Below are 124,549 nucleotides of genomic sequence, written 5' to 3' on the forward strand. Positions count from 1 at the left end.
CAAAGTAATGTAGCAATTTTGAAGCCCAGCATTTGCATTTGGTCGATCTTGTGAAGTGCTCACATACTGTAAGGTGGCCTATTTGCCCACCTTACATTATGCCCATTGTTAGTAGAGAGGAGGTTGAATTTGGAATCATAAATAGTTTGTAGTAAATAAGCGGAAACGGTGGAACTAGGTTTTGGTATATTTTGAATTGACGCAATTGAAGTCGTCGATCTATATTTTTGGTTCATAAATAATCTGTTGAATTATGAAGTCATATTTTGGTAAAGAGTAAGTTAGGCTATAAGTAGAATAAGCATTCGTTTGTAAAATAGCGCTAAGTAGTTAATAAGTAGCCGTAAGTGTTATAGCAGTTAGTCTTAGAACATAAGCAGATATTCAAATTAGAGGCGGGCGCGCGATCAGCAATACAACCGTGCGGCTCGAAAGCTCGTAGGAGTGCTGAATTGCATTGCTGGTCGCGTGGTGAAATCTGCACAGCAGTAGAAAGGGATTGAAAGCTGCGTGCAAGATTGAGTGAGTTTTGAGCTCTCGGAGTGAGCGATAGTCAGTTTGAGCTCTCGGAGTGAGCGGTAGTTAGTTTCGAGCTCTCGGAGTGAGCGGTACTTAGTTTTGAGCTCTCGAAGTGAGCAGACGCGAAAGGGAAAATCAAATCAAGAAGAAGGTATTAGAATTTAGGTTAAGCTTGATAATTGTAATAAAGTAAGCGTGTATATGTAGAAATGGTTGCGTATTTATTTGTAGTTAGTTCATCTAACGTAGCGACTTTTGACACTAACTATAACAACACTAACTGGTAGTTTGAACGTGGCCGCGAGCCGTTCGCCAAAAGGGTAAATCTCTGGCAGTGAAAATCACGTGGACTGGGAGTGAACGCCGGCGGCAACGCTGGGCGTTCCTCGACCCGCGATCTACCATTCGTAGTGGCCCCACTAACTCCCACAGCACGCCTTCGCAACCCCGACCCCAGCAATCTAGAGTGCGCTTGATCGCGCCACTCGATTGCTACCGCCCTCCCGCGTGCAAACGTGTGGGCGTGGTCGGCGAGTTCAGGCCACGTGCTCACCTAACCTCAAATGGTACCCTTCCCCTCTCCCATTCCTCCAACACTGTACGTCCCGTAGTAACTTATAAATTTCTTGTAAGTTATGGCGCTGGGCAGACTGAGACTCTGACCCCGGCTGGAAAATAAAAGTACAAGTGGCGCCCGAGTAGGGACGCGGGCTGGAGAGAGTGTGGTATACGGGCGGCGTAAAAACACGCCGGCATACCCAAATAGAGGAGATTGTGAAGTTGTTGGTGGCGGCTATTTTGAGTATAGGCAGAGTGCATGTAAACGTGACGAAAAATCGAGAATATTGATGGCAAAGTGAAAAAAAAAACGGAAAAACAGTTACGGCGCCGAAAGTACAGTGCGCGCGAAAAATGTTGCGCAGAAGCGCAAGTCGAATACGCACATGCACAAGCATGGGCACGCGCATGTGAGAATTAGCGGAGAGAGAATAAATAGTGAAGTGTATATATGTATGCGCGCGTAGGCAAGCGTGCGTATATATGTAGGTGCAAGTGAGACAATTAGATAAGAGAGGGTGAACGGCGGAGTGTATATATGTATGTGCGCGGGTGCATGCGTGCGTATATATGTATACACATACGTAGCGCTCAGTGAAGAGAGAGTGAATAGTACTATGAGCGCATAGGCAAGGGTACATATGTGTATATGTATGTGAGAGAATAAGTTGAAAGAGAGAGCAATCGGTCAAGCGTATGTGTGTAATTATGCGCATATGACACTAGGCGATTATTTGTGGTATGCTTGCACATGCGGGTGCGTGTAGGTATGTAAAAAAAAAAAAAAAAAAAAATAAATAAAATAAAATAAAACAAAATAAAAAAATAAAATAAAAAATAAAACGCCCTGGAGCGGAGCGAAGCGGAAAAAAGCGGAGTAATAAAAATAAGAGTAAAGGGAAATAAAATAAGGCGGAATAAGTAGAGATAGTAAAGTCAAGCAAAGTAACCAGAGTAAAGAGAAGAGGAGTAAAGTCAAGTAAAACGGTAGTGAAAGCAAAGCAAGTTGAAGCGAACAAACTAGGATAAATGGGTAAAATTGAGTTGGACGAGCGAGCGGAAAGTATAAGAAAACAAAAAATATAAGAAAACAGGATAAGTAAAAATTAAAAAAAAAATCAATAAAGTAGAAAACAAAAAAAATAAAGAAAAGTAAAATAATCTAAACTAGATTAAGAAGAATAAAGAAAGCGAAATAAAAAAAATGGATTTAGAAGAATAAAGAAAGCGAAATGAAACAAATTAGATTAAGAAGGATAAAGAAAACGAAATAAAGAAAACAAAATAGATTAAGATGAAATAAAGAAGAAGAGTAAAAGAGAACAAAATAGACGAACAAAATAGAGAACAATAAGACGAATAAAGAAAAGTAAAGCAAAACTAGAATAAGTGTATAAAGACAGAGAAGAGAATAAAGAAGTAAAATAAGATAGATTAAGACGGTAAAAGCAAACGAAATTGTATAGAATAAGAGAATTTGAAAAAAAGAGAAAAAAAGGATAAGAAAATTAAAAAAAAAAGAGAGAAAAAAATAAACGACAAAGAGAAAAAAAGGAGAGAGCGAAAAAAAAAAACGAAGAAAAAAAGAGAGAAAAAAAAGGGAAGAAAAAAAGAGAGAAAAAAAGGGAAGAAAAGAACGAAGAAAAGAAAACTAGATTAAGTGAGCGAAATAAAGCAAAATATAGAATAAGTGGATAAGAATTGAGTAAGCAAAACAACTGGGGGAGATTAGTATAAGCGAACAAGGAAGCAGGGTATCCAGGCATCAAGAATGGAAGGAGGAACATCCCACAGTTCGGGACTAAGCGTCGGCTGGGTCTACCAGCGCTGTAAGGAGGAATTGATAGCTGTAGCACGAGATCTCGGCCTCGAAGACGAGGGCCGCGTGGAGGATTTGAGAAAGAGGTTGTCGTCGTTCATCCAGGGTGGCAACTATTCGGCGGAAATGAAAGGGAGGCTAGTTGAGTGGGAGGCGCGTTTCGCAAAAGAACTAGGATTCTCTCTGGGAAGTGCAGCGACAAGCATGGGCGGCCGCGCCTATCAGAAGTCAGAGCCGGACCTACGGAAAGCTCAAGAACGCGACCCCTTCTCGACAGCATCGTTGAAGCTGAGCGTACCTGCGGCGAGTGGTACGACTGGTAGCCGGAGGGATGAGAGGCCGCGGGAATTCTGTTTTGGCGACGAAGACAAGGTGCTCGCACCGACACCGAAGGCAGATCGTCGGGTTCCTATCCACTCTCCGCCGCCGGAAAGGCACCCGCCGTGGAACGTAGCTGAGCAGGTTCGAAAATGGGGGATGAGGTACGACGGACGGTCGGACCCCCTTGGTTTTATTAAAATTCTGGAGGAGCGGGCGATCACGTACGGAATCGAACTCGACCGGATGCCGAGGGCGCTAAGCGAGGTGCTGGGAGACAAGGCGGCCAAGTGGTTCCTAACCAGTGGGCTAAGAGACGTGCCCTGGTTGGAGTTCAAGAAAGAGTTCCTGGACTTCTTCTTACCTCCCCAGTACCTTGAGCGCCTGGAGGACCAGATTCGAGCACGCCGGCAGCGGGAAGGCGAACCCTTCAAGGATTACTTAATCGAGCTGCGTCTGTTAATGCGTCAGGCTAGATACAGCCAGGCTCAAGAGTTAAACAGGGCCTACGAGAATGCATCCCCGGAATATAGGCTATACGTACGGAGGCACGATTTTACATCCCTTACACAGTTGACATAGATGGCTGCAGATTCCAAAAAGTGGGGAATCAGCAGAGGGAACGAGAGAGGAAGACAGCGGTGGAGACTGCCTGGCCCAAGCCAGCGGAGGCGCGGCAGAACAACCCTTTCCGCGCGGAGGCACCTGATCCCCGATCTAGAGGACAGGCCGGGGGGCAGAAGGAGACGCCGGCGACGACACCTTCAGCGGAGGCGACCAGCCGGATGATGGCTCAGGACGCTGGATCCAGGCCGAGTCGGATCTGTTTCCGATGTGCACAACCTGGACACTTCGCGCGAGAATGTCGTAACGCGCCAGTGTTATTTTGCCGACACTGTGGACAGCGAGACCGGACTGCGAGGGAGTGTTGCGAGCAGGGCAGCGCGGGAAACGGCCAGGGGCGCCGTCCAAGGGAATGGAGCGGCGCCGATTAGATACTGAAGACGAAGAGAGGTACCCGCTCCGAATAAAGGAGTGGAGGATCGTCGCGACGGTGGTGGTCGGGGGTCAAAGGATGACCGCCACGATCGACACCGGGGCCACGCGCAGCTTTATCAGCGAGGATTGCGTGCGCCAACGGACGATGCGGGGCTAGCGTTGCCGGGTAGAGTCGCGAATCAGGCTGGCCGATGGATCAGCGCTGGACGTGACGAAGATGATGAGGACGGATGTGAGTCTGGCTGGGAAGACGGCGGAAGCGAACCTGCTAATAATGCCGACCATGCCAGACCATGTCATCCTCGGCATGGATTTTCTATGCGCCATCGGTACCACGGTGTGTTGCGGCAACGCAGAGCTGGAGATGAGGATGGTGGACGACGTGGCAGAAGGAGCGTCGCCGTCGAGTAGACGAGGAGTGGAGAAAGGCAGCAACGGTTTTAGAGGGCAAGACCAGTTCGCTAAAGGAGATGCAAAGGAGTCGGGCCAGAGGTGTTGCGCGAGGCCTCGACGCCAAAGGAGGACCCAAGGTCGGCGATCGCGGTGTCGACAGTTGGCGTTTAGGATGCGTCGAGCCAGGGCACGCCGCCCAACGAGAAGGGAAGTGAGATCCGGATCCTCCCATCACCTTCGAATCTCAAGGAGCTGCGGCAATGTCTTGGAATGGCATCCTGGTACAGACGCTTCGTACCGAACTTCGCGTCACTGGTACAACCGATGACGAGGCTTCTCAAGAAAGGTCAGAAGTGGATCTGCAGCGAGGAGCAGGAGGAGGCGTTACAAAAGATCAAGGAGAGTTTGACGACCGCGCCTATTCTGGCTTGTCCCGACTTCTCGGCCAAATTTGTGTTGCAGACCGACGCCGACTACGGCCTCGGTGCAGTGCTGACGCAAGAGGTCGAGGGTCAAGGACGGGTGATAGCCTACGCCAGCAGAAAGCTATCGAAGGCCGAACTGAATTACTCGGCCACGGAAAAGGAGTGCCTCGCGATCGTTTGGGCGATCCCTGGAGGGTTACAGATTCGACGTGGTCACGGATCACCTGGCATTGAAATGGCTCAACTCCATAGAAAGTCCCACGGGCAGGATTGCTCGATGGGCGCTAGAGTTGCAGCAATATCAATTCGACATACGGTATCGTCGAGGGAGTTTAAACGTAGTGGCTGATGCACTGTCCCTGCAACCCCTAGGCAGTTGTCAACAGGCAGTGGAAGATGATCCCCCCTACGGGTGTTTATCACATGTTCTTATATCCCTCCCTCTTCTGATGTACAAGTTTATGCTCAACATATTAATTGTATTAAAGAAGTTTATGAGCATGTAAATAATAGAGACTTGCTTCTTGTGTTGGGTGACTTTAATATTCCGAACACTTCTTGGTCATCAATTTGTAATTCAAATTACTTTATTCCGACAATTGATCACTATCTTTTTGATGAATTGTTTAACCTGTCTATGTTTCAGATGAACTCTATTTTAAACCATCTAAATCGCACTCTTGATCTTGTGTTTGTTAATCATGATTCGCTCATTAATGTCGCGAGGTCATCTCCTTTCTGCTTACCAGAGGATATACATCACCCCACTTTAGAGGTTTTATTAACTGTTGATAATCCTCCCACTAATACTCCAATGCCTTCCAAATTTAGTCGCTGTTATCGTAAATGCAATTTTGTTTTGCTTAACGAATTAATTAAATCAACACACAGGTCTATTTTATATGAGTCGGTTGATATTAATTTGGCAGCATCGTTTTTTATTCTACCTTAAACTCTATTCTGGATGTTTGTGTCTCTCTCTGCGTTCTTCGTCAGTTTCGAATAAGCCAACATGGTTTACCAAGACTCTTTCGAGCTTGAGAAACATTAAAACTGAATGTTTTAAAAATTATAAAAAGTCTGGTTCTAGTGTTGACTGGTCCAAATATTCCATTGCCAAGTCAAATTTCAATCTTTTAAATTCTAGCTGTTATGAGAATTACCTCATACGTTGCAAACGTAGTTTGCAGTTTTCTCGAGATCCGAAACAATTTTACTCTTTTGTAAACTTGAAGTGTAAATCTTCTGGTTTGCCGTCCTCATTTGTCCTTGGAGGTGAAAAAACTTGCAATGACCAGGATTCCTCTGATCTATTTGCTGATTTTTTCCAATCCACATATTCTTTTGCTGATCTTTACAGCAACTCATATCCATATTCACTTCCTGAATATGGGTCTATAAATACTCCTAAAGTTTCTGCAGCCTCTCTCGCTGCAGCCATTAGGACATTGAAATCATCTTTCTCTCCCGGTGCCGATAATATTCCTAGTTGTGTGATTAAAGAGTGCAGTGTTTCTCTTCAGTCACAATTACTAAAATTGTTTAACTTGTCCTTGGATACTTCTGTGTTCCCTTCAATCTGGAAAGAATCTTTCATTATTCCCTTATATAAAAAAGGTGGAAGATCTGATATTTCCAGTTATAGAGGCATTACGAAATTATCTGCCTTGCAGCATTTTTGCAAATCGATTATTCAACCATCTCAACATGGTTTTGTTCAAAATCGATCAACGTCCTCTAATTTACTTGAGTTTACTTCGCTTGTTAATGACAGTTTCTCTAAAAAAATGCAAACTGATGTTATTTATACTGACTTCAGTAAAGCATTTGACTCAGTACATCATCACATACTAATTCTTAAGCTTGAAGGCTTAGGATTTCACCTAGATTTGTATCTTGGATTTCATCCTATTTAATGGGTAGAACCCAAAGAGTCTTTGCTGAGAACAGCTATGTCTAAACTTATCTTTGTTTCGTCTGGTGTACCTCAGGGTAGCCATTTGGGTCCATTGCATTTTTCCCTTTTTATAAATGACCTTCCTAGTTGTATCTCGTATTCTACTATATTTATGTATGCTGATGATGTAAAACTTTGCCTTCCATACTCCAGTGCAAATGGACATCATCACCTTCAAGATGACCTAAATGCATTTCAACTTTGGTGTGTGGCAAACCAGCTGGACTTAAACTGCTCAAAGTGTATGACATTGACCTTCAGTCGTACCGTTCCTCTAATTGTTGATTATAAAATTAGCAATATTTCCTTACGACGCATCTTTACAGTCAAAAATCTTGGTGTGTTTTTTGACTGTAAACTTAACTTTAATCTTCATATTTCTACCATCATTGATGAAGCCAAAAGTGTGCTTGGCTTTATTAAACGTTGGTCTAAAGACTTTAAAGATCCTTTTACTACCAAGCGCTTATTCACTTCGCTTGTGCGTCCTATCTTAGAGTATTGCTCTGTTGTATGGTCTCCGCAGCATTAACTGTATCAGGATCGTATCGAATTGGTTCAAAAACAGTTTCTTCTCTTTGCCTTAAGAGACCTTAGATGGGACAGTAATTTACGATTACTGTCTTATCATAGTAGGATCCAGCTTGTTGATCTTCCATCGCTAACCAATCGCAGAACAATTTTAGGAATTGTTTTTCTGCATAAATTGATTAGTGGTGATATTGATTCGTCCTCTTTGTTGGGTCGTCTAAATTTATCGGTTCCGTCCCGAGCAACTAGACGTTATCGTCCGCTTCATTTACCCGTGTACTAGGGATTATTCTTTGCACAGTGCGTTTCATGTTCTTTGTGTTGATTTTAATAAATATTATCACGTTTTTTCCTTAGAGCTGTCTCTTTCTAAAATAAAAAGTTTACTTCTAGCTTATCTTAGGGAAATCACTCACAATGCCCAGGCATAATTTTACTCTTTTGTAAATCATTGGTATACATTTTCGTTGCCAATGTTGTGTAGTGATTTCTCAATTCTATCCTATACTCTATTTTTGCTCTTCCCTTACTCTTTTCTTTTTATTATTTCTTATTCTTTGTATTAACTTTTCTTGCAACTTCTTTTAATACCGTCCTTTTTCTTTTTCTATGCTAAATTCTTTTTATTTTATTTTTTTCTTTTTTTCTTAATTTTTATTTTGTTTTTTTTTTTTTTTTTTTTGCTGTTTGTTTAAGAATTATTTTAATTAATATGTTAGATATAGTTAATAAATCTACATTTAATATTTTTTTTTAAGTTTTCTTACTAACACTTTCTTTTTATAGCTTCAATAGTATCACTGACCATATTTGGCAGTGAGACGTGGGCATAGCTGGCCAGACTGACAAATAAAATACTCCCATCGGGTCGGTGTACTATTGAAATTATATTCTGTACTTTTTTTTAGGTTTTTTTTTAAATTTAATTGACTCTCGTTTTTGTCAATAGCTTTAAGAAAATAAATAAATAAATAAATAACAAGTAAGAAGGCTCTAGTCGAGACTGCTCGACTAGGAGATACCCTGAACCCTCCAAGCTGATATTCTAATCATTCTGCACTTCTTTTATGCACACATACATACACATGCATCCACACGCACGCACAAGCCTGCGCTCTGCTAACTGCGCAGTAAGCAGCGACTGCGCTTGGGCTGCGCTGCAGTGGGCAATATTATGAGAATTTATTTGTTGAATAATTTCTTTTGTAGACATACGATGTTAATGAAACTCTTAGAGAGTAATCATATGGTGAATATATGTGTACATTCCAAAGCACAAGTCTCTAGTATTTACAAATTGGGGGAGAAGGGGGCGTGGTATCCAAAATCTGTAAATCACAAAATCTTTATATCAATTAACTTTATATACAATGCAAATTTGAAGACTCCAGGTCTAAAAGTGTTCAAATTAGGCTTAATAAACAAAATCAATTTTTCGATTATTCTCGATAAAAAAGTTATCGGATGATTTATCGAAAAAATAAATCAAACTCGTACTGCGTATGGTACACACGAGTATGCATGCCAAATTTCAGCTCTCTAGCTCTTATAACTTCTGAGATCGACGCATTCATACGGACGGACGGACGGACGGACAGACGGACAGGGCTATATCGACTCAGCTCGTCACGCTGATCAAGAATATATATACTTTGTGGGGTCTGGGGGGTGTAAGGTAGCCTATTTGCCCACCTTACGTTATGCCCATTGTTAGTAGAGAGGAGGTTGAATTTGGAATCATAAATAGTTTGTAGTAAATAAGCGAAAACGGTGGAACTAGGTTTTGGTATATTTTGAATTGACGCAATTGAAGTCGTCGATCTATATTTTTGGTTCATAAATAATCTGTTGAATTATGAAGTCAGATTTTGGTAAAGAGTAAGTTAGGCTATAAGTAGAATAAGCATTCGTTTGTAAAATAGCGCTAAGTAGTTAATAAGTAGCCGTAAGTGTTATAGCAGTTAGTCTTAGAACATAAGCAGATATTCAAATTAGAGGCGGGCGCGCGATCAGCAATACAACCGTGCGGCTCGAAAGCTCGTAGGAGTGCTGAATTGCATTGCTGGTCGCGTGGTGAAATCTGCACAGCAGTAGAAAGGGATTGAAAGCTGCGTGCAAGATTGAGTGAGTTTTGAGCTCTCGGAGTGAGCGATAGTCAGTTTGAGCTCTCGGAGTGAGCGGTAGTTAGTTTCGAGCTCTCGGAGTGAGCGGTAGTTAGTATTGAGCTCTCGAAGTGAGCAGACGGGAAAGAGAAAATCAAATCAAGAAGAAGGTATTAGAATTTAAACCTTACAATACATATGTATGTATATACATAATATACATACGTACTTAAATTTTTCACAGGAAGCATGACTAGAGATTCGCACATATGTACATACATATGTAATTGGATGTGTATGCACGTAAGTAAATATATACATATATGTATGTATATACGTACTCATTATGCACAGCACAAATAATAACAATAATCTTAAAATCTGACATTATCATTGTAAACTCTCAACAGTCTGGCAATGGAGGAAATGACGACGAACCCATCGTCGCCAAGAAGAACGGCAGTCTAACGCGAAGAAATTTCAATTTTCGTGAGCTGCTGCTTGTGCTCACATGCATACATACATATACATATTTGAGAGAGCAGAGAGCAGAGAGAGAGCGAGAGAGCAAGAACAAAAATTGAGCATAGAGGCATCTTTTATTCAACATTTGACCATCTCGGTCGAGCGCATGAAGCGTAATGATTGTACTTTCGCATATTTTCGTAGTCCGAACCTAAAAAGTGAAGAGCCGAACAAATACGAAATTGATAGGCCCTAGGAGACAGATTTTTCAGTGTTGAAAAACTTTGTACTACATGTCTAGTCTATGTGTTCTCTGGTCAGTGATATAAGTAAACGAATTTAATGAAGGCATCAATTTACACTATTATATATTCCTTTTGATCACTTTTTCCGCTTAATTTACCAGTGATGTCATTGTGAACCGTGTGCTATGGAATATCTTTAGTATGGGATGGAGCTCTACTTGTGGTTTACCCGACGATGGTTTTGTCAATTTGCATGTAATACAGTTGTCGACAAATTTGCGCACATATTTACACATGTTATCAAACCAGTAAAACTCATACATTTTGTCTAAAGTCTTTTCCCAACCAAGGTGTACAATTGCCTCGTGGACATGATTCACAACAGACCATCTAAACGGTCGGGGAATAACTGGAAGGCATTGTGTTTTTCCATTCCTTTGAATTTTCCGATAAAGAATTTTTGATCGAAGCTCATAAGTTTTTGCTATGCTTTCCTCAAGCTCATCATTTTTGAGTTTCTCACCTATCAAAGAAGTCTCCGGATCTCTCTGTTGCTCCGCCAAAAGCCAGTTATTCGAAATCTCAGCTAGCTGTACTCGCTTGATAGGTACTTCAGTACTCATTTAATTGGGTAAAAGATTTCTAGAAAGGAAGTCTACATGCGCCATTCTACTTCCAGGCCTATATTGTATGTTAAAGTTGAAAGATTGCATAAGGGCCCACCAACGATGGACTCTTGGCGTCAGATCAGTCTTTAAACGTGAAGCTTTTAACGAATTGCAGTCTGTATAAACTACAAAATATTTTCCCTGTAAGTAGTGGCGAAAGTGCTTCATTGAGTTATAAAGGGCTAGAGTCTACAATTCGTACGAATGATATCGAGACTCAGCAGAAGAAGTTCGTCTACTATAATATTCAACTACGCGAGGCTCATCAATTCTATGCAGCTACGTATCCATCCATACTGGCATCAGTATGCAGTTCGATCGGATAATCTGGAATAAATATGGTAAGAACAATGCTTTAATAATTTTTTGACGAATTTCTTCATGCTCCAATTTCCATTCAAATACTTTTTCTATACATGTGAGGCCATACAGTGGTTTCATTATTTGTGAAAACTTTGGGATAAATTGTCGAAAATATGACGCCAGTCCAATAATTTGTCTAACTTGAGTCACACATTGTGGAGAGGGAAAGTCAAGCAGTGAACGTGTCTTGTGGGGATTTGGTCGAATTTCGCCCTCTCTGACTTCAAAGCCCAAATATTCAATGCTAGATTTTAAAAACGAGCACTTAACAGCTCGACAATAGTTTCAACAAATTTTCCAATCGGTTAAATGCGTCTATCGTTTCAGCAACTATCATATATTATCCATGTAAACGATTACATATGAATATGCCAGTTCACCCAGAACTTTCATCACTGCTTGTTGAAACACTGACGGGGCATTTTTTAGCCCGAAGGGCATAGCTAAGAACTCATATTGCCCGTCTGGAGTGATGAAAGCTGTGCGATCTATCGAATTTGGGTGGATAGGAATCTGATAGAACTCGCTCGCCATATCTAGACAAGAAAAATACTTTGCACCGCAGAGCCTAGCTATTTGATCGTTTATCAACGGCAACGGATACTTATCATCCACTGTGTTAGACTTCAGCTCTCGAAAAATCTACGCAGAGTCGGTCTGAACCGTTGTTCATTTTAACTAGTATGATGGGACTGGCAAATGGCGAATAACTGGGCCGGATAATATATGCTTTTAATAATTTCTCATATACATATATAATCACATTCCTATGGTGTTACCAGTTAATGCGGCTGGGGTTAGGGGAGGGGGAAAATAGCACAAGCTACGACTCACGTGCACCACTTTTCGCAACCTTTCGATCTTCACTTTTATTGCTATTACACTTCAGTTCACAGTTTTCATATCCACATTAATTCTTAAATTTTCAACTTATGTCAGATTTCAATTATGCCCGCTCTTCGCGGCGACCACATTAATTCTTAAATTTTTAACTTATGTTTCAATTTTGTCCGCTCTTCGCGGTTTTCACTTACTAACTATCTCTCTCCTCCTTTTTGATCCACGCTCAAAGCGCTCGGCGTGGGCAGCGCAACTCTCCGCTTGCGAACTCTCCACACAGCGTTGTGCCGCCGATCGACGATAATTCATTTGCGCTTTGGCGGCCCTTTTAAATAATCGTTTGAAATTTTCTTACGGCTATCAACTACAAGCTACAAATAATCTTATTCTTATGGCTACCAACTATGAACTATAAATAATCTTATTCTTATGGCTACCAACTATAAACTATAAATAAGCATTGGAGATCTTCTGCTCACTGCCACTAAAATTAATATCTAAACAAGTAAGAACGTTGCAGTCGAGCGTTACCGACTGCGGAATACTCATTCACATCCCATCAACAATTTAGTAGTTAAGTTTCGCTCTAATACTGTAGAATATACAGGTTTTTCCGATTTGCCACGCCCCAACTGGGCGTAGACACCTCATTTTTGGTCAGTTTTTAGAAAGAGATAACGGTACCCTAACTGCAAAGTTTGAATGCTTACCCTCAAAAAAAGTGAAAATTACAGGGTATTTTTCGATATGCCACGCCCCTAAAGAGGCGTAAGGAATATTTTTGGGGAATCGATAGAGGAGGCTACCAGTAACTCAACTATCCAAATTTGAAGCTTCTAGCTATTATACTTTAGGAGATATAAACTTTTGCGGTTTGCCACGCCCCCTGTGGGCGGACATATATCCGACAAAACTTTTTGGTCTTGGGTGATCAGTCCGAGTATATATACAAAATTTGAGGTCTCTGCCATCAATAGTGTCCAAAATATAGGAGAATTTAAAAAATCACTATATCTTCAGGTCCGATTTGCCACGCCCCCAATGGGTGTAGACTTGTAATTTATCTTCAGACTTTATAGAATCATACCATTAGCTGACGTGCAAAATTTCAGCATTCTAGGTTTACAACTTTAGGAGATACAGTTTTATCCGATTTGCCACGCCCCCAATGGGCGTAGATATATCCGCCATAGCTCGTGATCTTGGGTGGTCAACGCGGACCTACATACAAAATTTCAGCTTTCTAGCTCTTTAACTAACATGATTTCTGGTATATCGGAAAATGCATTTTCCGATTTGCCACGCCCCTAGTGGGCGGATCGGGAAAATTTTAACATTTTATAAATCGGAGATATACACAAGTATGTGTATGGCGATCGGCGAGCCGCCTTACACATGTTGGCCCAGCTGTTGCCGGCTAAATTGCTTTTCCTAACTATACAATTACAGCTCGACTGACAAACAAGTTTGTTTGGCCTCTTGTCCACTTGTTTAGTAGTTCGCCAGACGTTGCCCATCGAACCGAATCTAGTTTCAGTGACCTATTCAACAATCCATTCGGATTATTGCGTCCAACATGCTTCGGCTCGATTCTCTGTTCGCTGCCATACAACCGTTCGAAAAAACACACTTCAGTAACCCATTCGTGTGTATGATCGCGTCTAGTGTGTTAATGCTTGGCCTGCCACAACAACTTGTATTAAGCCGATATGTTAGTCATGGTATGAACAAGCTTGTTCGACATAACGTGTTGTTTCACATACATAACACTAACGGCACTTAAATTCTTCTATTTTCATTATTGTGTGGATTTTCTTTTCTATTAACCCATTTTCAATGGGAAATCAGGATATAATGGTTTTGTTAAATGTATGTAACAGGCAGAAGGAGCCGTGGCAGACCCCATAAAGTATATATATTCTTGATCAGGGCGACGAGCTGAGTTGATTTGGCCCTGTCCGTCTGTCCGTATGTTTGAACGCGTCGATCTCAGAAGATATAAGAGCTAGAGACTTGAAAATTTTTTTCTTAGGTCCGTGTATAGCACGCGCATATCGAGTTTTGCTTTAAATATCGATAAATCGACCCGTTATCGATTAAAAACATTATCGAAAACCAGTAATAAATTTATATCTCCTACATCTTTAAAGCTAGAGTCTTTAAATTTGTTATGTATACTTATATGCATTTTATACAATTTCGATTTTTGTCAAAATTCACCCCCCACCTCTTATTCACCCCCTCACCCTATCATTTGTAAAAGGCGTATGTCAAATACTAGAGACTTGTGCTATGGTAAATACATACATATCCATGATATAATCACAATCTGAAAGTTTCATGAAAAAACTACATCCACAAGAAAAGTTATTGAACAATTAAGTTCCCTTAGTAAGCCACCACTGCAGCCAATGGATGTTTATGCGTGCGTGCGCATCTTTGTGTGTGTGCGTGTGTGTGTGTGTGTGCGTATGATGTGTGTGTATATGCCTGTGTGTATAAGCGTTTTTTTTATATTCATTTATTGACAAAATTATATAACAAATTGCAAGTTGCGTGGTGGTTAGGATAGCGCGCGGTGCTTGCGGGACGGCCGTAAAGCATTGCATTGTTTGCGGTTAACCCATGGTTCAAGCTCCGGGATGAGCTTGTGCGTCCACCGCCCTTTAGCTGAGCTATTCCACTTTCTTTGCCATCGTGCGATGCTGTTCGCCCTGACAGCGTTGAGTCGCGTAGGCCCGTGCGAATTCCGCTCCACGGCTACCAAATACTCCAGTGGCACCATACCGGCTATGACGAGCGCCGCGTCATCGGAGATAGTCCTGAAAGCGCAGCTGACTCTGATTGCGCTCAGCCTGTAGATCGCGCAAATGCCTCGGCTGTAGCTCGGCGTTGCCATCGCTCTTGCCCATATTGGCGCAGCATAGAGGATGACAGACCTAATGACGCTCATTAGGAGGAGACGTCGTTGCTGTTTAGGTCCCCGCGTGTTAAGCCTGATTCTCGAGAGAGCTCTACAAGAATCAGCTGCCTTTTTATGCACATATTCTAAGTGCTCGCGGAAAGTTAATCTTGTGTCTATCATGACACCAAGATATCTTATCGCCCTCTTTGACGCAATGGTGACGCTGCCGATCTTAATATGGCAGTTTCCACTCTTTTGCGACTGCTGACTAGTACAACTTCGGTCTTGTGTGCCGCTAGCTCGAGCCCAGCTCCTGTCAACCAGCTTCGTATGTGATTGATGCTTTCGCTGCACATATCCTCTGTATCTTTGAGCTCCTTTCCTATGGCTACGACAGCTACATCATCAGCAAAGCCAATGGTGTGCGCGCCTGCTGGTAGTTCCAAGCGCAGTACGCCGTCGTACATGATGTTCCATAGGAGAGGCCCCAGCACTGAGCCTTGGGGTACTCCAGCTGACACTGTATGAGTTTGGGGACCCTCACTCGTGTTGTATACCAGTGTTCTTCCTCTGAAGTAGCTCTTTATTATCTCTCTTAGATATTAAGGGATATTATATTGTGACAGCGCATTCAGTATCATATCCCAACTAGCTGTATTGAAGGCATTCCTTACATCCAGGGTCGCGATGATGCAGTATTCCTTCGTCCTGTGCCTCCATCTGGTGCCTTGAATAGCGGAAGTGGCCAGACCAACAACTTTGTTAAGCGCGTCCGTTGTTGACCGGGCCTTCCGGAATCCAAATTGGTTTGGTGACAGGCCTCCGGCGCTTGCAATCGCAGTCTCCAGCCTAGAGCAGATCAGTTTCTCAAACACCTTTCCCATGGTGTCTAAGAGACAGATCGGTCTGTACGAAGATGGCTCATCTGGTGGTTTGCCAGCCTTGGGTAGCAATACCAGATTCTGGGCTTTCCATTTTGCCGGGAACGTCTCTTGGATCAGGCATTCGTTAAATGATTCGGCGAACGTACTTGGGTGCAAGGCGAGGGCTAGCTTTAGCGCACGATTTGGGATCCCGTCCGGCCCTGGAGCTGTGTTGGTTCTAAGACCTCGGAGAGTTACTATGATTTCTTCCTCTGTAACTAAAACAATTTCAGTGCTCGTTGAGCCCTGATCAGCAGACTCGGACTCAGGGGCGTGAATGGAGCTTAAACTTTCTGGAATGAGTGTTTCCACAATCGATTTAAGCTCCAGACGATCCGTAGGCTGCACCTGTCTACCTGCGTATAGTCTTTTAACTACTATCTTATATGCCCTGCCCCAAGGGTCATATTCGGCTGAGTCGCACAACTGTAAAAAACATTCTCTTTTGCGTGCCCGAATGGCCTTCTTCAGCTGTCTTCTAGCTGCCTGGTAAGCTAACTGTTTCTCAAAAAACGTTGACCTACCGCGAGCCCGTTGGTAGCTTCTTCTCGCCTGGATGCATTTGCGACGAATGTCACCTATTTGCGTATTCCACCAATACGTAGGCTCATGTTGTCGCGTGAACTGCTTGCGGCGTAACATGCTGCTATTGCAGGCACTCTGTATTTGGGATACCATTTGGCATGCTCTGGCCTCAGCATTACCAATTGTACCCAGAGACTGTATGGCCTCTGAAAAGACCGCGGGATCAAAAGTATCTAGCCGATACGACTCCCTCCACAATGTTGACGCCCTGGCAGGTGGCTCACCTATTGTGAACAGAAGTGCCGTATGATCGCTGCCTGTATAGCTATCGCAATGGCTCCATGTTGCTCCCCGAAAGAGGGATGAAGTGACAAAAGTAATGTCGATAACAGACCCGTATCCCGCCCGACTGAAGGTGTACTCATGGCCAGTGTTGAGCAGTGCAACATCTAGTGTCGCGAAGATCTCCAGTAGGATACGACCTCTGGCATTTGTTGTGGGGCTACCCCATTCTAGCGCCCAGGAGTTAAAATCTCCAGCCATAATGGCCTTCCGACCCCTAGCATCCTCGGCAAGCTCGTCGAGCACCGTCGTGAATTCACTGAGCTGCATGCTGGGGGCCAGATAGCAACTGTAAAGCCATAAGCTACCATATCGGCCACGTACGAACCCATTGAATGACTTAACATTCGAAAGTACGTTCGTTGAGTTGCCGCATACCCACAACGCAGCTTTGCCATTAACGTCTGTTGACCATGTCCTAGGGCAGCTGGTTCTACAGTGGTGAGGCTCACTGAGAAAAGCTACATCTATACATTTTTCCCTAATGGTCTGCTCTAGAAGAGCTTGGGCAGCAACACAATGATTTAAGTTAAGCTGCAAAAAAGTGTGTGTGTGTGTGTGTCTTGTGTAAGCAAAAAGACGCGAAAAATGTTTGATTGCTCGAAGGGTTCAGGGGATCTCGTAGTCGAGCAGTCTCGACTATAGCTTTCTTACTTGTTTAAATATTGTAATGCAGAAATTCCGCAGTCTGAAGAAAACGGAGTATACAATTTCAAAATCGCTTATGGGTTAGTAATGTGCATACATTACAACACAATATACCCGCAACCCATTAAAATGTCTTACTTCTTAATGTAATGTAATTGGAGAAATAATTGATTACTAATTGAAAGATAGAAAGGCTTGAGTAATGTAATATTTTTTGTTTAAATTTTTAATAATTATTTCTTAATATCTATAAATAAATCTATTGTCTTAAACTATGTCTTATTACTATTTTATTACATCTATCTATCTACATATACATCTTAAGCTATGTCTTATTATCTAGTTTATCCTTTTTGTCGAATTTCTGCTTTGCCAGTCGACCTTTCTGGACTCCAAAGCAGCTTCTTATTGTAGCTATATAGGTCTTATAGAGTCCACCTTTGGTTTTGATAGCATCTGTAAATTAAACATTATTAATTTTTTTGTCATTAAAAATACATGTAAGATGATTTATACATACCAGATGGAGCATCGCATCGCATATATGTAATTACATGCATATGTATTTACATATTTATGTGCGTATATTGCATGTGGTCATAAACGTTTGACCGTGCTGGGAAATAAATAGCCAGAATTGCAATGTATTAAAGCCAATCGAAAGAAGAACGCGTGCCTCACACAAATCGGTAAAATCCAAAACGAAATTCGACAGACGCAACGAAAGACGAAAATCGTTTGTTGATTAGAGGGGAAGGGGCATGCAAAACTGAAGTTGACAAAAGCTCGATTCTTTCGTACGAGTAGTCGTTTTTATTTTGGCCATTACAAATGCGCTGAAAAAAAATCTCATATGTAATGCATTACTTTTTTCTCGTATGTACTGCATTATTTCGTCCGACCTCATTCAGGTCATCGCCACTGGGTATTTGTCTCTTCTACTTCTCTTCTCAGCCGAAATCATGCAGATTTCCCCATAACTTAGTTCCTTGGGTACTCTTCTTAGTCGTACATTGAGCATGTAGATTTACCGTTATCTTAGTTATTTTTATATTCTTATTTGTTAAGCGATTAGAAGCGCATTTTCTTTTCGCAAAATTTTAAAATAATTGATGAAAAATTATTTAAAAAGCGAGGAAAATTTCTGTCGACATTGAAAATAGTGGTGTGTGCCTGGCCGGGAAGGGCTTTTCTTCGCGTACTATTGCCGAAAAGCGTGGTATCAGCCGAAATTTGACTCCGAAAACTCAAGTCAAAGGTTGCAAAAAACTGTTCTCGGGCTCTGATGCTCGTCTAATGATGTCGAAAATGAAGAAAAACAAGCTGCTAGCACCAAAGGGTGCTTCTCTAGCAATAAATAAAAATGTTAGCAAATGGACTGCTAGAAGAGAAATTCGTGGCTTCGGATATGTTTCATTCGCTAAAAAACAAACCTGCATTGTCCGAAAAGAATGTGAAGGCGAGTTTGAAATTTGCAAAGGATCACAAAAACTGGAGCATTGATGATTGGAAACGAGTTGTTTTGTCAGATAAATTAAAATTTAACCGTTTCCAATCATATGAAAAGCAATATTACTGGCGCAGACCAGAGGAATGCATTTAACGACATCATGTAAAGGAAATTGTCAAACATGGCTGCGGCAGCATTATGGTTTGGGGTTGCAAAACATACTGTAAAGATTATTTTCGCTCCATACGTATAGAGTCTATATATAAATCCTATCCCGACTTCAATCCTATTTAAAATCAGTGGTCAATAGTGAAAAGACGGCTGGGACAGTATGATGCAGGCCCAACGAACATAGACAGCTTATGGGAGTGCGTAGAAGCGGAGTGGAGTCGAATTCCGAAAGAAATGATTCAAAGCACAAGTCTCTAGTATTTGAAATACGCTTTTTACAAAAGTGAGGGTGAGGAGGTGGACAAGGGGTGGGGGGGTACATTTTAACAAAAACCGAATTTGCATAAATTGCATATTAGCATACATAAAAAATTTGGAGACTTTAGCAATAAAGGTGTAGGAGATATAATTTTATAACTGGTTTTCGATTAGGTTTTTTATCGATAAAAAAGATCGGGATGACTTATCGATTTTTAATGATAAACTTGATATGCGCGCTGTAATTACGGACATTTAACAAAAATTTGAAACAACAAGTAAGAAAGCTCTAGTCGAGACTACTCGACTACTAGATCCCCTGAACCCTTGGAGTAATAGCTATTTCAATAATTTTTCGCGTCTTTCAGCTTACACAAGAAACACACACACACACACACACACACACACACACACGCACACACAGGCATACATACACACACACACACACACACATACACAAACATTTACATACATATACACACACAAGCATAAACACGCATGGGCGGCAGTGAGCGCTTACTATGAGAACTTAATTGCTTAAAACTTTTTTTGTAGACGTACGATCTTCATGAAACTTTTAGATTATGATTATAACATGGATATGCATGTAATTGCTAAAGCACCAGTCTCTAGTATTTGAAATACGCTTTTTACAAAAGTGATGGTGAGGGGGATGAATTTAAGGGTGGGGGGTAAATTTTAACAAAAACCGAAATTGTATAAATTGCATATAAGCATATATTAAAAATTTGGAGACTCTAGCAATAAAGGCGTAGAAGATATAATTTTTTAACTGGTTTTCGATAAGGTTTTTTATCGATAAAAAAAGATTGGGATGAGTAATCGATTTTTAATGATAAACTTGATATGCGCGCTGTAATTTCGGACATTCCCATTTTCAATGGGAAATCAGGGTATAATGGTTTTGTTGAAATGTATGTAACAGGCAGAAGGAGGCGTGGCAGACCCCACAAAGTATATATATTCTTGATCAGGGCGACGAGCTGAGTTGATTTGGCCCTGTCCGTCGTCTGTCCGTCTGTCCGTCTGTCCGTCCGTCCGTCTGTCCGTCTGTCCGTATGTATGAACGCGTCGATTTCAGAAGATATAAGAGCTAGAGACTTCAAATTTTTTTTTAAATGTTCGTAATTACAGCGCGCTTATCAAGTTTATCATTAAAAATCGATAACTCATCCCGATCTTTTTTTATCGATAAAAAACCTTATCGAAAACCAGTTATAAAATTATATCTTCTACACCTTTATTGCTAGAGTCTCCAAATTTTTAATGTATGCCTATATGCAATTTATACAATTTCGGTTTTTGTTAAAATTTACCCCCCACCTCTAAATTCACCCCCTCACCCTCACTTTTGTAAAAAGCGTATTTCAAATACTAGAGACTTGTGCTTTGGCAATTACATGAATATCCATGTCATAATCATAATCTGAAAGTTTCATGATGATCGTACGTCCACAAAAAAGTTATTAAGCAATTAAGTTCTCATAGTAAGCGCTCACTGCCGCCCATGCTTGTTTATGCTTGTGTGTGTATATGTATGTTATTGTTGTTGTGTGTGTATGTGTATGTATGCCTGTGTGTGCGTTCGTGCGTGCGCGGGTGTGTGTGTGCGTGTTTCTTGTGTAAGCTGTAAGACGCGAAAAATTATTGAAATAGCTATTACTCCAAGGGTTCAGGGGATCTCGTAGTCGAGTAGTCTCGACTAGAGCTTTCTTACTTGTTTTATTTAAGCTTGGTGCGGAACCAAATTCAGCAGTTTAAAACCAAGCTTTAGTTATTGATATGTAACCGTAAATGTAATATAAACTTTGCAATTGTTGTGTGGGTGGTTGTCCCTTTTAACTCATTAACGAATAAATTGTCATGTTGCACCCGAATATGAGTTCGCCATTTACAGCTGCTGGAGGTTTGCGACAACCACATACCCAATATTCTGCTCTAATCAAGTCGAAATTAGAGAAATTTAATAAAACTAATCCCAGGGTGACACAGTTTGATCATTTGAAAGAAAGTATTATAATTTCATCACGCACATTATGAAGTATATGACGAAGTGGCTCTCATGGTGCCTTTTGCAGCCGGTTGTTATTATTTTTGTCGATCGGGGTAATAGATCCATCTCCATCTATAATGATCAAAATAAAACTGATCGGAAGGAGACTGAAAAGAAAATTAGTATCTGTCCTTGCATCACAAACAAACTATTCAACGCATTATTTAGTACATGCCGCGTTAGTTTCTGTGCACAAACCCGAAAAAGATGAATTGATGAAGGTATTAAAAGCTACTAGAGAAGTAGAACAAAAAACTTTGTTTGACTTAACAAATCATTGATATGCAATGATTTACCAATTCTCTAACAAATTAGCAGTAAGTCAACATTCTTAATCTAAATAAAGATTGGATATGTGATATATTTCCACCATAATGAGCTTGATAATGATAGGCTATTTGAAATTTTTGTTGTTGTTGTCATCTTAAATAAAAACGACTTATTTTTTTATAGGTATTGGAAGAGGGGGTGTAGGCGTGACCCAAAATAAAAAATCTAAAATTCTATAAGAATTTAGCAAAGATATGTGTAAAATTTGAAGCATCTAGCTTGAAAATTGACTTCATGCCAAAAAATCCGTCTTTTTATACCCTGAACCCATTGAAAATGGGAAATCAGGGTATAATGGTTTTGTGAAAAGTATGTAACAGGCAGAAGGAACCATCGTAGACCCCATAAAGTATATATATTCTTGATCAGCACGACGAGCTGAGTCGATATAGCCCTGTCCGTCTATCTGTCCTTCCGTCGATAACCCGGCCGATAAGTTCTTTATCGAGTATAATCGAAAAATCGACTTTTGGAGACTTCATATTTGCGTTGTATATAAAGTTAATGGATTCGAAGATTTTGCAATTTACTGATTTTGGATACCACGCCCCCTTCGCCCAAAATTAAAAAAAACGTATTTCAAGTACTAGAGACATGAGCCTTGGAATGTACACATCTTTTTAACCATATGCTCACGTTTTAAAAGCTTCATAAAGATAATCTTACTATAAGAGAAATTATTCAACTAACAAATTCTCATAATATTACCCACACTGCTGCGCAGCCCAAACGCAGTCGCCTACTTATCGCGCAGTCAGCAGAGCGCGTGCTTATGCGTACGTGTGCATAAAAGAAGTGCAGAATGATTGGAATATCAGTTTAGAGGGTTAAGGGTATCTTCTAGTCGAGCAATCAGAATGAATTTTCATAAAAAGCCCTCGCCTTGCACCCTAGTACGTTCGCCGAATTATTCAACGAATGCTTAATAGAAGAGACGGGACGAAGCAATACTGCTTCATCGCGACCCTGGACGTTAAGAACGCCATCAACACAGCTAGATGGGATATGATACTGAATGCGCTGTCACAATATAATATCCCTAAATATCTAAAAGAGATACTAAAGAGCTACTTCAGAGGAAGAACACTGGTATACAACACGAGTGAGGGTCCCCAAACTCATACAGTGTCAGCTGGAGTACCCCAAGGCTCAGTGCTGGGGCCTCTCCTATGGAACATCATGTACGACGGCGTACTGCGCTTGGAACTACCAGCAGGCGCGCACACCATTGGCTTTGCTGATGATGTAGCTGTCGTCGCCATAGGCAAGGAGCTTAAAGATACAGAGGATATGTGCAGCGAAAGTATCAATCGCATACGAAGCTGGTTGACAGGGCTCGAGCTAGCGGCGCACAAGACGGAAGTCGTCCTAGTAAGCAGTCGCAAAAAAGTGGATACTGCCAATATAAGGATAGGCAGCGTCAGCATCGCGTCAAAGCGGGCGATTAAGTATCTTGGCGTCATGATAGACACAAGATTAACTTTCCGCGAGCCCTTAGAATATGTGCATAAAAAGGCAGTTGTTTCTTGTAGAGCTCTCTCAAGAATTATGCTTAACACGCGGGGACCTAAACAGTAACGACGTCTTCTTCTAATGAGCGTCATTAGGTCTGTCATCCTCTATGCTGCGCCAATATGGTCAAGAGCGATGGCAACGCCGGGGCATTTGCGCGATCTACAGACTGAGCGCAATCTGAGTCAGCTGCGCTTTCAGGACTGTCTCCGATGATGCGGCGCTTGTCATAGCCGGCAGGGTGCCACTGGAGTACCTGGTCGCCGAAGCCGTGGAGCGAAATTCGCACACGCCTGTGCGACACAACGCTATCAGGGCGAACAGCATTGCACGATGGCAAAGGAACTGGAATAGCTCAGCTAAAGGGCGGTGGACGCACAAGCTCATCCCGGAGCTTGAACCATGACCCATGACCCAACCGCAAACACGGCGAGGTTAACTTCTACCTCTCGGGCCACGGATGCTTTCGGAGCTATTTGAAGCGCTTTGGTCACGAGGAAACTGACGAGTGCCCCTGGTGCGGGCGAGAGCATGTGGAAGACGTATGTATGTGGACGGTTCCTGGAGGAGAGGCGTCGTCTAGAAGAGGCACTGGGCCGCTCCATCAGAGCGGACAACATGGTCAACGTAATTCTGGAATTGGAGGCAGCTTGGAAACTTATAATCACCTTCGCGGCCACAATTATGATGGAGCTTCGCAGAATCGAGCGAAGACAAGCTGTCCCAGGCTAAGGGAGTGTAAAGTGCTTGCAAAGCAATGCTTTACGGCCGTCCCGCAAGCATTGTGCGCTACCCTTAGCAACCTAAACGTGGCACCTAAACGTAGAAACTTTGCAGTCGGGCGATATCGATTGCAGAATACTTACAGCCCAAACGCTGTCAACCAGAGTATATAGTGCAACTTTCAAGTCTAGTGCGAAACAAAAAACCGGGCATGATCCCATTCAAATTGGAAAATCATCGTTAGCTATTGCTATCATCATTGCATCATTGCATTATATAAATTTTTGATTTTTATTATATATGTATTTATATCTATATATTGGATACCGGCTTCAAGCTCGCAGCAGATCAGCGCGATTTTCCTATACATGTGCACACACTCATCGTCTATTCTATGCGTACAGACAGAAGCACGCCTTTTCTCACATTCTTAGAATTTCGATTGATTTCTGGACTTTCTAGCCGTTACTGTAGTTTTGTCTGATGACGCTCTCCTATTATGCTATTCTATTTTAGCAACTGGCTGGTCAAGCAAAGCAGTGGCGCGGGTGCTAAGGGCGACGCAAATTATGTTAGAGTAAGGGAGGTTCAAAACCTCTTTGATGTTATTTATTTATTTTTTTTTTTTCATACATATTTCTTTTTTTATAAAATAGATATTTTATTGGGAAGGGGCGAGCTTGAATGAATGGCACTTAATACGTTTCTTTTTCTTAGTCGAATAATTTTATAAGTTTAAATTTGTTTCTTCTTAAATAGCCCTCAAATACATATACGCAAATACATACATATGTATATATGTATATATGTAAGTCTGCACGCATAGAATCAAGCATTCCAGCCTTATACACGCGCTCATTTGTATGTGTGTATGTATGTACACTGCAACTGATTTGTCTTTGCATTGTTTTTGAATTTCCAGCCGCTACACTGGCTTTTCTTTGCTATATGGCGTCATAACAATAATGTGATTTCGTTTTAACATGTTTCCAGAGACTGCAAGTGTGTGTGTGCTTGCCCGTCACGAAATCATATTGTTTATTGGCATCAACGCTTTCATACCCTTCTCACGAATAACCATCGAAACGCTTACATTTTGTTTGCATGAGCATGACAAACGCTTTTATGATCTCGGTATACCCTTCATTCAAAAGGAAAGAGCTGGGATCGTCGCGAACAATTTTCAATTTCTGGGCGCTGCTGCTATTTGAGAGACCATAGAGAGAGAACATAAAGAGAGGGAGGGAGAGACTAAGGGAAAAAGAGCGCATAACCGTACTTCTTTTGGGAACGTGTGCATTTTGTGGCAGCGGTCGCAGCGCACTGATTTAGTCGTGCCTTATTTTCACTGCTTGAGCCTCAAAAGACCGAGCCGAGCAAATACGAACTTTGGTCTCTCTGGTCTCTTCTGCGCAATTTTTCCTCGTTGAATTTTTTTCTAGATGTCTAGTCTATGTTCCTGCAATAGGCAGTTAAAAAAGGCCAGATTTGGCCAGTAAAAGGCTAAGTTGGCAGCCCTGGCCCGAACCTAAAAATGAGGAGCCGAGCAAATACGAAGTGGTTTGGGAAATACCGCTCAAAAAAAAAACAACAAAGTTAAAAAAACAAATAAGAAGACTCTAGTAGAGACTGCTCGACTAGGAGATACCCTGAACCCTCTAATCTGATATTCTAATCACTCTGCACTTCTTTTCGACACACATACATACACACGCACGTATTAGAACGCGCTCTGCTAACTGCGAAGTAAGCAGCGACTGCGCTTGTGCTGCGCTGCAGTGTGGGCAATATTCTAAGAATTTATTTGTTGAATAATTTAATTCCTAGAAATACAATCTTAATGAAACTTTCAGAGCGTAATCATATGGTAAAAATTCTAAAGCACACGTCTCTAGTACTTGAAATACGCCTTTTACAAAGGTGAAGGTGAGGGGGTGAATATAGGGGTGGGGGGTAAATTACAATAAAAATCGAAATTATATAAAATACATATAAGTCTACATTTAAAATTTGGAAGCTCTAGCTCTAAAGGTGTAGGAGATATAATTAAATAACTAGTTTTCGATAAGGTTTTTAATCGATAATAAAATATCGGGAGTAGTTATCGATATATAAAGAAAAACTTGATATGCGCGTGATATACACGGACCTAGGAAAAAAAATTCAAGTCTCTAGCTCTTATATCTTCTGAGATCGACGCGTTCATACATACGGACGGACGGACAGACAGACGGACAGGGCCAAATCGACTCAGCTCGTCGCCCTGATCAAGAATATATATATATATAGTTTGTGGGGTCTGCCACGCCTCCTTCTGCCTGTTACATACTTTTAACAAAACCATTATACCCTGGTTTCCCATTTTCAATGGGTTCAGAGTATAAAAAAAATCATCGGCGTTATCATGTTAACTCAAAGTTGTTGAAGGCTAATGGGAAACATCTCTATATTTGTAAGAAATCACATAATACATTAAAATCAGAAATTTAAATGATGATATGCCAGTTTAAAGAAAATTTATTGATTGCTTTTGTTTGCAACAATGTTGAAATGCAATAGCTATTTTGTAAATGTAAATAGCAACATAAATACCAATATCGACAAACGATACTTCCATCGATATTTTCGATGGCTCCATCGATGATTCTCCAGCATACGGACGGACGGACAGGGTTAGATCACTAACCAGAGAACACATAGACTAGACAACTAGTGGAAAGCTTTTTGCACGCTTTTTTTAAGGCTTTAACACCCCAGACAGCTTTGGACTCGCTCGGCTCCTTACTTTTAGGTTCGAGCTACGAAAAAATACGAACGCACAATCATTTCGCTTCATGCGCTCGACCGAGATGGTCAAATTTTGAACAAAAGATCCCTCTATGCTCAATGTTTCCGTTGTTCTCTCTCTGCTGCAAATTGTTTGCATCGTGTGTACCTAGCTTTAGAGAGATAGAAATAAAAATAAGGACTTTCTTAACCTGCCCTCGTATGCCGGCTTATATACATAGTATATATATATATATATATATATATATATATATATATATATATATGTATATACATATGTATATATGTATATATGTATGTACATATATATATATATATATATATATATATATGTATGTATGTATATTTATACATATATGTTTATACACCCACATATATACATATGTATGTATGTGTGCATTATAATTATGAATTACATATATCCATTATTACATATATGCAGATATATATATGTATGTACACACATACATATGTATGTATTTACTATGCTAAGTGCTAGGGGGTATGAATTCGACGATATTGATGGCTACACACACTAAACACATACATACATATATATTTGTGGAGTGTTTACAGATAAATATTACTATAAACACTCAACATCTGCATGTGTATATTTGTGTATGTACATACATATATGTTTGTGCGTATATGCATGGATGGATAGATATTTATTTATGTATGTACACATATTGCTATCCACTTTTTCAGTCGTTAGGAGCACATGCATTCAGTTAGACTCAAAAGGCCTATTTACTCCAACGTCTTTTTCTGTGGTGCGGTAGCAATCAGCGATAAGATACATTTCTTATAGATACAAACACACACAACGCTTATGCGTAGACACCTATAAATAGTGTATGCTCAACGCATTGGCTTAAAAGTAAAAAATATAATATCGAATATAAATAAAATACTGATTATGTGTGTGAAACTGGCTTTTTTATACTTAGTTTTCTGTTATGTATTTAGAAATATCAATTCAGTCAAAATATGCTGTAATCCACAATCAATATTATATAAAATCTATGGACCGAATAACCTAACTACTTATAATTGTACTGACACCCTTGAAAGTCTAAATGAAACCGACAGTGCATACACTATTGACCTGCTTGGTACTACAGAAACTCCACAAGGATATGGCTTAGTCGAAATTAATGACACATTCGGTCTGACTAATTTTCCACAATGTGCGCACATCGGATACTCAAATGTATCCCTACTGACAGAAATATCATTTACCGTATTTGCAAACTCATGCATTCTTATTCTAGACAGCAAAAGTCTGGTTAGTTTAACATGCCAAGCGAAAAAAGATGATATGTTGCAAAGTATTGGCATTATAAATAAATGCTGTCCGCATGGATACTCCTTTGGCGCAGATATAAAAAAGTGCTATTTACGATACCCCGACTACAATAAATACTCTGCCATTTTTGATAATCCAATGATTTTTGTTGACAATTCGTTCAAGTGTCCCAAGAATAAAGTTTTAGTTGAATATGTACTAACGGCGGAAGCTATTGTGATACAAAATGAAAGAATTTTACTTAAAGAACATAAGAAATCATTTCAGAGAAGTGAATTTTGTATTGAAGTGTTAACTAAAAATGAAAACTCTCAATTCGATAAAAATATTCAACAATTTATAGTTCGTACTTGTCAACAATTAAAAATTTGTGATTCTGTACCGTGTGTTCGTAAGTGTTGTGTCGATGGTGAAATCTATGCGAAAAGAAATTTGACAACGGCTTGTACAAGAGATGAAAATAATTTTCAATATCACAGTATATATAGCATGAATACCAGTGGTGCTTTTGCCAAACCCTCAGGTATGCACAGTATATTATAGTTATGTATTATCACTAAACACACTTGGCCGGTCTATGTGTTCTGTGGTTAGTGGTACAGTCAACCCTCGTTATTTCAAAATTCAAGGGACTCTTAAAATATTTCGAATTATCGAATGTTTGAAATATTGAATAGTTCGAAATTTTAAGAGAAAGTAAATAAAACTTCGAATTATCAAGGGTTTTTATTTAACGTAATATACATATGTTCAAATTAATTAAGCTTTATAAAAAACTCATTTATACGGATTTGCTTCGAAGCACATTGCTTCTGCTCAGACTTTTCAATAATTTTTTTAAAGACAAAAAGTGCTGTTTCGTCAGTTTCGTTTTGTAGACAAAAGTTTTGTAAGTTATCCAATGAGGCTCTTGCTACCGTAACTGACACCGTTGCCAAAGGTTCTGATGTATCGTCTTCATCTTCATCGTTGCTCTTTTTATTCGTATCTTTCGCAGATAAAATTTTATCATCGGTTAGGGATCCTGAAATATCCACTTGAACATAGTCTTTTGCAACTTCGCTTTTCTTCTCACCTCCTTCTAATTTTCCAATTAGTTTCTTCTTTTCAGCAATCGTCAAATTTGTATACTTTTTAGGACTCATTTAATAAAAAACTTTAATATGTATACTAACGAAGTGATTCGTGCGGAAGCGAGCATCAAAATGTGCCTATGTTAATATGCGTAACACGCAACCACGCACAGTGAAGTTAGTTTCAGGGGAGTTCCAAAATTAAAAGTCAAAGTTCTTACTTCGAATTGTCGAGTGTTTAACCATATGAGTAAGAATTACATACCGCGTCTTAGCAATGATTTTTTAGTTCGAATTACTGAGTGCATAAAAATGTATGGACTTAATTCGAAATATAAAGAGATTTTGTAGGTCGACTGTATTCTTATTATTAAATAAGTGCAACTGTACCATTTCATACTTGTACATACATATACATACATATGTGCATATATTATTTTATTATAACTATAATTTGTCACGTATTTATTTCGCTATTTAAAAATATTTTTTCGTAAATAAAGTTAAAACAAAGCATACATACATATAAGCGCATGTTTTTATGCACATACATACATACGTACATGTAATTATATTACATGCCTTAAGCGATAGAAACAATATCAAGGAATTTGCTGCCAACTCCAGTCATTGTAAAATGTGATACAAGTTTTAGGGATTAGCGGTTTTATACCCTGAAGCAATTTTCATCAGAAAATCGGTGTATAATAGTTTTGTGAAAAGTATGTAACAGGTAGAAGGAATCATCGCAGACCATAAAGTATATATATTCTTGATCAGGACGACGAGCTGAGTCGATATAGCCCTGTCCGTCTTTCCGTCCGTCCGTATGAACGCGTAGATCTCAAAAATTATAAGAGCTATAGAGCTGAAATTTTGCTTGAAGATTCGTGTATACCATACCAGTACAAGCTTATCATATTTTGCTCGACTCGAAAACCATTTCCACTATGCGCACCAATGCATTCATACCCTTCCCAAAAATAATAACGAAAACGCAAATATTTTGTACGAGCTTGGCAAACGGTTTGAAGAGTTCAGTACACTTTTCAAACAGAAGGAAAGAAATGGCAGTCTAACGCGAAGAAATTTCAATTTTCGTGGGCTATTGCTTGTGCTCGCATGCATACATACACTCATGATGAAAATAATAGGTACACCCCTTAAAATTAAACTTTTTTGAGTTTAGTTTATCAAAACATATTTTCTACTGCCTTTAACATGAAAATTGAAATGCACATTTCTGAGTTAGGTATATATTAATAAAAATAAGTAAATTTGGAAAAAAAAAATATTTTTTCAAAAGTTACAAAAAAAAAAAACAAGTAAGAAAGCTCTAGTCGAGACTGCTCGACTACGAGATCCCCTGAACCCTTGGAGTAATAGCTATTTCAGCAAGTTTTCGCATCTTTCAGTTTAGACAAGAAACACGCACACACACACACACATACGCACGCACGCACACACAGGCATACATACACACACACAGGCATACATACACACACACAGGCATACATACACACACACACAGGCATACATACATACACACACACACACAAATACAGTTGAAGCCCATTCGGGTAAGCAAAAAAGAATGCTTTCTAGAGTTGTGCGACTCAGCCGAATATGACCCTTGGGGCAGGGCATATAAGACAGTAGTTAAAAGACCATACGCAGGTAAACAGGTGCAGCCGACGGATCGTCTAGAGCTTAAATCGATTGTGTAAACGCTCTTTCCAGAAAGATTAAGCTCCATTCATGCCCCGGAGTCCGGGTCTGAAAATCAGGGTTCAACGAGCACTGAAATTGTTTTAGTTACAGATGAAGAAATCTTAGTAGCTCTCAGAGGTCTTAGAACCAACATAGCTCCAGGGCCGGACGGGATCCCAAATCGTGCGCTAAAGCTAGCCCTCGCCTTGCACCCTAGTACGTTCGCCGAATTATTCAACGAATGCTTAATAGAAGAGACGTTCCCTGCAAAATGGAAGACCCAGAACCTGGTATTGCTACCCAAGGCTGGCAAACCACCAGACGAGCCATCTTCATACAGACCGATCTGTCTCTTAGACACCATAGGAAAGTGTTTTGAGAAATTGATCTGCTCTAGACTGGAGACTGCTATTGCTAGCGCCGGAGGCCTATCTCCAAATCAATTTGGATTCCGGAAGGCCCGGTCAACAACGGATGCTCTAGAAAAAGTTGTTGACCTGGCAACTTCCGCCATCCAAGGCACCAGATGGAGGCATCATCGCGACCCTGGACTTTAAGAACGCCATCGACACAGCTAGTTGGGATATGATACTGAATGCGCTGTCACAAAATAATATCCCTAAATATCTAAAAGAGATAATAAAGTGCTACTTCAGAGGAAGAACACTGGTATACAACACGAGTGAGGGTCCCCAAACTCATACAGTGTCAGCTGGAGTACCCCAAGGCTCAGCGCTGGGGCCTCTCCTATGGAATATCAGGTACGACGGCGTACTGCGCTTGGAAGTACCAGCAGGTGCGCACACCATTGGCTTTGCTGATTATGTGGCTGTCGTCGCCATAGGCAAGGAGCTTAAAGATACAGAGGATATGTGCAGCGAAAGTATCAATCGCATACGAAGCTGGTTGACAGGGCTCGAGCTAGCGGCGCACAAGACGGAAGTCGTCCTAGTAAGCAGTCGCAAAAAAGTGGAGACTGCCAATATAAGAATAGGCAGCGTCAGCATCGCGTCAAAGCGGGCGATTAAGTATCATGGCGTCATGTTAGACACAAGATTAACTTTCCGCGAGCCCTTAGAATATGTGCATAAAAAGGCAGTTGTTTCTTGTAGAGCTCTCTCAAGAATTATGTTTAACACGCGGGGACCTAAACAGTAACGACGTCTTCTTCTAATGAGCGTCATTAGGTCTGTCATCCTCTATGCTGCGCCAATATGGTCAAGAGCGATGGCAACGCCGGGGCATTTGCGCGATCTACAGACTGAGCGCAATCTGAGTCAGCTGCGCTTTCAGGACTGTCTCCGATGATGCGGCGCTTGTCATAGCCGGCAGGGTGCCACTGGAGTACCTGGTCGCCGAAGCCGTGGAGCGAAATTCGCACACGCCTGTGCGACACAACGCTATCAGGGCGAACAGCATTGCACGATGGCAAAGGAACTGGAATAGCTCAGCTAAAGGGCGGTGGACGCACAAGCTCATCCCGAAGCTTGAACCATGACCCATGACCCAACCGCAAACACGACGAGGTAAACTTCTACTTTACGCAGATCCTCTCGGGACATGGCTGCTTTCGGAGCTATTTGAAGCGCTTTGGCCACGAGGAATCTGACGAGTGCCCCTGGTGCGAGCGAGGGCATGTGGAAGACGTCAACCACATTCTTTTCGAATGTGGACGGTTCCTGGAGGAGAGGCGTCGTCTGGAAGAGGCAGTGGGCCGCTCCATCAGAGCGGACAACATTGTCAACGCCATGCTGGAATCGGAGGAAGCTTGGGAACTAACAAGCACCTTCGCGGCCACGGTGATGATGGAGCTGCGCAGAGTCGAGCGAATGAGAAGACGAGCTGTACCAGGCTAAGCTAGCGCATAGTGCTTGCGAAGCAATGCTTTACGGCCGTCCCGCAAGCATCGCGCGCTATCCGAGCCACCACTCAACTTGCAACTTGTAGTATAATAAGATTGTAAATAAACGAATATAAAACAAGTAAGAAAGTTCTAGTCGAGACTGCTCGCTTACGAGGTCCCCTGAACCCTTCGAGCAACTGATATTTCAATAATTATTCGCATATGCACACATACAAGCATATACAGACATACGTACGCACGCATAAACACGCATAGGCTGCTTACTATGGGAACTATGGGAACTTCATTGTTTAATAACTTTTCATGTGGATGGACTATCTTCAAGAAACTTGCAGATTATGAATATAACATAGATATGTATGTATTTGCCAAAGCACACGTCCCTAGTATTTGAAATACGCCTTTTACAAAAGTGAGAGTGAGGGGGTGAATTAGAGGTGGCGGGTAAATTTTGACAAAAATCAAAATTGTATAAAATATATAAGTATACATAAAAAATTTGGAGAGTCTAACTTTAAAGATGTAGCAGATATAAATTTATTACTGGTTTTTGATAATGTTTCTAATCGATAACAAAATAACGGAGTAAGTTATCGATATTTAAAGCAAAACTCGATATGCGCGTGCAATACACGGACCTAGGAAAAACATTTCCAGTCTCTAACTCTTATATCTTCTGAGATCGACGCGTTCAAACATATGGACAGACGAACAGACGGACGGACAGACAGACGGACAGGGCCAAATCGACTCAGCTCGGCACCCTGATCAAGAATATATATACTTTGTGGGGTCTGCCACGCCTCCTTCTGCCTGTTACATACATTTCAACAAAACCATTATACCCTGATTTCCCATTGAAAATGGGTTCAGGGTACAATAAACAAAAATGGAGCTTTTTGTGCTTGACAAAAATAATAGGTACACTTTACTTTCGTAAGATATATATTTGTTTTTTATTTTCAAATGATTCAAAATCTTTTGCTATTCTATTTTTGGATCAATATCCTGTATATTCTCTTTTATTTTCAAGCAAATTTTTTATCTGATTGGTCATACTCCTAATTAAAGCTTGGCAGGTCTCATTCGTAATCTTCCTCCAGGTTTCTTGGACACAGTCCATTATTTGGCATTTATTGTCACTCTTTTTCTTTACCATCTGTTTTTTCAATGCACTACACACGTTTTCGGTTGGATTCAGATCAGGAGAATGACTGGGCCAAGCGAGAGTGTCCAGTCATTCGAGAGCGAGAGGGTCGGAAAAGTTGCAATCCTTATAATGCGTAGGTCCAGTTCTAGTGTGGTTTTCGATGGACTTCCACGTATTCCCTTTTTATACCCTGAACCCATTTTCAATGGGAAATCAGGGTATAATGGTTTTGTTGAAATGTATGTAACAGGCAGAAGGAGGCGTGGCAGACCCCATAAAGTATATATATTCTTGATCAGAGCGACGAGCTGAGTTGATTTGGTCCTGTCCGTCTGTCTGTCCGTCCGTCTGTCCGTATGTTTGAACGCGTCGATTTCAGAAGATATAAGAGCTAGAGACTTCAAATTTTTTTTTAAATGTCCGTATTTACAGCGCGGATATCAAGTTTATCATTAAAAATCGATAACTCATCCCGTTATTTTTTATCGATAAAAAACTTTATCGAAAACCAGTTATAAAATTATATCTCCTACACCTTTATTGCTAGAGTCTCCAAATTTTTTATGTATGGTTATATGCAATTTATACAATTATCCACCCCCTCACCCTCACTTTTGTAAAAGGCGTATTTCAAATACTAGAGACCTGTGCTTTGGCAAATACATGCATAGTCATGAAGTTCATATGTCCACAAAAAAAGTTATTAAACAATTAAGTTCTCATAGTAAGCGCACACTGCAGCCCATGCGTGTTTATGCGTGAGTGCTTGTGTGTGTATGTGTTTGTGTATGTGTGTGCATGTGTTTGTGTATGTGTGTGTGTATGCGTTTGTGAAGGTTACTTAGTATTTTACAACAATAAAAGAAATCATTCTTATTCTAAACTTTTTTTTCGGGCTGAAGTAATGGAGTGCACCTATTATTTTCAGCAGGCCCTTTTCAGTGGATTGTGACTACTATGAATTTATGGGGAAATATAATATATTTTTTTTTTGGCATGCATCATATTGCCAGATTGCTCTCTTAAAGTTACCATCCAGCTTTCGCGAATCAAATATCAAAAATTTATTAGTTATGACAGAATCTTTAAAATTTTTTGGGTGTACTTATTATTTTCATCATGAGTGTACATATACATATTTGTGAGAGAAGAGGGCATCGAGAGAGAGAGAGAGAGAGAGCTAGGGAAATATTAAACATGGAGGGATCTTTTGTTCAACATTTGACCATCTCGGTAGAGCGTATGACGCGAAATGATTGTGCTTTCGTATATTTTCGTAATCCGAACCTAAAAGTGAGGAGCCGAGCGAATACGAAGTTGTCTGGGGTGCTAACGCTCGAAAAACAGTCGGCAAAAATCTGTACACTACTTGTCCGATCTATTTTTTCTATGGTTAGTGCTCGAACACTTTTAGACTTGGACACTTCAGATTTACTGTGTATATACAGTTGATCGATACGAAGATTTTGTAATTTATAGATTTTGGATCCACGCCTTCTTCGCCCTTCTTCTTTGTAAAAATGTATTTCAAGTACTAGAGACTTGTACTTTGGAATGTACACATATATCATATGAAAGTTTCATAAAGAAAGTCTTTCTACAAGAGAGATCAACAAATAAATTCTCATAATATTGCCCAGATTGCAGTGCAGCCCAGGCGCAGTCGCTTGTTACTGCGCAGTTAGCAGAGCGCGTGCTTATGCGTGCGTGTGGATGCAAGTGTATGTATGTGTGCATTAAAGTAGTGCAGAATGAGTAGAATATCAGCTTAGAGGGTTCAGAGTATCTCCTAGCCGAGCAGTCTCGACTAGAGCCTTCTTACTTGTTTTTTACTATGTCAGTGTATATCACGCGCATATAGAGTTTTTCTGATAACTACTTCCGCTATTTTGTTATCGATTAAAAATCTTATCGAAAACTAGTTATTAAATATATCACCTATACTCTCACAGATAGAGTATGCAAATTTTAAATGTAGACTCATTTGTATTTTATAGAATTTTGATTTTTGTTGTAACTTACCCTCCACCCTTATTTCCATCCCTCACCAACAAATTTCTAAAAGGCGTATTTTAAATACTAGAAACTAAAATTTAGCATGAATATTCGTGTGTACCATACCACACACTGCTCCTCAAACTGCTGGGAATGCAGAGCTTTCATGGCACAAAATCCTCCTCGTCTATCTGATGACCCAAATTCCGATATAACTGTCCGTTCTCCTCCACGTAATCCTGGAACTTCTCAGGCTCCTTTATAATCCTCTCGCGCATTTTTTGTATCCACCCGCAAGGGGATCATCTTCCACGGCCTGTTGACAACTGTCTAAGGGTGGCCGGGACAGTGCGTCAGCCACTACGTTTAAGCTCCCTCGATGATAACGCACGTCGAATTGATATTGCTGCAGCTCTAGCGCCCACCGAGCGATCCTGCCCGTAGGACTTCCCGTTCCGTTCTTGACCCTCGGCCGCTTGCGTCAGCACCGCACCCAAGCCGTAGTCGCTGGCGTTGGTCTGCAACACGAACTTTGCTAAGGAATCCTGGACAGGCCAAGATAGGTGCGGTCGTTAACCTCTCCTTGAGCTCCCGTAGTGCCTCTTCCTGCTCCTCGCCCCAGATCCAATTCTGATCCTTCTTCAGATGCCTCGTCATCGGTTGTACCAGTGACGCGAAGTTTGGTACGAAACGTCTATACCAGGATGCCATTCCTAGGCATTGCCGCAACTCCTTGAGATTCGAGGTGATGGGAGGCTCTCGATCGCCTCGACTTTAGCGGGATCGGTGCAAATCCCCTCACTGCTTATCATGTGGCCGGAAAAAACTGCATTTCTTCCTGTTGACTCTCAAATTGGCCGCCTTCAATCGCCGGAAGAATTCCTTCAGATTGGCTATGTGCTGTTCCTTCGTCGGCCCGATGACCACTATGTCATCTAGGTACGCGAACGCGTGGGGCTCCATATCGGGTCCGATGACCGTATCCAGTGCCCTTTGAAATGTTGCCCCCGCCGAATGCAAGCTGAATGGCATCACTCGCCATTGGAATGTATCGTGCGTGTCGCAACCTCTCCAAAATGTGAAGGATCCTCGGGACAGGGTATACATCTGGCATCGAGTGGGCGTCGAGCTGTCGATAATCTACGCACATGCGCCACTCCCCAGTCTTTTTCTTGACTAAGACTATGGGTGTACTGTGTGGGCTCTTCGACGGTTCAATGGCCCCAGCTTGAAGCAGCTCGTCCACTTGTTCGTCGATCACTTTATGCATAGCCGCTCCATTGGAGCGCCGGCGCCTTCGCTTCGCCTTCGCCTTCGCTTCCCGCCGGCTTCGCTGTCCACAGTATCGTCAGAATAACACTGGCGCGTTACGACATTCACGCGCAAAGTGTCCGGATCACGCGCAACGGTAACAAATTCGAACAAATTCTGTGTCAGCTGCGTGAGTGACGAAAAATCGTGGAGCCGCACGTACAGTCTGTACTCCGGAGCGGCATTCTCGTATGCCCTATTCAGCTCCTGCGCCGGACTGTATCTAGCCTGTCGCATTAGCAACCCCAGCTCAATTAAATAGTCCTTAAAAGACTCGCCATCCCGCTGGCGACGCGCTCGAATTTGGTCCTCCAGACGCTCGAACTCCTAGGAATTCCTTCTTGAATTCCAACCAGGGCCCGTCCCTTGGCCCGCTGGTCAGGAACCACTTAGCCGCCTTGTCTACCAACAGCTCGCTCAGCGCTCTCGGCATCCTGTCCAGTTCAATCCCATAAGTTATGGCTCGCTCTTCCAGGATTTCGATGAAGCTGAGAGGATCCGACCGACCGTCGTGCCTCATACCCCATTTTTTGACTTGTTCGGCGATACTCCAAGGTGGGTGCCTCTCCGGCGGCGGTGAGGGTACTAGAGTCCGACGTTCAATCCTCATTTCGCCTCCGCTGCAGGATTCCCTTGACTTTTCGTCCCTCCGGCTCCCAGCCGCGCTGCTCGTTGTCGGCACGCTAATCATCAGCGGAGCTGCCGAAATGAGACCACCCTCTTGGATCTTTCGCAGATCGGGTTGTGATTTCTGGTACGCGCAGCTGCCCATACTCGGCGTCGCGAAGAGAACTGTGTCTTCCATTCGGCCAGTCGCCCTTCGACCTCCGCTGAATGGTTACCGCCCTGGATGAATGATGACAATCTCTTTCTTAGGTCCTCCACGCGGCCTTCATCGTCAAGGCCGAGATCTCGTGCTGCAGCTATCAATTCCTCCTTACAGCGCTGGTAAACCCAGCCGACGCTTAGTCCCGAACTGTGGGATGTTCCTCCTTCCGTTCTTGATGCCTGGATACTCTGCTTCTTTACCCCGCTTATACTAGTCTTACCCTGTTGCTTTTGCTTACTCAATTTTTATCCACTTATTCTATATTTCGCTCACTTAATCTAGTTTTGTTTTCTTTGTTCTTTTCTTTCGTTTTTTATACTCATTCACGAAAGTGAATTAGTATATTGGTTTTGGCAATGTCCGTATGTCCGTCCATCCGTTTGTCCGTATGAACACAATCTATTTCAGCGCTATTGAAGCTAGAGACTTGAAATTTGGAACACATACTCGTGTATATCTCCGATCTATAAAGTGTTAAAATTTTCCCGATCCGCCCACTGATATGCCAGAAATCATATTAATTGAAGAGCTAGAAAGCTGAAATTTGGAATATAGATCCGCATCGACCACCCAAGATCACGAGCTATGGCGGATATATCTACGCCCATTGGTGGCGTGGCAAATCGGATAAAACTGTATCTCCAAGAGTTTTACAGCTAGAGCGCTGAAATTTTGCACGTCAGCTAATGTTGTGATTCTTTAGAGCCAAAAGATTAAATTATAAGTCTACGGCCATAAGGGGCGTGGCAAATCGGAATTCTGCTATATTTTGGTTTTTATGTATGTCAGAGACCTTAAATTTTGTATATATACTTGATCACCCAAGCTCAAAAAGCTTTGTCGGATATAAGTTAAGACTTTCGACAATCTAAGGAGGCTGGAGAGTCCAGTCAGACATTCAAGGGGAGAACCTAACCAGTAGAACAGATTTAGTTCAGTTTATATTCGGGCTAGAGAGAGTTTAGACCTATTGTTCCAAATTATATAAAATATATTATTTCATTGAACACCAAGTTGTTATATATTCACAAGAACCCAACACAGCGTCCCCAATCACTAGTACTCTAGTGCGGGAGCGCTTAACTGGCGCCCGAGCAGGGACCCACATTCTTCACGGAAATAAAGGGAAATGGTGACGTGTCAATAATTCTATAAAAATAACTTATTAAAAAAAAGCAAGTACAAATAAATTGTTCCAATCCAATTGGGCAATTTTTGGCAAAATTACGAAGTACTTCTGTGATTTGCAAAGTAATGGGGTGAAAGTCCTTGCCATAACATAATACAATAAATAATAACATAATTTCTAGCAAGTGTTGGTGCAGTAGATAATTCTATAACAAAAGAAATCGTGGCTAAATGGTGGTATTGGCAATACCGTGCCGTTATAACATGGATATGCTTGTATTTGCCAAAGCACAAGTCTCTAGTATTTGAAATACGCCTTTTACAAAAGTGAGGGTGTGGGGGTGGATAATTGTATAAATTGCATATAAGCATACATAAACAAGTAAGAACGTTGCAGTCGGGCGATACCGATTGCAGAAGACTCATTCACAGCCCAAACGCTGTCAACCAGAGTATATAGTGCAATTTTCAAGTCTAGTGCGCAGCAAAAAACACGGCATTTTGCCATTAAAATTGGAAAATCATCGATAGCTATTGCATTCAAATTACATACATATATAATTTATACAATTTTGATTTTTATTATATATGTATTTATATCCATACATTGGATACCGGCTTCAAGCTAACAGCAGATCAGCGCGATTTTCCTATGCTTGTGCACACACTCATCGTCTATTCTATGCGTACAGACAGAAGCGCGCCTTTTCTCACATTCTTAGAATTTCGATTGATTTCTGGACTTTCTAGCCGTTACTGTAGTTTTGTCTGATGACGCTCTCTTATTAAGCTATTCTATTTTAGCAACTGATTTCTCGATCAAAGCAGTGGCGCGGGTGCTAAGGGCGACACAAGTAATGTTAGAGTAGGGGAGGTTCGAACCTCTACTGTGTTATTATTATTTTTTTTTTTTTTCATACATATTTCGTTTTTTATAAAATAGATATTTTATTGGGAAGGTGCGAGCTTGACTGAATGGCACTTAATACTTTTCATTTTCTTAGTCGAATAATTTTATAAGTTTAAATTTGTTCTTCTTAAATAGCCCTCAAATACATATACGCAAATACATACATATGTATATATAATTATATATGTTTGCCTGCGCGCATAGCATCAAGCATTCCAGCCTTATACACGCGCTCATTTGTATGTGTGTATGTATGTACACATAAATGCGTGCTCTAGCATATTCTAAGAATCCCGTTGCGATTGATTTGTCTTTGCATTGTTTTTGAATTTCCAGCCACCACTCTGGCTTTTCTTTGCTATGTGGCGTCATAACAATAATGTGATTTCATTTTAACTACTATTGATCGAAACGACGCGGTGGTGCTGTAGGCTGAAGCGCCGGCGATCTTTATTTTAGCTATTTTGACAAACATGCTGTTTGGGTTGGGTGCGAGTTCAAATCCCGCTGAAAACAATTTTTTGTAAATTGCAAATTTTTGTTATTTTAGCTTTTTTATATTTTATTAATTTTATAAAAATGTTTCCTTCCGTACTATCAATGCCTATAAGCCTACTTATGTGTACATATACATAAATAGATGACTGACGCATATAAATGTCGCAATTCGGGCACTGTAAATGCCGATTGCCACGCCCCTAGTGGCCGTCGACTCCTCAATTTTAGCCAGTTCTTAGAACGAGCAACCGGTTACCTAAATGCAAAATTTGAATTCTTACGCTCAAAAAATGTGAAAATTACAGGGTATTTTTCGATATGCCACGCCCCTAAAGAGGCTTAAAAATTATTTTTGGGGCATCGATAGAGAAGGCCACCAGTAACTTAACTATCCAAATTTGAAGCTTCTAGCTCTTAAACTGTAGGAGATATAAACTTTTGCGGTTTGCCACGCCCCCTATAGGCGGACATATATCTACCATAGCTCGTTGGACTTGGGTGATCAACCCGCGTATATATACCAAATTTCAGATCTCTAGCATCAATAGTGCCTAAAATATAGCAGAATTCGAAAAATCACTATATCTTCAGGTCCGATTTGCCACGCCCCTAGTGGGCGTAGATATATAATTTTTTCACCCATCTTCTTAGAATTAAAACATTAGCTGACGTGCAAAATTTCAGCATTCTAAGTTTATAACTTTACGAGATACAGTTTTGTCCGATTTGCCACGCCCCTAATGGGCGGAGATATATCCGCCATAGCTTGTGATCTTGGGTGGTCGGCGCGGACCTACATACCAAATTTCAGCTTTCTAGCTCTTCAACAAACATGATTTCTGGTATATCGGAAAATGCATTTTCCGATTTGCCACGCCCCTAGTAGGCGGATCGGGAAAATTTTAACACTTTATAAATCGGAGATATACACGAGTATGTGTTCCAAATTTCAAGTCTCTAGCTTCAATAGCGCCGAAATAGATTGCGTTCATACGGACAGACGGACAGACGGACAGACGGACGGACAGCAAGACGGACATTGCACAAAACCAATATACTCATTTCACTTTCGTGAATGAGTCTAAAAATTTGGAGACTCTAGCAATAAAAGTGTAGGAGATATAATTTTATAACTGGTTTTCGATAATGTTTTTTTATCGATAAAAAAAGAACGGGATGGGCCATCGATTTTTAATGATAAACTCGATATCCGCGCTGTAAATACGGACATTTAAAAAAAAGTTTGAATTCAAACATACGGACAGACGGACGGACGGACAGACAGACAGACGGACAGGGCCAAATCGTCGCCCTGATCCAGAATATATATACTTTGTGGGGTCTGCCACGCCTCCTTCTGCCTGTTACATACATTTCAACAAAACCATTATACCCTGATTTCCCATTGAAAATGGGTTCAGGGTATAAAAAGTAAAATAAATAAATAAATGAAACGAAAGTAAGAGAGAGACCAGCTGATTGTGGAACCACCCTCACCTAAGTAGGTCTTACACCAAAGGATCCTGAGGGCTTCCCAAGCTATAAAGATAATACAACTAGTAATTGGTAATTCAATTAATTCTATAACAGACAACGCAATAACAAACGTGGTAATACACAATAATACACGTAATTAAATACAATTAGTAATTCAATGAAATAATATAAAAGAAATAATATTCACGTCAACTATTTAAAAAAGATGTTACGACCATGTGAGAGCATTACTAATATATTTATCTCCACAGCAAGCAATTCTACGAGACGATTATTAATATTTTCTTATCTCCACTGGAAACGGTAAATAGCAGCAGCTTGGAAACAATGAAAACCCAACTAATAACAAGTAAGAAAGCTATAGTCGAGACTGCTCGACTACGAGATCCCCTGAACCCTTGGAGCAACAGCTATTTCAATAATTTTTCGCGTCTTTCAGCTTACACAAGAAACACACATACATACATAGGCACACTCGCATACATACACACATACACACACACACACGCATACACACACAAACGCATACACACACACACACACACACACACATACACAAACACAAACACACACACATACACAAACACAAACACAATCACAAACACATACACACACAAGCACCCACGCATAAACACGCGTGGGCTGCAGTGTGCGCTTACTATGAGAACTTAATTGTTTAATAACTTTTTTTTTTTTGGACGTACGATCTTCATGAAACTTTGAGATTATGATTATAACATGAATATGCATGTAATTGCCAAAGCACAAGTCTCTAGTATTTGAAATACGCTTTTTACAAAAGTGATGGTGAGAGGGTGAATTTAAGGGTGGGGGGTAAATTTTAACAAAAACCGAAATTGTATAAATTGCATATAAGCATACATTAAAAATTTGGAGACTCTAGCAATAAAGGTGTAGAAGATATAATTTTATAACTGGTTTTCGATACGGTTTTTTATCGATAAAAAAAAAGATCGAGCTGAGTTCTCGATTTTTAATGATAAACTAGATATGCGCGCTGTAATTACGGACATTTAAAAAAAAATTGGAAGCCTCTAGCTCTTATATCTTCTGAAATCGACGCGTGCATACATACGGACAGACGGACGGACAGACAGACGGACAGGGCCAAATTAACTCTGCCGTTACATACTTTTTCACAAAACCATTATACCCTGATTTCCCATTTTCAATGGGTTCAGGGTATAACAAGTAAGAAGGCTCCAGCCGAGACTGCTCGACTGGGAGATACCCTGAACCCTCCAAGTTGATATTCTACTCATTCTGCTTTTCTTTTATGTAGACATGCATACACACGCATCAATACGCACGTATATCACGCGCTCTGCTAACTGCGCAGTAAGCAGCGGCTGCGCTTGGGCTCCGCTGCAATGTGGGCAATATTATGAGAATTTATTTGTTGAATAATTTAATTTCTAGACGTACAATCTTAATGAAACTTTCAGAGCGTAATCATATGGTTAATATGTGTGTACATTCCAAAGCACAAGTCTCTAGTACTTTAAATGCGTTTTTTACAAATTGGGGGCGAATGGGGCGTGGTATCCAAAATCTGTAAATTACAAAATCTTTGTATATACAACGCAAATTTGAAGTCTCCAGGTCTAAAAGTGTTCAAATTATGCTGAAAAAACAATATCGATTTTTCGATTATTCTCGATAAAAAAGTTATCGGATGAGATATCGAAAAAATATGATAAACTTGTACTGCCTATGGTATTCACGAGTATGCATGCCAGATTTCAGCTCTCTAGCTCTTATATCTTTTGAGATCCTTTTGCTCATACGGACGGACGGACGGACGGACAGACGGACAGGGCTATATCGACTTAGCGCGTCGTGCTGATCAAGAATGTATATACTTTATGGGGTCTGCGATGATTCCTTCTGCCTGTTACATACTTTTCACAAAACCATTATACCCTGATTTCCACTTTTCAATGGGTTCAGGGTATAAAAATTAACATAAGTTGCACCGATCGGGATTTGAACCTGGGACTTCTCGATCGAGCGTCACGCAGCTACTCACTACGCCCCCTCACTTTTGGAAGCTGCGTTGGCAAAACTGAAATAGATTCACTGCTGCAGCGCCATCTAGCAAAACTAAACCAAACTAACAGCTGATGTGATTCAAAGAATGTTCCAGAAGAAGTTTGAATGTATGTGTGCACACACTAACCAGAGAACACATAGACCGGACAAGTAGTGTAAAGCGTTTTGCACACTTTTTTTCGGGAGTTATCTCCCAGACACTTCGTATTTGCTCGGCTCTTCACTTTTTGGGTTCGAGCTACGAAAACATACGAAAGCACAATCATTTCGCTTCATGCGCTCGACCGAGATGGTCGACTGTTGAACAAAGGATCCCTCTGCGCTGAATGTTTCCCTTGCTCTCTCTCTCTCACGATGCTCTCTGCTCTCTCAATTATGTATATGTATGTATGCATGTGAGCACAAGCAGCGCTCACAAATTGAAATTTCTTCGCAGCGAGAGCCCATGCCTACCCTTATGTGTGAAGAGTATACCGAACTTTTCAAACCGTTTGCCATGCGTTTTCGTTATTATTTGTGGGAAGGGTATGAAAGCTTTGGTGCGCATAATGAAAATGTTTTCGCGACGAGCATGCACACACACACTGTCCCTTGCTACATGTACTATGTACTGCATGTGAGCACAAGTAGGCTAACGAAAATTGAAATTTCTTCGCAGCGAGAACCCATGCCTACCCTTATGTGTGAAGAGTATACCTAACTTTTCAAACCGTTTGCCTTGCGTTTTCGTTAATATTTGTGGGAAGGGTATGAAAGCTTTGGTGCGCATAATGAAAATGTTTTCGCGACGAGCATGCACACACACACTGTCCCTTGCTACATGTACTATGTACTGCATGTGAGCACAAGTAGGCTAACGAAAATTAAAATTTCTTCGCAGCGAGAACCCATGCCTACCCTTATGTGTGAAGAGTATACCTAACTTTTCAAACCGTTTGCCTTGCGTTTTCGATATTATTTGTGGGAAGGGTATGAAAGCGTTGGTGCGCATAATGAAAATGTGTTCGCGACGAGCATGCACACACACACTTACAGTATGCTACATGTACTATGAGCATTTGTATGCCTGTGTGCGAAGCTCTTTCTGCCTGTAGCAATTTTAAATCCCAGCATTTGCATTTGGTCGATCTTGTGAAGTGCTCACATACATATGTATGTATGTATGTATATACATTTGATTGTGTGTACGCATGGGAGGCGCTGCTCACAATTTTGGGATATAACTTGTAGAAGCACTTGTATGCCTGTGTGCCTTTACATTTGCGTGTGTGTATGTGTTTGTATGTATGCATGGGAGATGAACATTGGCGTGTGCCTCCCTCAACTTAGAATGGTGTGAACGATTTTGGGCTTTGATTGAAGAGGCGCGCTTATGTTTAAGTAACTGTTTTGATTCAATGATCGTGGGTTTACCTATCAGAATCAATGTTTTTTAAAAATGTGGTACCTGATTAATCCAAATTTTTGTAAAAATGATCAATTTCATACATACGGACAGACGGACGGACAGACAGACGGACAGGGCCAAATTAACTCTGCCGTTACATACTTTTTCACAAAACCATTATACCCTGATTTCCCATTTTCAATGGGTTCAGGGTATAACAAGTAAGAAGGCTCCAGCCGAGACTGCTCGACTAGGAGATACCCTGAACCCTCTAATCTGATATTCTAATCACTCTGCACTTCTTTTCGGCACACATACATACAAACGAACGTATTAGAACGCGGTGTGCTAACTGCGCAGTAAGCAGCGACTGTGCTTAGGCTGCGCTGCAGCGTGGGCAACATTATAAAAATTTATTTGTTGAATAATTTAATTTCTAGACGTACAATCTTAATGAACATAATGAACAATCTTCAGAACATAATCATAATGTTCAAATGTATGTACATTCCAAAGAACAAAATTGAATATGAATATTCTTACAGTTTTTATTTCGCTTCAAAGTAAAAAATTAAAATTTTTTCCCTGTGTGTAAACACTTTCTTGCCAAACTGTATGTTGACTGACATAGAAGGTAAGCTGAAAACGGGCTGAGTGAAAGAGTGCGCTCGTACATACGCGTAAAAATTAAACCATACAAGCAAATCAACAAATTTTTTTGTGTGTTTGTTTATTAGTATGTTCTTAACAAATACAAAAAAGTTGCAAGGCTAAATTAAAAAAATTAGAAATAAAAAAACCGAAAAAATCCACATAAACTCAATTTTGCACGTTTAAAAAAAAAACTACTAAAAACTAAAAAAACTAAACATTTTTAATATTTAGTCCAAAACCCTTATAAGCAATAACTTTGTTGACTCTTTTTGGCATGCTCTCAGCCAAACTTTGAATCATTTCTTTCGGAATTCGACTCCACTCCGCTTCTACGCGCTACCATAAGCTGTCTATTTTCGTTGGGGCTGCATCATACTGTCCCAGCCGGCTTTTCACTATTGAACACAGATTTTCAATAGGATTGAAGTCGGGATAGGATTTATATATAGACTCTATATGTGTGGAGCGAACATTAGCTTAAAATTCTGCTTTCCAATCCATTCCTTAATAATCTTTATAGTATGTTTTGGATCGCCATCTTGTTGAAAACCCTTTCTCTTTGGGGACACGCACATTTATCAATGAATTTGGGAAGATGGGTTTGAAGAATATTCATATAATTCTTTTCCCGCATTATACTTTCTTCTCTATGTAGAGGATCAACGTGCTACCAAGTGAAGCATCCCCAAACCATAATGCTGCCGCAGCCATGTTTGACGATTTCCTTTACATGATGTCGTTGAATGCGTTCCCCAGGTCTGTACCAGCAATATTGCTTTCCATATGATTGGAAACGGTTAAATTTTAATTCATCTGACCAAACAACTCGTTTGCAATCATCAATGCTCCAGTTTTTGTGATCCTTTGCAAATTTCAAACGCGGCTTCACATTCTTTTCGAACAATGCAGATTTGTTTTTTAACAAATGATACATAACCGAAGCCACGAATTTCTCTTCTAGCAGTTCATTTTGCTAACATTTTTATTAATTGCTAGAGAAGCACCCTTTGGAGCTAGCAGCTTGTTTTTCTTAATTTTCGACATCATTAGACGAGCATCAGAGCCCGAGAACAGTTTTTTGCAACCTTTGACTTGAGTTTTCGGAGTCAAATTTCGGCTGATTCCAAACTTTTCGGCAATAATGAACGAAGGAAAGCCCTTCCCGGTCAAGGCACACACCACTATTTTCAATGCCGACTGAAATTTCCACAATTTTAAATTATATTTCACCAATTATTTTAAATTTTTTGCGAAAAGAAATTGTGCTTCAAATCGCTTTACAAATAAGAATATTAAAAGGACTAAGATAACGGTAAATCTACATGCTCAATCTACGACTAAGAAGAATACCCAAGGAACTAAGTTATGGGGAAATCTGCATGATTTCGGCTGAGAAGAAAAGCATAAGAGCCAAAATATTGGCAATTCATGAAACGTGCAAAATTGAGTTTATGTGGATTTTTTTGGTTTTTTATTTTTAATTCTTTGAATTTAGCTAATTTAGCGTTGCAATTTTTTCTATTTGTTAAGAACAAACTAATAAACAAGTATAAAAAACAAAATCTCAATTTGCTTGTATGGTTTAATTTTTATGCGTGATGAAGGTCAAAGTTGTGAAGCATTCACTCATTTTTGCTCGGTACTGTATATAGCTCAAGGCTGAATATTCGGCCGAGTAAAACATATTTGAAGGAGTGGGAGTGTGAGTGTGAGCACAATAGTTGATAAGTTCATAATTGTAGCACGGGACTGTAGTGGTTGTCACTAGCAGATTTCAATTTTTCTGCGCAATTGCTTGTGCACACATAGATGAAGAGATCATAGGGAAACAGAAAAAGTAAGTGAGAGAGAGTAACGCAAAAACAGCGCATAGCATATTCATGTATGTTTGAGCTCTCCCAGCGCACTGATTTTGTCTGGCCGAGCAAATATGAAGTAGAAAATACATGCATAATCTCAAGTGATTCGACGCCTTTTCGCTTTGGCATCTTTTTTATTCCGTTTTACGACTTCATTTTATTGAAGGCCGTAAGCTATGACGCCTTGAGCTCACTCCAATGTAAACTCACTCAAGATATTTTTCGTCTATCACACATTCATCCGCTTTTTATACCCTGAACCCATTTTCAATGTTCTTAATAATCTTTTTTTTCACTTTTGTTAATTAACATGGCTAATCAATTGAGAGTGACAATAAAAGATATTGTTTAAATCTATGTAATGAATACATACATATGTGCAAATGCATATGCATATTAGCGCTAGAACTATTTATAGTTCATATCAATATTTTACACTTTACTTTACATTTTACGAGTTTGTATACCCATTTTCAATGGGAAGTCAGGGTATAATGGTTTTTTTGAAATGTATGTAACAGGCAGAAGGAGGCGTGACAGATGATCAGAGCGAAGAGCTGAGTCGATTTTGTAATTTACTGACTTTGGATACCACGCCCCTTCACCACAAATTCGTAAAAATTTATTTATTTTAAGTACTAGAGACTTGTGCTTTGGAATGTACACACATTTTAATCATATGATGATCACACTCTGAAAGTTTCATAAAGTCTTACTACAAGAAAAATTATTTAACTAATAAATTCTCATAATATTGCCCACATTGAGGCAGCCCAAGCGCAGACGCTGCTTACTGCGCAGTCTGCAGAGCGCGTTATAATATGTGCGTGTGTATGTATGTGTGCCGAAAAGAAGTGCAGAGTGATTAGAATATCAGATTAGAGGGTTCAGGGTATCTCCTAGTCGATCAGTCTCGACTAGAGTCTTCTTACTTGTTATACCCTGAACCCATTTCCAATGGGAAATCAGGGTATAATGGTTTTGTTGAAATGTATGTAATAGGCAGAAAGAGGCGTGGCAGACCCCACAAAGTATATATATTCTTGATCAGGGCGATGAGCTGAGTTGATTTGTCCCTGTCCGTCTGTCTGTCGGAAGATATAAGAGCTAAAGACTTAAATTTTTTTTTTTTTAATTACCGTATATACAGCGCGGATGTCGAGTTTGCTTTTAATATTCAAGAAATCATCCCGTTATGTTTTTATCGAATAAAAACATTCAAGTTCAAGTCAGATGCCACTATAGCTAATTGTGAATAATTTTTCATTTTTTGTAATTTCTGAAATATTTAATATAATATGTAGATCATATGCTGAAAGTTTCATTAAATTCCGTTCAGTCAAAAATTAATTAAAAATCATCAAATATTTGGCCAATTAACAAACGCACGTGCAGCAGCTACAACAGCATCGTATACGTGTGCACACATACATTCAAACTTCTTCTGGAACATGCCTTGAATCACATCAGCTGTTAGTTTAGTTTAGTTTTGGTAGATGGCGCTGCAGCAGTGAATCTATTTAAGTTTTGCGAGCGCACCTTTCAGAAGTGAGGTGGCGTAGTGTGTTAGCTGCATGACGCTCGATTGAGAAGTCGCGGTTTGAATCCGGATCGGTGCAACTAATGTTAATTTTTAGACTCATTCACGAAAGTGAAATGAGTATATTGGTTTTGTGCAATGTCCGTCTTGCTGTCCGTCCGTCTGTCCGTCTGTCCGTATGAACGCAATCTATTTCGGCGCTATTGAAGCTAGAGACTTGAAATTTGGAACACATACTCGTGTATATCTCCGATTTATAAAGTGTTAAAATTTTCCCGATCCGCCTAATAGGGGCGTGGCAAATCGGAAAATGCATTTTCCGATATACCAGAAATCATGTTTGTTGAAGAGCTAGAAAGCTGAAATTTGGTATGTAGGTCCGCGCCGACCACCCAAGATCACAAGCTATGGCGGATATATCTCCGCTCATTAGGGGCGTGGCAAATCGGACAAAACTGTATCTCCTAAAGTTATAAACTTAGAATGCTGAAATTTTGCACGTCAGCTAATGTTTTAATTCTATGAAGATGGGTGAAAAAATTATATATCTACGCCCACTAGGGGCGTGGCAAATCGGACCTGAAGATATAGTGATTTTTCGAATTCTGCTATATTTTAGGCACTATTGATGCTAGAGATCTGAAATTTGGTATATATACGCGGGTTGATCACCCAAGTCCAACGAGCTATGGTAGATATATGTCCGCCTATGGGGGGCGTGGCAAACCGCAAAAGTTTATATCTCCTACAGTTTAAGAGCTAGAAGCTTCAAATTTGGATAGTTAAGTTACTGGTGGCCTTCTCTATCGATGCCCCAAAAATAATTTTTAAGCCTCTTTAGGGGCGTGGCATATCGAAAAATACCCTGTAATTTTCACATTTTTTGAGCGTAAGAATTCAAATTTTGCATTTAGGTAACCGGTTGCTCGTTCTAAGAACTGGCTAAAATTGAGGAGTCGACGGCCACTAGGGGCGTGGCAATCGGCATTTACAGTGCCCGAATTGCGACATTTATATGCGTCAGTCATCTATTTATGTATATGTACACATAAGTAGGCTTATAGGCATTGATAGCACGGAAGGAAACATTTTTATAAAATTAATAAAATATAAAAAAGCTAAAATAACAAAAATTTGCAATTTACAAAAAATTGTTTTCAGCGGGATTTGAACTCGCACCCAACCCAAACAGCATGTTTGTCAAAATAGCTAAAATAAAGATCGCCGGCGCTTCAGCCTACAGCACCACCGCGTCGTTTCGATCAATAGTAGTTAAAATGAAATCACATTATTGTTATGACGCCACATAGCAAAGAAAAGCCAGAGTGGTGGCTGGAAATTCAAAAACAATGCAAAGACAAATCAATCGCAACGGGATTCTTAGAATATGCTAGAGCACGCATTTATGTGTACATACATACACACATACAAATGAGCGCGTGTATAAGGCTGGAATGCTTGATGCTATGCGCGCAGGCAAACATATATAATTATATATACATATGTATGTATTTGCGTATATGTATTTGAGGGCTATTTAAGAAGAACAAATTTAAACTTATAAAATTATTCGACTAAGAAAATGAAAAGTATTAAGTGCCATTCAGTCAAGCTCGCACCTTCCCAATAAAATATCTATTTTATAAAAAACGAAATATGTATGAAAAAAAAAAAAAAAATAATAATAACACAGTAGAGGTTCGAACCTCCCCTACTCTAACATTACTTGTGTCGCCCTTAGCACCCGCGCCACTGCTTTGATCGAGAAATCAGTTGCTAAAATAGAATAGCTTAATAAGAGAGCGTCATCAGACAAAACTACAGTAACGGCTAGAAAGTCCAGAAATCAATCGAAATTCTAAGAATGTGAGAAAAGGCGCGCTTCTGTCTGTACGCATAGAATAGACGATGAGTGTGTGCACAAGCATAGGAAAATCGCGCTGATCTGCTGTTAGCTTGAAGCCGGTATCCAATGTATGGATATAAATACATATATAATAAAAATCAAAATTGTATAAATTATATATGTATGTAATTTGAATGCAATAGCTATCGATGATTTTCCAATTTTAATGGCAAAATGCCGTGTTTTTTGCTGCGCACTAGACTTGAAAATTGCACTATATACTCTGGTTGACAGCGTTTGGGCTGTGAATGAGTCTTCTGCAATCGGTATCGCCCGACTGCAACGTTCTTACTTGTTTTAATTGTTTCAAAATAATTCTATATATTTTCATATGAGTTTTCTATTTAATTTATATTTTTAAATACATCGAAATTGAAATTTTAGCCATATTAAATGGGCACTTTTATTAGTTGGGTTCAGGGTAGTATCTTACTTACTTACTTCTTACTTGTTTTTTAAAGTCCGTATATATAGAGCGGATATCGAGCATATCACCTCCCCTATATCCACCCCTTCACCATCACCTTTGTCAATGGCGTATTTCAAATACTAGAGACTTGTGCTTTTGTAAAAACATGCATATCCATGTTATAATCATAATCTTAAAGTTTCATGAAGAAAGTACATCCACAAGAAAAGTTATTAAACAGTTAAGTTCTCATGGTAAGCGCTTACTGCAGCCCATGTGTGTTTAGGCTTGGGTGCTTGTGTGCGTGTGTGTGTGTGTGTGTGTGTGTGTGTGTGTGTATGTTTGTGTGTATGCGTGTGTGTGTGTCCGTGTGTCTTGTGTAGCTCGAAGGGTTCTGGGATCTCGTAGTCGAGCTGTCTCGACTAGAGCTTTCTTACTTGTTTCATTTATTATACCCTAAACACATTTGAACGAATACTCTTGACTATGATGGTGTTTGGTTGCGTATTGATCTTTATTCTTCTGAGCCTGGGTTTATATACCCAGACTCATACATAATTTCAACCCTTAAATCTAGTGCGTCTATTGCTGAGTGTGTGTTGAGCCTTACATTGGTCTATTACATATTCTTATCTTATCATCTTAACGACAAAGAGATATGATAATTATTGATAATCTTGACGAAATGTCCATGCTTGCAATCCTTGAGGTCTCATGTTCGTGCTTGAACATTCTGCTGGGCCCAGAGAATGTGACGTCCAGATAAACCGAGTATGCCACCATCACCTTGGTCCTTTGCTTAGGTGGCGGCTCCCATGCCAAATGAAGTCATGCCTCTTTAAAGAACTTCTGTGGCTTGTAGGTATCATCGTTTGATGCATTAATATAGCTGATTGCATCTGTTGAGGAGGTTGTCGATCGCTTCATTGTTGCCGAGGCCTAAGCCTCCAAGTGATAGATGTCCTTCTGTTGATGCTGATGCCTTATTGGGCCTATTGTTTCGCTTGTAGTGGTTATGGTTGTTTCCATTAATATGTTGCTGCTACTTCCAATTGTACTTGCAGCTTTAATCTCCATTTTTGGTGGCGCTAAAGTGGTCATCACTGGAAAGTTTGAGTCGGTATTGTCGCTTTTCTGTTCAGCTGCACTTCCAGTCGCTGTTGCAGTCTCCGCAGAAGTTTGCTCTTCCGTCGTGCTGCCGACTGTGGGAATATCATCCATTGGTCGAACTTCCAATTGGATATCTGTTGATGTATCTTCAGTGATACTCAACGTCGATGTCGAAGCTGTGGCAGAAATTCCATTCTCGTCTGCATCTTCTATGTGCTCCGGATCCTTTGTCGGAGTTGGTGGAGCCCAGATCTTTTTTATCGATCTCTTGTCTTCACCTATATTTGATTTTGTTGTTACCACTTGAACTTTATTACCTTGTTCAGTAGCTTTAGTTATTTTTCCTCCCATATGGGGACTTGCCAGCGGGTTGACATCCAAGGCTGCTTGATATGCTAACATCTCATCAGCGGTGACCTTGTCACTGTTATCAGAGGTGCTCACGCAATTGCGGATACTGCCTTCATCGTTATCCTTCAGCAGTTCCATGTCCACAGGCAAATAACGTTTGTAGCGTTTGCATAAATAGTCCCACGCTGAATTGTAGTTACCCACTCCAATTGAGAAATGGCTTATAACTCGTTGACCTTCTCCTCTGAGATACATTTTGATGTATATCAGTTTCGTTTTGTCGCTGATATCCTTCCTGTTGTGAATTATTTTGGTGAACTGCTCGAAGAACGTTGGCCACGCCTTAGGACTTCCATAAAAGTAAGGAAGTGTCGGTTTCGGTCGCTTTGGAGTGTCTTCTTTTACAATTTGCAGTGCATTTATTTTCCTTTCCAGTTTTCTTGACACTGTGTACACTTTGACTTCCAGTTCGTCTATATACTCGATTTCGCAGGCAGGCCTTTCATATTGTAAGATCAGAAGCGTTTTTCTGTCTAGCATGAGTTCAGAGTATGGGGATGCTGTTCTAACTAAACAAATGAGCCGTATATGAAATTCAGCGCATCGTAGGTGCAACGTTTATTCGTAGAGTTCTTGATATACACTAAAAGTACAAACGTATGAGCAAGCGCAGCTTGCTTAGAGCTAGGCGAATTAATGCAAGTAATAAGAAATCACCACGCAAGAGAGATAGAGTAATTAGGGTGAACCCAAATGTAAAAATATAGGTATAAAATTCAAGTTAACAATATGATAAGTGAATTTGGCCCAACATCCCGGCCCCATTGAATGACGCAGTCTTTCAAGAGACAGGAAGAATCGCTATTTTGTGAACTGGTCTCCGGATTATGCCTTTGGTAGTGCGGACATCTACCACTCGTACTCGTTGATCTCGTCCAGGAATTGTAGCTGTAATGCGACCCATTATCCACTTCTGAGAAGGTACGTTGTCTTCATGTATGAGAACCATGTCCCCGATAGAGATACTGGGTGATGGTTTGGTCCACTTGTGGCGCACGTTCAGCTCGTTGAAGTAGTCTGTCAACCAGCGTCGCCAAAAATATTGTTTGATACCAGTTATCAAACGCCAGCGATCCAAAGATTTCAACTGTTCATCTTCTATATTGTGTGTAGGCAATGCTCGCAGGGAGTCTCCAACTAGAAAGTGACCAGGTGTCAGAGCACCCAAGTCGCTTGGATCTGATGATAGTGGTGTGAGTGGGCGTGAGTTGAGGATGGCTTCTACTTCTGCTGTGATTGTGGCCAATTCCTCAAACGTGCAGCGGGCGTTCATAAGGCTGCGCGTCATAAGCCCCTTGGCGCTTTTAACTGCGGCTTCCCAGAGGCCGCCAAAGTGTGGTGCTCTGGGTGGGATGAAACGAAAGTTTATGAATTCATTTGTGCAAAAACTAATAATTGACTGTTGATTTTCTTGCTTGAAGAAGTAGGTTCGCAGTTCCTTTAATTGATTGCTTGCTCCAGTGAAATTCGTGGCATTGTCGCAAAATATATCCACAGGCAATCCTCGTCGTGCAATCATGCGCCTCAACGCGGCTAAGAAAGCATCCGTTGAAAGGTCAGATACCACTTCGATATGCACAGCCTTGGTGGCGAAGCATACAAATATGGCAATGTAGGCCTTGCGAGGAGCCTTGCCCTGAATGCGGAGATAGACGTTGACTGGTCCACAAAAGTCAACTCCACAGTGAGCGAAAGGTCTCGATGGCGTCAATCGCTCTACAGGCAGATTTCCCATGAGTTGCTGTTGCAACTTTGGCTTGTAGCGCACACAGTGCACGCACCTTCTGACAATAGAGCGAGCCAGGTCTCGAGCATTTACGATCCAGAATTGCAGACGAATTAGTGCCACAAGTGCCTTTGAGCCAGCATGATAGTGTTGCACATGAAGAAACTGCACGTAGTGACGAACAAAATCATCTTTGCTGGGAAGTATGATTGGATGTTTCTGAACCTCCGGTGCATTTGCCAATTCGAGACGGCCGCCAACCTTCAATAGTTGATATCCGTCTGTAATCTGTAAAAATGGATTTAGAAATTTTATATGACTTGATATTTGCCTATTTTTGTTCAAAGCGTGAATTTCATCTGCGAAGTGTTGCTGCTGCAGATTCCAAATAATGCAATTAAATGCACGCTGTAGCTCTTGAGGTGATAGCGAGGGCGTAGACAGCTCAACGGGTTTCCGAAGCGCGTGTATAAAGCGCAGCATCCAAGCAACAATTCGCAAACAACGACGATGCGAACTTATGTTTCTGAGTGTGTCGAGTAGATAATTGATATCCGTCGTAGCCTTGAAAGCTGACTTGCGCATCTCAAGTGCTACAATCTCAGGATCTGGTTCATGATGTTTGTCTCTTGGCCAAGTGTTTGAGCTCTGCTTTAGATACGCCGGCCCCATAAACCAGATTGATTCGTTTAATTCGATGGGTGTACACCCCCTCGAGACCAGATCGGCGGGATTCAATTTAGTTGGGACATGTCTCCATTGACAGTCCGGCGTAGCTTCTTGTATGTCAGAAACGTGGTTTCCAACAAAGGTTGATAGTGTCGACGAATGTTGCTGTATCCAATGAAGAACTATCGACGAGTCGCTCCACAGATAGGTTTGTTTCGATGTGAAAATCCCCTTGATTTTCACGTAGAGTTGGGCCAGTAGGTGAGAAGCAGCGAGTTCCAGTTTTGGTAGCGATAACTTACGAGTTGGTGCTACTCTGCACTTTGACGTGATCAGGTGAACTTGAACCTCGCCGTCCGCTGCAACTGTGCGTGCGTAAATGCAGCATCCATATGCACGTATGGAAGCGTCACAGAACCCATGCAACTGCAACTCCTTGGTGTTCGGCTGCATACAGAATCGAGGTATTTTCAGCGACTCCAGTGAAGTAAGTGATGCAGCAAACGATTTCCAAGCTAAATAAAGGTTTTGCGGCACAGACTCATCCCATTGTAATTTGACTATCCACAGTTCCTGTAGAATGATCTTTGCTGTCACAATGATTGGCGCTACCAATCCCAATGGATCAAAAAGTGAAGATGCCACAGATAAAATTGTCCTCTTGGTGATTGCATCAACGGAGCATTTGGGTCGAAAGGCAAATAGCAACACATCCAGACGTTGGTTCCATGCTAAGCCTAATGTGCTAGTAACTGAGCCATCTTCTAAATTCAAATCTTTGATCGTGCTGTCGTCGACAAAGTCCGGATGATTCGAATGCCATTTTGCTAATTCAAATTTGCCCTTGCCAAGTACTTCGATGACCTCTGCCTTGAGTTGTTGCAGGCCTTCTGCTGTGTCATGCCCACAAAGAAAGTCATCCACGTAGAATGATGAATTTATAGCTTGTGATCCCAATTTGTGAGTTTGCATATGTAGATCAGCCAAATATTTCATACTGCGTATGGCGAGATATGGTGCTGAGGCCGTACCATAAGTGACTGTGTTTAGTGAATATGTCCGTAGTGGTTTGTCTGTTGAATCTCTCCAAAGAATGGATTGGAACTTGCGGTCACGATAGTCCACCAATACTTGCCTGAACATTTTCACAACATCTGCAGTCAGTGCATATTTGTACGTTCGAAAGCGTAGCAGAAGCGTATATAGATCAGTCTGAATAGTCGGTCCAACCATTAGCAAATCATTGAGTGATTGTTGCGATGAAGTTCGATTTGAGGCATCGAAGACAACTCTGAGCTTCGTTGAAGTGCTATTTGGCTTGAAGACGCAGTGATGTGGTATGTAATTATGTGGCTCGTCAAGCCTTGGTGAGTGTACCAAACTCATATGATTTAAATCTTCATATTCGCGCAGAAATGCTATGTATGCTGCCTTTAACTCGGGATTGCGATTTAAGCGCCGTTCCAGTGACTCGAATCTCAGCTTAGCAGACTCGTATGAAGATCCTAGATGTCGTGGATCATCCTTGAATGGTAGCCGAACAATAATTCTACCATCTGCTTGTTGGCGTACAGAGCGAGTAAACATTTGTTCGCACTGCAGTTGCTCAGGTGTGAACTTGTCGATTGGTTTACTCAAATCTTCGATACGCCAGAGTCGTTCCAAATTGTTGTTTATTGACTCCTCCTGTGAGAGCGAGTAGCAGTGTGTCTGTTGCTGTCCTCCATTATAGCGTCCAGACACAATCCATCCAAGTAACGTTTTCTGAAGCATAGGAAGGTTGGGACCCAATTTGATTTGTCCCACTGCAAGAATTTCAAAAATGTTTCGGCGCCAATAAGTAAATCGATATGACGAGTTTTGTGAAACTTCTCATCAGCTAAAGGTGTGTTCTTCGGTATGTTCCATGATGAAGTGTCGATGTCCGATTCCGGCTGATAGGCAATGTGTGACGTTACGCAGAAATCAATGGGCATCTTGAAATCCTCCAAGCGTGATTTGATTGTGGCCGAAGTGCCAAACTTGATGTATGTGTGTGACTCACCAACGCTACAGATTCGCATGTGCCGTTTGACCTTTGGCAAGCGTAGTGCTTGTGCGAACTGTTCTGAGATGAAGTTCACCTGTGAGCAAGAATCCAATAGAGCACGACCGATCCTGTAGTTTCCAGATGCATCCATGACCTCAACGATGGCCGTTGCTAGAATGACTTGGTCTGTTCGATTGGTGTGTGTATGTGTCACCACATCATTTGAATTCGAGCCGCTGGGCAACATAGTTGTCGATCTACTCACAGCTGCCTCTCGATGTAGTAAGCTGTGATGAAGTCTCGAGCAACATCGACATCGTTGAGTAGAAGGACACTTGGATGCCTGGTGGCCCTTGCCAAGACAGTTTAGGCACAGTCCATGTCGTTTCGCTGCTTCATAGCGCTCTGCAACCGACATCTCTTGAAGTCGACTGCAACGTGAGACTCGATGCTCTGAGCTAAGACAAAGAGGACATGAGTGAGTTGAACAATTAAAAGACAAACCATGTCGCGTGGTTGTCTGGCTTCGTGGTTTGCTAGCAGTCGCTGTACGGGCCTGGCTCGATTCGGACTTACCGCATGATTCCAAATATTGGCAATGCCTCTCAACTACCTGTACACATAAATCCCACGTAGGCAACTTGGAATAATCCAATGATTCGTTCCATTTGCGCTTAGTTTCCATGTCCATCTTATCCATAACAATGGCTATTAACATTGCCTGTGCGATTTGTGCCTCGTTGCCTAATGATTTTAGCGAGTTGTACAATGCTGTAGAGTTGTCAATCAAACTTCGAATTTCTTGGCTGTTTGACTTTGATACACTCTTGAGCATAAATAACGACGAGATATTGTCCAAGAACACTAATGTTGGATTGTCGTAGCGTTGATTCAAGCGCTCAAGTGCCTTTCGGTAGTTTTCAGGTGTGATCTGAAATGCCTTTACCGTTTCTAATGCTGGTCCCTTTAAGCAGCTGATCAGTTGATTAAACTTCTCGATGGTTGATAAGCTGTTCTGTTGATCCACCATTTGGTTGAATAGCGCACTAAAATTCTTGTAGTCCGCATAATTGCCATCAAATGTAGGTAACGCAAGTCTGGGCAGCTTGGCCGACGATAAGAATGTGGGCCCAGATACCGCAGCGAATGTTGATTCGTGTATATCCTCCGTGAGTTGCTCTGTAATACAAACTTTTATTTCTACATACAGTTCCTCCAATTCGGTGCGTCCTGTATCGGTCGAACATTCCTTTTCAATTTGAGTCTGCAATACCATTGCTTGCTTAAAGTAAGCTTCCAAAATTTCCAAGCGACACTTTAATTCAGCTTGAACTGGTGCAGATTTCCCTTCTCTTAGTTGGGGATCGACAACATTACGAATTCGGCTAATATTCCGGCGAGTATTCGCGCGCTGTGCTTTAAGGCTCTCTAGAGACATGATTTGATCAACAACTTTAGGATTTTATTTCACTCAACTGAGCGCATACAATATTAAGCAAAAGAAGAGTAATTCCAGCGTCGACTTTCAGTGCAGTTGATGCGTTTGTATAACTGCGTTTGTGATTAACTGCACTTATGTATTTATAATTTGACGAATATGATTTATCCAAACTGACGAATATGATAACAAGCGCACTGCCGATAACTTGCTGCTGCGATCGCGGGGGGATCGTAGGGGTAGCGAAGTGACGAAGATTGCAAAGCAGAAGCTGCTTTGCTGCGAGAGAATGACGAAACGAAGAAGATGACTCGGTGCTGCGATCGCGGGGGGATCGTAGGGGTAGCGAGGTGACGAAGATTGCAAAGCAGAAGCTGCTTTGCTGCGAGAGAATGACGAAACGAAGAAGATGACTCGGTGATGCGACGGCGGGGGTCGCAGAGCGACAGCGAAGTCAACCAAAGTGAGTGACCGGTGCGAATAGCAAGGCAAGCGAGTGCATGCACAACTAATAGCTTGTATGCTGATATATCCCACTTATGCACAGAAGTATGTATACAGAATATGTCTGTACATAAGCCAAATTATAACTCTAAATGCGTTGCACGGAACTTGAACAGCAAGGCCCCACGTTGGGCGCCAAAATGTAAGATCAGAAGCGTTTTTCTGTCTAGCATGAGTTCAGAGTATGGGGATGCTGTTCTAACTAAACAAATGAGCCGTATATGAAATTCAGCGCATCGTAGGTGCAACGTTTATTCGTAGAGTTCTTGATATACACTAAAAGTACAAACGTATGAGCAAGCGCAGCTTGCTTAGAGCTAGGCGAATTAATGCAAGTAATAAGAAATCACCACGCAAGAGAGATAGAGTAATTAGGGTGAACCCAAATGTAAAAATATAGGTATAAAATTCAAGTTAACAATATGATAAGTGAATTTGGCCCAACACATATTTTACCTCCAAATCTTTCAGTGTTGACCAGACTTTGTTCCAGAGGACATCTAGCGTATCTTTGTAGCTAAAGATTTCATCCTGGTTGCTGAGCTCAATGTTGGCCAGCACCTCTTCAATGTGCAGCCTTACTCTTTGAGCTCTTTCGTCTACAAGACTTACCAACTTCCCTATTGGGCTCGACCAACCAAATGAAAACATCTCTTGCTTTGATGATTCCGGTCTCGTTTCCCAACTATAAAGTTGGTTTGTGTCTATGGCGTGGTCGGCAACTTCGACTTTCATGAACTCTTTATTGGTTCTGATTTCTGCCATTATGCCACCATATATTTCTCTTTAAATATTGATGGTTGACGACACATCCGTCCGTCCGTCTGTCCGTATGAACGCAATCTATTTCGGCGCTATGGAAGCTAGAGACTTGAAGTTTGGAACACATGCTCGTGTATATCTCCGATTTATAAAGTGTTAAAATTTTCCCGATCCGCCCACTAGGGGCGTGGCAAATCGGAAAATGCATATTCCGATATGCCAGAAATCATGTTAGTTGAAGAGCTACAAAGCTGAAATTTTGTATGTAGGTCCGCGTCGACCACCCAAGATCACGAGCTATGGCGGATATATCTCCGCCGATTGGGGGCGTGGCAAATCGGATAAAACTGTGTCTCCTAAAGTTGTAAACCTAGAATGCTGAAATTTTGCATGTCAGCTAATTTTATGATTCTATAAAGTCTAAATACAAAACAAGTAAGAAAGCTATAGTCGAGACTGCTCGACTACGAGATCCCCTGAACCTTTGGAGCAATAGCTATTTTAATAATTTTTCGCGTCTTTCAGCTTACACAAGAAACACGCACACACACATGCACGCACACACAGGCATACATACACACACACGCATACACACACACACGCATACACACGCAAACGCATACACACACACACATACACACACACATGCACAAACACATACACACACATACACAAAATAATACACACACAAGCACCCACGCATAAACACGCATGGGCTGCAGTGTTGGCTTACTATGAGAACTTAATTGCTTAATAACTTTTTTGTGGACGTACGATCTTCATGAAACTTTTAGATTATGATTATAACATGGATATGCATGTTTTTACAGAAGCACAAGTCTCTAGTATTTGAAATACGCCATTGACAAAGGTGAGGGTGAAGGGGTGGATATGGGGATGGGGGGTAAATTTTAACAAAAACCAGAATTGCATAAATTGCATATTAGCATACATTAAAAATTTGGAGACTTTAGCAATAAAGATGTAGGAGATATAATTTTATAACTGGTTTTCGATAAGGTTTTTTATCGATAAAAAAGATCGGGATGAGTTATCGATTTTTAATGATAAACTTGATATGCGCGCTGTAATTACGGACATTTAAAAAAATTTGAAGTCTCTAGCTCTTATATCTTCTGAAATCGACGCGTTCATACATACGGACAGACGGACGGACAGACAGACGGACAGGGCCAAATCAACTCAGCTCGTCGCCCTGATCAAGAATATATATACTTTGTGGGGTCTGCCACGCCTCCTTCTCCCTGTTACATACATTTCAACAAAACCATTATACCCTGATTTCCCATTGAAAATGGGTTCAGGGTATAATTATAAGTCTACGCACATTAGAGGCGTGGCAAATCGGACCTGAAGATATAGTGATTTCGAATATTTTGGACACTATTGATGCCAGAGGTATCAAATTTTGTATATATACTCGGGCTGATCACCCAAGACCAAAAAGCTTTGTCGGATATATGTCCGCCCACAGGGGGCGTTGCAAACCGCAAAAGTTTATATCTCCTAAAGTATAATAGCTAGAAGATTCAAATGGATAGTTGAGTAACTGGTAGCCTCCTCTATCGATTCCCCAAAAAATAAAATTTACGCCTCTTTAGGGGCGTGGCATATCGAAAAATACCCTGTAATTTTCACATTTTTTGAGGGTAAGCATTCAAACTTTGCAGTTAGGGTACCGTTATCTCGTTCTAAAAACTGACCAAGAATGAGGTGTCTACGCCCATTTGGGGCGTTGCAAATCGGAAAAACCTGTATATTCTACAGTATTAGAGCGAAACTTAACTACTAAATTGTTGATGGGATGTGAATGAGTATTCCGCAGTTGGTAACGCCCGACTGCAACGTTCTTACTTGTTTGTTTTGATCACCTTGTTGATCTTGCTGTGCCTCTACTCACAGCGTGGATTGGTAAGCCAAAGAAGAAACCACTTTTTATTGAAAATGGGAAATCAGGGTATAATGGTTTTGTTGAAATGTATGTAACAGGCAGAAGGAGGCGTGGCAGACCCCACAAAGTATATATATTCTTGATCAGGGCGACGAGCTGAGTCGATTTGGCCTTGTCCGTCTGTCTGTCTGTCCGTATGTTTGAACGCGTCGATTTCCGAAGATATAAGAGCTAGAGACTTCAATTTTTTTTTAAATGACCGTATATACAGCGCGGACGTCGAGTTTGTTTTTAAAATTCGATAAATCATCCCGTTATGTTTTTATCGAGTAAAAACATTCAAGTTCAAATCAGATGCCACTATAGGTAATTGTGCATGATTTTTCTTTTTTTTTTAATTTCTCAAATATTCAATATAATATGTAGATCGATCATATGCTGAAAGTTTCATTAAATTCTGTTCAGTCAAAAATTAATAAAAAATAATCAAATATTTGGCCAACTAACAAACGCACGTGCAGCAGCTACAACAGCATTGTATACGTGTGCACACATACATTCAAACTTCTAGAAACATTCGTTGAATCACATCAGCTGTTAGTTTCGTTTAGTTTCGGTAGATGGCGCAGCAGCAGTGATCTATTTGAGTTTTGCCAGCGCCACTAGCAGGAGTCGGGTGGCCTAGTGTGTTAGCTGCATGGCGCTCGATCGAGAAGTCGCGGTTCGAATCCCGATCGATGCAACTGATGTTAATTTTTTTTAATTGTTTCAAAATATTTTTATATTTTCATAAATGCGTTTTCTATTTAATTTATATTTTTAAATACACCGAAATTGAAATTTTAACCATACTTTATGTGCGTTTTTAATAGTTTGGTTATTCTAGCAGATTTTTAGAATCACATCAGCAGTTAGTTTCGTTTAGTTTTAAAAGATGGCGCTGCAGCAGTGAATCTATTTCAGTTTTGCCAGCGCCACTAGCAGAAGTGAGGTGGCGTAGTGTGTTAGCTGCATGACGCTCGATCGAGAAGTTGCGGTTCGATCGATGCAACTGATGTTAATTTTTTTTAATTGTTTCAAAATATTTTTATATTTTATTAAATGAGTTTGGTATTTTATTTATATTTTTAAATACATCGAAATTGAAATTTCAGCCATACTAAATGGGCATTTTTATTTGTTGGGTTTGGGGTAGTATCTAGTCGAGCACTCTCGACTAGAGTTTTCTTACTTGTTTTATTTAATATACAACTGTCACAAAATTTGGTATTTGGTAGACTTGTGGTACGGATCGAAGGACCATGAACGAATACACTTGACTATGATGGTGTTTAGTTGCGTATTGATCTTTATTCTTCTGAGCCTGGGTTTATATATCCAGACTCATGCATAATTTCAACCCTTAAATCTAGTGCGTCTATTGCTGAGTGTGTAAGGCTCAACATTGGTCTATTCCATATTCTTATCTTATCGCAGAGTTTGTAAGGCTCCGCGTGGGTCTATTAGCTATTTTCATCCTATCGCGGAGATTGTAAGGCTCAGCGTTCGTCTCTTACATATTCCTGTCGCTGAGGGTTTGAGTCATATTTATTCTAGTCCGACAGTTCCACATATATTATCTATTTTATGTATGCTAGCTTTTAAGTGCGTAGATGGTATGCTCCCATACTTATCATATTTCTATGTTCATGAATGTGCATGAACACATTTATAACGGAAAATTTGGGTATAATGTTTGTGTTAAAAGTATGTAAATGGCAGAAGGTGGTGCGGCAGACCCTATAAAGTATATATATTCTTGATCAGGGCGACGAACTGGGTCGATTTGGCTTTGTCCGTGTGTATGAACGCCTCGATCTAACAAAAACCGAAATTGCATAAATTGCATATTAGCATATATAAACAAATTTGGAGACTCTAGCAATAAAGGTGTAGGAGATATAATTTTATAACTGGTTTTCGATAAGGTTTTTTATCGATAAAAAAAAGATCGGGATGAGTTATCGATTTTTTATGATAAACTTGATATGCGCGCTGTAATTACGGACATTTTAAAAAAAATTTGAAGTCTCTAGCTCTTATATCTTCTGAAATCGACGCGTTCATACATACGGACAGGGCCAAATCAACTCAGCTCGTCGCCCTGATCAAGAATATATATACTTTATGGGGTCTGCCACGCCTTCTTCTGCCTGTTACATACATTTCAACAAAACCATTATACCCTGATTTCCCATTTTCAATGGGTTCAGGGTATAACAATGTAAAGACAAATCAATTGCATTGAGATTTTTAGAATATGCTAGAGCACGCATTTATGTGTAGATACATACACACATACAAGTGAGCGCGTTTATAAGGCTGGAATGCTTGATGCTATGCGTGCAGACTTACTTATATATACTGTAAGGTTACATTATTTTCCAGCCGGGGTCAGAGTCTCAGTCTGCCCAGGGCCATAACTCACAAGAAATTTGTAAGTAGATACGGGACGTATTGAGTTAGAGAAATGGGAGAGGGGGGGAAGTCGTATAGGTTAGGCGACCACGTGGCCTGAGCTCGCCGACCACGCCCACGCCCACACGTTTGCACGCGGGAGGGCGGCCGCAATTGAGTGGCGCGATCAAGCGCACTCCAGATTGCGGGGGTCGGGGCTGCGAAAGCGTGTTGTGGAATGTTAGTGGGGCCACTACGATCGGTAGACCGCGGATCGAGGAACGCCCAGCGTTGCCGCCGGCGTTCACTCAAGACCACGCGATTTTGCTGCCAGAGTTTTGACCTTCTGGCGAACGGGTCGTGACCTCGTTCAAACTACCAGTTAGTGTTAGTTATGATTAGTAAACTAACAAATTGATTATTAAACTAGCTACGAATAAATACGCAAACATCTCTACGTGCATTTCCTTACTTTATTAAACTTGTCGCCTTATAACCTTTATATCTGCTAGTTAGTTTTGTTTTCCCTTTTGAGCGCGTCTGCTCACATCGAGAGCTCCAGACTGACTAAATACTCCACGCAGCTTCCAATCCTCGACCAGCAATGCAATTCACCACCGCGAGCTTTCGAGCTGCACGGTTGCATTGCTGATCGCGTGCCCGCCCACTCATTTGAATTTCGCTTACTTTCTAAGGCTAATCGCTACAGCACTTACATTTAATTATTAACTACTTAGTGCTACCTTACGAACTAACGCTTATTCTACTCACTGCCTAATAATAATCAACTAATATCACCTTACGTCCTACATCTGAAATATAAACAATGATTTCAGAATATAATCTTAATAACTACAAAAATCAAAATCCATAACAACAAAATTTCATTTAATTTTCCTTAATCGCTACAAAATCAAACTATGCCTCAAATCCTTATTCAAATCCTATTCACCATAACAAAACTCTATTTCATTCGATATCTTTACTTATTACCTACAAACATGTAAGGTGAACAAAAAAGGCCACCTTACACCCCCCCTTACTTCGACAGGGAAATTATTACGCCCCCCGATGAGTCGACGGTCATCGTATAGGCCTGTTCCCCGTTTCCCCGGTCTCGGTTACCGGGATCATGTCAATTTCCTCATCTCCTTGATGAAATGACTTCAACTTGAAACTCCTACTTGCAAATTGTACGCCGTTGTCGCAAACGAATGTCCTGGGTACTCCAAATCTGCTGAGTATACGTTCCCGGAACGCCAGTTGCAACAGCGGTAGTAGCTCTCCTCAATGGCACCAGCTCCACCCATTTAGCGAAAGCGTCGTGGAACACCAACAACATCGTATTCCCACGCTTGGAACGAGGCAACGGTCCCACGAAGTCTGCGCACAAGACCGCCAATGGCTTCGCCATCTGCCTGGTGACATCTCGGAACATGCCCGGCCAATAGTACCTTTGCGCAAGTCGTGCTGCCGTCTTCCTCACTCCTTGATGTCCGGCCGTGGGAGCGTCGTGACACTCCCTCATCACTCTGCCCCTCAAACTGCTTGGAACGCAGAGCTTCCATGGGATAAAGTCCTCCTCGTCTATCCTATGGCCTAAATTCCGGTACAACTGCCCGTTCTCCTCCACGTAATCCTGGAACTTCTCAGGCTCCTTTACGATCCTTTCACGCATCCTCTTTATCCACCCGCAAGGGGGATTTTCTTCCACGGCCTGCTTGCAACTGTCTATGGGCTGTCGGGACAGTGCGTCGGCCACCACATTCAATTTCCCACGGCGATAGCGTACGTCGAACTGGAATTGCTGCAACTCTAGCGCCCAACGAGCGATCCGGCCCGTGGGACTTTCTATTGAGTTGAGCCATTTCAGCGCTAGGTGATCCGTGACGACGTCGAACCTGTAGCTCTCCAGGTAACATCGCATCTTTCAGATCGCCCAGACGATCGCGAAACACTCCTTTTCCGTGGCCGAGTAGTTTAGCTCCGCCTTCAGTAACTTCCGACTGGCATATGCTATTACTCGCTCCTGCCCCTCAACTTCTTGCGTCAGCACTGCACCGAGGCCGTAGTCGCTGGCGTCGGTCTGCAGCACGAATTTGGCCGAGAAGTCGGGACAGGCCAGAATAGGCGCGGTCGTCAAACTCTCCTTGAGTTTCTGCAACGCCTCCTCCTGTTCCTCGCTCCAGGCCCACTTCTGACCCTTCTTCAGAAGCTTCGTCATCGGTTGTACTGGCGATGCGAAGTCCGGCACGAACCGTCTATACCACGATGCCATTCCTAGGCATTGCCGCAACTCCTTTAGACACGAAGGTGATGGGAGGCTCCGAACCGCCTCAACCTTCGCGGGATCCGTGCAAATCTCCTCTCCGCTTATCACGTGGCCAAGGTACGCCAACTTTTCCCGAAAGAAACTGTATTTCTTTCTGTTGAGTCTCAGATTAGCCGCCCGCAACCGCCGGAAAACTTCCTTCAGGTTGGCCACATGCTGCTCCTTTGTCGCTCCGATGACCACTATGTCATCTAGATATGCAAACGCGTTAGGCTCCATGTCGGGCCCGATGACTGTATCCAGCGCCCTCTGGAATGTCGCCCCCGCCGAATGCAAACCGAACGGCATCACTCGCCATTGGAACAGTCCTCTGCCTGGCACAGTGAACGCCGTATATTCCCTACTATCCGCCGCCATCGGGATCTGCCAGTACCCGCTCTTTAGATACAGCGTCGATATGAAACGTGCGTGCCGCAACCTCTCTAAAATGTGCAGGATCCGCGGAACGGGGTACGCATCCGGGATCGAGTGGGCATTGAGCTGACGATAATCTACGCACATGCGCCAATCCCCAGTCTTTTTCTTGACTAAGACTATGGGTGCGCTATGTGGGCTCTTCGACGGCTCAATCGCCCCTGCTTGGAGTAGCTCGTCCACCTGCTCGTCGATCACCTTTTGCATAGCCGGATTTTTAGGGTAGTACCTTTGCTTCAAAGGCTTGTCGTCCTTCATCCGGATGCTATGCTCGGCGATGTGCGTCACGCCTCTGAGGTCCTCAAACAATGCTAGCTCTGCTTCTAGAAACTCCTGCAGTTCCTCCTCCAACTCCTCCGGCCACTCCTTGCTACTGTGCCCGGATCGTTCATTTCCTTCATCCTCGCTTTCTGATCCTTCTCTCGTCGGTGGGCCGCCTCCGGGCTCACCTTCCTTCTCCAACTCGACCGACCTGAACTCCGGCGGCCGCTCCTCGGGTCCGCCCCTCAAATCCTCGCTCCGCTTCACAGCTCTCGCGGGAGGCCCAGCTCCCCGCTTATACTCCAGTGTCTCGCCTCTTTTCTCTTCATTTCCTTTTGTCGCCGGAAGATTCTCTCCAAGTCTCTCCTTCGGCGTTCCTTCATTCATTCTTTTCCTCTTATTTTCGCTTTTCTTCGTCCGTTTCCTCTCACCTCTTTTCTTGTCGGGCGGCGCGCTTTGGCTCGACGCCTCCTGAACGCCGACTGTCGACACCGTGATTGCCGGCCTCGGATCCTCCTTCGACGTAGCGGCCTCGCGCGACACCTCTGGGCCCGACTTCTTCACATGTCCTTTAGCGAGCTGGCCTTGCTCTCTAAAACCGCTGCTGCCTTTCTCTCCTCTTCGTTCACTCGGTGGCGACGCTCCTCCTCCCACGTCGTCAACCATCCTCATTTCCAGCTCCGCGTTGCCACAACGCACCGTAGCGCCGATGGCGCATAGAAAATCCATGCCGAGGATGACATGGTCCAGCATGGTCGGCATTATTAGCAGGTTCGCTTCCGCCGTCTTTCCAGCCAGACTTACGTCCGTTTTCATCATTCTCGTCACGTCCAGCGCTGATCCATCGGCCAGCCTGATTCGCGACTCCACCTGGCAACGCTCGCCTCGTATCGTCCGTTGGCGCACACAATCCTCGCTGACAAAACTGCGCGTGGCCCCGGTGTCGATCGTGGCGGTCATCCTTTGACCCCCGACCGTCACCGTCGCGACGATCTTCCACTCCTTTACTCGGAGCGGGTACCTCTCTTCGTCTTCCGTATCTAATTGGCGCCGCTCCGCTCTCTTGGAGGGCGCCCCTGGCCGTTTCCCAAGCTGTCTCGTTCGCAGCACTGCCTCGCAGTCCGGCCTCGCTGACCACAGTGTCGACAAAACAACACCTGTGCGTTATGACACTCTCGCGCGAAATGTCCGGGTTGTGCACATCGATAACAAACTCGGCTTGGCCTAGGTCCAGCGTCCTGGGCCATCATTCGGCTAGTTGCCTCCGCCGACTGTGTCGCCGCCGGCGTCTCTGTCCGCCCCTCGTCTTGTCCTCCAGATCGGGGATCAGATGTCTTTGCGCGGAAAGGATTATTCTGTCGCACCTCCGCTGGCTTAGGCCAGGCGGTCTCCACCGTTGCCTTCCTCCCTCGTTCTCTTTGTTGATTCCTCACGTTTTCGAACTCTGCAGCCATCTGTGTCAGCTGGGTCAGGGATGAAAAATCTTGCCTCCGTACGTACAGCCTGTATTCCGGGGATGCGTTTTCGTAGGCCCTATTCAACTCTTGGGCCGGGCTGTATCTAGCCTGACGCATCAATAAACGCAACTCGATCAAGTAGTCCTTGAAGGGTTAGCCCTCCTGTTGCCGACGCGCCCGGATCTGATCCTCCAGACGCTCGAGGTATTGGGGAGGTAAGAAGAAATCCAAGAACTCTTTCTTGAATTCTATCCAGGGCACGTCTCTTAGCCCACTAGTTAGGAACCACTTAGCCGCCTTGTCTACCAACACCTCGCTCAGCGCCCTCGGCATCCTGTCCACTTCGATCCCATAAGTTATGGCTCGCTCCTCCAAGATTTCGATGAAACCGAGAGGATCCGACCGACCGTCGTATTTCATTCCCCACTTTCTCACTTGCTCGGCGATATTCCAAGGTGGGTGCCTCTCCGGCGGCGACGAGAGCGCTGGAGCCTGTCGCTCAATCCTCATTTCGCCACCACTGCTGGATTCCCTCGGCCTCTCGTCCCTCCGGCTCCCAGCCACGCTCGCCGTCGGCACGCTAAGCCTCAGCGGCGCCGCCGAAATGGAACCACTCTCCTGGATCTTCCGCAAATCGGGCTCTGATTTCTGGTACGCGCGGCCGCCCATACTCGACGCCGCGCCTCCCGAAGAGAAACGTGTCTCCCATTCGGCCAGTCTTCCTTTGATTTCCACCGAATAGCTGCCGCCCTGGATGAATGACGACAACCTCTTTCTGAGATTATTTTATTTTATTTTATTTTATTTTATTTTATTTTATTTTATTTTATTTTATTTTATTTTATTTTATTTTATTTTCACTGGTCTCGGCCTACTGTCCACTCCCACGATCAAAATCGCCTCGTGTCGTATGCGCATCAGAAAAATCGCCTAGTGTCACATGCGCATAATTACACACATACACGCACCCGCATGCGCAAGCATACAAAAAAAATAGCCCAGTGTCATATGCGCATAATCACACACATACGCTTGACCGATCGCTCTCTCTCTCAATTTGTTTTCTCACATACATATACACATATTTACCCTTGCCTATGCGCGCCCTTCGCTGTTCACTCTCTCTTAACTGAGCGCTTCGCATGTATATACATATGTACGCACGCATGCACCCACGCACATACATATATACACTCCGCCGCTCACCCCCTCTTAACTAATTGTCTCACATGCACATATATATGTACATATATACATATGCGCACTCGTCTATGCGCACATACATATATACACTTCACTATTTCACTTTTTGTTCTCTCCCCGCTAATCCTTACATTCACTCATGTATATATACGCACACTTGCACCCTTGACTATGCGCGTTTTCTTGACTGTTTTTTTTTTTCACAACTACACTTTCTTATGGCGGGTATATTCGCTTGCCGTCGGCACTAAATGCTTTCACTTTTCTCTTACTTCATCTGTAACCACTTTCATACTCCTTGGTGCAATTGCAGCGGCATCAATGATCTTGTTGACATTTAATTTCGTCCACTATGACCACTTTCTTTTTTTTTTTTTGTCCTCTTACTTACTTTTGGTGTGTGCATACATATATACACACTCTGCTCTTACCACTTCTCGTTGCTGCATTTCGGCGACGTTCGCTACGCTGCCCCCGCGCGTGCACATGCTTATGCACATGCGTTTTCGGTTTTACGCTTCTGCGTAATATTTTCGCACGCACTGTACTTTTCGGCGCCGCAACGGTTTTCTAGTCCCGTTTTTCGCTCGACGCTTCCCGAAATTTCTGACCCCCCGACCCCGCGGCCGACGTAGGGTGTCTTCACTTTTTAATTTTCGCACTTTACCATGAATGTTCTTGCTCTTTTGCTGCTTTTATACGCACACTGCCTATATTCAAATTAACCACCAAATAACTACACAATCGCCTCTATTGCCCGTCACCTCTATTTGGGTATGCCGGCGGGTTTTTACGCCCCCCGTATACCACACTCTCTCTAGCCCCGGGTCCCTGCTCGGGCGCCACTTGTAAGGTTACATTATTTTCCTGCCGGGGTCAGAGTCTCAGTCTGCCCAGGGCCATAACTCACAAGAAATTTGTAAGTAGATACGGGACGTATTGAGTTAGAGAAATGGGAGAGGGGGGGAAGTCGTATAGGTTAGGCGACCACGTGGCCTGAGCTCGCCGACCACGCCCACGCCCACACGTTTGCACGCGGGAGGGCGGCCGCAATTGAGTGGCGCGATCAAGCGCACTCCAGATTGCGGGGGTCGGGGCTGCGAAAGCGTGTTGTGGAATGTTAGTGGGGCCACTACGATCGGTAGACCGCGGATCGAGGAACGCCCAGCGTTGCCGCCGGCGTTCACTCAAGACCACGCGATTTTGCTGCCAGAGTTTTGACCTTCCGGCGAACGGGTCGTGACCTCGTTCAAACTACCAGTTAGTGTTAGTTATGATTAGTAAACTAACAAATTGATTATTAAACTAGCTACGAATAAATACGCAAACATCTCTACGTGCATTTCCTTACTTTATTAAACTTGTCGCCTTATAACCTTTATTCTGCTAGTTAGTTTTGTTTTCCCTTTTGAGCGCGTCTGCTCACATCGAGAGCTCCAGACTGACCAAATACTCCACGCAGCTTTCAATACTCAAAATCCATAACAACAAAATTTCATTTAATTTTCCTTAATCGCTACAAAATCAAACTATGCCTCAAATCCTTATTCAAATCCTATTCACCATAACAAAACTCTATTTCATTCGATATCTTTACTTATTACCTACAAACATGTAAGGTGGGCAAAAAAGGCCACCTTACAATACATATATACATATGTATGTATTTGTGTATATGTATTTGAGGGCTATTTAAGAAGAAACATATTTAAACTTATTATTCGATTCAGAAAAAGAAAAGCATTAAGTGTCATTCATTCAAGCTCGCACCTTCCCAATAAAATATCTATCTTATATAAAACAAGTAAGAAGACTCTAGTCGAGACTGCTCGACTAGGAGATGCCCTGAACCCTCTAGTCTGATATTATAATCAGTCTTTTCAACACACATACATACACACATACGTATTAGAATGCGCTCTGCTAACTGCGCTTGGGCAGCGCTGTAGTGTAGGTAACATTATAAGAATTTATTTGTTGAATATCTTAATTTCTATACGTACAATCTTAATGAAAGTTTCAGGGCGTAATTATATGGTGAAAATGTATGTACATTCCAAAGCACATGTCTCTAGCTACAGTCTCCAAATTTTAAATGTATATTGATATGCATTTTATACAATTTCGGTTTTTGTTCAAATTTACCCCCCACCCCTATATCCACCCCCTCACCACCATGTTTATAAAAGGCGTATGCTTTGGCAAATACATGCATATCCATGTTATAATCACAAAAACAATTAAGTTCTCATAGTAAGCGCACACTGCAGCCCATGCGTACTTATTCGTGGGTGCTTTTGTGTGTATGTGTGTGTGTATACTTGTGTGTGTGTATGTGTGTGTGTATGTGTGTGTGTATGCGTGTGTGTATGCGTGTGTGTATGCGTGTGTGTGTGTCTGTGTGTGAGTGTTTCTTGTGTAAGCAGAAAGACGCGAAAAATGATTGAAATAGCTATTGCTCGAAGGGCTTTGGGGTCTCGTAGTCGAGAAGTCTCGACTAGAGCTTTCTTACTTGTTTGTCTCTCTTTTGTTGCTATTTGTAGCGCGTGCTAATGTGATAGTGCAAAAATGAGTTCACAGTGAAATTAATTGTTCTTTTAAGAAATAAAAAAAAAAGTCATAGAGTTGCAAATTTCAAAACAAAACAAAACAAGTAAGAACGTTGCAGTCGGGCGTTACCGACTACGGAATACTTATTCACATCCCATCAACAATTTAGTAGTTAAGTGTCGCTCTAATACTGTAGAATATACAGGTTTTATCGATTTGCCACGCCCCAACTGGGTGTAGACACCTCATTTTTGATCAGTTTTTAGAACGAGATAACGGTACCCTAACTGCAAAGTTTGAATGCTTACCCTCAGAAAAAGTGAAAATTACAGGGTATTTTTCGATATGCCACGCCCCTAAAAAGGCGTAAAAATTATTTTTGGGGAATCGATAGAGGAGGCTACCAGTAAATCAACTATTCAAATTTAAAGCTTCTAGCTGTTATACTTTAGGAGATATAAACTTTTGCGGTTTGCCACGCCCTCTGTGGGCGGACATATAACCGACAAATCTTTTTGGTCTTGGCTGATCAGCCCGAGTATATATACAAAATTTGAGGTCTCTGGCATAAATAGTGTCCAAAATATAGCAGAATATAAAAAATCACTATCTTCAGGTCTGATTTGCCACGGCCCTAATAGGCGTAGACTTATAATTTTATCTTTAGACTTTATAGAATCATAACATTAGCTGACGTGCAAAATTTCAGCATTCTAGGTTTACAACTTTAGGAGATACAGTGTTATCCGATTTGCCACGCCCCCCATGGGCGGAGATATATCCGCCATAGCTCGTGATCTTAGGTGTTCGATGCGGACTTACATACCAAATTACAGCTTTCTAACTCTTTAGCTAACATGATTTCTGGTATATCGGAAAATGCATTTTCCGATTTGCCACGCCCCTAGTGAGCGGATCGGGAAAATTTTAACACTTTATAGATCGGAGATATACACGAGTATGTTGTCCAAATTTCAAGTCTCTAGCCTCAATAGCGCCGAAATAGATTGCGTTCATACGGACAGACGGACGGACGGACAGACGGACGGACAGCAAGACGGACATTGCACAAAACCAATATACTGATTCACTTTCGTGAATGAGTATAAAAATTATTTTTGGCTTATGAAGTCGTCTACTACTATCACCCGGCCCGAACGGCACCTCAGCTAATGGTCCTCGATGATCGTCGTGTGCGCGGCGCGAGCTCATTGCTGAATCTGTAGAAGCGAAATCGGACCTTGACTCCTTTCCAGTGGCGAGGGTCGCTCCTACAGTATTCGCGTCGCTGTGTGGAGTAACATGTATATGCACGTATATGCATATGAACGCACAGCAAATACGTATGTTCATATGTATTAATACGTGCATACCTATGTATATTGCTCCTCACACTCCCCTCTTCCTTCGGGAAAACACGAGACCATCGTGTTTGAATTTTGGCGGCCTTCATGGTGGCGCCGCTCCGTTTTGCGTCGCTACATCCCTCGGTGCTCCATTTTGCGCTGATCGCTGCTGTTAATTCTCTGTTAACGCCATCAGCTGCATTTTTACTTACTGCTGGCAATGCTGTATGCTGCTGGTAAGTAAATGGAGTTGTAATATTTTAAAATTTCCATAAATTTTAGAATTTCTTTTCCCAGTCCGGGCAGCCTCCTCCTTGATGACCCTCGACCTGCTGGCCGGGCGTTGCTGCAAAACTCGTTGGTTTTGCAGCCCCCGGTGGTATTGACGCATGTACGCACAGCAATTGCCATTTCGTCCGTTTAGCGCATTTTGTCCCCTTCGGACTGCTGTTTGGAGCTGGCCACATCGATGTCGTTCGCAACTGCCACTGGTGACGAACTTTGACGCCGGTTGGCATTTTGCGGCTCACTTCTCAGTCGCGCACAGCTCCCAACAGCAATCCGAAATTTGTCTGCAGTCAGCTTAAATTAGCGCAGTTGTGGTTCGGCTTATCCCGAGTCTAAGCTGGGCTAGTTTCAGCTGATTGTGAGTTCGTGCCAACAAATTTATTAGTTGAAGCCCCTGCGATAATAATTAGTCACTTGTGATTTATGGTTCAGAAACGTAAAGTATATTGTCTTGAATAAGTTTAAAATTTTACACTTCACTTATAGTACAATTATTTGATGATTCGCTTTCGCAAGGCACACCTGCCACAGAATGCCGAGTGCTGGCTCAGCGTACTCCGGCTGGGAGAGTGTTGTGTTAAGACACGCTAGCTTCGTTTCACTCACAACTATTCTCTTACGCACGGCTACGTGAACTTACTCACTCGGTATCTGCAGGCCCCGCTTAAGCTGCTGTGGTTGTCCTCGTCCGCACTAATGTCCTTGTTGGTGCCGCTGGCGATCCTGATTGCCTCTTATCCTGTGATAGTCGTTGTAAGGATTCCCTCTGGATGTCCTTGATGTTCCCACGATATCCTGGGAGTTCTTCGATGTACTTATTTGCCACTCGCGTTGACTTTCACTTATCATTTTTACTTTTGACACTCTTTTCACCCGATATCTCGTTTACGGTCTCTCAATCCCCATATGGAGCTGCCAGTGGCCTTTTATAGCCCAGCCACAGGCCCTGCTTCGTGTGATAACAGGGCCTGTTCGGCTCTGGAGCGGGGCCTTTCTGCCGTCCATGCCCCCGCCTCGTGTCTGCAAGATATAAATTTTTCTTGTAAAATAACCTTGGGCAGACTGAGTCTGCCTCAGCAAAATCACTACCTTACACTCTTGTTAATTTACTTCAATAATATGTACAAATTTCTATTAAGATTAATATATATAAATTATTAGAATTAATATTAATATATATAAATATAAGCCTGCTGAGTAACTTTAAATTTTTATTCACCATTTATTGTTTCAGTATTTGGAGTCTTAACTGGACTAGAATGCCCGAAGTTTCGTTTGGATCCGGAGTCTTTTTCGGATGAGTTCCATGTTATAAGTTCAACTACAGGATCGTTACTTATAACTAGCACAAATAAAATTTACTCAAACAGTCAATATTGTATTGAAAGTATTAGAAATTCATCATTTGCAGATCAGAAGGTATATTTTTAAAAAGCTTATTTTAAAAGCTTTAAGTATTTATTTATTTCTAATTAGCATCGTATCATAAGATTCTCATTTTGGTTTGTATATATCTTGATCAGGGCGAATGAAATTTTTATCGCCGATTTCTTTACGATTCTATAAAGAGTGATCGTGGTGAATGGGATATCAATATATGAAGCGCTATTGAATTGAAATTTTGAATATATACTTGAATTGACATCCCAATACCAAAAACAAGTAAAAACAAGTATAAACAAGTAAGAAGACTTTAGTCGAGACTGCTTGACTAGGAGATAACCTGAATCCTCTAATCTGATATTCTAATCAGTCTGCACTTCTTTTCGACACACATACATACACACGCACGTATTAGAACGCGCGCTGATAACTGCGCTTGGGCTGCGTTGTAGTGTGGGTAACATTATAAGAATTTATTTGTTGAATAATTTAATTTCTATACGTACAATCTTAATGAAAGTTTCAGGGCGTAATTATATGGTGAAAATGTATACACACGTCTCTAGTACTTGAAACGATATGGTTTTTAATCGATAATAAAATATCTGGAGTAGTTATCGATATATAAAGAAAAACTTGATATGCGCGTGATATACAGTTTCTAGCTCTTATATCTTCTGAGATCGACGCGTTCATACATACGGACGGACGGACGGACGGACGGACGGACAGACGGACAGGGCCAAATCGACTCAGCTCGTCGCCATGATCAAGAATATATATACTTTGTGGGGTCTGCCACGCCTCCTTCTGCCTGTTACATACTTTTAACAAAACCATTATACCCTGATTTCCCATTTTCAATGGGTTCAGGGTATAATAAGAAAGAGACTGTGTAATGCGGCTCGCCAACACACCGCCTTTCATGTTTGAAGTATATAAGTTTGTAGTTATGTTAGTCGAGATTAATAGCATGGTAGCGATAGTAATTAACTTATGACTTTATAGTTTTATAAGTCGAATTATTAAAATGTAAGTTGTTATTGAAAATGTATTAAGCCCCGAGTTATAAGTTGAATTAGTAGATGTAGTAAATGGGAAATCAGGGTATAATGGTTTTGTTGAAATGTATGTAATAGGCAGAAAGAGGCGTGGCAGACCCCGAAAAGTATATATATTCTTGATCAGATCGACGAGCTGAGTCGATTTGGCCCTGTCCGACTGTCTGTCCGTCGATTATAGAAGATATAAGAGCTAGAGAGACTTCAAATTTTTTTTTAAATGTCCGTATATACAGCGTGGATATAGACCTTATCACCAAAAATCGATAACTCATCCAGGTATTTATTTTTATCGGTAAAAAATCATACCAAAAATCAGTTATAAAATTATATCTCCTACATCTTTTAAATGTATGCTTATATCCATTTTATACAATTTCGGGGCTTGTTAAAATTTACCCCCCACCCCTATATCCACCCTCTCACCAAGATGTTTGTAAAAGACGTATTTCAAATACTAGACTTGTGCTTTGTCAAATGCATGCATATCTTTGTTATAATCATAATCTAAAAGTTTTATGAAGAAAGTACATCCCCAGGAAAAGTTAATAAGGTTCTCATAGTAAGCGCACACTGCAGCCCATACTTGTTTATGCGTGGGTTCTTGTGTGTGTGTGTGTGTATACGTGTGTGTCTGTATGTGTGTGTGTGCGTGTGTGTGTGTGTGTGTTTGCGTGTTTCTTTTGTAAGCAGAATGAAGCGAACAATGATGAAAAAGCTATTGTTCGAAGGGTTCAGGGGATCTCGTAGTCGAGCAGTCTCGACTAGAGCTTTCTTACTTGTTTTAATTTTACATTTAGAAGGCGGATAAGCACATGCAACGTCGGCGATCGGCAGTGAAGCCCTGCCCCAGCGTGGTGAATTGAGCGGCCGCGAGGGCGAGTGGCTTAAGCCCGGAGTAGGAAAGTTTTTTTTTTAGTTAGATAGAGAGCTTTGTGAAGAGAAGACACACACGTTAAGACGCTTTAGATTTAGAGCTTCGTGAAGGGCACAGGCGTTAAGTTAGATCTAGAGCGTCGCAATATATAGACGCGTAAGTTAGGTTAGCGTTAGGTAGCGTCAAGATCGGCCTAACTCAGCTCAGGCTGGACGGGATCTCATATCGTGCTCTAAAGCTAGCCTTCGACTTGCACCCAAATTCGTTTGCCGAATTATACAACGAATGTTTAATTCAGGAGACGTTCACTGCAACCTGGAAAACACAGAACCTGCTATTGCGACCCAAGGCCATCATCATATAGACCAATCTGTCTCTAAGACTCCATGGGAAAGGTGTTTGAGAAATTGATTTGCTCTAAACTGGAGAAGCTATTGTTAGCGCCGGAGGCCTGTCACCAAATCAATATGGTTTCCGGAAGGCCTGGTCAACAATAGATGCGCTAAATAAAGGACGAAGCAAAACTGCACCATTGCGGTTAGACGTAAAGAATGCCTTCGACACAGCCAGTTGGGACATGATACTGGATGTGCTGACATAATATAATATCCCTAAACATCTAAAAGAGATAGTAACAAGTAAGAAGGCTCTAGTCGAGACTGCTCGACTAGGAGATACCCTGAACCCTCTAATCTGATATTCTAATCACTGTGCATTTCTTTTCGGCACACATACATACACACGCACGTATTAGAACTCGCTCTGCTAACTGTGCAATAAGCAGCGACTGCGCTTGGGCTACGCTGCAGTGTGAGCAACATTATAAGAATTTATTTGTTGAATAATTTAATTTCTAGACGTACAATCTTAATGAAACTTTTAGAACATAATAATAATGTTCAAATGTATATACATTCCACAGCATAAGTCTCTAGTATTTGAAATACGCTTTTTACAAAGGTGAGGATGAGGGGGTAGAAATAGGAGTGGGGGGTAAATTTTAACTATATAATTTTTAATTATATAAAATACATATAAGTCTACATTTAAAATTTGGAAGCTCTAGCTCTAAAGGTGTAGGAGATATAATTAAATAACTAGCTTTCGATAAGGTTTTTAATCGATAATAAAATATAAAATAGTAGTTATCGATATTTAGAGAAAAACTTGATATGCGCGTAATATACACGGACCTAGGAAAAAAAATTTCAAGACTCTAGCTCTTATATCTTCTGTGATCGAGTGAGGGTCCCCAAACTCATACAGTGTCAGCTGGAGTCCCACAATGTACAGTACTGGGGCCTCTTCGACGTCTCCTTCTAATGAGCGTCATTAGGTCCGTCATCCTCTAGGCTGCGCCAATATGGTCAAGAGCGATGGCAACGCTGAGCTACAGCCGGGGCATTAGCGGCACCTATAGACTGAGCGCAATCAGAGTCAGCTGCGCTTTCAGGACTTGGTCGCCGAAGCCGTGGAGCGGAATGCACACGATCCTATACGACACAACGATATCAGAGCGAACATCATTGCACGATGGCAAAGAGGATGGAATAGCTCAGCTAAGAGTGGACGCACACGCTCATCCCGGAGCTTGAACCATGGGTAAGCCGCAAATACGGCGAGATTAATTCTTATCTAAGGCAGATTCTTTCGGGACATGGATGCTTTCGCACCTAATAGAAGCGCTTTGGCCAAGAAGAAACCGACGAATGCCCTTGGTGCGGATGTGGCCTGGTGGAAGACGCCAAACACGTCTCCTAGAGGAGAGGCGTTGTCTAGAAGAGGCAGTGGGCCGTTCCATTAGAGCGAACAACATGGTCAACTCCATGCTGGATTCGTAGGCAGCTTGGAAACTAATAATCACTAAACACATATTGTACAATATAGTATATATGTCGGAGATAAACTGATAGAATACAGTAATTTGAAACTACGCGCCAATACTCATAAGGTTCTGAATTGTGTTGGGTAAGAGAGACGATGATTGTTAGATTGTTGTTGAGTAAGTGAAGAATATTGTCTTTGATTTGAGAAGAGAACCCGACAACATGATGAGACTCGCTGCACAATTTTAATGGTGTAATGGAGGGCAATATTCAAGACTAACTTGACCGAAGATATCAGAAGATATAAGAAGTGTGATCTAACACTCGACCAACCGTGTGTGAAGATCAATTTCGTGTTTTGTTAGAACAACAAAATCATAACTTTCTGGTACTTGCAACAAGTTTGTAAGCGTCGTCTAAACAACCGTTACAAAATGGTCGCATTCTCTTGCCGAAATACAATTCTGATGTTGCCTGCGCCGATGTAAAACAATGTTGTGCTACTGTAGCGAAAAACCTTAATTTTGGCACTGACAAAATGCTTTGATGGAAACGCGTCTCAGTGGCTATCGAAAATATGTTATTCAGGCATTCAATTCAGACAATTGTTTGAACAAACGTATCACAGTTTTGAGACGTCAGCAATATCTATTTTAAATCTATTGAATAGTCGTCCGAATCTTGGCGAGTGTCTTGTTGTGTATGCGAGCCGAAAAATTACATCACTAGTGACCAAATGGAGAGACATGGATACCGAGGGACCACATGTTGCAACGCATTGCCTACACTGGAAACATTCTTAACAGACGAGCTTTGTAGTCCGAGAGATAAGTGTTGACTGCAGAGTAAAGATACAACCTCCATCAGGAGAAGACCATCGAACTGAGCGAACGTCGTTGCAGCGTCCTAAAACAGTTAGGTGCTACACATTTCTACACAATGTCCCAGGAATTTGTCAGGAAATGATGCAGGATCTAAGAGAGTGGAACTGTGTGTCGTTGATGAGCCAAAAATAAAGATGCAAGAGGTGTCCAGCATTTTTGGAAAAAAAGAAAAATGGTTCAGTTAGGCTCTGTGTTGATTATAGATAATTAAATGAAAATACAGTAGCCGATCAAATAGCTATACTAAGAGGAGCCAAGTATTTCACTTGTCTAGATATGGCCTGTGGATATTATCAGGTGCAGTTATATAAAGATTCCATTGAATACATTGCGTTTGTTACCTCTGATGGGCAATTTGAATTTACCGCCATGCCCTTTGGGTTAAAGAACGCACCATCGCGATGCATCGGTATTTCAGAGAGCGGTAATGAAAGTGATAGGTGACCTGGCCTATACATGGACGATATAATGATCGTTGCTCCAACAAATAAGGATGCTTTTGAGAGACTAGAAACTGTTTTGAATATATAGTCTAATGCTGGCTTTTCATTTAATGTTCATTTTTAAAAGACTCAGTTCAGTATTTTGGATATGAAGTAAGAGCAGGTGAAATTCGTCCTTACTTACGTAAAATTGAGGAACTAAGCGAATTGCCGACCCCTCAGTAAATCAAAAGTTTGAAATAATTTATTGGTTTGGCTTCGTACTTTTTTAACGTGTTACGTTGGTGGATGTTCTGGGGCTTGGAGTGTTTTTGCAGTGCATGCGCTGGATCCGGCTATTATGTCATCGGGAAGAGGGTACAAAGGGGGGAACTGCAACACGCTGCTTAAATTGTATTGATTATTGATCTCCAGCTTGGGGAGCTAACAATAACCCACAAATATGCGCCACATGGTCCCACAATAACTAAGCTTAGTTACTACTACAAAAAATAAATTATTGTTTTGCTAATAATAGCTTTCGGTTTGGGGGACAAGGCAGAAGAGGAGATAGAGTAAGAAGATATGAGAGCTTTTGGGGAACATTACTCAGCTTTAGATCAGCTAATGGGAATCTAAAGAATGAGTTGGTAAAAAAGAGTGGTTATTGCATTACGATTTTTTTTGGTTCTAATGCAGCGTGACTATATAAACTCTGACAAAACAAGTGTCCTTCCAAAAGGAGTCTGGTCCTTCGATGGCCAGTGTATAATATTTATAAAAAAAAAGTAGACAGCAACTTGCGGTCTCTCTGAAATATACGAAGTGCTGGCACCGGTGTTCAATTTTGTACTGAATTTATTAAATTTAACATGAACGCAAGCGCAGCTTGCACAGTAGAGAGCGCACCTATGCGCATCTAACAGCGAGCAGCGAGAGAGCGATCTTTTGGAGAGCGACACTCCCGTGCTAGCGCGTACAATAACAACTTCTCTGTACAGTGGTTCAGCTTCAAGTACTTAACCTATACAATTTCGATAATAATTCAATTAATAATTCATAATAATTCAATTTCTTATAATAATATATAATAATATTTCAGAAGGCAATATCCAAATGCCTTAACATCGGCCGCGTTGAAAGGCCGCAGGGCTTCAATAACATGGTGTATTAGTGGAGTGGCAGTGGTGCAACGCGATGAATTGCCCTTTTATATGTGCCATTTTTTGTCTTAACGACAATTACGCGCACTCTACCATCTCCTCCGACTATGGCTTCCGTCACCACGCCTAGCATCCACTGTTGTGGAGGAGCGTTGTCCTCTCCCACGAGCACGACTGCTCCGACCTGTATGTTCTGTCTCTCCTTCGTCCATTTTGACTTCTGCTGCAGGCTGAGCAGGTAGTCCCTTGACCAGTCGTTCCAAAATCGACGCTTGATGTTGGATGTCAGCTGCCATCTTTTTAATAGTGTCAGCTTGACGTCGTCGACTGGCTCTGTGGACGCGATTGGCAGCGGCACGAGCGTTGCTCCTATCAGGAAGTGCCCTGGCGTGAGCACTTCGCCGTCGTTGGGGTTGCTGCTGGGAGCGACCATTGGCCGCGAATTGAGCACGGCCTCGACCTCGACCAGCACGGTGGCCACCTCGTCTTGCCGTAATCGAGCGCTGCCCATCGCTTTCAGCAGCAAACCTTTGGCGGATTTCACCGCCGCTTCCCAAAGGCCGCCAAAATGCGGCGCTCGAGGAGGGATGAATACAAACTCCATGCCCCGCTCCGCAGCAAACATTTCCATGTCCGCTGTGTTGCCATGGAACGTAGCTTTGAGGTCCAGCGTGCGTGCAGCACCCACGAAATTGGTGGCATTGTCGCAGTACAGCTTCCGGACAAGCCCACGTCGACCAACGAACCTGGATAAACACATTAGAAATGAATTTGTGGTTAAATCGGTGACTAATTCAAGATGCACTGCCTTCGAAGTAAAGCAAACAAATATGGCAATATACATTTTGACTGGCGATTTGCCCCGAATTCCCAGCGAAACTAGTATTGGACCGCAAAAGTCCACTCCACTGATCTCAAATGGCCTATTTCCATGTAAGCGATCAGCGGGAAGATTGCCCATTATTTGGGATAAGAGTTTCGGCTTGTAGCGAAAACAATGTACACATTTTCGGACTACTGCACTGCAAGCCTGTCGAGCATTGACCAGCCAAACCTGCTGACGAAGCAGGCCCATTAGTACTAGGGGATTGGCGTGGCAATGAGAGTGATGCAAATGCTCCAAATAAAGCGTTACGAAACGACATTTTTTTGGAAGCAACAATGGGAATTTGGCATTATGTGCTAATGGTGCCTTCAATAAACGACCTCCTACTCGTAGCAACCATAACATACGCCTGCCATGCTGATGTGGGTGCAAAAATGGTGTCAGTTTTTGCAATGACGGTTGCAACACGACTGACTTCTTTATTTTCTTTATTTCTTCGCTGAATTCAATGTGTTGAATTACAGATATAACTGCAAGGAATGCGAAGCTTAACTCAGAAGCTGTAGGAACAAGTGAAGAATGACTTTCTTGTTTTCCATTGATAAAGCGGAACATATAGGCAACGATGCGGATTAGCTTAGAAAATGATGACGTTGACTCAATAAGATGTACGATAGGATTTGCTACCTCATCGACCGCGATCATAGTAATTGCAGTTCTACGCTTCTCTAGCAGCTCTAACTCCTTTGATAGGGTGATTTGTGGGTTGGCTGGCCACCATGTGTCAGAGAGCTTTAAAAATCCTGGTCCGCAAAACCACAATGATGTTTTAAGCTCCTCAACTGAACATCCCCGAGATACAATATCTGCTGGGTTGTCTTTCGTTGGTACATGACGCCAAGATACATTAGTTGTCAACTCTTGGATGGTTGCAACGCGATTAGCAACGAATGTGTTCAAGCTAGATGAATGCATTCGCAGCCAATGAAGCACCACCTCAGAGTCTGACCAAAATGTGACTTGATTAATAGGACAATCAAGTACTTTCCTTACCGCATCCCATAAGGTAGCTAACAATTCTGCAGCACACAACTCCAGCCGCGGAACAGATTTTGTTTTCAAGGGCGCTACCTTAGATTTAGCGACTAGCAGCCTGGTAGTGATACCCTTATCTGTTTGCATTCTTACGTATAAACAACAACCGTAAGCTCTCGTTGAGGCATCAGCAAATCCATGGATTTGACATCCTTTCGATTTAAGTGTGCCAACGTAACGAGGTATATGCAACGAGTTTAGATTTGAGAAACAGCTAGTTACTGCCTCAAATTCTTGCCTCATTTGAACAGGCAATTGGTCATCCCACCCAAGTTTGTGCAACCACATTTCCTGTAAAAGGACCTTCGCACGAGTTACGATCGGACTTAACAAACCTAAGGGGTCGTATAACCTTGCTACAAATGACAAAACGGATCTTTTGGTCTGTTGAACTTCTACTGGACAGTTCATGGAATATCTAAAGCTGTCATTCATTGGATTCCAAATTAATCCCAATGTTTTTGTGTCCTCTTGATGACCAATAACTATATCGTTTCTAGCTGGTTGTGCTGCGAGTTGTTTACAATTGGACGACCATTTTGTGAGAGGAAATCCAAACTTTTGAAGAATTGCGATCAAGTCTCGATGCAACAAGCACAATTCTTCGACGCTATCTGCTCCTGTCAACAGGTCATCAACATAGAAATCTCGGGCTAACGATCTTGCAGCAGCTGGATGAGTGGAAGCATGCAAGTCGCTTAGATGTTTTAAACATCGAATTGCTAAGAATGGAGCAGTCGCTGTCCCGTACGTTACTGTGTTTAATCGAAAGATTTGTAACGGATCAGTGGGCGTTTCCCTCCACACAATAAGTTGAAAGTTGCGGTGGGACTCGTCAAGTTCAATTTGACGGTACATTTTAGCGATGTCTGCTGTAGCAGCCCAAGGACGAAGTCGAAATCTTAGCAAAGTCTCCCATAACTGCGGCTGGATGGTCGGACCCACCATGAGTAGATCATTCAGCGACAATTGAGAGGAGGACTTGCTAGAGGCATCAAACACTACTCGAAGTTTAGTGGATGCGCTGTGCGGTCTTAGCACGCATTGATATGGGATGAAATAATGCGGCTCTCTCGGAATTTGATTGTTAGTTGGGCTCATGTGACCCAAGGCCAAGTATTCTTTCATAAAGTCAATATACATTGGCCGAATGTCTTCTTGCTTGCTCATTCTTCTTTCCAAGGCCAGAAATCGTCGCTTGGCTGTGTCGTAAGACGTACCAAGACAATGTGGGCTTGATTTGAATGGCAGCGACACTCTGAAACGACCCGAGGTAGTTTGGCAAATAGTCTCCACAAATGACTTCTCGCACAGTTGTTGCTCTGGGGTATACAAATTCGAATTAATTGTATTTGGCTTTTCTTCCAACTCCCAGAACTTGCGAACTATTGAATCTATAGCTATGTCGTCGTTTACGACGCTAATGAAAGTCGACGAACTAGTAGCTGCATTCAATGTTCGGCAGCGACCAGATACAATCCAACCAAAGGCAGTCAATTGCAATGTTGGGTTGTTATCGGATCCTTTTATTTTGCCTTCTCTTAATATATCAAAAAAGATATCAGCACCGAGCAACAAATCAATACGTTGCGGCTTGTGGAATTGAGGATCAGCTAATTGTACATTATCAGGTACCTTGATCTCTTCAGTGTGCTTCTCTGGTTGATACGACGAAATGGAACGTAACACACCAAAGTCTGTTCGGATTTCTATGTCGTCCGTTCGGGACGCTATCGAAGTTTGAACGCTGTGCCGAACAGATGACTGACAATTAGCAATGCCCAACAATTGAATCCCAGATCTTTGCCGTTTTAATTTCAACTGTTTTGCCAGTTCTTCAGTTATGAAATTTACTTGCGAGCCGGAATCTAATAAAGCTCTAGCTAAGTGATAAGATCCAGATTGATCTTTTATCTTCACAACTGCAGTTGCCAAAAGAACTTGATCAGAGGCTATCCGTGCGTGATTTACAGATGAAATCTGTGACGAAGTGACACGAGGGACTGCTGATACAACTGCTGAGCTACTTTGAGCCGCTTCAGAGCTGTATCTATGCAGTATGGTATGGTGCGGCTTAGAGCACACACGACAGTGGGCTGATTTGCAAGCAGCCACTGAGTGTCCTGTTCGCAAACAATTTATACAGAGCGGATAGCTCTTTGCGAACGTAAAACGTTTCTGGCAAGGTATTGCTGCGAACGACGAGCACGAGTGAATGAAGTGATCGTTCTTTTTACAAAACACGCATTTGGGACTCTGCGGCTCACTTGGCAGAGCGACAGCTAGAGAAGTTTTCCCAATTCTTTTCTTATTATCCTGAGCTACCTTACGACGTGGACCAGATGAGTCTTCAGCACTTAAATGCTGATACCGTCTGTTCAAGGCAGCTTCACAATCTTGCCACAATGGAAGCTTATTGTAGTCAAGATTCTCTTCCCACCTAGAGCGCGTGCCAGCGTCCACTTTCATCATTACCAAATGGATGAGCATGGCATTCGAAATCTGCTTATCAGATCCTAGCGATAAAAGAGATTCGTAAATGGCACGGACTGAGTCTATCAGCATGCGCAAAGATGATGCTGACGGTTCGGACATGTGTGGGAGATCAAATAGTTTTGAAATGCTGTTAAAAAATATGAGACACTGATTGTCGTACACATTTTTTAAAGCAGCTAACGCTTTTGGATAATTTGCATCTGTCACCTGATATGCCTTGACAGTGCCTAATGCTTCTTTGTCCAAGCATGACAACAAGTGGTTAAACTTTTCTATATTTGATAACCCTGGCTCGTTGTCGACTAAACTCTCAAAAAGTCCAATGAAATTCTTATATTCCGAATATTCTCCGCTAAACTTTGGCAGCTTTATATTCGGTAGATTCCTAGAATGTGACACTGAGCTAATCATTGTAGAGTTAGCGGGACTCTCACTTTTAGGTTGGCTATCACTACCTCGCTTCATAAGAAGTGCCTTTGTCGATACACACAAATCTTCTAACGTTGACCGAGGCACTAAATCTGCGTTAATGTCGTCCAACTCTTGTTGTGTCTTAAAGGCCTTTTCTATGTAGCGGTTCAATATCTCAAGTCGACATTCAATTTCAAATGGCTCTACTGGTTTAGTGTAATCTTTTAATGATTTATTAATGCGTGTTATGTCGTTTGTAACATTTTTGTAAACGGCCAACAGAGCTTCGACACGCTCTGATGATGACTCGTCCATAGACCTATTCTTTCCTCGCTTGTTAGTCATGATGCTATAAGTGATGCTCAGTTGAAACCAATTTCAATCGAAACAAATAAAAGTTCACTTAATGTATGACAACAAGCGAAGAGCAATTCAAGAATGTTAACAAATGCGCGCGATCGTAATAAATCTCAATATATTACGCTGGCAGTGTTAAACTATACTTGAGTGACTGTTACAGACAGTTGATACGATATAGCGAAGACAACAACCAAAATGTTGAGTGACTATTTGGGCAAGTGGTCTATTGAGTTATATTTGACTGTTGAGCGACTGAGTGCAATGCATTCACAAGCGAGAGCGCGCCGGTATGAATGCCAAAATATAAGTGCAGATCGAGCTCATACAATGAGCGCAAAGCGAGAGTGCAAGTTTTGAGCGCAAAGCGAGAGCGCTGCTGCGTGTGCAAGCGTGGGTGCAAACGATATTGCAAGTGAGTATGCAATGAGCGCAAAGTGAGCGCGCACTAATATGTGCAAGCGAGACAGTAAAACGAGAGCGCAACTATAAGTGCAAGCGCGAGTGCAAACGATATTGCAAGCGCGCATGCAAATGATGAGCGTAAATTAAAGCGAAATTTGCTGTGTAAGCGCGAGTGCAAACGATATAGCAAGTGAGTATGCACTGAGCGCAAAGTGAGCGCGCACTAATATGTGCAAGCGAGACAGTAAAACGAGAGCGCAACTATAAGTGCAAGCGCGAGTGCAAACGATATTGCAAGCGCGCATGCAAATGAAGAGCGTAAATTAAGAGCGCAATTATCTGTGCAAGCTGTGAGCGCAAGCGCAAAACGAAAGTGCGAGACGAAAATGAGCAAAAAAACTGTAACACACTAGCGGCGCCAAAGAAAACTTGGATTATGCGAGGCAATAGAGATTGAATTATTTGCAGATCAAAGGTCAATATGCACCTTATTATTATTTTTATTTATTTTTTTTAAATTTCAATTTGAAATAAGCTCAACACAATGTACATAGGCGTAGATTGTACATACATTAATATTTTGTATGTCTCAAGTAATGCATTTATTTATTTATGGCTTGCATTACTTGGTCATCTATGTGCTCTATGTATTTATGTACTTCCCTGATTATCCACAAAATCCATAATCCAGCTTCCTTCAATTCCAGAGAGTGTCCACCCGGGGGCGCCAAAAATGTCCTTCCAAAAGGAGTCTGGTCCTTCGATGGCCAGTGTATAATATTTATAAAAAAAAAGTAGACAGCAACTTGCGGTCTCTCTGAAATATACGAAGTGCTGGCACCGGTGTTCAATTTTGTACTGAATTTATTAAATTTAACATGAACGCAAGCGCAGCTTGCACAGTAGAGAGCGCACCTATGCGCATCTAACAGCGAGCAGCGAGAGAGCGATCTTTTGGAGAGCGACACTCCCGTGCTAGCGCGTACAATAACAACTTCTCTGTACAGTGGTTCAGCTTCAAGTACTTAACCTATACAATTTCGATAATAATTCAATTAATAATTCATAATAATTCAATTTCTTATAATAATATATAATAATATTTCAGAAGGCAATATCCAAATGCCTTAACAACAAGTAAGAAGGCTCTAGTCGAGACTGATCCACTAAGAGATACCCTGAACCCTCTAAGCTAATAATCTCATCATTCTGCACTTCTTTTATGCATACATGCATACACAGTGACTGCATTTGCTCTGCGCTGCATCGTGGGCAATATTATGAGAATTTATTTGTTGAATAATTTCTTTTGTAGACATACAATTATAATGATAATCTTAGAGCGTAATCATATGGTAAAAATGTGTGTAGATTCCAAAGCACAAGTCTCTAGTACTTTTGGGGGAGAAAGGGGACGTGGTATCCAAAATCTGTAAATTAAGAAATCTTTGTATCGATCAACTGTATATACACAGTAAATCTGAAGTCTCTAAAAGTGTTCAAATTAGGTTGAGAAAAAAAAAACAAATTTTCGATTATTATCGATAAAAAGTTATCGGATGAGTTATCGATATGATAATCTTGTACTGCGTATGGTACACACGAGTATGCATACCAAATTTCAGCTTTATAGCTCTTATAACTTTTGAGATCGACGCACTCATACGGACGGACAGACGGACAGGGTTGTATCGATTCAGCTCGTCGTGCTGATCAAGAATATATGTACTTTGTGGGGTCTGCCACGCCTCTTTCTGTCTGTTACATACATTTCAACAAAACCATTATACCCTGATTTCCCATTTTCAATGAGGGTTCCCCTGAACCCTTCGAGCAATTGATATTTCAATAATTATTCGCATATGCACACATACACGCACACACACAGACATACGCACGCACGCATAAACACGCATTGGCTACAGTGTTGGCTTACTATGGGAAGTTATTTGTTTAATAACTTTTCTTGTGGATGGACTATCTTCATGAAACTTTCAGATTATGAATATAAAATAGATATGCATTTATTTGCCAAAGCAAGGTATATGAAATACGCCTTTAACATCCCCATCACAGGCGGTAAATTAGTGGTGGGGGGACGCGTTCAAGCATACGAACAGACGGACAGAGCTAAACCGACTCAGCTCGTCGCCCTGATCAAGAATATATATACTTTATGGGGTCTGCCACGCCTCCTTCTGCCTGCTACATACATTTAACAAAACCATTATACTTGATTTCCAATTTTCAATGGGTTCAGGGTATAACAAGAGAACCGTTGAGCATAGAGGGATCTTTTTTTCAACAATCGACTATATCGGTGGAGCGCATGAAGCGAAATGATTGTGCTTTCCTATATTTTCGTAGTCCGAACCTAAAGGTGAGGAGCCGAGCAAGTACGAATCTATCTGGGGTCGTAATGCTCGAAAAAAGTATGCAAAATGCCTTATACTACTTGTCCGGTCTATGTGCTCTATAGCATTAACCAAATAACACATGGACTAGACATCTAAAACAAATTTATTCTACGCCGAAATATGTGTCTCGCAGGTCCCAACTTCGTATTCACTCGGCCCAATTTTTTTGGCTCGGGTAATGAAATATAGCACGACGAAATCAGTGCGCTGCAAACACGCAAACGAAATGGTCCTGTTGTATGCGCCTTGCGTGCCTTGAACTCTTCGCACGCAAGCACAAACACTCATGGGCTGCAATGTGGGCTAACTACGGGAACTTAATTGCTTAATAATTTTTCTTGTGGAAATAACTTTTCTTCGTGAAACTTCCAGCACGTCTCTAATACTTAAAATACGGCTTCACAAATTTATTGGTGAGGGGGTGAATATAAGGGTAGGCGTGGCAGACACCAATAAAGTATATATATTCTTGATAAGGGCGACGAGCTGAGTCGATTTAGCTCTGTCCGTCTGTCCGAATGCTTGAACGCGGATGGACAGGGCTAAATCGACTCAGCTCGTCACCCTGATCAAGAATATATATACTTTATTATAATACATTTATCAAAACCATTGTACAGGGTATATAATTTCCCATTGAAAGTGGGTTCAGAGAATAAAAATAAAGGATATACGTCTCTACGTCATTTGAAAGCGTAACAAAAGTAAATATTAGAGGTAGAAACATTAAAATTAGATAGTTGAGTTACCATGGCTCATTGGAAAAACTGCTCTGTTATTTTCGAATTTTTGTATTGAAAACTCTTACCTCAGAGAATTGTTAGAATTGACGAAAAATTTCAGAATACTTAACGTTTTCCGCAAATTCTGTTATATTTAAACACTAATAATGCTGGGGACTTGAATATTTGATGTCGGTTTGATAGAACAAAATTAGGTAAAGTATATCTACGTCCAATGACTTCGTGTCTAATTGAGAAAAGCGGTAACAGTTCAACCTCAAATGACTAAATTAAATAAAGATGTCTACTCCAGTAAAGAATAGACGTTTTTTTTTGTCAACAATAGCGACTGATAATTTAATGGCAATGATGATTTTTACAATATTCTTGAATGAAAACATTTAAATGTATGTGTACACACGTGTAGGTATATTCAATCTCATATTGTGCGATTCTGCAATCCCGTCAGCAGTAAATTAGTCGTTAAATTCAAAGTTTCTAAGTGTGCTGGTTGTTTCGCCGTTAACACAGCTAATACGCTTAGACCGTATTCTTAATTGTTAAAAAATGTTTCTTCGAAATAGTATTTCTTAATATTATATACTAGCTGGCCCGGCAAACGTTGCATTGCCCTCTATGTTATTTTTAGGTAAAAAATTGTTGAAAGCTATGTTGTTCAGGTTGGGATACACTCTGATTAATTTATTAATCGGATTTTCATTCAAGCACCTTGTGGTAAACGACATTCTTCGTTTTTTGGTCGGGTGCAAGAACAAATAATGCGGATGGTTTGCCAACACGTGAGCATGCCACGTACAATTGACCATGAGAAAAACACGCATTTTCTAGATTGAGGCCACAAATAGTCAAAGATTGGCCCTGTGACTTGTTGATCGTCATGGCGAAGGCAAGACGTTTAAATTCAAAGGGCATATCTGTTGAGATCATCGGAATCCTAAGAATAAGAACTTCATCTTTAAATTTTCCTTTGAGTATCGACGCGTGAATCACATTGCTCATCAGTTTTCTTATCACCAAACGCGTTCCATTGCACAGTTTTGGTTGGTTTAAATTTCTAAGCATGCAAATCTTGGAGAATTGCTCTTTTCATAGCTGTGTTGATTTCTTGACGCCGGTCAAGTTGTTCTTCCATATTGCCCATGAAGTATATTTGCAAGAATTTGTGCTGTGCATCTTCAATAGTTTGCAATGATCCAATGCGATGGCAAATCTGGCCTTGAATCTTTAAATTCAAAGCCATAGTTATAGTTAGATTTACAAACACTTTTTACAGAAATCTAACAAACTACATTATTCCAAATTTTTTTTTTTTTTTTTTTTTTTTGACAGTCATAGAAAATAAAATTTTTAACGTAAATTACCTTAAATGTCGGATTATATCCGTCTCTAATAATTTCCGCCCCAAATGAAGTCATTGAAACAGGCATTGTATTTTTGAGTGTTCGCTAGAAAATGTCGTGATTCTAGTGTTTCGCCATAAAGCAGGGAACGCAATGGCTCTGGTGGCGGGACCACTAATGGCAATGTCACTTTACCACTAAGGCAGCACAAACCGGGCGTTTCACCAGCAAACTTCAATGCGCCACAATGCTGGCAAACAACGTCCATTGGGCCAATGCAAACTAAACGATTCAAGCTATAGTCAATGGTGCAATCATATCGAAACGCTGCTCGATTCAAATCAATCCTTGAACCATTTTATATTGCCATTTCACGGGCTGCCTCTCTTTGAGAAGCACGAATTAAGGCCCTTCTTTGCTGGGTACTAACGCGGCGCCTTTCTCGGGCGATTTCTCGTTCTTCGTCAGATAATTGACTCGCGATATTCCGATGCCTAATTGCATTATGGGTCCGCCGGGAAAGATTAGATCTTCTAGGACGCGGCATTTTTATCAATAGTAACACTGAATATGCCCTCGCACAAAACCACATAAAACAATCGAGAAATATAAATATAAATAAGTTACACAAATTTATGTTTGAGACAAACAAATACCTGAACTTTCGAGATATTTAGCTTTTGTACGCACGCGCACAATTATTATTTATAAAGTTTAAAAGTCCAAAAATATAAAAAGCCAAAAATACACTTTTTAATAATTAACTTTTTTTTTTTTTTTTTGAATTTCGAATTTTGGATTTTTTTATTTATTTTTGATTAGACAGGTTTTAATCTTTTTTTTTTTTTTTTTTTTATTTTTGTAATTTTTGATTTGAAATATTTATAAAGTTTAAAAGTCCAAAAATATAAAAAGCCAAAAATACACTTTTTAATAATTAACTTTTTTTTTTTAATTTCGAATTTTGAATTTTTTATTTATGTTTTGAACAGTCAGGTTTTAATCTTTTAATTTTTTTGAATTTTTGCAGATTTTTGATTTGAAATATTTTTCTTTTTGATTTGGAAAAAAAATTTTTTTTTGTTTATTTATTTTTTTTTTTTTTGAATAGTCTTTTTTTTTTTTTTTTTTGTTGAATAGTCTTTTTTTTTTTTTTTGTTTGTTGAATAGTCAGGTCTGCTCGAGGCTGTGCCGTAGACTGACTGACTACATTTGTTTATTTACTTCTATACAGGACCGAAACTGTCACTGTTGTCAAGGCTACTGAGTATAAATGGAAATTTGAATCTTTAGGGAAAAAACCGCGTTTTTCAAGTATTCGTCAAATTTTTTCAGTATTTTAAAGATCTACTGATCCGCCTCGTGGCGGAGACAAATCCAACAAATCAAAAACTATGAAAATTGGTCCAGCAGATCTCGAGTTTTAAGTGCTAATACACTTTTACACAACTCTCTTTTATATATATAGATTAATAGTATTCGGAGATTGGCAGGGATATACGTGATTTGTCAACGCAAAAATATCCAGTAATCCCCTAAACAGAACTAAATAATTGAAATAATACTTGTGTGTACCATACGCAGTACGAGCTTATAAATTTCCCATATCGATAAAATCGATAATAATTTATATATTTTTCAGACTTTAGGGTACCATTTTAGTATAACATTCTTGACTAGATCCTCTAAATTTTTGTTCGTTATATTAAACAAGTAAGAAAGCTCTAGTCGAGACTGCTCGACTACGAGATCCCCTGAACCCTTGGAGCAATAGATATTTCAATAATTTTTCGCGACTTTCAGTTTACACAAGAAACACGCACACACACACACACACACGCACGTACGCACACACACGCATACATACACAAACGCATACACACACACATACACAAACACATACACACACAAGCAACCACGCATAAACACGCATGGGCTGCAGTGTGCGCTTACTATGAGAACTTAATTGTTTAATAACTTTTTTATGGACGTACGATCTTTATGAAACTTTCAGATTATAATTATAACATGAATATGCATGTAATTGCCAAAGCACAAGTCTCTAGTATTTGAAATACGCTTTTTACAAAAGTGATGGTGAGGGGGTGAATTTAGAGGTGGGGGGTAAATTTTAACAAAAATCGAAATTGTATAAATTGCATATAAGTATATGTTGAAGCACTAGTATTTTCTTTATTCATTGTTGAAGCACCAGCGAGTTTCGGCGACGGACAAGTTCCAAACGTTACTGCCCTCTTTGTCTCAACTCTTTTTTGTGCTTGCCACCGAACCACACTCAGCGACAGCTGCAAACGCTGTCGCCCAGCTACAACGGGACATTTCTATGCTACAAATCATATTCGACCAATTACAATGCACCAAACGGCTGACGCAATATTCCTTTGAAATTACAACAGTCGCGAAATAGCAAGCAGCTCCTATTTCACATACTGACCACCAAATACTCTCAATAACTTAACTATGCAAGTTGCGATCATGTGTGACCAAAACAACCACCATACTCTGTAATAGAGCATTCTTTGTTCAAGGGCATCGAACACACAGGCTCAACTCACACACACACAAGTGCGAAGGCACGCAAAAAGGGAAATAGACAAGTAGGTAGAAAGCGCAATTACAGTGCTCGCCAATATATTAACACTACTTGCGCTTCGACACGGCCATCCTGACCTTATCACGGCCTCGTGTAACTCTTACAATAAAAAGCTTTACGCAATAAATCTTCTCATAAATTCGTTCATTACAAATATTTTCCATACAGAATATTATCTTCAGGTTTTAATTTCATTCTTGATCTAACATAATCCAACTGTCTTTATAATTCTTTACAGTATCATAGTTCCAACTGATCTACATCAAAATATCTTATGTACCACACGTCATCATCAAAGCATTTGTTCTTTATTTTTGCACTATGACAAATTCTCATTTTTCTTATCAGCTCTTCAAGCAGCCGTTCTATCTTCACTCATTTCATTGCTGACTATTTCAACCATTTCTCTTCCATTCAGATCATTACTGACTTTTTCAACTATTTCTCTTCCATTTAGCTCATTACTGACTCTTTCAGCCATTTCTCTGCCATTCAGATCATTACTGACTCTTTTAGCATTTCTCTTTCATTCAGCACATTACTGTCTCTCTCAACAGTTTCTCTATCATTCAACTCATTACTGTCTCTTGCAACAGTTTTTCAACACATTACTGTCTTTTTCAACAGTTTCTCAATACCTTACTGTCTCTTGCAACAGTTTCTCGATACATTACTGTCTCTTGCAACAGTTTCTCAATACATTACTGTCTCTTCCAACAGCTTCTCAAAACAATACTGTCTCTTCCAACAGTTTCTCAGAACATTACTGTCTCTTCCAACAGTTTCACTTTCAATATCATTCATATGATCATCACAACATTCCGAATTCAACTGACATACATCAACTCCATCTGGCAACTTCCTCATATCATCATGAGTATGATTGTATTTTCTATTATTTAACTATTTGTTCCTATTATTAATTTTCTAACAATTCAGATGCTTACAACTGTGCTCTAAACTTTAAATTTAACTTTGTTCGAAAGCTTTCTTAATTTTTCAAAAACACAGAGAGATCTTTCAAAAAAAGGATCATAGTAATTTTAACTTGTACATTTGCTTTAAAAACCTTTTTTTTTTTTTTTCTTTTTTTTTTCTTTTATTGTTTAATTAATTATTTTTTGAAACAAATCTCACTACGGCCATTCTGACATTTACACGTCCTCGTGAGTACAAAGTATAAACGAACTAGGCAATTGACAGAGTTTCCAACATAAAATAATTATAGCAAAGGCATTTTACTAGCTGACTACTCTTACATGAAGATTACTTAGATCATCAGGACAACATCATACCTAAAATCCTACTGTCAGTGGCTACCAGCGAGTCGATAGGATAACACATTAACTCGTGTCCCTAACAGCGCTAGCAAACCAATGACATGTTTATCAGTAAGACTCTGAGGTATAGTGTCTGATGTCCACAGTGTGTCTCACAAGTTACGTTCCACTACTCTTCCTACTCACTACTGACGTCTTTCAACGCCTTCATTTCTTTCTTCTCAACTCTCCTCACCCTTTAAGACTTTCTTTTACTCATTTACCAAAATAAATTACAAGTGAAATACAAAAAGCTGATTGACATCAACATTTAACCCCTGGCAATCAAAGTAAGGATCGAGCCTCGGCCAAAGAATTGCAACTTATTCACAAAATGAATTCCGTCAGAATCTCTGCGCTGTTCAGCCATATGATACTCACTAATGCATGAGAGATTTCTAGAAAATGAGTCAACATTACCCATTCTTCTGCCCTCTATGTACTGCAAATCAAATGAAAACATCTATAAATTAGCACACCATCTTTGTGTCCTGTAAAATATGTTACGTTTAGTTCTTGATGCCTAATTAACAATCAATAAAAACGACAATATTTGTGTCCGTCCAATAATAATAATGAAAATGCTGTATAACAGCACCGACAGTAATTGTAGTTGGCAAAATGACACTAATGACACCAATGACACCAAAATGAAACTCGACAAACAAACTCGAGAAATAATTTTTTTTTTTTTTTTTTTATAGGCTTTATCGAAAGATTTTAAATTTGTATACATTACACATTTTGCACATTCCAGTACTACGACTTGCCTTCAACATATTAAATGAATTACAAACAAATTTTGTACTTAGCTTTTTCTCAATGAACATTCTGGAACCCCCTGGAATCTCATTCTCCGCATGCAAGCATCCGCACATTACACATGGCGGCGGCGCTCCACTGCTCTACGCAATTTTTTTTTTTTTTTTTGTCTTTTGTAATTTTTGTGCCACTTTCCACTCTATCTCTCGCTCACTCTCGGTTTCATTGCCAAGCAAGAAAAAAAAAAACACACCGCAAGCCACATGAACATCCACGAACATGATCCTCCTCGCTGCGCTATTAATTTTTGTGAAGTTGCACCAATTCAAATTGCTCGTCAGATGCCGGCTTTTACAAGTTAATCAAATTAACAAATTTTAATTTTATTGTTTCATTTCTCATGTTGAGTCGCGAGCCAGATCCCACTTCTGATGTTAAAGCACTAGTATTTTCTTTATTCATTGTTGAAGCACCAGCGAGTTTCGGCGACGGACAAGTTCCAAACGTTACTGCCCTCTTTGTCTCAACTCTTTCTTGTGCTTGCCACCGAACCACACTCAGCGACAGCTGCAAACGCTGTCGCCCAGCTACAATCATATTCGACCAATTACAATGCACCAAACGGCTGACGCAATATTCTTATGAAATTACAACAGTCCCGAAATAGCAAGCAGCTCCTATTTCACATACTGACCACCAAATACTCTCAATAACTTAACTATGCAAGTTGCGATCATGTGTGACCAAAACAACCACCATACTCTGTAATAGAGCATTCTTTGTTCAAGGGCATCGAACACACAGGCTCAACTCACACACACACAAGTGCGAAGGCACGCAAAAAGGGAAATAGACAAGTAGGTAGAAAGCGCAATTACAGTGCTCGCCAATATATTAACACTACTTGTGCTTCGACATATACATTAAAAATTTGGAGACTCTAGCAATAAAGGTGTAGAAGCTATTATTTTATAACTGGGCTTCGATAAGGGTTTTTATCGATAAAAAAAGATCGAGATGAGTTATCGATTTTTAATGATAAACTTGATATGCGCGCTGTAATTACGGACATTTAAAAAAATTTGAAGTCTCTAGCTCTTATATCTTCTGAAATCGACGCGTTCATACATACGGACAGACGGACAGGGCCAAATCAACTCAGCTCGTCACCCTGATCAAGAATATATATACTTTGTGGGGTCTGCCACGCCTCCTTCTCCCTGTTACATACATTTCAACAAAACCATTATACCCTGATTTCCCATTGAAAATGGGTTCAGGGTATAAAAATACAATTGTATTAATCTAGATCTTTGTTTACAGATTATTACACGCATATACCATCTAATTTTTTTCAGCACAGCTGTATACATTCTTGTGTTTCGACTCCAAAGTTGTGAGCAATGATCGTATACGCTTTAGAATGTATCCGGTTGGTCTTCTAATATCATGCTGCTTTTATGTAATAACTCTGATGGTGTATTCATCAATCGAAAAGTTGCGAAATCTTCCGGGAAAAATTTTAATTTGTTTAGTAAGCAGTCTTCTTTTCGCCTATCTTGGAATTGCATTAGGACAATTGTTGCCTACTTCAAACAATGATATATGTTTTATGTCTGGTAAGTCAATCATTAATTAATATTTTGTTAAGCGAAAAAGATTTTTTGTAATACAGAATTAACACTAACCAGAGAACACATGGACAAGACATGTAGAACAAATTTTTTTTACAGCAAAAAATGTTAAGTTGCTTGGCTCGGTCGCTAGAAGCAGTGAAAGTATTGCACGACAAAGTCAGTGCGCTGCAAGCGCTCAAACGAAATGGTCCCATTCTTATATGAAGCACAGCTATGCGCTATTTGTCCTACTCTCTCTCTCTATCTGACTCTATGGTCTCTCAAATCACCGAAATCAGCAGCGTACAAAAATTCAAATTTGTTCGCAACGATCCCAACTCTTTCCTTTTGAAGGTTATACCTAAATTATAAAAGCGTTTGTCACTCTCATACAAACAAAATGTAAGCGTTTCGATGGATATTCGTGGGAAGGATATGAAAGCGTTGATGCGCATAAACAATATAATTTCGCCACGGGAAAGCACACACACACTTGCAGTCTCTGGAAATATATGTGAGTATTTGTGGCCTGTGCAAAATGTAAATCCAAAAATTTGTCGCTGGTCGGTCTTACGGATGTACATACATGTATATTCTTATACAAATTCATGTTTCAAATGCGTATATCGATAAATTACGGTAATTATATATAAATAACATTAGTTTACAGATAATTTCAATCGAAACAAGTAAGAACGTTGCAGTCGAGCTTTACCGGCTCCAGAATACTCATTCACATCCCATCAGCAATTTGGCAGCTAAGTTTCGCTCTAATACTGTAGTATTTGCCACGCCCCTACTGTGAGTAGACACCTCATTTTTGGTCAGTTTTTAGAACGAGCTAACGGTACCCTAAGTACGAAATTTGAATGCTTACGCTCAAAAAATGTGAAAATTACAGGGTATTTTTCGATATGCCACGCCCTTGAAGAGGCGTAAAAATCATTTTTGGGTAATTTTTGCCAGTCTGGCCAGCTATGCGGCGGACATATATCCGTCAAAGCTTTTTGGTCTTGGGTGGTCAGCCCGAGTATATATACCAAATTTGAGGTCTCTAGTACCAATAGTGTCCAAAATATGGCAGAATTAAACAAGTAAGAAAGCTCTAGTCGAGACTGATCGACTATGAGATCCCCTGAACCTTAACTGAAGCTTACACAAGAAACACGCGCGCGCACACACACACACACACACACACACAGGAGACTCGAGTTGCGTTTTCGTGGAGTACGGTCGACGTCATCGTGATCCATCGTGGACAATAGCTTGATCTGTGTTTTTCCCTGTGAAAGTGGAAAGAACTGTAGACAACGTGGTTGCTGTGGGCGCGACGCACCCAGCGACGGCAAAAATTATCAAAGACTTACTTCGCGGCGGTCTCGCGGAGTACCCCAGTGATACAAACCGGTGGTGCAAGAGAGGGGGGCAATAGCGTCACTGTTTTTGGCGTCAGGGCTTTCCTCTTTCCCTTTCTTTTTTTAAGCGCGAAAAGATTTGTCACATTAGGCGTCACATTTGTGCAAATAATAAAAAATCAGATGCATTCACTCTAACAGCTGTTAGTAGTGCTAGAAATTGCAGCGGACAATCAGTTGCTCACTAACTTTGGTGAGTTGCTAAATCTCAGCAAAGACAGCAACCTAGCTGCTGGTGTGAGGTATTAAAAGCAGGTATTAAAAGTAGTGCATACTTTCGGGCTCTCGCTGTAGTTAAGTTGAGTTTAAGTTACTGCGGTCTCTAAACTCAAATTATATTAGTAGGCAGTGCCCACTACAGGCTTCACGCCGTGGTAGTCGGAGCAATATGAAGGCCATGATGGAGGAGGAGCTGCAAGCTTTCGCGCGCCGTTCCTCGTTGCAGCGATCACCGCAGCAACAACAGAGGGCGTTGCCGCAGCCGTCGACTTGTAATCAGTCTCCAGAAGTGTTAGCCCAAATAGGAGTTACGCTAGAGGGGTTGTCTGCCCTATTTGGGGGGCAGCGGCATATAAATGCACCAATGAGAGAGGAGCTGGCTAGGCTGGTCAGTCTGCAATCGACCGGTCAAAGACTGCGAGGTGCAGACCACGCTGGTCAAGAAAGTAGCTGAGAAGGCAAAAACAGCGAGCGTTAGTGCTACAGCAGGTAGTAATACGCGCAAGCGGTCGAGGGAAGTTGCCACTGAGCAGAGGAAAACTCCCTCGAAAAAGCCGAGGCACAATAAAAGCGCAACAAATCCAATAGAGCCAATGGTTGGCAAAACCAACCAGGCAGGTCGACAGACGAGTTCGAACAGCTGGACGGTTGTTAAGGGACCCAAGCCGCTGCAAAAACGTTCCAGAAGTGACGCCATCGCGGTTTCAGGTGTAGGTGGTTGCAGCTATGCGGACTTGCTTCGCGTAGTCAAGAGCGACCCAAATTTAAAGCATCTGAGCGGCGACGTCCAAGGTATTAGGAAGACAGCTAAGGGGGACCTTTTGTTGCAACTGAGTAGGAAGCCGGAGCATAGCGCTGAGGCTCTGCACGAAGCTGTAGGCAAAGCCTTGGGTGACCGAGCGGTAGTTAAAACACTTACCGAATGGGCTCAAATTGAAATTCGCGACCTAGATAAGTTAGCAAGTAAAGAGGAGATCTTGGAGGCAATTAGGGTGGAGTTGAAGGATAGCTCACTCCCCATTGAGGCTATCAAATCGCTTCGGCCAGCTTTTGGTGGACAGCAAAGAGCTACGGTTGCTCTTCCAATTGGGAAAGCTAAAACTCTGCTCGAGCTGTCCAAAATTAGAATAGGAAGGGTAGTATGCCGTATCCGAGCTGTGGAACAGCCTAAACGCTGTTTTAAGTGCCTCGATTACGGTCATATGGCAGCAAACTGTCGCAGCGACTGTGACTTAAAGGGCGCCTGTTTCAGGTGTGGAGAGATAGGTCACAGTGCAAAAGCATGCACCAAGCCACTAAAATGTAGCCTCTGCATCCGGAAAGGTGAAAAGCAGACGGACCATTCAGCAGGCAGCTTCAAGTGCCCATCCTACCGTGAAGCTGCTCGTAAAATGAAATGTTAAGGTTCTTGCAGCTTAACTTAAATCATTGTATTGCTGCCCAAGATCTTCTAGAGCAGACCATTAGGGAAAAATGTATAGACGTAGCTTTTCTCAGTGAGCCCCACCACTGTATAACCAGCTGCCCTAGGACATGGTCAACAGACGTTAATGGCAAAGCTGCGTTGTGGGTATGCGGCAACTCAACGAACGTACTTTCGAATGTTAAGTCATTCAATGGGTTCGTACGCGGCCGATATGGTAGCTTATGGCTTTACAGTTGCTATCTGGCTCCCAGCATGCAGCTCAATGAATTCACGACGGTGCTCGACGAGCTTGCCAAAGATGCTAGGGGTCGGAAGGCCATTATAGCTGGAGATTTTAACTCCTGGGCGTTAGAATGGGGTAGCCTCACAACAAATGCCAGAGGTCGTATCCTACTGGAGATCTTCGCGACACTAGATGTTGCACTGCTCAACACTGGCCACGAGTACACCTTCAGTCGGGCGGGATACGGATCTATTATCGACATTACTTTTGTCACTTCATCCCTCGTTCGGGAAGCAACATGGAGCCATTGCGATAGCTATACGAGCAGCGATCATACGGCACTTCTATTCACAATAGGTGAGCCACCTGCCAGGGCGTCAACCTTGTGGAGGGAGTCGTATCGGCTAGTTACTTTTGATCCCGCGGTCTTTTCAGAGGCCATTCAATCTCTGGGCACAATTGGTAATGCTGAGGCCAGAGCATGCCAAATGGTAGCCCAAATACAGAGTGCCTGCAATAGCAGCATGTTACGCCGCAAGCAGTTCACGCGACAACAAGAGCCTACGTATTGGTGGAATGCACAAATAGGTGACATTCGTCGCAAATGCATCCAGGCGAGAAGAAGCTACCAACGGGCTCGCGGTAGGTCTACGTTTTCTGAGAAACAATTAGCTTACCAGGCAGCTAGAAGACAGCTGAAGAGGACCATTCGGGCAAGCAAAAGAGAATGCTTTTTAGAGTTGTGCGACTCAGCCGAATATGACCCTTGGGGCAGGGCATATAAGATATAAGATAGTAGTTAAAAGACTATACGCAGGTAGACAGGTGCAACCTACGGATCGTCTGGAGCTTAAATCGATTGTGGAAACGCTCTTTCCAGAAAGTTTAAGCTCCATTCACGCCCCTGGATCCGAGTCTGCTGATCAGGGCTCAACGAGCACTGAAATTGTTTTAGTCACAGAGGAAGAAATCATAGTAACTCTCCGGGGTCTTAGAATCAACACTGCTCCAGGGCCGGACGGGATCCCAAATCGTGCGCTAAAGCTAGCCCTCGCCTTGCACCCTAGTACGTTCGCTGAATTATTCAACGAATGTCTAATTCAAGAGACGTTCCCGGCAAAATGGAAAGCCCAGAAAGGTGTTTGAGAAATTGATCTGCTCTAGACTGGAGACTGCGATTACTAGCGCCGGAGGCCTGTCACCAAATCAATTTGGATTCCGGAAGGCCCGGTCAACAACGGATGCGCTAAACAAAGTTGTTGGTCTGGCCACTTCCGCCATCCATGGCACAAGATGGAAGCATGGGACGAAGCAATACTGCATTATTGCGACCCTGGACGTAAAGAATGCCTTCAATACAGCTAGTTGGGATATGATACTGAATGCGCTGTCACAATATAATATCCCTAAATATCTTAAAGAAACAATAAAGAGTTACTTCAGAGGAAGAACACTGGTATACAATACGAGTGAGGGTCCCCAAACTCATACAGTGTCAGCTGGAGTACCCCAAGGCTCAGTGCTGGGGCCTCTCCTATGGAATATCATGTACGACGGCGTACTACGCTTGGAACTACCAGCAGGTGCGCACACCATCGGCATTGCTGATGATGTAGCTGTCGTAGCCATAGGAAAGGAGCTCAAAGATACAGAGGATATGTGCAGCGAAAGTATCATATGAAGCTGGTTGACAGGAGCTGGGCTCGAGCTAGCAGCTGAAGTTGTCCTAGTCAGCAGTCGCAAAAGAGTGGAAACTGCCAATATAAAGATCGGCAGTGTCACCATTGCGTCAAAGAGGGCGATAAAGTATCTTGGCGTCATGATAGACACAAGATTAACTTTCCGCGAGCACTTAGAGTATGTGCATAAAAAGGCAGCTGATTCTTGTAGAGCTCTCTCGAGAATTATGCTTAACACGCGGGGACCTAAACAGCAACGACGTCACCTTCTAATGAGCGTCATTGGGTCCGTCATACTCTATGCTGCGCCAATATGGACAAGAGCGATGCCAACGCCGAGCTACAGCCGGGGCATTTGCGCGATCTACAGACTGAGCGCAATCAGAGTCTGCTGCGCTTTCAGGACTATCTCCGATGACGCGGCGCTCGTCATAGCTGGTACGGCACCACTGAAGTACTTGGTCGCCGAAGCCGTGGAGCGGAATTCGCACGCGCCTGCGCGTCTCAACGCTATCAGGGTGAACAGCATTGCACGATGGCAAAGAAAATGGAATAGCTCAGCTAAAGGGCGGTGGACGCACAAGCTCATCCCGGAGCTTGAACCATGACCCATGACCCAACCGCAAACACGGCGAGGTAAACTTCTACTTTACGCAGATCCTCTCGGGACATGGCTGCTTTCGGATCTATTTGAAGCGCTTTGGCCACGAGGAATCTGACGAGTGCCCCTGGTGTGAACGAGGGCATGTGGAAGACGTCAACCACATTCTTTTCGAATGTGGACGGTTCCTGGAGGAGAGGCGTCGTCTGGAAGAGGCAGTGGGCCGCTCCATCAGAGCGGACCACATTGTCAACGCCATGCTGGAATCGGAGGAAGCTTCGGAACTAACAAGCACCTTTGCGGCCACAGTGATGATGGAGCTCCGCAGAGTCGAGCGAATGAGAAGACGAGCTGTCCCAGGCTAAGGTAGCGCACAGTGCTTGCGAAGCAATGCTTTACGGCCGTCCCGCAAGCATCGCGCACTATCCTAGCCAACACACAACTTGCAACTTGTATTAAGATTGTCAATAAACGAATATAAAAAAAAAACACACACACACACACAAACACACACGCACGCACACAGGCATACATACACACACACACACATACACAAACATTTACACACACAAACACACACAAGCATAAACACGCATGGGCGCAGTGTGCGCTTACTATGAGAACTTAATTGTTTAATAACTTTTTTTGAGGACATACGATCAATCACGAAGATTATGATTATGATTATAACATGGATATGCATGTTTTTACAGAAGCACAAGTCTCTAGTATTTGAAATACGCCTTTTACAAAAGTGATGGTGAGGGGGTGAATATAGGGGTGGGGGTAAATTCTAACAAAAACCGAAATTGTATAAATTGCATATAAGCATACATTAAAAATTTGGAGACTCTAGCAATAAAGGTGTAGAAGATATAATTTTATAACTGGTTTTCGATAAGGTTTTTTATCGATAAAAAAGATCGGGATGAGTTATCGATTTTTAATGATAAACTCGATATCCGCGCTGCAATTGAAAAAAAAAATGAAATAAAAAAAAAATTTTTTTTAATTTGAAGTCTCTAGCTCTTATATCTCCTGAAATCGACATGTTTATACATACGGACAGACGGACAGACGGACGGACAGACAGACGGACAGGGCCAAATCGACTCAGCTCGTCACCCTGATCAAAAAGATATATACTTTGTGGGGTCTGCCACGCCTCCTTCTGCCTGTTACATACATTTCAACAAAACCATTATACCCTGATTTCCCATTGAAAATGGGTTCAGGGTATAAAAAATCACTATACCTTCAGATACGATTTGCCACGCCTCTAATGGGCATAGACATATAATTTTTTATTAATAAAATCATAACATTAGTCTACGTGCGAAATTTCAGCGTTCTAGCTTTATAACTCTAGGAGATATAGCTTAATCCGATTTGCCAAGCCCCCAATTGACATAGATATTTTCGCCATAGCTCATGATCTTGGGTGGTCGACGCGGATCTACATTTTAACTTTTCAACTAATATGATTTCCGGTATATCATATTTCCGATTTGCCACGCCCCTAGTGGGCGGATCGGGGATATTTTAACACTTTATAGATCGGAGATATGCACGAGAATGTGCTCCAAATTTTAAGTCTCTAGCTTCAATAACGCAAAAAAAAAATTGCGTTCATACGGACAGACGGACGGACAAGACGGATATTGCCCAAAACCAATATACTAATTCACTTTCGTGAATGAGTATAATAATTCACTTTCGTGAGGGAGTATAAAAATGATCGTGGTACACTAATAAGTTTATTAAATGCTTTGCAATCTATCGGATAACGGGCTATAATAACATTAAGTGGACATAAACATGTCATAATAACTCAAGATTTACTCATTATTGCCAAAATTACTGATGTAAGTCATGAAGGCTCATTTGACAGTCACTCTACAATTGAAACCATACAAAATTGACAGACTAGTAAATCGCGATACAATTATCATCCCACCTCATACATATATACACGTACATACATATGTATGCAAATGTTTGTGCTCACTCACAAGGCCGACCAACGGTAAATTTTGGGCATTACAATTTGCTCAGGCAGCAAGAGTTACGTACATACGTACGTACGGCCACAAATACTCACACATGTTTCCAGAGACTGCAAGTGTGTGTGCGAAATCATATTGTTTATGCGCATCAACGCTTTCATATCCTTCCCACGAATAACCATCGAAACGCTACATTTTGTTTGCATAAGCGTGACAAACGCTTTTATGATTTAGGTATACCCTTGCAGTGGCCAAAATTAAATGAATATCATAATCTGAATTATGTATAAGGCTGATGTCAGAGTGGCCGCGATAAGCGATGCGAAGTAAAGCGAGTTGCGAGAAAGCATTCCTGAATCGTTTTCTCGCTTTATCGCATGATAAAGCTTTTCTGATACGTATGTTTTCGTTGCGTGCTGAGCTTAAATAACAGTTGGTTAGTAGGTGAAATATATTCTTTTTTGGCAGTTCAAGCAATATTTCTCTTTTTCACTCTGACATGCCATCGCTTTGCAGATCGCTGCGATAATTATCGCTTGTAGCATTGCATCGCTTATCGCGGCCACTCTGACATCAGGCTAAGTATAAATACAAATAGTGGGAACGGATAATAAAATATAATTCGGTTTGTCATGAGTCACCCTACTGTCGTTGCTTGTTACCTATCTTTGTCTTATCATTCGCAATAACACAATAATCATACGATTGCACCACAAGCACAAGATTTATGATCGTACTATTCTTCCGCAAGTGCAATATTTATGACCGTGTGACTGTACAAAAAGCAAACGAAAGCGGGAGCAATTATCAGAGAACAGGCGATATCACAGTTATGCTTAGCGCCACTTAAGTTCAGTGCAGCATGAGCTAATCGACAGCAGACAGAAAGTAATAGATCATTGATGAGGGCAGACGTTAATCGCTGCAGTTGAGTGAAATAATGAAAACGTGGTGTGGGAAGCAGACTGTATAGATAAACCAAATGCATCGACAGTGTTAAAATAAAATCCAAAAGTGTAATAATTATTCGGTTATAGATCGAGAGGTACGATAGCATGTAAGATTTTTATGGTATATTAATATACATTATAACTTAGGCAGCCACCTGCAGCAAAGCAGTATAGATGCTAGAGCCTTCTCTAGGCCGAAGACTTCGGTTAAGAGCAAGTATCTCTCCCCATTACAATTTGCACAACACGCCAAGATCATTCTCAAAACACATGCCGGCAACATCAATTGATCTGCACTCCCGCAACAACAATTAAATTGCACCCAACAACAACACTTATTTTCGTCGCAACTACCACCAAATGAGGCTGAATATTTGCAAATACAAATCAAAGCAAAAAAAATGTTAAAGGAAAAGAGATAAATAAACAAGTAAGAACGTTGCAGTCGGGCGATACCGATTGCAGAATACTCATTCACAGCCCAAACGCTGTCAACCAGAGTATATAATGCAATTTTCAAGTCTAGTGCGCAACAAAAAACAGAGCATGATCCCATTCAAATTGGAAAATCATCGATAGCTGATGTTATCATTATTGCATCATTGCAGCTAGGATCTTGAAATTACATATATAATTTATAAAATTTTGATTTTTATTATATGTTTATATACGTACATATTTTTATATACATATTGGATACCGGCTTCAAGCTAGCAGCAGACACTAACCACAGTGCAGTAGATCAGCGCGAGTTTCCTATACATGTGCACACACTCATCGCGTATTCTATGCGTTCAGACAGAAGCGCGCCTTTTAGCAAATTCTAAAAATTTCGATAGATTTCTGGATTTTCTAGCCGTTACTGTAGTTTTTTTTTCAGATGCTAAAGGTGACGCAGCTTATGTTAGAGATGGGGAGGTTCGAAACCTTCCCCGATGTTTTTCTTTTTTCATACCATTTTTTTTAAACAAGTAAGAAAGCTCTAGTCGACACTGCCCGACTACGAGATTCCCTGAACCCTTCGAGCAACTGATATTTCAATAATTATTCGCATATACACACTTACACGCACACACAGGCATACGTGCGTACGCATAAACAAGCATTGGCTGCAGTGGTGGCTTACTATAGGAAGTCAATTGTTTAATAACTTTTCTTTTGGCTGGACTATCTTCATGCAACTTTCAGATTATATATATAATATAGATATGCATGTATTTGCTAAAGCACAAGTCCCTAGTATTTGAAATATGCCTTTTAAAAATGTGAGGGTGAGGGGGTGAATTAGGGGTGGGGGGTAAATTTTGATAAAAATCGAAATTGTATAAAATACATATAAGTATACATATAAAATTTGGAGAGTCTAGCTAGTCTAGTCCATAATGTTTTTAATCGATAACAAAATAACGGGGCAAGTTATCGATATTTAAAGCGGACCTAGGAAAACAAATTTCAAGTCTCTAGCTCTTATATCTTCTGAGATCGTCGCGTTCCAAAACCAGTAATAAATTTATATCTCCTACATCTTTAAGGCTAGAGTCACAAAATTTTTAATGTAGATTTATATGTACTCTATGGAATTTCGGTTTTTATCAAAATTTACCCCCCACCCCTAATTCACCCCCTCTCTCACGCTTTTCTAAAAGCCGCATTTCAAATACAGGCAGTCTCGACTAGAGTTTTTTACTTGTTTACTACGTTTCAAAAGATATCGATATTTAAATTGCCTATTATTAAAGAAACTTATATTTTAGGTTTTTTCGTATACTTTTTTTTAATGGCCGCATTCTCTTGGATGAATATTACATGTTTTGACATATGGAAAACGTTCGGGTATGTATATGTAGCTGTAAGAATCTTATGAAAGTGTTCTATTTTTATACCCTGAACCCATTTTCAATGGGGAATCAGGGTATAGTGGTTTTGTTAAAAGTATGTAACATGGAGAAGGAAGCGTGGCAGACACCAAAAAGTATATATATTCTTGATCAGGGCGACAAGCTGAGTCGATTTGGCCCTGTTCGTCCGTCCGTATGTACACTAACCACAGAATACATAGACCGGACAAGTAGTGTAAAGCGTTTTGCACACTTTTTTCGGTAGCTATCTCCCAGACCACTTCGAAATTGCTCGGCTCTGTACTTTTAGGTTTGGGCTACGAAAATATACGAAAGCACAATCATTTCGCTTCAAGCGCTCGACCGAGATGGTGAAATATTGAACAAAAGAAGCCATTATGCTCAATTTTTTCTTGCTCTCTCTCTCTCTCTCGATGCTCTCTGCTCTCTACTACTTACTACTTACTACTTACTACTTACTACTTACTACTACTTGTCTGAGGTTAGTGGTATCACTGACCAGAGAACACATAGACTAGACATGTAGAACAAACTTTTTCAACACCGAAAAAATGCGCTGAACGGACCGGACAACTTCGTATTTGGTCGGCTCGGTCTTCTGAGGCTCAAGCAGTGACAAAATCAGTGTGCTGCGACTGCTGCCACGAAATGCACGCATTACTAAATGAAGCACGGCTATGCGCTCTTTTTCCCTTACTCACTCTCTCCCTCTCTTTATGCTCTCTCTCTCTCTCTATATGGTCTCTCAAATAGCAGCAGCGCACAGAAATTGAATATTGTTCGCGACGATCCCAGCTCTTTCCTCTTGAGTGAAGGGTATACCGAAATCATAAAAGCATTTGTCACGCTCATGCAAACAAAATGTAAGCGTTTCGATGGTTATTCGTGGGAAGGGTATGAAAGCGTTGATACGCATAAACAATATTATTTCGCGACGGGCAAGTACACACACACTTGTAGTCCCTTGCTACATGTATGAGCATTTGTGACCTGCGTGCGTTACTCTTGCTGTTTGTAGCTTTTTTAAAGCCCAGCATTTGCATTTGGTCGGTCTTACGGACTGTCATAACCACTTTAAACAGATGTACTATGTATGAACATACATACATATGTACATAAGTACATTTATATATTATTATTGCTAATCATGTTTATAAATGTGTTTATACCCCCCTTGTAATGTGCTCACTTCACAAGGCAGACCAACGGCAACTTTTGGGCTGATAATAGACGAAAATACTGAGAAAGAATTGAGTTTCGCGACGCACGCACACAAAAGCACATACACGTAGCAAGGATGTAAATGTGTGTGTGCATGCTCGTCGCGAAAATGTATTCTTTCTGTGCACAACAGCCTTTGCAAATTGTAAAGCCCAAAATTTGCCGTTGGTCTGCCTTGTGAAGTGAGCACATGCATAAATACATTTGTGTATGTGTATGCTTGTATGGGATGGCAAGCTAATTGTCTCTGGATTTAGTAGTTTGTAAATTTTGTATGATTTGAATCGTAGGGTGACTATCAAATGGGCCATTATGACTTAATTAGAAATTTTTGACAATAATGAGTAAAGCTTGAGTATAATATGACATGTGTATTTCATATATTGCAAAGCATTTAATAAAGTTAGTAGTGTTTTACGATAATTTTTTCGGTTAAAAATGTGTATAAAATTATTTTAATTATATATAATTATTTACGGATATAAACACATTTATAAACATGATTAGCAATAATAATATATAAATGTACTTATGTACATATGTATGTATGTTCATGAATAGTACATCTGTTTAAAGTGGTTATGACAGTCCGTAAGACCGACCAAATGCAAATGCTGGGCTTTAAAAAAGCTACAAGCAGCAAGAGTAACGCACGCAGGTCACAAATGCTCATACATGTAGCAAGGGACTACAAGTGTGTGTGTACTTGCCCGTCGCGAAATAATATTGTTTATGCGTATCAACGCTTTCATACCCTTCCCACGAATAACCATCGAAACGCTTACATTTTGTTTGCATGAGCGTGACAAATGCTTTTATGATTTCGGTATACCCTTCACTCAAGAGGAAAGAGCTGGGATCGTCGCGCTGCTGCTATTTGAGAGACCATATAGAGAGAGAGAGAGAGCATAAAGAGAGGGAGAGAGTGAGTAAGGGAAAAAGAGCGCATAGCCGTGCTTCATTTAGTAATGCGTGCATTTCGTGGCAGCAGTCGCAGCACACTGATTTTGTCACTGCTTGAGCCTCAGAAGACCGAGCCGACCAAATACGAAGTTGTCCGGTCCGTTCAGCGCATTTTTTCGGTGTTGAAAAAGTTTGTTCTACATGTCTAGTCTATGTGTTCTCTGGTCAGTGGTGGTATGTATGAATGCGTCGATTTCAGAAGATATAAGAGCTAGTGATTCGAAATTTTTTTGATCGAGCTTTTCTTCAGGAATCGATAACCACTCCCAATATTTTGTTATCGATTAAAAACCTTATCGGAAACTAGTAATTAATTATATCTCTCACACCTTTAGAGGTAGCGTCTGCAAATTCATATGTATGACTCATATGTATTATTTAGAATTTCGATTTTATAAGTAATTAACCCTATATTATAATTAACCCCTATATTAACCCCTTCACCCTTCACTTCAATATCACTCACGATAATCACACCAACTTTTTGTTAACGATTAAACCTTATTATGGGAGTTCGAGTCTCAACAATAGAAAATCTCCTCAAAAAGTGAATCTTCTTTGTATTTATTTAACTAAATTGCTATTTTGCTCTTCAATGGAAGTTTGTTGTTGTCTTTTATATTTAATTATGGATTTCATAGGAGCTATATCAAAGGAGTTTACTTATTTTCTTTTTGGGAGCAGAGTGTAATTTTATTTATATATATGTACATCTATAGTCATATATGGCATCTCACGCACACTTTGCCAAAATCAGAGTTTGGTGACTTTTAATCGGCATCTTTGCTCTTGATACATAAACAATTGAGCATAGCCTCTCCATAAAGAAACAAGTAAGAAAGCTCTAGTCGAGACTGCTCGACTACGAGATCCCCTAAGCCCTTCGAGCAATAGCTATTTCAATAATTTTTCGCGTCTTTCAGCTTGCACAAGAAACACTCACACACACGCATACACTCTCTCAGTACAGCCACTTATAACACAAAGTCTGAACATTTAGAATAAAATCTTTTGCATAGTAAAATTGTATACTTTGAAAAAGCCTTAATTAATTTTTTTTTTATATCCTGAACCCATTTTCAATGGGAAATCAGGGTATAATGGTTTTGTTGAAATGTATGTAACAGGGAGAAGGAGGCGTGGCAGACCCCACAAAGTATATATATTCATGATCAGGGCGACGAGCTGAGTCGATTTGGCCCTGTCCGTCTGTCTGTCCGTCCGTCTATCCGTCCGTCCGTCTGTCCCTATGTATGAACGCGTCGATTTCAGTAGATATAAGAGCTAGAGACTTCAAAAATTTTTTTTAAATGTCCGTATTTACAGCGCGGATAACGAGTTTATCATTAAATATCGATAACTCATCCCGATCTTTCTTACCGATAAAAAACCTTATCGAAAACCAGTTATAAAATAATATCTTCTACACCTTTATTGCTAGAGTCTTCAAATTTTTAATGTATGCTTATATGCAATATATGCCATTTCGGTTTTTGTTACTTCACTTTTGTGAAAACGTATTTCAAATACTAGAGACTTGTGTTTCGGCAAATACATGTATATTAATGTTATAATCATAATTTGAAAGTTTCATGAAGATCGTATGTCCGCAAAAAAAAGTAATTAAACAATTAAGTTCTCATAGTAAGCGCACAATGCAGCCCATGCGTGTTTATGCGTGGGTGCTTGTGTGTGTATGTGTTTGTGTATGTGTGTGTGTATGCCTGTGTGTGTGTGCGTGTTTCTTGTGTAAGCTGAAAGACGCAAAAATTATTGAAATAGCTATTCCTCCAAAGGGTTCAGGGGATCTCGTAGTCGAGCAGTCTCGACTAGATCTTTCTTACTTGTTTTTAATGGAATTTACCGAAATTTGTATTCAATTTATAGAAATCTAAGGAAGAAAGGAAGCAAATGGGTGCTGTTTTTCTATGTTTTTTACTTATTTTTAAGAATTTGTTATTAAATCGTTAATTTCAAGTTAAAAAGTTTTTTTTGCCGTTCATAATTGAAATATTGAACTACTCATTTTTTTTTTTAATTTTAATGAAATATTTCTTTTTGGGAAAATGTTCAGCCGATTCGTTTAAGTGCGTTATAAATATGATTCGCACTGTATATATACTGTATATATGTATATATAAAAACTGACAACTGCCCACCGAACTTGTATTTCTCGCCTTGCTCATACAAAATATTTGCGATTTTATGATTTTTTGTACTTGGTTTTAAATCGTCATAATTTTATACTGAATTGTTAGTATTTAGAAGCATCGTCTGATTTGGTTCAGCTTCGAGTGCGATATGCCTGCCCTTGGTCAGGGGGCGGCCACTTTATTTGGCGTCGCGGTTGCGACGTCGACATCGTAGCGGAAAAGCGGCAGCGGCGGGGCAGCGGCGGCTGTCGCGTCAGCTATTTCGGCGTTGAGTCTCTCCAAGGGTTGCTGCGACACCTCGAAGAGCCTGTCGTTGATTACTGATTGCTGATTACTGTTTTGGACGAGGTTGTCTCGTACGTTCAGAACAGAGTTTCAGTCTGAAGCGTCCGGCTCAGTTCGCGTTCCCTCGATGACCGCTTCTATATCATCCAACTTGACATAGTGGATAAAGTTGGAGTATCCGTCCACTCTCCAACCACTGCCTCGTCTTATCGCCACCAACATCCTTTATTGAAACGTCGCATATCCTTGCTTTTAATTTATTTATTTGCTACAAATATTGTATTTCTTGCACGGTCTGATAGACTACAGGTGCTGACCTGGTTCTAGTCTTGCTATTGTTGGAGATCTCCTGTTTACGCTGTAATAGCCCTCGAATGTCCTTATGTTCTTTCTGTCTAAGCTCCAACATATTTTGTAAGTCTATGGCTGTGGTACGGTTAAACAGAATGTCTGTAATGGAGTGAATGAAATTGCGACAAGTTCGTCAACGGTGAATGTCGGGTATTCTTGCTTAAGGCAACGGCGAATTTCTAAAAATGTAGAATGTAATCTTTCAACTTGGCCGTTCACCTCACTTTTTATACCCTAAACCCATTTTCAATGGGAAATCAGGGTATAATGGTTTTGTTAAATGTATGTAACAGGCAAAAGGAGGCGTGGCAGACCACATAAAGTATATATATTCTTGATCAGGGCGACGAGCTGAGTCGATTTAGACCTGTCCGTCTGTCCGTCTGTCCGTATGTTTGAACGCGTCGATCTCAGAAGATATAAGAGCTAGAGACTTGAAATTTTTTTTCTAGGTCCGTGTATAGCACGCGCATATCGAGTTTTGCTTTAAATATCGATAACTTGGCCCGATATTTTGTTATCGATTAAAAACATTATCGAAAACCAGTAAATAATTTATATCTCATACATCTTTAAAGCTAGAGTCTCCAAATTTTAAATGTAGACTTATATGCAATTTCTGCCATTTCGGTTTTTGTAAAAATTTACCCTCCACCCCTAATTTACCCCCTCACTCTCATTTGTAAAAGGCGTATTTCAAATACTAGAGACTTGTGCTTTGGCAAATATATGCATATCCATGTATCCAAGTTTCATGAAGAAAGTACATCCTCAAGAAAAGTTATTGAACAATTAACTTCCCTTAGTAAGCCACCACTGCAGCCAATGCGTGTTTATGCGTGCGTGCGTACCTCTGTGTGTGTGTGTGTGTGTGTGTGTGTGTGTATGATGTGTGTGTAAAAATGATTGAAACAGCTAGTGCTCGAAGGGTTCAGGGGATCTCGTAATCGGGCAGTCTCGACCCGGAACTAGTGCTGGGCGCAACATCGATGTAACATCGACCAAAAAACACATAGACTAGACATGTAGAACAAATTTTTCTACAGCAGAAAATGTTAAATGTTAGTCGACCACTATACTTCGTATTTGCTCGCCTCAGTCTCTTGAGGCTCGAGCAGTGAAAATATTGCACGACAAAGTCAGTGCGCTGCAAGCGCTCAAACGAAATGGTCCCATTCTTATATGAAGCACAGCTATGCGCTATTTGTCCTACTCTCTCTCTCTCTATCTCTCTCTATGGTCGCTCAAATCACCGAACTCAGAAGCACACAAAAATTGAAATTTGTTGGCGACGATCCCAGCTCTTTCCTTTTGAGTGAAGGGTATACCTAAATCACGAAAGTGAATTAGTATATTGGTTTTGTGCAATATCCGCCTTGTCCGTCCATCTGTCCGTATGAGCGCAATTTTTTTCTGCGTTATTGAAGCTAGAGACTTGTAATTTGGAACACATTCTCGTGCATATCTCCGATCTATAAAGTGTTAAAATATTCCCGATCCGCTCACTAGGGGCGTGGCAAATCGGAAAATTCATTTTCTGATATACCAGAAATCATATTAGTTGAAGAGTTAAAACGCTTTGGAATGTAGGAAAGTACAGGCAGCCAGAGCTTCACACACAGGCATACAAATGCTCATAGTACATGTAGCAAGGGACAGTGTGTGTGTGCATGCTCGTCGCGAAAGAATTTTCATTATGCGCACCAACGCTTTTATACCCTTCCCACAAATAATAACGAAAACGCAAACATTTCGCATGAGCATGGCAAACGATTTGAAAAGTTAGGTAATCTCTTCACACAGAAGGGAAGAAACGGGAGTCTAACGCGACGTAATTTCAATTTTCGTGAGCTGCTGCTTGTGCTCACATGCATACATGCATATACATACATATTTGAGAGAGCAGAGAGCAGAGAGAGCGAGAGAGCAAGAACAAAAATTGAGCATAGAGGAATCTTTTATTCAACGTTTGACCATCTCGGTCGAGCGTATGAAGCAGAATGATTGTGCTTTCGTATATTTTCGTAGCCCGAACCTAAAAGTCAATAGCCGAGCAAATACGAAATTAAAAGACCCTGGGAGACAGATTTTTCAGTGTTGAAAAACTTTTTACTACATGTCTAGCTTTCTGGTCAGTGATATAACAATTTCTAAACATCTCTAACAATAGTTAACTAAGTTAAGCAGAAAACGTGTTGTGAGCTAAAAGTACTAAATAATATGTATGCGTGTCAGCAACCTCTACTGAGAGTGAGGGGATGTTCGATTGTTTGGACGCATCAATTTCCGAAGATATAAGGGCTAGAAACTTTAAATTTGTTCAAAACGACCGTATATACGTTAACACGCGCCGATCAAATAGTACTTACATGGAGTCAGCAACTTCTACATTGGACTCCGTTGCGACAGAGTTGCTCAGTATTATTTCGGCCCGGACGCCGGCAGCGATGGTTTGGAGCTTTACGAAAATTGAGTTTTTAATCTTCTCCGATAATGCTCACACGAGATAAACAAAAAGATTGAATAAATAAAGTGTCTGTTATAATAAATCGTCTTATTATTATTGGCGCCCAACGGCTAGTGAACAAACAAGCCAAAAAATTAAATAATTTAAAAAAGACTTGTTATTTGTGATCTGTGCAACTCCTCAAGCTAACGCCAGGAGTTACAGTGAATGAAAACAAACAAAAAACAAAAAAACATTTGTGATCTGTGCAACTCCCCGAGACAACGGGAGTCATAGTGAATTAAAACAAGTAAGAACGTTGCAGTCGGGCGTTACCGACTGCGGAATACTCATTCACATCCCATCAACAATTTAGTAGTATATACAGGTTTCTCCGATTTGCCACGCCCCAACTGGGCGTAGACACCTCATTTTTGGTCAGTTTTTAGAACGAGCTAACGGTACCCTAAGTACGAAATTTGAATGCTTACGCTCAAAAAATGTGAAAATTACAGGGTATTTTTCGATATGCCACGCCCTTGAAGAGGCGTAAAAATCATTTTTGGGTAATTTTTGCCAGTCTGGCCAGCTATGCGGCGGACATATATCCGACAAAACTTTTTGGTCTTGGGTGATCAGTCCGAGTTTATATACAAAATTTGAGGTCTCTGCCATCAATAGTGTCCAAAATATAGGAGAATTTAAAAAATCACTTCTTCAGGTCCGATTTGCCACGCCCCCAATGAGCATTAACTTATAATTTTATCTTTAGACTTTATAGAATCATACCATTAGCTGACGTGCAAAATTTCAGCGTTCTAGGTTTACAACTTTAGGAGATACAGTTTTATCGGATTTGCCACGCCCCCAATGGGCGTAGATATATCCGCCATAGCTCGTGATCTTGGGTGGTCAACGCGGATCTACATACCAAATTTAAGCTTTCTAGCTCTAACTAACATGATTTCTGGTATATCGAAAAATGCATTTTCCGATTTGCCACGCCCCTAGTGGGCGGATCGGGAATTTTAACACTTTATAAATCGGAGATATACACGAGTATGTGTTCCAAATTTCAAGTCTCTAGCTTCAATAGCGCCGAAATAGATTGCGTTCATACGGACAGACGGACAGACGGACGGACGGACAGACGGACAGACGGACGGACAGCAAGACGGACATTGCACAAAACCAATATACTGATTCACTTTCGTGAATGAGTATAAAAAGAAAATGCATTTTCCGATTTGCCACGCTCCTAGTGGGCGGATCGGGAATATTTAACCACTTTATAAATCGGAGATATGCACGAGTATGTGTTCCAAATTTCAAGTCTATTGCTTCAATAGCGCTGAAATAAACTGCGTTCATACGGGCCGACGGACGGACATTGCACAAAACCAATATACTAATTCACTTTCGTAAATGAGTATAAAAACCCCATTAAATTAAATTTAAGAATGAATATGTAAACTGCTCATTTTTCTTTTATATTAATTTTTTTTTTAACAAATAAATATAAATATAATTTAGTCCTTTCGATACAAGAATTTTAATAAATAATTTTAAATAGAATTCAGTACTTCAAAATAAAACAAGTAAGAAGGCTCCAGTCGAGACTGCTCGACTAGGAGATACCCTGAACCCTCCAAGCTGATATTCTAATCACTCTGCACTTCTTTTCGGCACACATACATACACACGCACATATTATAACGCGCTCTGCAGACTGCGCAGTAAGCAGCGTCTGCGCTTGGGCTGCCTCAATGTGGGCAATATTATGAGAATTTATTTGTTGAATAATTTCTTTTGTAGACATACAGTCCTAATAAAACTTTTAGAGCATAATCATAAGGCTAAAATGTGTGTACATTCCAAAGCACAAGTCTCTAGTACTTTAAATGCGTTTTTTACAAATTGGGGGCGTGGTATCCAAAATCTGTAAATTACAAAATCTTTGTGTCCAATTACTTTATACACAACGCAAATTTGAAGTCTCCAGGTTTAAAAGTGTTCAAAGTAGGCTGAAAAAACCAAGTCGATTTTTCGATTATTCTCGATAAAAAAGTTATCGGATGAGTTATCGAAAAAATAGAGCAAACTCGTACTGCCTATGGTATACACGAGTATGCATGCCAAATTTCAGCTCTCTAGCTCTTATATCTTCTGAGATCCTTTTGCTCATACGGACGGACGGACGGACAGACGGACAGGGCTATATCGACTCAGCTCGTCGTACTGATCAAGAATATATATACTTTATGGGGTCTGCGATGATTCCTTCTGCCTGTTACATACTTTTCACAAAACCATTATACCCTGATTTCCCATTTTCAATGGGTTCAGGGTATAACAAGTAAGAAAGCTCTAGTCGAGACTGCTCGACTGAACCCTTCGAGCAATACCTATTTCAATAATTTTTCGCGTCTTTCTACTTACACAAGACACCCACACACACGCACTCATACACACACACGCGTATATACACACGCATACACACACATATACACACACACCCACATACACAAACACATACACACACACCCCCACATACACAAACACATACACACACAAGCACCCACGCATAAACACGCATTGGCTGCAGTGGTGGCTTGCTATGAGAACTTAATTGTTTAATAACTTTTGTGGACATACGATCTTCATGAAACTTTCAGATTATGATCATAGCACGGATATACATGTGTTTGCCAAAGCACAAGTCTCTAGTAATTGAAATACGCCTTTTACAAATATGTGAGTGAGGGGTGAATATAAAAGTGGGGGTAAATTTTAACAATAACCGAAATTGTTTAAATTGCATATTGTAGATTTCTACAATAAAAATTTGGAAACTTTAGCTTTAATTTTATAACTGATTTTCGATACGGCTTTTTTATCGATAAAAAATATCGGGATAAGTTATCGATTTTTAAAGCAAAACTCGATATCCGCGTGGTATACACGGACATTTTACAAAAAAAATTTAGGTTTCTAGCTCTTGTATCTTCTGAAATCGACGCGTTCAAACATACTGGCAGACGGACGGACGGACGGACGGACAGACAGACGGACAGGGCCAAATTGACTCAGCTCGTCGCCCTGATCAAGAATATATATAGTTTGTGGGGTCTGCCACGCCTCCTTCTGCCTGTTACATACATTTCAACAAAACCATTATACCCTGATTACCCATTGAAAATGGGTTCAGGGCATAAAAACTTGTTGAAATCCGAACAAATCATTCTGCCAATGCCCCTCTTCTTTAATAACAAGAATTGAATTCGGTTGAGATTACTGCATGTATAAAGCGATCAGGCGGGTAGCAACAGGTCGGACGATAGCAGCGGTGACGAACAACGCCCAAATCGACCTAACAAATAATAAAGTAGAATATGATCAAGGTATGGAGGAAATCAAATTCACTAACTGTCAACAAGTGAACCATTTTGAAGTCAATGACGCTGACGTCCCTGCCGCTATCAGACCCACTTTCAACCGAATGATTGACAGAATGATTAACGCCTTCACAGACGATAATGAATCCTTACCGTGTAATATTAACACTGTTGCCACAATCCCAACGGATGGTGAACCGGTATATTCTAAAGTATACCCATAACCAATGGGTGGGTCTGAATTTGTCAACGCAGAGGTTAAACAACTTCTGGCGAATGGTATAATTAGACCATCCAAGTCACCCTATAATAATCCAATATGGGTGGTCGTCAAAAAAGGTGTCGACAGGCAGGTCATAGAAAGAAACGTCTGGTGATTGATTTTCGAAAATTAAATCAAAAAACAACCTATCCCTACTATTTCCAACATATTATCTAACATATCTAGGCACAATATTTTCCAACACTAGACCTCAAATCGGACAGAGAAAAGACTGCGTTCTCTGTAAACAATGGTAAATATGAATTCTATAGAATTACATTTGGGCTGAAAAACGCCCCTAGTATATTCCAGAGGACAATAGACGATGTCCTCAGCGATAAAATTGGAAGGAAGACTTCCGAGGATGTACTCTTAGCATATTCCGACTTTAAAAAACCATTCGACTTGACGACAGATGCGTCGGGCCAAGGGCGCGGTGCTGTGCTATCTCAGGGCGGACGCCTTATAACCATGATCTCGCGCACATTGCGAGACAATGAGATAACACAAATCTCAGAAATTACTTGTACGGTGTTAAGAACCTGAACATCTACACAGACCACCAGCCATTAACATTAGCGGTTTCGGATAAAAATCCGAATGCCAAAATAAAACGCTGGAAGGTTTTTATTGATGGGCATAATGCAAACATCATTTATAAGCCATGCAACCATGAAACCCTTGTGGACGTAATGGCTCCACTCCTGCAACTTCTAAACTTCTTCAAAAAACAAGTAAGAAGGCTCCAGTCGAGACTGCTCGACTAGGAGATACCCTGAACCCTCCAAGCTGATATTCTAATCATTCTGGACTTCTTTTATGCACACATACATACACATGCACTTTTAAGCACGCGCTCTGCTAACTGCGCAGTAGGCAGCGGCTGCGCTGCAATGTGGGCAATATTATGAGAATTTATTTGTTGAATAATTTCTTTTGTAGACATACAGTCCTAATAAAACTTTTAGAGCATAATCATAAGGCTAAAATGTGTGTACATTCCAAAGCACAAGTCTCTAGTACTTTAAATGCGTTTTTTACAAATTGGGGGCGTGGTATCCAAAATCTGTAAATTACAAAATCTTTGTGTCCAATAACTTTATACACAACGCAAATTTGAAGTCTCCAGGTTTAAAAGTGTTCAAAGTAGGCTGAAAAAACCAAGTCGATTTTTCGATTATTCTCGATAAAAAAAGTTATCGGATGAGTTATCGAAAAAATAGAGCAAACTCGTACTGCCTATGGTATACACGAGTATGCATGCCAAATTTCAGCTCTCTAGCTCTTATATCTTCTGAGATCCTTTTGCTCATACGGACGGACGGACGGACGGACGGACGGACAGACGGACAGGGCTATATCGACTCAGCTCGTCGTACTGATCAAGAATATATATACTTTATGGGGTCTGCGATGATTCCTTCTGCCTGTTACATACTTTTCACAAAACCATTATACCCTGATTTCCCATTTTCAATGGGTTCAGGGTATTAAAAAAAAAACAAAAACTACTGCGATAATGAGAAATCGCAAAACACAGAGACCATCAGGACAATGTTATCAAACAACTTTGACATTGTGAACGCAAATGCACCTCCCTTACATAGTACATCTAACTGGCAGGTCGAGCGTTTTCACGACACTTTAAGGGACATAAGTCGTTGCTTAAAAAATGGAAATCATATCGAAGACACAATTAACAGCACTCTCCTTGCGACAATTAAGCACAATAGATTTATTAATTCAGTTACAAAGAAAAAAACCGATAGAAATTATCCATAATATTCCTATAAACGTTTCAGTGCAGATAAAAAACAATTTCACGTCAGCTCAAGAAAAGTCTTTAGAGCAGCATAACAAAAACAGGATTAAGAAAACGTACGAGATAGGTGAGAGAGTATGGGTAAAGTCCAATAAGAGACTGGCAAATAAACTTTCACCCTTATTCACTGAAGCAGTGGTTGAAGTAGACCTTGGGACAGCGGTCCTTATAAAGGGAATGGTGGTCCATAAGGACAGCCTTAAGTAAACCATTTTTTTTTTTTTACATTTTTCAACTTTTTATATCTGTTACCATAGGATAACATATATTTTAACCCTAACAATAGTGACTCTGACTAGAACCGACGCGACCTCAAGACTTAATGACTATACGCACGCTGACTACATACCTATTAAAGACGGGGACGTGACGATTTGGGACGAATACGGCAATATAGGACACACGAATAATTTGTCGAGATATGGGACAGGTACTGAAGACTGACTTACAACACTTAGCCACTCTCATTAGCACTCTTAACGTTCACCATAGACAAGCAAGAAGCATAAACCTGATAGGTAATGCCCTTAAGGCAATAGCAGGAACACCAGATTTTAATGACTGGGGGCAGATATAAGCAAACAAATCGAGATCAAGTAAGACTCAACGAAATTTAAAGAACTCTTAATAATGCCATTCAAAAACCAGATACTGAAGTCGAAAACTGTTATGTGTCTATCTTGGCGAAAAACAGAATGATAATTTTGGACCTAGAAGATTTTATTCTTTCTATTTCACTCGCAAAAATAAATTTAATTAGCTCACTCATTCTTGACGCTCACTCAGCATTGACGTAAAAGAATTAAATGACCAACTCACAAATGCTAGCGTAACAGACATACTAAAGGTATCCAATTTTAAGGCTTTTTAAAATTCCCAACTACTATATTTTTTATTCAAATTCCCTAGACCTAAGTTACATTGTAAAAGAATCAATATTTTCCCGGCCAGCATAGTAATGTCATAATAGAAGAAGCCGACGTGGTGGCCGATTGCGAGAGGAAAACCTTCGTCGTGCGCGACTACGCCTCTATTGTGAGCACCACCTGAAATCAAATACAGAAAGCAACGTTTGCCCAGCAACTGGTCTCAAATGTCACTGCACAATGCGCAACACGCCATGGGCATCTAGAGGCCATAATCGTAGTCGATGAAGGCGTCATAACCATCAACAGCGCCACGTACACGTAGTAGACAACACCGGAACTAGCAAGCAGGTCACGGGAACTTATGTAGTCACCTTCGATGACCACATCTCATTGAACGGAACCTGTTACGAAAATCATAGGGGTATTCTGAGAAGGAAACCAGCAGTTTCGACGTCAGGAATAGTCAACATAGCCTCCCGTTCCTACATGACCTGAGCTTGAGTAATCTTCGCCTCATCAGTAACCTCAAGCCTACCCGGGGAGGAGTTAACACGCGCCGACCAAATTGTGCTGACACGGAGTCAGCAACTTCTACACCGGACGCCGTTGCGACAGAGTTGCAGGCAAAATTGGACACCAGCACGTCACAGCGGGCTGATCGCCCACGGAAGTCACAGGCTCAACATTCTGTCGGCCCGGCCGCCGGCAGCGATGGCTTTAAGTCGCCATTTAGCTTTACGAAAGTTTAGGTTAGAATCTTCTCCGATAATGCTCACACGAGCTAAACAAAAAGATTGAGTAAATAAAGTGTCTTTTATAATAAATAGTCTTATTATTATTTATATAGCGCGGATATCGAGTTTATCTCCAAAAATCGATAGCTCATGTCGTTATTTTTTATCGATTAAAAACCTTATCGTAAATCAGTTTTAAAACTATATCTCCTACATCTTACCCCTTACCCCTGTATCCACCCCCTTCACCATCACCTTTGTAAAAGGCGTATTTCAAATACTAGAGACCTGTGCTTTTGCAAACATGCATATCCATATTATAATCATAATCTTAAAGTTTCATGAAGAAAGTACATCCACAAGAAAAGTTATTAAACAATTAGGTTCTCATAGTAAGCGCACACTGCAGCCCATACGTGTTTAGGCGAGGGTGCGTGTATGTGTGTGTGTGTATGTGAGTGTTGTGTATGCGTGTGTGTGGGTGTGTGTATGTGAGTGTTGTGTATGCGTGTGTGTGGGTGTGTGTATGTGAGTGTTGTGTATGCGTGTGTGTGGGTGTGTGTGCGTGTGCCTTGTGTGAACAGAAAGATGCGAAAAATGATTGAAATAGCTATTGCTCGTTCAGGGGATCTCGCGAATAATTATTGAAATATCAATTCTGAGAAGGGTTCAGGGGATTTCGTAGTCGAGCAGTCTCGACTAGAGCTTTCTTACTTGTTATACCCTGAAATCATTAAAATGGGAAATCAGGGTATAATGGTTTTGTGAAAAGTATGTAACAGGCAGAAGGAGGCGTGGCAGACCCCACAAAGTATATATATTCTTGATCAGGGTGACGAGATAAGTCCGA

At 41.1% G+C, this 124,549-nt stretch overlaps 3 protein-coding genes and 2 long non-coding RNA genes across 8 annotated transcripts in view; 2 read left to right on the forward strand and 3 right to left on the reverse strand.

Moving 5' to 3' along the window:
- Positions 1–17,845: 17,845 nt before the first annotated feature.
- LOC122757598 lies at positions 17,846–19,467 on the reverse strand. The gene is made up of 2 exons (XR_006357695.1): positions 18,066–19,467; positions 17,846–18,001 (listed from the first exon to the last, which is right to left on the reverse strand). It is a non-coding gene; the product is annotated as an uncharacterized LOC122757598 (long non-coding RNA).
- An 8,081-nt stretch (positions 19,468–27,548) lies between these two features.
- Positions 27,549–99,253, forward strand: LOC6578189. Of its 3 annotated transcripts, XM_044010077.1 has the most exons (4): positions 27,550–28,685; positions 76,038–76,222; positions 98,568–98,823; positions 98,938–99,253. In XM_044010077.1, exons 1-4 carry the CDS (start codon positions 27,773–27,775, stop codon positions 99,087–99,089), a joined length of 1,506 nt encoding a protein of 501 aa, XP_043866012.1. In that variant the 5' UTR covers positions 27,550–27,772; the 3' UTR covers positions 99,090–99,253. The 3 variants fall into 3 exon arrangements, with proteins under 3 accessions (XP_043866048.1, XP_043866012.1, XP_002004106.2); XM_002004070.4 differs by lacking the exon at positions 98,938–99,253 and having other exon boundaries at positions 98,563–98,701; XM_044010113.1 differs by lacking the exons at positions 76,038–76,222; positions 98,568–98,823; positions 98,938–99,253 and adding an exon at positions 42,379–42,457 and having other exon boundaries at positions 27,549–28,685.
- LOC116803841 lies at positions 75,224–75,993 on the reverse strand. 2 transcript variants are annotated; one of them, XR_004363846.2, is made up of 2 exons: positions 75,898–75,993; positions 75,224–75,823 (listed from the first exon to the last, which is right to left on the reverse strand). It is a non-coding gene; the product is annotated as an uncharacterized LOC116803841 (long non-coding RNA). The 2 variants fall into 2 exon arrangements; XR_004363845.2 differs by having other exon boundaries at positions 75,893–75,993.
- Positions 82,317–88,821, reverse strand: LOC122757581. Its single transcript, XM_044010138.1, has 2 exons — positions 88,673–88,821; positions 82,317–83,165 (listed from the first exon to the last, which is right to left on the reverse strand). Exon 2 carries the CDS (start codon positions 83,048–83,050, stop codon positions 82,427–82,429), a length of 624 nt encoding a protein of 207 aa, XP_043866073.1. The 5' UTR covers positions 83,051–83,165; positions 88,673–88,821; the 3' UTR covers positions 82,317–82,426.
- Positions 99,254–107,417: 8,164 nt separating the features above from the next.
- LOC26528692 (G-protein coupled receptor Mth) overlaps positions 107,418–124,549 on the forward strand; it is a 20,923-nt gene continuing 3,791 nt past the window's right edge. Inside the window, exon 1 of the mRNA XM_032728606.2 lies at positions 107,418–107,434. The gene's annotated coding sequence lies outside the window, so the exon portion shown is untranslated. The remainder of the gene's footprint in view (positions 107,435–124,549) is intronic.

This window comes from Drosophila mojavensis, unplaced genomic scaffold (genome assembly GCF_018153725.1).
Source record: "Drosophila mojavensis isolate 15081-1352.22 unplaced genomic scaffold, ASM1815372v1 contig_108, whole genome shotgun sequence".
Taxonomy (NCBI): Eukaryota; Metazoa; Arthropoda; class Insecta; order Diptera; family Drosophilidae; genus Drosophila; species Drosophila mojavensis.

Bases quoted from the DNA above. Each gene is read 5' to 3' on its own strand.
- LOC6578189 (XM_044010077.1), top strand. From the start codon at position 27,773: ATGTGTGTGAAACTGGCTTTTTTATACTTAGTTTTCTGTTATGTATTT. The intron at 76,223-98,567 runs GTATATTTTTAA...TTTTCAGCACAG, and splicing joins CATCATTTGCAGATCAGAAG to CTGTATACATTCTTGTGTTT. The intron at 98,824-98,937 runs GTAAGTCAATCA...TTTTTTTTACAG, and splicing joins TGATATATGTTTTATGTCTG to CAAAAAATGTTAAGTTGCTT.
- LOC122757581 (XM_044010138.1), bottom strand. From the start codon at position 83,050: ATGGAAATGTTTGCTGCGGAGCGGGGCATGGAGTTTGTATTCATCCCT.